This window comes from Ammospiza caudacuta, chromosome 3, assembly GCF_027887145.1.
Source record: "Ammospiza caudacuta isolate bAmmCau1 chromosome 3, bAmmCau1.pri, whole genome shotgun sequence".
Classification (NCBI taxonomy): Eukaryota; Metazoa; Chordata; class Aves; order Passeriformes; family Passerellidae; genus Ammospiza; species Ammospiza caudacuta.
Genome location: NC_080595.1, coordinates 77,249,726 through 77,393,904, shown reverse-complemented (window position 1 = coordinate 77,393,904; position 144,179 = coordinate 77,249,726). Strand labels below are relative to the sequence as shown.

At 42.1% G+C, this 144,179-nt stretch overlaps 3 protein-coding genes across 4 annotated transcripts; 1 reads left to right on the top strand and 2 right to left on the bottom strand.

The window, feature by feature from the left end:
- Positions 1 to 2,940: 2,940 nt before the first annotated feature.
- On the bottom strand, positions 2,941 to 27,163 carry SDC1 (syndecan 1). Its single transcript, XM_058802571.1, has 5 exons — positions 26,856 to 27,163; positions 5,669 to 5,750; positions 4,133 to 4,626; positions 3,825 to 3,954; positions 2,941 to 3,304 (listed from the first exon to the last, which is right to left on the bottom strand). Exons 1-5 carry the CDS (start codon positions 26,910 to 26,912, stop codon positions 3,138 to 3,140), a joined length of 930 nt encoding a protein of 309 aa, XP_058658554.1. The 5' UTR covers positions 26,913 to 27,163; the 3' UTR covers positions 2,941 to 3,137.
- Positions 27,164 to 39,505: 12,342 nt separating this feature from the next.
- PUM2 (pumilio RNA binding family member 2) lies at positions 39,506 to 107,921 on the bottom strand. 2 transcript variants are annotated; one of them, XM_058802889.1, is made up of 21 exons: positions 107,819 to 107,921; positions 84,868 to 84,936; positions 79,142 to 79,247; positions 78,680 to 78,867; positions 77,889 to 78,058; positions 74,624 to 74,894; positions 74,238 to 74,331; positions 72,260 to 72,385; positions 70,958 to 71,097; positions 69,137 to 69,275; positions 62,066 to 62,209; positions 60,766 to 61,047; positions 55,827 to 56,063; positions 49,291 to 49,558; positions 48,612 to 48,741; positions 46,950 to 47,084; positions 46,550 to 46,687; positions 44,876 to 45,001; positions 44,212 to 44,333; positions 42,320 to 42,512; positions 39,506 to 41,606 (listed from the first exon to the last, which is right to left on the bottom strand). In XM_058802889.1, exons 2-21 carry the CDS (start codon positions 84,916 to 84,918, stop codon positions 41,475 to 41,477), a joined length of 3,192 nt encoding a protein of 1,063 aa, XP_058658872.1. In that variant the 5' UTR covers positions 84,919 to 84,936; positions 107,819 to 107,921; the 3' UTR covers positions 39,506 to 41,474. The 2 variants fall into 2 exon arrangements, with proteins under 2 accessions (XP_058658872.1, XP_058658871.1); XM_058802888.1 differs by lacking the exon at positions 107,819 to 107,921 and adding an exon at positions 107,554 to 107,635 and having other exon boundaries at positions 46,956 to 47,084.
- A 14,327-nt stretch (positions 107,922 to 122,248) lies between these two features.
- On the top strand, positions 122,249 to 132,123 carry LOC131556155 (b(0,+)-type amino acid transporter 1-like). The gene is made up of 6 exons (XM_058802579.1): positions 122,249 to 122,992; positions 124,545 to 124,678; positions 127,418 to 127,547; positions 130,192 to 130,316; positions 130,733 to 130,820; positions 131,890 to 132,123. The coding sequence occupies exons 1-6, from the start codon at positions 122,249 to 122,251 to the stop codon at positions 132,121 to 132,123; spliced, it is 1,455 nt and encodes a 484-aa protein (XP_058658562.1).
- Positions 132,124 to 144,179: the final 12,056 nt, after the last annotated feature.

Below are 144,179 nucleotides of genomic sequence, written 5' to 3'. Positions count from 1 at the left end.
GGCCCTGCAATGCAAACCAGCCAACTCTGATCTTACACAAGTCTAGCCAGTTTCAGGACTGGCAAAGTTGGCATGAAGTTAAAAAGCACTTTTCAGCTGTATTTAACGATGGAAACATGTCTTCCAAATTCAACCCTTCAATCCTTTTGCCTGGATTCAAAACTTTCTGATTTCCAAGATTCCTCCAAATGTTTAGGTTTTTTCTGTAAACATAGCCCCCCATGGTTCCAGTGGAAGCACACTAAAAATACAGTGGCCAGTTTATAGAACAAAAAATAAGTTTCTTGCAGTTCAAAACATTTACAAAAGTAAATAATTGCAAAGCTGCAGTAAGACCCATTCAGACAGACAGCAGCTCCTGATTTCCGTTTTGTGAGGGGAATAATTTTCCTCTACTCCTGTGATGCTCCATCTCCTCCCATACAAGCCATAGCACCCCAGAGTAATTGATGTTGCACAGCAGAATGCTGAGGACAGGCCTGCTCTGTTCTCCTTCCTTGGGGGTACAATCTCCAATTCATCTTGGAAAGCAGGTTTTAGGGGTTTTAGGGAAGGCTTGGGGCTGCCCTCCTACAGTCTTCTCTGCTCTCAAACTCCTGAGGGCAGAAGATGAGGAGGTGGAGGAAGCCCTGTGGAAGATTTGAAACTTTTATCACCTTTTGGGGATGGTGATATTCTGCACAAGGAGAGGTCCCAAAATCAGCATAAAATGTTGCAGGGCTCTAACAAAGCCATTTCATTCTGCTCTCCACTGGAGCCCATTTGTATCCCACACCAGTGCCTCCAGCCAGAGCAGCTCACTGCAACCAGGACACTCAGGGCAGGGTGGGAGAGAAGGCAGGCCACATTCTGACCCTTCAAGTGCTGAACTGAATCTCAGTGTTTCTAGCCCCAAAATTCACAGTTCTGTAACCCAAATTCCTTAAAGACCTAGGCAGTCTTAAAAACAACATCTACTTTTTGATGTATTATACACAACAATGTTCACAGACAGACTGTGTCAGACACATTCTTGCCAAAATGCCATTTATTGCAGTATACCTTTACATGGCATAGAGATAACCCAATGTTGCATCTTCTGTCAGAACTCATATTTCATTTGTACCACTTAAATAACACAGAATGTCATGTTTGTTTCACAAACTGTCAGTTAAGACTACCAAAATATACAGGTTTTTCCTTTCCCCCTAACAAGGTTGTGAGGTACAACTGATTTTTTCTACTTTATCTTCCTGTGCTTTACAAGAACCTTTTCATAGATAGACCTATCAAACATTTCTACATTCCTATACAAAGCAAAGAATTACAGCTGAAATTAACACCATCTGGTCATTGCATTAACCTATAAAAATTCATTCAGTAAAAAAAAAAAAAAAAACAAAATAAAAAAACAACTGAAAACAGAACAACCCTAACAAAAAAACATAATGGTTGTTGCAGTTTTACTTAAAAAACCAGCCAGCTACACATATGCACAAGTTTTCCATGTGCATAAAGAAGAGTTTGGAACCATTTTGGGGTTTTTTTCTTGTGTTTGCAGCAAAGGCACCAATTTTAGCTGCATGGCAGCTCAGGATGTTTTATACTTCATTTAAATTACACAGGTTTTTAAGTTTGTTAACGTGCAACATTTGGACCAACTGTTGCAATATTGTCCAATGTACTCTGATCATTCCCTCTGGCTCGACAGTACAAATATTTACATCAGTTGTAAACACTCCTCCACCCACCCCATACCTTCTGCACTGAGTGACAAGGAACTGAAGTGGCAAGAAGCTACCCAAAGGCAGAGCAGAAGTAAGGCTTGTACAGAAACACCACACTTGTGTTCACACGGTTTGAGATGCTCCGGAGGACTCCAGACCACCAGCGAGGCCCCAGTGGCTGACATCTAACAGCACACTGACCACACACAGCTTCAGGCATCCAAACTGTGCTCAGGGGGTGCTTTTCTGCCCTTACTAGACTGACATCCCTGGAGGGGCTTCTCTCCAAAGTGCAGGAACAGCTCCCAAGGAGCTGCTCCGGAGTAGCGAGAGTCAAGCACACCAACTGTTGCATCTGTTTAAGGCCACCTACACTCAGCCTTCCCCAGGCTCATTTCAGATGCTTTCTCTACTCCTTAGCTGCAGCCATGAGGTGCTGCTTCCCACCTCCCAGCCCTGTGTGCCACGGCACCCTGTGGCACAGAGGGCAGAGCGCGTTCCGAGAGCCGCAGTGACCGGCTACAACACAGCCCTGGTCACCTGCGACTGCCCGGGGTGAGATCAGACAGCAGGACAGCCACCCTCCACTCAGCACCAAGGAAAGGGAATGTCTGAGATGAGACTGCTTGGAAAAATCTACTTCTTACCTAAGCCTTGAGAGAGAGAGAGAGAGGGTAGTGGGACAGCCCAACACTATTGGCAAAATTAGCTCTCTGCTTAGTTTTGGGGTTCTTGGGGTTTGTTTTTTGCTAGTGTACGTACCAGCTGCTTAGGAGCTGGCTCTGAGTATGGGATAATGCTTCCAAAACATAAGTTATTTTAAACCACGTGACAGTCAATTGTTTACCCTGCCCCTCACACCTCCTTTTGGCAGAGATCAAGTTCAGCTTGATGTTTCATAGGCATTAAGTGCTCCAAATACAGCTGTCAGAAAGAGCTAGAGGACAGCAGTGTACCAAATGTCTGCCCAGCACAGCCACTTGTTACACTCAAAACACATCTATGAGTTAAATAGGAAGGACCCCTGCTATACAGAATGTGAGCACTGGTAATTGGTTATTCTTGCTAGCCCTTTCCCTAAATATCAAGAGTTTTATACATACAGTGCTCCCTTATCTTCTCCCCACCGCCTGTCCCAGCAGTCTTTAGATAAACCAAGGTGAGTTTAGGAACTTGCAGTTCCAATTCTGTTTAAAAAAAAAAAAAAAAAAAAAAAAAAAAATAATAACCCAAGTTGTGCAAGAAAGCAGGGAATGTTCAATGAATCCAGATCTACTTTGTAGTTTAAAAATTTCCAATGGCAAAGTGGTAAGGGCAAATAACCCAATGATCATATGGCTTAAGTTTAATGCAAAGCACACTAAGAGGTCCACGTGCAGGGAGAGAAGAGTCCAAGAAAGATGGAATAAGAAGTGTCCTGAAGATCAGTGTTTATGCATAGAATTCCTCTTGTTTGTGTGGTTTTTGGTATCCTCCATTAGACTGTTTTGGTTCATCCAGTGAATAGCTGCCTTCATCTTTTTTCTTCATTCTGTACAGCATAAATGCAACTAGAAACACTGCAAACACCAAGCCTACAAGTCCTCCAGCAATAACACCTGGAAGGGGAGAAAAAGACACAGATTACTCTAGATGCCATACCAGATAGTGCTACTATGATTTTAAGTTCCAGATTGTTCCCTACCCGTCCCTGGCCTAATGACTTAATGTGCCCTTCTATCCCCTCCCAAACCAAGCACCTGCCCAAATACAGCAGCCAGTCCTAGGGACATGGATCTCCCACTGGGCCATGCTGCACAGCACACAAGGCTATGGCGCTTAACCCTGGTAATTTGACTGAGGCAGCAACAGAGAAATTTTACTGTAACTTTTCAGAAGGGTGAAGGAAGAGGTTTAAACAAAGTAGCAGATAAAGCAGCCACTGCTAGCTGCTATTAGCAGACTAATACTTGCCCCTGTTAGGGTTTTGACATCACAGAATCATCACCCTCACTTCAGAGGTCTAATGTAAAAGGTTGGCATCCTTGCTCAGAGATGTATTTGCACAACCACAGCTTCTGCTGCCAGGAGACTCCAGGAATCTGCTTTTACCAACTAGAAACCCAAAATATTTGGTACCTCCAAGAACTTCTTTTCTGTCCATAATCCCTGAGGCTCCTGCTGCTTTGGCATTCCTTTCAGAGTCAGCCAGTACTTCTGAGTTCTGGGTGGGGAGAAATTCCTCGTCTTTAGTCAAGATGAAGTCTCCCTGTTGGGACATACAGGGCAGGTTATTCATGTTTCTCATCATGTCTGTCCACCAACATAACCCATTAAACCAATCACTGGTTTTGACTAATTAACACCCATTCCCACCAAACCAACTTAGTACATGCTACTAAAGACTACATCTCCCTGCAAAGGGTGTCAGAACTGTTAGTCCTCACCGGGTCTCCAGAGCCAACTTCAGAAACCTCCTCATGTGTAGGAGCGACATCCCCCGGAGCTGTGGCCGCGGCGGTGGCAGCCACCTCGCCCTCGCCATGGACAGTAGAGTGGGGCTCAGGGACATCCTTGGTGTCTGGTACATCAGAGCTGGGGATTTGAGGCTCAAGCTCATGGACCACAGCAGGGGCTTCTGAAGGAGTCACATGAACCACAGAAGGAAAGTGAGCAGTGGGACTTCTCACTGTTGTTGTGACTACATGGCTTGTTGGTTTCCCATCAGGTGAGCCCAGGATGGATAATTCGTCCCTCACAGCTACAACTGGTTTCTCTGTCACTGGATTACTGGTTGCAGAAGGAGATATTGCTTCCTTTTCAGTTCTGCTCTCAATCCCATGAAATGGCTGTTCACTGAAATCCACTGGTGCTGCCACTATTGAGGAATTAGTTGATTCTCCTGGGATTTTCCAGGTGCGAGACTGATCAGTCAGGGGACCTGCAAAACAAGCAACCAAAAAAAATATTATCCTTGGCCAGTTTAGAGGCCTATTAATAGTATCTTCAGGACACTGGTCTAAGGAGGATGCTTAACCTTCATAGTCAATTTTCATAATAACCAAAGTTCAGTTTGTAATTCTTCATCCTTTTCAGTGGAATAAGGAAGGGACAGACCAATGTGGTACTCAGCAATACTTTGTTAGTCATCTGCTTCTCCCCAGGGCAAAAGTGCCTGTTTGTGGTGAGGTTCACAAGGGAAATCTGCTTTCAGTACATTGGCTCCTCAGGGTAGATATCTGAGTCTTTTTCCATAAACACTTTTATTTGATTTAGAGCAGTCACACCTTCAATCTCAACTGCATTTGGAACTGATTTCAGAGTCTTGATTTCTGCAGAGTATAATCTAAAATACAAACTTGTGGCTGGAAGGAAGCAGAAGCATAGCATGCTTCAGCTTTCAATAGCCTACTCTTTTCTCACTAGCATCCCCTCAACTTCAGTACTGAACACCAAGGGTCTCTCTCGTGCAGTTTAACAATCATTTTTGTAGACTTTCCCCCCTACCCTAAATCCCCCTTATCACTTATAAAAACCTATGGCCCATGGGAACATGCACATCTGACAGATAAAGTTTGTACTTGATACATGTTGGTAGGCTAGGGTTTACACACCTTCAAACATTATCTCCTACCTGCTCATAAAGGGCTTTGTTATGATCTCTCTTCCCCATGTGTGAAGAATCACTCCAGTTTCATAACATTCTTCACACATGTCACATTAGCAGTCACAAGGAGTCTACCTCTGCTTCTGCTCCCTCTCAAGTCTCCTACAGCTCATTTTCTACTAATTTTTAGAATCTCAAGGAATACAAGACTAATAGGTTAGGCCCTTTCTCTGTTCCCAGCTCTCATATTCTGGGGTGTGTGTGTGTGTCTGTGTGTGGATTCCTCTCTTCCCCGTTCCCTTAGGTGCTTACTGAAATCTCAAGTGCCACATTCTAGAAGGATCAAGCACTACCAGCACAAGTGCTAATAACTCACCTGCACCTGAACCTGAGAACGCATCTTCCTCATCCCCAGATGAATCAAGGTCTTCAGGGGGAAGGTTCAGATTTGTAGTTTGCTTTAAAGAGAAGAGCAAAAACATGTGTCAGTGATGAGATTGAAGTGATCAGGTTGCTTGCGCAGTCTTCTAGGGGTTCCTAGAGGTCACACAAAATTTTTTTGTTCAGACTGCATTTTTTCTTCTTCCCTCACTCCAGCTCCCCTCCCCAAAAGAGTAGCTCTGGTATTGGAAAGGTCAGTCTTGCTGTCTCCTTTCTCTGCACTGCTTCCAGGCTGCAGTTGCTTTGGGAAAGAAGAAAGCAAGGAATCCATTCAGTGTTGCATCCTGGGAGCAGGCAATGCCCACCAGCCTGTTCCAGGTGCTGACTGTGCCTTCCCTATCTACCAACTCACTCCATCTGCAAATCACTGCATTAATCCTAAGGAGCAGAAGGGAAGGCAAAATAGTTTGTCTTCTTTCCCTTTATGACTCAAATACTGTTCACATATCTGAAACCAAAGGACCTAGCTTTGGTCTGAGCTAGCTAGAAGGAGAATCCAAGTCCCTTTTTACTATGTGTGGGCACTCAAAATAAGTCCAGAGATAGAAGCCAACCTTCACTGTTGGAGAATAAGCCCTGAGCTTTCTCCAGTTACACTCCAAGGAGTGCACTACCCAGCACTGAAATTCAGTTGCTGAAACAAGAGGCCAAACCCCTGTTCTATGGCACTTGTTTGTCAGAGCATTCAACACTCAAAGCTATTCAGGATCTCCAAAGAAGACAACACTCTTTCAGTGTTTACTAGTTTACTAATTACAGAATGATTATTTCATGCATCTCATTGGCCTGTGCTGTACACACTTACTGTTCCTATCACTACAACATGCCTGACTCTCAGCTCATGACGAGCCTCAGGTTTATTTCTGCAGGGCTACCATTACCTAACCAGCCATCTTTCCTTCTCAGATTTCAAACCAAAACCCTCTAAGTCACTTCTTCCAAATTTCATCTTTTTGACACCCAACTACATTCCCCATTTCCACAAATTTTGACTTCTATCTCATCCTCAAGTCACTTTTGTCACATCTTTCCAGCACTGCCATCTGCAAGTTTAGATGTAACATTGACTCATCCAAGCTGTGGGATCCCTATGATCCCAAGAAGCGCAGAGTCTCATTTTATTATGTAAAAAAAGGACATATATTCTTGCCACCAGGCCCACTGTATCTCTCTAGCTTGCATTAACACAATGTCACTTTAAAATGAATATGACATTCATCCTCATCCCAGGGAGAAGTTAGCCAGCACCATTATGTACTGTCAAAACAATCCAGCTCTGTAGTTTTCACTTTATTACCCACAATGGATGTGTTTATTGGTCCTATCTCCTTGTTATTCTTAAGATACCAGGTTTATACAGCTTTCTCTTCCATCCTTAATATGTTATCCATTCCCCACATTTCCACAGAACTAGTTTCCAAGGTGGTTAACTAGCCCATTAGATTCTACCTCTCTGAAGACAAGTAACCACGGTGCCATCAATTTTTTTAGCTCTTTTCTTCCCTACTGAAAATAAATCCCCAAAGCACTATTCCTTAAGCTTCTGCAAGCATATTTCTAGAGTGAATTGCCCTTCGATCTCTTGCTTAACGGCAAGTCATGAGGTAATTTTGACTTTTAGATTTGTCCCTGCTTGTTTGCACTGAGCTTTTGCACCCTTCCACAGAAAGTAGGTCAGATAAGTACTTCCCATGTATTTTCCTTCTTGTGTCCAAGGGTGGTGACTCACACAGGCTGATCTCACTTCACTTCAAATATTAAAGAGTACGAACTGCTGGTGCATAAAGAATAAAGAAAGAACTGCCAGGCTGCCCAACTCAGCTCCCTCATGTGCCCTTCCCAGTACCTTCAGAAGATAAGTGAGGCCTTAGAAATGGCACTGCTTTTGTTGATGGGGGGTTGGAGACCATTTTTCTCTCTCACTTCTCACACCAGCAATGGCAAGCACAACCCTTTGTTCTTTCACTCAGCCTGGCTGAGTGCAAAAGGGGAATGTGCTGCTAAAGGTGGGGGTTGCATTCTCCTCCCAGTGGGAAAACTTCCTGGAAGCCGCTAGAAAGCAAACTCTCCAGCTTTTTATTGAAGTAAGGCACTGCCAATACAGTTTAAGATTGTATCACCATACACATTCAGCTAGGATCAAGGCTGCCTTCACCCTCAAATCTGAATATTCAGGGTAGCTCACAGAGATTTCTAACAACACCTGGACAGACTGATCGCCTGCAGACCTCAACAATCCTCCTGAAAGGATCACAGACAGCCAAGAAATAAAATGGCAACTCTAGATCTTGACTATGGACCCTGCACCCCTTTGCCTTGAGGGGTTTAATAGGTGTGGCTTGTTCAGTTGCGTCACATTTCCTTTGCTCTTAAGGAATGTGTCCAGCCAGCCTACCCTTAACACCTCCCCTCACACCTGAGCTCTGAGCCTCTTCCCAGGCTGCTGCAAGCTCTGCTTCTCCACAGCCTTTGTAATGTACCAATTTGAATCCTAGTTTGATTCCTGTATCAGAGCAGGGATAGTGAGGTCCTCCTCAGGGGAGAGAAGCCCAGGGCAGCTCAGTCTAAACCAAGGGACACCCAAGGGTGTTGCAGGGCAGAGCTGTCCAGCAGCTGCTCAGCACCCATTCTCCAAACACGACCCACCAACCCCTGAGGCTGGCTGCTGCACGTAAGAATAACAGAAAACATGAATCAGGATCAGTAAAGCCTGCTTTCCACAGATTTATATGAGAACTTAGTGAAATTACATGTCCCCAAGGGTCTTGTCCCCTTGTCCCAGCTGCTCCTCTGGGCATTGTGGCACCTTCCTTTAACCAGGCAGCTTGAGGCTTAGGATCTGTAGGGGGACTTTCTTTGGCCCAAATACTCAAGGGAAGTACAGGATTATGCACATGTGGATAGCAGTCAGAATATCCACAAAGTGGTATAATTTTGTGACATCATCCAATTTCATGACACACGAGCATTAAGGAACATTTGCCCAATTTATGTAACTGTATGGTTATATAAGGACTACATTTCTTGCTCCATAAATTACAGCTTCAGTGAGCTTTTAAGATGGTAACCTCCCCACAAAACACAAGTACTGCAGAAAGGCCATGCTTCTATGATGATCTGCTGCTGAAGGATTTCAGACACAGCAAGGTTAGAAAACACTGACTCAGGACAGCATTGGAAGGGACTGAACTAATCTGGGTTTGCATCAGGAAGACAGACTGTGCTGTTCAAAGAACAAACACCTCATGGTCAAGGTTTTTCAATGACCTTTTATTGAAGCTGACTTACACCAATGGGAAAGGTTTTGATTAGCTAAGAGGATTAGGGGCACAGAACACTGGGTTATGCTATCATACAAAAGAGCTGAAAATAATTCCAGCTTAAAACAAGCTTACTTTACCTTTCAGAGAGTGGATCTCTGATGGTACCTCATGTAGTCTAGTCAAAAAATCTTTACATTCTTATCGAGCACGTACATCATGTTGCTTTTTACCATTTTACAAGCTTGTATGGTTTTGTTAGCAGTTCAGACAAGTGGTTGGAAATACTTGTCCAGTCCTTTTGATTTGCTGCCACTGAATTCAGTTGCATGTGAGGGCTAAAATTTTTAACAGTATTTTTGATATGCTTTAACCAGTTCTCATTAACCAGTGGAAGACCCTCTTCCACAAGATCAAAGCAGCCTGTTTAGGGGAAACCCTGGGGTGACTGTTAGCTTCTGCTCTTGCTGAGCGCTGCATTGTTGCAGAACAATAGTTATTCAGTTCTGCTGGGACAACCAGAAAGCTGCTTAGTGGCATCTTCAGTTTAATCAACAATGGGCCAGGCTTTCACAACTCATTAGCAATATTATTGGATCCAGAAGGCTGACATAGTCCAGAATTTTTTTCTTTTTTAAACTATCATTTTTAGCTATTCTTCAGTCTTCATCTTGGTCAGAGTCTCAAAGCATGGGTTCTTCTGGGCTTATCCCATCAGCTGCTACAGAGCTCCCTCCTGCTACAGTAGAGATCTGAAGCCCTCTCATGATGAGGGGGAGATTTGTAGTTGATTAGTTGATCTAACCCTGCCCCAACTGAGAACCACATTTATTTAATTTGATACATGCAAAAGGAAAGAGCTTTTCTCAAATTGCTCTTTGAGGTAAGCAAAACCACTGGCTTTGCCACAAGCTGCTACAAGCCCTTAACTAGATTAAGGATGATTTGTATCCAACTCTTCTTAATCCAGTTAGTGATCTGCAGTATCAAAAACACTTGAAATCCTCCATTATCTGAATAAAGCTGTTAAATTTGCAATTTTATTTCCCCTAATAAATCCTTCTTACTCAGCTGAAAAAGAATGAACTGTAGTGAGCTCTCCCACCTCAAACAGCTTCCTAACCATCCTGTGAGAGAATTGCAACTGCATGGGAAGGAAAACCAATAGTCTGCTCTTGTTTAAGAGATATACAAGAGCAAGACAAACATTTGCCCTGTAAATTGGCTACAATAGAGCATCTAGAAGAATACTTTCAAAGGATTTGAACAATTAATTCTTAAATAAACTCAAACAGAAAGGTTTGTCTTTCACTTTTTCCTATACACTGAAGAGCAGAAATGCTATGTGAGGCAGAGCAGCACAAAGAGCTTCTAACCTCAATGTAATATTGGTATTAGTGTGGGGGGAAGACAAAACCACCTGCTGAAGGAAACTTTAGCTTTGTTAAACCTTGATATTCTGCAGTTAATAGCCCATGCACAATTAATTCCTATCCCAGATGTTCATGGTCAGAAGACAGCTTCAATGGTTAAGGTGGAAAAAAAATTAAGAAGAAAACCAGCCAACAACCAAAAAACCCCACAACCAACTATATAAAACCCACCAGCAGCATCCTCACCTATCCCCCTTCTTTTAGAGACATACAGGCTCTGGAATTAAGTTGGCCATTCAGACCTTTAATAGTCAGTCATAAATTCTGGAATAGCAGAAAAAGAGCTGATGCTTTTATATGGCAAGTCAAGAGTGAAGCTTGCACGCAAGCCTGTTACACCAGAACTCAGCAGCAGTGTGGCACCACCTCACCTAAATTCTCTTGCAGTTGTTTCTCCTGCTACGCCACTGCTCAAAATAAACCCTGGTGCTCCTGGTGATTGCGTAGGTTAATGAAGTATTTCTCTCTTCCTAGAGTAGCCAAAGATGCAGACTAACAGCACAGGCCAAAGACAGCTACCAGCCACCCCACACACAGTTCAAAAGCTGGACAGCCTAGATTTAAGCAGTATCTTATCCCTGGCTACTGTTCCAATCAAGGACTGCTGTGACAACAGGAGTGTTGGAACTTCATGGTCCCTTCCAACCCAAACCTTTCCATGATTCTACAAACCAAGTCACTAGCACTTCTCACTTCCTAGTGCTCTCCCTGTTTCAGATGGTGGTGTTCTCCTGAGCCCTCAACAACCTTTTGATGTGTATCAACAAGCTTCAGCATCCCCATCCTTCCATCCATCAATCTGTGCCACCTGCAGCAAGGCTGGAGAGTGGCTCAGAGGGTGCTCCTTCCAAAGAGAAGCAAGTGGAAAGCAAAGGGGGCTCTTTTGCTCAGCAAGGCAAGCACCATTTTAGCAGAAAGAGGTAAGCAAGCCAGTTAATCCGGCTGCTTGTCTATCAGACCATTATTAGTGTAAAGAAATATGGAAAATCTTGGTCAATTGCATTCTTACTGGCGTCCTCTTCTATTTTTGCCGGGTGACATGAGAGAGGAACTATCTTTGAGGGAGTGTGTTTGAACTCCCTGATCACACAGTAGTTTCCTCTTGGCACTCAGCTCTCAAAGGCAGCAAAACACCTTCCAGTAGCTGCTCAAAACATGATGAGAGTTCTTAGGATCTATTCCACCATGGGGAGAAAAAAACCAGACTGTAGAGTGCCCACTGTTCACTAGGCTGTGATCCTCCTTTTCTTCCAGCTGTAGGAGCATACCCTGATCCCCTGCACAAGATGCAGTGGCCAAGGAAGAGCATCCAGCTGCTCCACAGGCAGAGCAGCCAGTGTCCCAATGCTTCCAGAGGCTCCACACTATTGCCCAATCAGCTTTACATTTTCTCCTTAGAGTGACAGGGCAACTTTTTTAATTAAGTAGGGCAGAAACACAGTAATCAACATGCCAAGAGCAAAAATGAACCAGCCTGTCGCCACCAGGTTAAGTTTCACACTGCACAGCAGGGCCCTTTTAACTCCCACCTCCCACAAGAGCATGTCACTTCATGCTTCCTGGACCATCCCCTGCACGTCTGTTTGTGCCCTTTCATGGTGAACCAGATCAGGGAACTGCTCTTGTTAAACTAAACAAAACGAAAAAGAAAAAGCAAAGAAAAAAAAAAACACAAAACCAAACCTCACCCCTTCCCCCCCCCAAAAAAAACCACCAACAAATCCAAACCAAAAAAAAAAAGTAAGAAGAGGATAAAATATCATGCAAAGAATTTTCCAGCAGGACCAGTTTCCCAATCCTACTCAGTGCGTGAATGCACAAGTGTTTGTGTTGGCACAGGGCAGAGCGTGGCAGCCAGGGCTGCTTAAGCATTCACACAGGCTCACAGCCTGCACTCTGGGATGCTGACACTCATTCCCCAGCCCGCCATGCATTATGGAAATGCACATCACCAGACTGCAGGCAATACACAAATCAGAACCTGACTCAGAGGGCCACACAGGTTCATACAAAAATGAGCAGGGACAGGGCTGTAGGGAGGGTTCTGCAGTGTCTGCTCATGGATCATGTTTGTTCCAAGGTCTGACAGCAGCGCTTCTGAGTTCTCCCAGTCCTGGGAGCAGGAATACACAGTAGCAAAGGCTACACAGGTATGCTGCTCAAACCAGAGCAGTTCTGTTTTCATCCTGAGCCACCTGAACTTTACAGGAGGCCCAGTGCACTTGCCATTTATTCCTGGACAAAGAGTACACTGAACATCCTTCATCACAGAGGGCTGAGCAAAGCTGGAGTAGCTGCAGTCCCAGAGGGCTATGGATTCCTCAGCAGGGGAAGCTCATGGCCATGCCCATGGCAGCAGGGACAGCACAGCAGCTGTGCATGGGAGCCCTCTGTGCCAGCAGTGCATAGAGCACCGTGCCAGCTCTGATACAGAAGAGCTCACCTGCCTCTCAAGTCCCTCTCAGCCAGCCCCACCAGAAGCCTGCTCAGTCCCTCAGCAATAGAGAAGTGAGTTACAGCCTGTGCTCCTGCTTTTTCACCTGGACTATGTATCAGACAAGGAAGTTACTACACACACTGCTTTCACCCACACCAATCTGCTCCTTCCAGTCAAGCAATGCAGCCCAGGCGAAAGACTGAATTTCACCACAGAACACATGCACAGACGTGGCCACAATAGGCACACAGCTTAACTCTGTATCACAGACAGGCTGTCACAATATGGCCAAAACTGGGGTCCCTTTTGTCTCCCACATTCAGGGCAGCCAGTGCTTTGAAGATGCAGTCTAATGAGAAAGCTCATTTCCCTGCAGCTAATCTCATGAGAAGCAGCCAGTTCAGTTTTATGTTATAAACCACTTTTCTTTAAAGATCCTTCCCTGCAGCTCTTTAACATACTTGATAGTTCAGGCATTTGTTTCTTGAGCTAGCAAAAGAAAGCCACAGCCAATACATAAGCTCAAAGGGTTGTGCAAAGTAGGTGCAGCTCACTGAGGCCATCCATCCTGGGAAATTAGTTTCAATCTACTTAAACTGGCTTGGGAGATGAGCACTGAGCTGCCTAAGTCAAGACTAGGCAAACCTAGATTGTCTTAAAACCCTCTGATTGAAAGTCTCAGCACTTCCTACTTCCTAGTGTAGCAAAACCAGCAGGGAAGAGTCACTCTTACAGCAAAAGCCACTTCATCTGCTTGTTTAGAAAGGAACAGACCAGGAATTGCTTGGTTTCAGCAGAGGCTAGACATGGGCTGCCCATTCCTGAAACCTGTCAAAGTAAGGCTAAAGAGAGGAGCATGCTGGCAAGCAGAAAATCTTTATGAAATGGAAACCTGTCCAGCAGAGGACTCCAGCAGCCCAAACCCACACATTACCCACACGTACTGGTAACTACAGCACAGATATAAATGCAACCCTCTTGCCAGCAGAAGAAACTAGAAGTGACAGGATCTAAACACCTGCTGCCTCTTCCTCCTGCACACATGCAGCCCCTGCTGTGGAGTTCAGGTGAGAAAGAGCAACTCACCTCACACAAGGCAGCAGCCACAGCCACTTCAAATAAGAGACTGGACTTTGCAGTGCTGCCTCCTGCACATATAAACACACAGATTATGTCTTCAGCATTCTTTGCCAATTATGCCCAACCAGCTGACCTGTGGTGGAGGCAAATTCTTTTCTTTGCCCCATCTCTTGACAGCACTCACCCTGTTCAGCACTGAGGACTGTCACTGCAGTTAAACTCGCTGCAGAACCAGAGTTCCTGACAAGTGCAACAGTGGGCTTCGGACTGCCTGGCTGCTCCTTGGCAGCAGTGTGGGCTGGGGAAGCCAGGCTCCTTTCTCCACACACCTCAGAAACCACCCAGCTCCCAGCGAAGCAGCCATTGGCATCACAGCCCTGAGGCTGCTGAAAGGAGCCCGGGGCTGGGTTTGAGGCAAGAGCTGCACGTGGTGAGTGCCCCCATTTGTTCCTTTTGGGACTGGCTTGTCCCAGCAGCCCTGTGTGCTCCAAATGCTCAGTGAGGGGCTGTAGGCCACGTGCCAGGACACCGAGGGGCTCAGCCCTGCATGAGAGGCCTGGCCCGGACCCACACCCGGGGGCTCGGCCCTGCATGAGGGATCCGGCCCCACACCCAGGGGCTCAGCCCTGCATAAGGGATCTGTCCCCACACCCGGGGGCACAGCCCTGCATGAGGGACCTGGCCCTGCATGAGGGATCCGGCCCCACAGCCCGGGGGAGGACCTGGCCCTGCATGAGGGATCCAGCCCTGCATGAGGGGCCTGGCCTGGCCCCACACCCGGGGGCTCAGCCCTGCATGAGGGATCCAGCCCCTCACGCTCCTCCTGGCCAGGCCGTGGCTGCAGGACAGAGCACAAGCCTGCAGCACATCAGTGTGGGGACGTGGCAGAGGCAGCTCAGGGATTTTGGTCCCACGGGAGCACAGCTTGCTGTTGTCATCTTCAGCCAGTCAGCTCAGGAAGTCCCAGCTCAGAAATCAGAGGTGTGGCTATAGCAAAGCAAGATGTGGTCTGTGCCATCTCAAGTCCTCAGATTAGAGTGGTGGCACCCTGTGCATCACTGATGCCTCTCAGCAGCACCAGAGCACCTAGGGAAGCCTGTTTCCTGGAGACAAATGCTGTGCAATTTGGTTGGTGGAACCATCACCCATTTCAAATGAGCTCCATGGCAGCTTTAATGTGATCAGCAAACTACCACAAGCTGTGCTACAGCTGCACAAGTGCTCTGACCTGAGCAGATGTGGTCCCAGAAGTCAAAAACCACCTCATCACAATGCTACATGGTATTCTGAGGGGGAAAGACACTTCTGCTTCACCTGAACAAGAGAAGCCAACACGCAGCCAGGAACAATTGTCAGACAAGAGAAAATGCAACAGCCTTCAGTGTCCAGACACAAGTATAGGAAAAGACTCAGGTTCTTATTTCAAGAGTTTCCTTCTTCTCCACCCTGAAGTCCAGCAATTACCTAATGTGAGATATGCCAAGAAGCCAGGAAACCAAGCTCTAAGATTTCTTGAAGGATCACAGAAACATTTTCAGTCTACTGCTGATATGTACAAGTTTCTAATTTGAGCAAATTGCTTGCAGTGCTACATTAAATTAGTGAAATCCAAGTTTCAGATAAAAATCCCTAGTGTACCAAACCAAAAAGCTTGTACTTAGGGCAGGACTTGAGGCTCCCAGCAGGTAGGATGTTGTTTAAACCTCAGCAGAAAAATGAACTTGCAACCCAGTAGTACCAAAGGTCTCAGCTAAAGCCATTGGTAAACTTAAGTAAGACTTCTTAAACTTACAAATGCTTGGCCTTACAACAACAAACAAGCTGACCAGCTGTTCCAATTAGTGACAGAGTTACAGTGGAACTGCCCAGATAATGTTTTATAAGAGGATGCATTCTGCAGCAACCGGATATGGACAGGACAACAAAAGTTACCTTCTGTTTGCTCACACCTCAGTGACAGAAACACCTGCCAGCTGCAAGGCCTGCTGCTATCAAACTCTGCTTTATCTTCCCAGCTGATCTGCTCACAGTCTAACTTACACAACTTACATCAGCTCCTTTGATCATGACAACATCCCAAGCCTCAACAACCCAAGACAAAGCCTCTTTGATTGCTTTTGTGAAAATTCCTCATTTTCTTCAGAGGGATGCACAGTGAAGGCTTGTGAAATTAGTTTTTGCTACTGTCCTGGGGTGACAGGACCTAAGCCAGGACAACTAACAATCTGTATTTTCCATACATGCATCCCAGACATGTTTTCCCTTGGATTGCTGCATTTCAATATAAATCTAAAACCCAACTTCTCAGTTGCAGCATCACCACCAGCCCTTTTAACCACAGCCCCCACTGAAGAGCTGATGGATCAGGGGACTGGGAGCACCCAGAAGGAGCCGCCTGGCTTGAACAGGCACCAATGCAATCTCTCTCTCCTATGTGCACACCAGGTGGCAGGACCAGGGACATCCCAAAACCTGACTGCTTGGTGCTGTTGCTTGTCAGTCTGGTACAGAAGACCTTGACTATTTGCAAGGGAGCTAGAGAAGCGAAACTTGGGCAGCAAAATGAAGCAAGAGTTGGCATTCCACAGCACCCTTCTGATTTGGTCACAGCTAAGCTCCAACCAGTTCTAAGTGACTCTGTTCTTGCTCAGCAGGGCTCACAGCAGCCAGCACCAGTCTGCTAGGAATGAACTCATGAGTCCCAATGGACAGCCAGTGGCTGGACTCACACAGACCAGGCAGGCAGCTTTACATTTGGGTTTGACCCAATGGAAGGCAGTTCCTGCCTCTTGGCAGGTCTTCACTAGCACACAGTGGATTCAATGATCCTTGTGGAGCTCCAATTCAGTATATTCTATGATTCTTGGTGTTATTTTTATGTTTGTTTCTATGGCTCACCATTGCCAGCTTAGATCTGATGAAATCAAGTCTCTCTACATTATGAGGCATGCTAACACATTGTCTTATCCACAGGATCTGTGTTGACTAAGCCAAGGTTGTTTAGAATGCAGAAGTCATCCCTGTAACAGATGCAGTTACACTGCCATGACTAAGCCATTCACAAGGACTGAAACATCACCTGAAGCAGGAGGCACATCTCAGATCAGGAATACCCTGTTCCCCTATCCCAAGAGTCTTCTCAAAGAGGCACTTTCACCATTACCCCCTCCTTCCACAACAGCCATAGCAGCTCCTGAAGAAAAGCACCATGCAAGTGTGGTGGGTGCTGCTGGTCTCCTTGGAACAAACAGTAGCAGCTCAGATGGTCTTTGGGCACAGGCTGGACCACATTCCACTGAGTTATTCTAAGGTGGAACACAGTTCAGACTGCATGCATTCCCTCTGAGAGATTCATGCTCACAAGCACTGGAGCACACACAGCCAGGGATCTACCCACATGAAATGGCACAGACCAAGCTCACAGCACTCCTTCCTAGGACACTAATGGTCTCTGTGCTCAGGTTTACAAAAGCACTGCTAATCCTGCACATGCTACAAAGTTCTGACAGCAGTTGCCCATTCAGAGTTAAATTATGCAACACCTCAGTGAGATTATGAGAGCTGACTGGTGTACTTCCATGCTGAGTCACGAGGGTGTTGAAGTATCATTCCAGTCATGAAGCACCAAATGAAATCCTCCCACCAGAAACAGTCTTAAAAAACCCTGCTGCTGCAATGGTGCTCCAGTCACCTACTGCTCCAGTAATCTAATTAATGGACATTAAGCATTTCTTGACCAAACACCTACTGGATTAAACTGACTCTGACCCAGTCACCCAGTTACACTGTTTCACACCACATCTGTACAGCAGAGCCCTGAATGAGGGACTGTTGCAAGGTGAGATAAATCAGAGCTTCCTTTTGATCTCAATTTATATCTTTTGATCTCAAGCCTCATCTCCTGCTGTCATTTTTGGGTGTACAGCTTGTTCACTGTCTTACCAATGGCCTTCTTTCAGAGCAGCCACCAAATGAGGTGGGCAGGTTAGAGTTTAGTAGATGTTACCATGTTTGTGCACTCGGGATGCTCTCCTGCCTCATATGGACAACTGTAAGATTCCAAGCTGTGATTTGGACGTCCCTGTGTTTTACACATCTATACTGTGAAGAGACAAGAACCACTTCTGTTCCATTAGACCACTAATGCCACTGCTGACAGATTGACAGGCATCATGACAAGTCAATAAAACAGTGCTAATATTGCAAGGCAAGGTGAATGCTTTACTACCAAGTTACTAGCACAGCATGTCCCCTAGTTCAGACCAGTTTCTGTCAAGAGGTGCCATCAGTATAGCCAAGATGTGACATAACAGATCAGACTTGTAAGACACTGTTCAAACATCACTAAGTTGAAGATATTTCTTATATATGAATAAATGTCTGGGTCTACTCTGTGACTAACCACTCTAGCCAGCATATTATCCCTCTGAATAAAGCAGAGCACAAAATGCTGAAGGACCACGTTATGGGCCAAGTCTAAAAGCACAGGCTGAACCACTGGCATGTACCAGCACCATCAAAGCAACACTGAATGCTGTCCCAGGTGTGTAGTATTCACCTCACAATCTTCAACTGATGGATTACACAGGACTTCTCACACAACTGTATTTGCTCAGCTCTCTGAATTATACAAAACAGGTTCAGTTTTCAAGAGAAGAGTTGTGATCCTCTATTGTGAACTTTCACTTTCTTTTACTGGATACTGCAGTTTTCTCAACTTCATAATATTCTGGGCCTGCAGCCAGAGACCCACTGGCTACATCATACTAGTAAATTAAATAATATCAGAACATCCCCAGGCACTAGAACACCACCAATACCATCATATTATTAGAATGATTTATGGCATAGTTTTGAGCCTTGCCAAGTAGTATGCCCCCAAATAAGCACAGGAAGGTTCTCAGCAGGCAGTCTGCTGAGGGGGGTGCATTACAGAATAGGCCAGACAATGAGATTTCCTACACAATTGTGGCTCTAGTGTTTAAGTTGGCCACAAGACACCTTGTGTCAAACGTGCTTTACTGTATGGGTTTGCATGGTAGGATTTTGGTAGCAGGGGAACTAAAGGAGCGGCTTCTCTTACAAGACAAAAACTCCCGCATGCCTGACAGAGCCAGTGCCAGCCAGCCAGGACAGACCCACTGCTGGCCAAGGCTGAGACCATCAGTGACAGCAGCAGCGCCTCTGGGATAACACAGTCAAGAAGGGGAAAAAGTTATTACACAGGAGTAATTGCAGCCAGAAAAGAGAGGAATGAGAAGATGTGAGGGTAGCAACCAAGGTCAGTGAAGGAGGAGGGACGGGAGGAGCTCCAGGCCCCAGAGCAGAAATTCCTCTGCAGCCCCTGGTGCAGCTGTGCTCCTGAAGCCCATGGAGGCCCACAGTGGAGCAGAGATCCACCTGCAGTCCTTGGAGGATCCCACAACAGAGCAGGGGGACACCCAAAGGAGGCTGTGACCCCATGAGAAGCCCATTCTGGAAGAAGCTCCTGGGAGGACCTGTAGCCCCCATTGAGAGAGAAGCCCACAGCAGACAAAGTTTGCTGGCAGGACCTGTCACCCTGTGGGGAACCCAAGCTGGAGCAGCCTGTTCCTGAAGAACTGCACCCCATGGAAGGGATCCTGACTGGAGCAGTGATTTAGACCTGCAGCCCATGGGAAGGACTCACACTGGAGAAGTTTGTAGAGACAAACCCTTTGCAAGGGACCCCACCCTGGAGCAGGGGAACACTGCGAGGAGTCCTCCCCCTGAGGAGGAGCAGCAGAGGCAACGTGTGATGAACTAATCACAGCCCCCATTTCCCGCCCCCTTGAACTCCTGGGGGGAAAAGCTGGAGAATCTGGATTAAAGTTAAGCCAAAAAATGGCAGGGAAAAAGGGGGACAAGGTGTTTTCAAGATGTGGGTTTACTTCTCGTTATCCTACTCTGAGTTGATTGGTAATAAACTAAATTCATTTCCCCAAGCCGAGTCCATTTTGCCTGTGATGGTCACTGGTGAGGGACCTCTCCCTGTCCTTATCTTGACCCACAAGTCTTTTGTTGCATTTTCTCTCCCTGCCCAGCAGAGAAGGGCAGTGACAGAGCAGCTTCAGTGGGCACCTGGTGCCCTGCCAGGGTCAACTCACCACATTTACTTACAAGCACCAGTGTAGGAACATTTGGTGAATCTTTTTAACCCCTTCTGGCTGCATGCTGGGTGTAGGGGGGAGGGTACACTGAGCATTTAACACTCTTGAGCTACCAGAGTAATAACATCTTATTATTCATAATCGCATCTTCCAGCTTGTGTAGAAAGAAGCTCACCAGTGTTTCACAGCTCAGTGCAACTACAGATGCAGACTGGGGAACTTTCTGCAGGTTAAACACACTTCAGAGGGAGCCGGTGCTGCTGCAGGATTAAGCCAGCAGCTTTCTTCTGCAGGCCATGAGTCAGTCGATGTGAGAGCACGATAGCACAGCACTCCTTGCCACTGCCCAGACATGCCAGAGTCAGCCTCTTTTGTTCCGTGCTTTGTTCACTGATGGGAAAGTAGTCACGATCTAGATGATTCCTCCGTTAGGACAGAAAGAGATTTAGAAGTCAAAGCTGTCTAGCTGCAGGCTGTTGGGCAAGTTTCGATGCAAGCCTCACCACCACTTTCCACTGCATGGAGGTGCCACTCACACGCTGCTAGAGCCAGTGAGGTGGACAAATCTCATTTGTCCATGAAATCTGCTGGTGTGAGTCTCTGTCACAGTTTCATAAGCAACAGAGTGAAGTTCACACTTCACTCACTTTCACAGCAAGTGAGTGAAGAATATCACACATATTAGCATCTGTGTTAGATACGAATTCAGGCAAGCTTTGTGGTTCCTCTACTTTGGGCTTTACCCATCAGCCTTCTGACTGAAGAAAGCCTGGACTCTGTCCCTAAAGAAGATCCCTATTAGCTGGTCAATGGGATAACACGTTCTCTCCTCTCTGCAGATGCTTTTAGCAGAGGCTGATGTTTTGGCAGTTCAACAGATTGCTCTAATCTCCTGTGTTGTGCAGAGCATAGGTATCAAATCTCCCAGATCACCATGCTAGGGCCAGGGCACACAGCCTCCAAACTCTGCTGTCAGCTGGATAACAAGTAGCATGTGACAGCCATAGGTGTCTCTCTATAAATATATACCTATATTTGTATTTCTCCTCTCTTCTGGTCTCAAAGCATAGCAAAAGACAACATGGGATGGGATCCTGTTCTGGGACAGGAAAGAGCCAGGTAGTCTCTTCCTACAGCACTGTAGCTGCCAGCTCTGATCCCCAGAGAATACACAAAGGCTTCCAAGCAGCACAGTCACAGCAGCACCACTGCTATGACATGGAGCTTCACAAAAGCTCTCATCTGGAACTCGTTATATTAATCACCACTTGCTCTCTAGAAAGCAGACTGGCTCCACTCACCCCTGCCCACCTCTGGCTTCAATCTACAGCCTGCTCCTCCAGTAATCCCTGTATGAGCAAGGGGCTGGACTGAAGCTGCTGCCTGCCTCTGACCAGGATGTGTACAGCCACCAGCATTAGGAACTAATTAGCAAGAGCTTTCCTGTGTACAGCACAGGACAATCACGGTCTGCAGTGCCGCCCAGAAAGCATTCAGCACACTCTCCTTCCAAGTGGAACAGAGTTCAAGTTTCCTTACATTTAAAAGAGGCAACAAGCTCCTCATCACATGGCAGAGGCAGACAAAGAGCAAGCCCCAGTCTCCAGCTATGGTTTGTGTGTGCTCAGGTGATGGAGCCAGTGCACTCTGAGGAGTCGTTGTGTGAACTGGCTGTACTCTGCAGGTTGCCTGACAGGAGTGTGTACCTGGGACTGACCACAGCCAAAAATCAAGACTGTCAGCCTTTGCTTCTATGACTGGCAATCAAGACATTGACATTACTGCACAGGCAGTGTAGAAAAGCTACACAGTGGAGTATGACAACACAGAGCCTTCATGCATGGCAGGATACCCATGAGTAGTTTAAGCTGGGTGGCAGGCAGTTTCCTTATGTCATATCAGCAGCCTTGATTTAGTCAGGAGTCATTCTGCAAGAGCAATCCAGAAGACCTTTCAGTTATTAGAAAAGCCTGAACACCAAGACATAAAATGAGTGGACATTAAGGAGAACCATGATGCAAAAACATGGGCTATGGAGAAGATAGTCCAGAGAGCAGAGCAGCAAGACAGAGAGGCAAAGCAGCAAGAGTTCTTCAACTGAAAATACCCCAAGGAGTTTCTAACTAGAAGCCTAGCAGGGAAAGCCATGACTTACAACACCTCCATGACTCAGTTGTTACTACAGCTCCAGTGACTCAACGGGAAGTTCTATTGCCAACTCCATCCAAATCCCACTAACACACTGGTTCCCATCCAGCAGAGCAAGCCTCACTGGTGAGACTGGTCTCAGCAGCAAGATACAAACATTACAGTGGAGCATGGCAAGGAGCCCAAGCTAACAGACTCCATTGGACCCATGCCGGTTCCACAAGACCCAGAACGCCGACTGCAGCCAAGCACTGCTTGAGAAACAGAGAACTTGGGAAACCACCACATTAGCAGATGTTGCCCCACAAGAGTTGCTTGTAGGAGGTCCAAATGTTATCTCACCTTGAGGTGAGGCTTCACAGAGCAGTAACTTTTCCGTGAGCATCCCCACAGCAGAAAGGGCACTGTCCCAAGTTTCTAGGCCGGCCAGATAAGGCTCATGGCTGTGGTACACCAGTAGCCAGTAGAGCAGCAGCTCAAGTGAAGCACACTTGTCAGCCCTAACTTAGAGACCTGTTAGCAAAACTGACACTCAGCACTCCAAAGGAGGCACCACATGCCTTCTGCATTTAAGAATATCTTCTCAACCCAGAAATGAGCCTATAAGAAACATCAGAAGTCCTTGCACTCTTGGTCAAAACAACTTCCCCACTCTAAGTTCACTGCCTATATCAAAGTCTACAGAGTAACAAAAGCTCCTCTCATCTAATCCACAAATAAACTGTGTCTTTAAATATTACAATGCTCTGATGCTTACCCAACAGCTCACAACCATCCCCCCCAAATACAACCACTTATGTTTCTGCTCATATATATTCTGCTCACTTCAGAGTGCTGAGATGGGACCCAGCTATAATCCCTAATTTCTTCCACATTCTTTAGCAGAGCAAAACTACAGTTACACTAGAACAGAAGGGAGCTGCTGTTCTAGCCAGCAGCTGATGCTTCCCACTGCTTTGTTAGTTCTGTCCAGTCTGTTTGTTTATGGAGAGAATTACGATTAATTTCCACAGACAAAAAGTCCATCACTTTGAGCTAAATCGCTCTAGATAAAGGCACCAGAGTAAAGGTGCTGTGCTCCTCTCATAGGCAACTTGAGATCTAGCCAATAAAGCCTTGACAAAGCAACTCACCTTGGAGCAGACGTGCAGGGGCTGGTCAGATAATCGCCCTCTTTGGCTCCACTGATTACATCGCCTTGACTCTAATGAGGGCTTAAGCACCCAGCACACACAGACACCTACATTTAGGTGCTTCAGCAGCAGCTGAACGCTGTCCTGAGGGACTAGTGCCATTTGAACATAGCAAGCCCATCAATCTTCAGCTGTCAAAGAGTGCTGTATTAGACGTCTTCTACTCTTTATTATCTCAAAGCTATTAGAATGAAAACACTAACGCTGCAACGCTCAAGCACTGCAATTTTATAATTGGCAGCATCTACTCAGGAAAAGGCCCTATCTTCTCTCTCCCAAGAAGCTCCCTCCTCCCTGTAAGGAGGGCCTAAAACCCTCGCTCCTCAGATGCCAGAAACAAGTGTGGAATGTCTCTCTCACGGGTATTAGTATGGTTCTTGGACACAGGAATCCCTTCAAACAAGGTTAGGAGAGAGTGCTGGTATACAGGCCACCTGGAGACATCTGAGTACAGGCAATGCAAAACACATACTTAAAATCGACCGATTTTGCTGCTAAAACAGCACCCTACATTTCAGGTTTGTGCACTAACTTAATTTTAGAAGGCTTACAGATTTCTTGCACTTGCTGTAACTTGTCTCAGGTTGTTAGAGAGGATTGTTTGTTTCCAGAAATTTCAGAGTGCTGCCATTAAAACGTTAGCTCTTCTCACCACTTGAAACTGAGAGAAACCTGAAACAAAGATTACAAAACTGCACTAGAGCCCCTTTATACCATACAAACCCCAGCTCATTTGCTGCTGCTCCACTCAGAGCTGACCAGATACAGCAGTCACTATTTCACCGGAAGGTGGCCACCAGCAAGTCAATGGAGAAGCTCTGTTTACAGTGCTAGATGAATACTGTGACACTGTTCTGTGCATACTGTAGAAAAGAAGTGTTTCCTCCTTATCCATTGCCTGGATGTTTAACAAGCAAGCTGGACTACCCAATTTCTTCTAACTAGTTTATGTTCAGATATGACATCACCCTTGGAAAAAGGTTTGGCCTGCTCTGGGTAAGCTTCTGTCAACCACCAGCATGTACCTACACCAGACAAAACAATCAGAACCCTCCTCCTCTCACCATGGGGGCTGGATTGCCCACTGCCCTCCTGCAGCAGGATCAGTTGGCTTCTGGGCAGTGTTATACCTTGTAAAAGTTTCTATTTTAGAGAATAACAAGGTTAAACTCTTAAAGTGGTAAGATGTATCAGCCTTCTCATTTCAAGGAAGTCCATGTCTCCATCATAATAACAGAGCGCAATAACTCTCATAAGGAGTGTTTTAAGCAATAAAGTGCCACCTTGAAGGAGACCAGGAACCTCCCCAGTCATTCCTGCAGGTAAGAGTACTCAGGAAGAAAACAACTATTGTTTGGCTAGTTTCTTGCTCCTGTTTATTATTCCAATGACAATATGCATAGATGAGCCAAGTCACACAGCAAGAGCCAAGGGCCAAGCCATGTGCCAGCAGCAGTGGCATCCATCCCAACAATCAGACCAAGAACCCAACACAACCATGGCAATGCCCACAGTACTGCAGTCTGGCAGATTCAAAGTACTGTGCAAGGCCACTCTGCTTCAACACAAGAGGTTTTCAGACACCCAATCCAAAACAGTAATTATTTTGCATTGAGTGGGTGGGAAAGGCAGATTAGTCCCTGTCACTGACATTCTGACATGGGGGAAAAAGCCATGTGATCACCAGAAGGGAAACAGCCTCAGTGCTGAGTCACCCTGGAGAGCCCCAGGACCTCTGCTCCTCCATGTGCTCACCCTTGAAACCCCTTGAAAGGCCAGCCAGGCCTGAGCATCTCACAGGCACAGGAGAACTCCAGACAAGCATTTACTTCATGTCCTTCTCATTTCTAGTAAGGAATATTTATCACAGGGGAATTTTATCCAAATAGAGTAGAGAGGCTGCAAATTAACTGCAGTTTCCCCACTTCATTAAGCAGAAGCTTACTCAGAAGTTGAGAGCAGAGCCTTCCTTCCATGGAACAGTGCTGCCTACACTCACATGTTTGTAATTTTTAGCCATCTCATAACGACTCACTGCCATGTGGGCCAGGAGGGTCCACGCTCAGAACTACAGGCAAAGTTCACAGACACAATGGTACAGCAAAACCAGAGGCATTTTGAGCAGCTCAGATCCCACAGTGCACTTTGTTCTGCCACTCCTTATCCGACGGGTGCTGCAGTTTACCCCTAAGCAAGTTTTAAATCAATTATTTCAGAAAGAAGAAACCCCACTAGTTTTACTTTGATGGCCATGCCTGCTCAAACTATCTCATGCTCCACTTTTTTCTCCTAACTCATCCAAAGGGAAAGACTTCACAACCGGGGCACACTCTGGTCTGGGAAGCAAAGGTGGGAAGCATGGGAAGCAAAGAAGCATGTCCCACATCTCAGAAGAAAGGGACGGGACTGGGGCTTTGTGGCCCTCGAGGCGCGGCCACAAGATCTCCTGCCCCGCACCCTCCGACCGCACACGGGGCTCGACACCGCCCAGGCTGCGAGCACAGACCTGAAGCAGCGAGCACAGCACTTCACGGGGCTGGGTTTCCGCGGAAAAGCTCTCGCAGGCGGGGCGGGAGCAGCAGCAGGAGCAGAGCCATGCCCTGTCCGCGGATGACACCTGGCGGCTGCTGCTGCTGCGGGAGCAGGGCGCCCCACGGCTGCGGGCTGCCCCGAGAGCTGCTCCGGGACACGGCAGCCGGGACGGGCCTCGCTGCCGCGGGGTCACCGCGCCCCGGGGAGCGCCGGCACCGGCGCGGCCGTGCGCCCAGCCGGGCAACACCGGCACCTTTGCTTCAGCGGCAGAAAGCAGAGTCCGGGCTACCCTGCCCTGGGCCGGGGCTCTCGGGCACAAAGGCGGCGGGGAGCCACCGACCCGCGCTCCCCGGAGCTGCGCCGGGGCACAGCAGGAGCGCCCCAGCTCCAGGAGCCCCCCGTGACTTGGCCACAGCCGAACCACAAAGGGCCACATGCCAGCGCTCCCCGGACCCGCCGCTCACCGCCGCCGGGGCGCGACACGCCGGAGGGGCGGCGGCAGCATCCGAACCCCCCCCCCCCCCCGCCCCGGCCCTCCCGGGGGCACCGAGGGGTCCCGCGGCCGGGGGGATGCGGGCAGCGCCGCCCGCCCGCCCCGCGGCGCCCCGGGGCGGAGCTGCCGGCAGGTCGGGAGCCGCCGCGGCGGGTCTGGTTTGAATTAAGGCTGCCGGGGCAGCCGTGCTGGGGCCCGCCGCCAGCACAAAGGCCACCGCAGCCCTCCGCCCCGGCACGGCTGGGCACCGCTGCGATCCCCTGCGGGAGCCCGTCGAAGCGGGGAGCCGGGCGGTCCCCCCAGCTCGGCCCGGCCCGGCCCACCCTGCCCCGCCGCCCTGGCCCCGCACCCGGCCCCGCTCCGCACCCGGGCCCCGCCGCCCCACGTGCGCCGCGCCCGCCCCGCTCCCTCGGCTCACCGGGACAGCAGCCTGGAAGCAAAGGGCCACCAGCCACAGGAGCACCACGTTTATCATCCTTCCTCCTCGCCGGGCCTCGGGAGCGCGCAGCCTGCCCCTGCTTCCCGCCGTCTCCAACGCCGCTCTTGCTCCGCTCCTCTTAGAATTGTTTTAAGTAGCTGCGGGTTTGCTCCCTTTTCTCGTTTCTTTTTTTTGTTTTGTTTTATTTCCCTCCTTTTCCCCCTTCGCACGCAGCCGAACCAGCCTCCCAGCAGCGCTCTGCGACGGCGAGGAGTTGAACTCTGTCTTTTAATGAATCCACTGCAACAACCTTCACCTTACGGCCACCCCCCGGCCGGCCCCGCCTCCGCTCCCCTCCCCTCGGCTCAGCCCGGCTCCCCAGCCCAGCCCAGCCCGGCCCGGCCCGGCCGGCACGCCCTGCCCGCCGCCCGCCCCCGCTTGCTGCCGCGCTACCTGCGCCGGTGCCCCCTCCCCGGCCGCGCTGCCCCGCTCCCCGGCCGCTCCCCCGGCAGCCGCCGCTTCCCTTCCCCTGCATTCCCAGATTTCCTCTCTGGCAGAGGCATTGCTCCCGCCGAGCTTCCTTCCTTCTCGCTAAAAATAATAATTCAAAATAATAATAATAATAATGATACTGTTACAAGCCCTCCCTTCCCGTTTCACTGTGGGAAAAGCCCGGCGGCGCTCGGCTGTCTCCCCCCGGCGCCGCTCCGGAGAGAGGGGCGGGAGCGCTCCCCGATGGCCCCACACCCAGGGCAACCTTCCTGGCTGCCGGTCACCTCCAGCGGGGGCTTCTCCCCGAGAAAATTCGTGTTTGGGGAAGAGAGGTGTCTTCCCTCCTGCTGGCGGGTCCCCGGGGCCGGCCCCATAGCCTCTGCCCGTGCCTTCGTGCACACGTTTTTCTGCTGCTCGGAACGGGATTTCTGGCAGCGTAAAATGCTGCGAGAGGTTTGCGGCATAAAATACCGCTTTGAAAGAAGCGCCCTCCTGCAACTCGCCCTTTTTTTTCTGGAGTTAAAAGCGACTTCAGTGCTGCTGCGGCTTGGTCTTCGCACGTCCCACCGAGGATGGCAAAAATGAGGCAACAACCATCCAGCAAAAACACACCGCAGGACGAATTGTATCACCCTTCCACGGGGTCAGGGCTGGAGTTTCTGTTCCAGTCCATTCATTTGTCTTGTTTCATTTTCTCTGCTTGTGCCAGCACATGTTGAAATGTTTGCTGTAAACAATGCAGCTGAATGTGTGTGCAAATATTATTTAGAAGAAAAAAAGAAAGCAGTTTGTAGGAACTTTTACAGCTGCTGGGAGCTGTAGCAGCACACACTGGCCACATGGCCAATGGGCACAGCATGGCCATGGCACAGCTGGATGGATGAGGGATGTGGTTAAGGCTGCAGCCATTGGGCTCTGCTTCCCTGAAGCTGCTGGGGAGAGGGGTAACCAAAAAAGAGCCTAACTGGTGTTTCCTGGTTGCTCTGGAGGCTCTCAGTAGGTGTTGGTCAATCTGTGCCAGACCCAGGATCCCTTCCCACAGCTGTGCCCCAAAGGCTTTATAGCCCTAATTGGATATTCAATGTGGCTAAAACTGTTGAGATTTTATCACGTCTTATAATTACCTTGCTTTCTTTCCCTCTCTCTTAAATTACTCATGCAGCTCCTACCACCCTGCTTTTCCCTCAAGTGAGCCGTGGCCACCAGGTTCTTCTTCCTGCCATGTCTTGGACCTGGTGCCACCAGAACATTGGACATGAGACTTTTGGGACAGGGCTTGGGTCAGAGGTGCTTGGTGCTGGGCCTGCAGAGCACGAGGCTGAAAACATCACCCAGACTTGATGGGTGGGTGGTGACATCCATCTGCATGGTCATTACTGGGAATCAGGAAATGAATGCTGGGCACAGCCAGCCTTCTCAGCAGATTTTGATGGATCAGGGGTCATTTTGGCCAAGGCTGCATCTGGTGGACCCTGGCAGCACAGTGGAGGGAGGGAACACTTTCAGAGCATTCCTGGGAGCAGTGGCAAGCAGTACTGGGGTTGAGTGGCGCTGGGTTTCATGCCAACATGGGCCTGTGTGTGTCCTCAATCAAACAGGTCTGTGGTGCTTCTTGTAGGATTGGCCAGAAAAGGTTTAGAGCATGATTGGGATGTTCTGGTCAGGATCTGTGAATGGGGTGAGAGAAGAACAATGCAGCGTTTGGAAGCCAAGTGTTTTCAGTGACATTCCCGTGCCCTCTGCTTGATCATTGAAGCATGTTAAGTATTGTGGTTTCAGTCAAAAGAGCTCCATGCTGAAAAGCCAGATGAGACTTGTATGGAGAGGAGTTTCTTGGCAGCCTGGAGCTCAGGGGATCATAGGAGCTGGTTGCCTCTGCCCAGTACAGTGGAGCTGTGGGGATTTCCCAGAATTGGATCAAGGGCTTCCAGCAGTGTAGCCCAATTGAAGTCAGTTTCCTTGGGGAAAAGGAGCTGGTTTGAGCTGTGTGCTGCCATGGGAAGAGAGGAAACAGCCATGGGAGGAATCCTGCTCACTGCTTCTGCTACCACCAGAGGCGAGCTGGGAGCAGGGATGGCAACCGCTGCTGTTGGGCAACCACCACCCTTCTGCACTGGGCTCTGGAGCAGAGGCCATTGTCCCCTGCCCCGATGAATGTGAGTGTCACACAGCAGCAGGAGCTGCCTGCCTGGCTTGCCAGGTGTCAGAGCCACCCACAGTAGTGTGTGAGGATGTGCCACTGTTACTCTGTGTCCTCACCTCAAGCTGCACGTCAGCAGCAGTGCAGCCTGCAGAGCAGGTGACTGATGGATGACTCCTGAAGCCTGGTGCCATGTGTCCTTAGATGGCTCATTAATGGTCTGTGACCAGGTGGGGTAGGGTTAGAAAAAGGGTTAGATTCTGCTTTGAGTTCCTTAACAAGGGCTGGACTGTACCTGTGGCATCAAGCTGGACAGACTCACACAGAGTTCATCAGCTGACAAACTTGTTTAAGTAAGCTACAGCCTGACATCTTGGGATGGAGAAGAGAAATGTATTCCCTAGCACACAGTGGGAGGTTAGAGTATGTGCAAGTATTGAGATTGCTGTAAGTGTCCAGGCTGCCCACCTGCTGGGCTTGACAGCTCACCGCTCACATGTGCTATTTCTGGTTGGCTTCATGTAACTGGCTTCCGAGGTGATGGTTGCCATTTTCTCTGTTGTTGTTTTTGTGACAGAGAAAGAAGTCTGGTTTTCCCCCTATGTGGTAGCTCAGTTGGCTAAAGGGGATTTGTAAGAACAGGAAACCCACAGCTCTTGTGTGTATTTCACTTCTCAGGTATAATATGTAAGTAAAGTTTTAGGTGAAACCCTGAATTTCTGTGGTGATTGCTGAACAGAACAGAGAGGAAAGAGGGTGCCTCTGGACACATGAGGCAGTAACAGGATGTTAAATATATTTAGTTAAATGCATTCAGATTCAGTCTGCCCTAGAAACTTATTGGAGTGAGGTGGGAGATGCACCCAAAAAAATGGGATGGTGTCTGGGAAGGGCAAAGTACTGTCACTGACAGTGCCTTTGACATCAGGGTTTCCCATGCATGGTGCCCCAGAATGGTGAGCTGACAAGGAGCTTTGATCAGTGAGCAAATACCTGCAGAAGGAAGAGGAAGGATTGTCCTGACAGGAGTAGGTTAGGACAGTGTGGCTGGTGACCTATTTGGAGACTGTGTAGACCAGGAAGATTTGCAAAGTTTCGTTTGCTGCTAGCCTGGAGCTTCTCTTCTTCTTCCCCTTTCAAGTTCCTCAGGCCAGTGCCTCTATTATCCATGGCCCACACCACATCCTTCTCTTTCTAACTCTTTGCAGTAACAAAGGAGCAATCTGCCCAGCCATTAAACCAATACAAGCATTAAGAACGAGTCTGAAGAAGAAGCAAGCTGGATCTTCAGCCTCAGATTACCAAGAGCTTGTCTGCCAGAGTGCAACATTTGTTGTCCAGCCATTGTGCTACTCATCTTCTGGGTCCCCAGACACAGGGGCCACTGCTCACCAGGCCATTTCTCTTTGTTCAGGCTGGTGGCACCAAATACAGCTAGCTCTTCCTAACTCCTTGTGTGCCTTGGCAAATCCTGTGTGTTTTGGTTTGGATGTCCTTTTGCACTGATGTAGAAATAATTGATTCTGACCCTTTCACATGCCGCTGTGACTTCAGCAGGATCACCTGAACACACCCAGTTTGCTTGCACAGTGATATCTGATTTTGCCTGTTCTGTCCAGCCACCTTTGCAGTGAGTCAGACACCTCTGAGCAATTCCATCTCCTCCTGGCTTGCACTCCCAGGAAGTGAGAGACCGGAGGAGACTCCCTGTGGCCCACCCTAAGGTGTGGAGTGTGCAGTTAGCCTGAGGCCATGTCTGCTCTGATCTCCTTTCTTCTCCTGGTGCAATGCTCTGATGGAAAGGATGACCTTGCTTACTTGGACAAGAATAAATCTTCTTGTAAAAAATCAGAGGTTGGGGTTCATTTCCACTTAAACAATGCAAAGTGTAATGGTCCAAGTGTTTGGGTAGCTGTAGTGTTGGCTTTATAGTTGCTAATTGAATCAACTTGGCTGCCTCTCCCAAGAGTTTGCTGACCTTTTTCTTTCTCCTCCATCCCTTTTCCCTTTGTTCTGCTAGTGAGAACTTCTGTGTGGACACTGAAAACTATATATAAATATGTCTGTGCCACTAACCAAATAATTCTTGACCTAATTAAGCAGACCTTCCTTTGGCAAAAGCTCAGTTGGCAGTGGCATGCCACTTTTGTGATAGTTTTCATAAACAGCTGTAATAAAAGCAGCTGCATTGCTTTGATGCTGCATGTGAGGGCCTGGTAGGATCCTGCACACTCATTCCAGAGAGCCTCAGAGCTGGATTTTGGGGCCTGGTGCATGAAAACCTACAGAGGGGTTTCCCATTAGCCTGGAGTTACACGGGTGTTGCCCACAAGAAAAGACTGACTCGCTCTCTCTTAATGAGGCCTTTTCCTGTACTACTGGATGCTGCTTTCACTGTTCAACAATTTTCGCCCACCACTTTCAGAGCTTGTGGACTAGGCAGGTATTTCTGAAAGCACTCACCTGAATAACCACTTTTTTTGTTGTTCTTTCCCTTGCCCAGAGAGATGCTCTGCTGCCTTTCTGTGATGCTCTTACCCATAGTCAGCTCAGGGCAGCTCACTCATGGTGACTCATGCTGGCTTGCAGTGCGTGATCCCTCGACCTCTGTGACCCTAAATAATTTGAGCACAGAATGGGATTTGCCCTGGCATGAAAATGAGCATGGAGAGAGGGGTATCATGACTCCCAGGAACATACAGGCAGGCAGTGCTGGGAGCTTTGGGGCAAGGGCAGGCAGCACAGGGAGGACAGAGCTACCCTGTTTCCACAGCACCCCCTGTTTGATACCTGCTGCCTTCCCCTGTGGCAGCCACCCTGCTCCTCCAGGGGAGCTTTCCATTGATCCTGTGGTCCCCCTGGGGACAGGAGCTTTCTTCATGTGTTCAGTGGGGAAGTGCTGAGAAGAAGTTTTGCAGATTGCCTGAGTTGCACACCCTCTGACCATGAGAGAAGTTGGGCCCTGTACAGCTGCCTGCCACCCTGCAAAATAGGAACTGTGATACTTGGTGCTTTTATAGTACCTCAATAAGTGACAATAAAATATGTGTATTTTTAATCCTACAGCTGGCTCTGGCAGTGTCACAGAGACCCATTATTTGCCTGGGGGAGATGGGGACTCCAGATCAAATGAGGTATAATCTCTTGTCAAAGGCCTCCTGTATCTTCTCTGTATTCCTTTATTGTCCTGATTTGTGATAGAGGCTTATGCTCTATCTTATGATAGGTTATACTTGAATAACTTGCACAAAACTTTAATAAAACTTCTCCTTGTGGAATGTGGTCCCTGTTCCTCTCTGACCATACCCAATATACAACATACCCTTGAAGTTAGCTATCAGTTTCTGCACAAACTAGAGTGGTACTGCTAGTTAAAAAGTTCCAAGGGAAGGAAAAAATGAAAGTTTTTTAGCCAAAGTATGGAATTATTCAGTCCACATGAAACATGTTGACTATAAGTTTCAAGACTGTCACCTTTAAACAGCCAAGTGTCTTGAGTTAGGTGTTTCTGCTGCATGGAGAGTTTGAGTAAGCATGTCCAACTTCAGGAATTCTGCCAAAGCAGGTTTAATACTCCTACGTATGCAAAAAAGCTGGTCTTGGGAGAAGCAGATGCTGCAGCAGAGCAGTTGTGAGAGCAGGGCTAGGCTGCATCAGAGGTTTTAGTTCCATTTCAGTAACAGCTGATTAGAACAGATATTTGGAACATTGTAAAAAATACTGTTTTTTTTAATGTATTCATCAAGCTGAGGTGATCTGGACCCCGGACTGGCTGGAGGTCTTTGAGGAACGATGGCTCTGGGGCCAGCCACAGGTTTGACCATTTCCTCTTGCCACCAGTGGTGACTAAGTGGTGAAATTGATACGACACAACGTACAGGTTTTCTTCCTGATTAACTAAACGGATGCATCTCGCTGCGATTATCACCCTTCATTTAGCATTTCAGGGCCACTTACCCCCTCCCGCAGGCATGGGCAGCCCTGGCTGAGCAATGAGTGCCGTCACTCCTGGCCGACCCCTCCAGGCGGTGCAAGCGCCTCCCGGCCCTGGCTGTCAGAGCATTGATTCACCACCGACCGTTCCCACCCATCCTGTCTCATCCCTCACCCTGGCCCTTCCCATGCATCCATTGGGAGAGCGCCTTTCCCCAGCTCCCGGGGGTGGATCGGTGCTGCAGGGGTGGTGCAGGTGCAAGGCTGAGGCACAGACCGAGCTGTGCTCCAGTGTCTGCCTGCCAGCACCTTCCTGGGGCTGAGCCACCTCCATGGGAGCATCTGCCCCGCTGGGGACGGGCACAGGAGGAGGGCAGGGGCACAGCAGGGCACATACGTGGGCGAGGAGCTGGAGGGAAGGACGGGAGCAGGGGCTGTAACCCTGGCTGGGCAGTGTTGGGTCCTGCACTGCTGACCTACATGCCTGTGGGGGGAGAGGAAGCTGTGGGTTTACCAGGGGTTTCAGCTTAGTGTGGAATGTGTGCCTGGTGCCTGCTTGACTCTGACAGTGCTGACTTTGGGTGAACAAAGATTTTTGCAACAGGGGGTGAATGCAGATATTTTAATTGCCTCAAATTTTATTCTGTTTCCTTTTTTTTAGTTTGGTTTCTTTTAAGGTGATTATGAAATTAGCTATACTTCACAGGGAGGCCTGGAATGAAGGTTTTGCAATGCATAAAGTGTCTTTTTACTATTATTACTATATTATGTACTTTTTAAAAGCATCATTTGGTTTTCAAGGTGCTCCTTCTGCCTTCCCCATCCCTTCTCCCATTATTTGTGATCCAAAAGGTCCTTATGGTTGTTTATTGCACTGTGGTTGCAAAAGTTTTGTGTGTGTGTGTAGATGTAGATGCTTTATTTCACCACCTCTCATCCCATTCCATTCTTCAGTATAAAGTTGTTCTCACTCCCATTCCCAACAAACCCTTTGAGCCTAGTCCTGCCTTCTCTTCCCTCCCTCCCTTCTCTTCCTCCTCCTTTTAACCATTGATTTGAAATGTTGCTTACTGATTTCTGGTATGTTCTAGGTGAAGAGACCAACTGTGTATATTAAGGTGTCCAGTGCCATCTAAGACATTCTGCTGGAATAGAAGGTTTGGCTGAGGCAAGCTCCTAGGGAATGTTTCCCTGTCCTGCCCAGGTGTCTTGGATGATCAAGGGTTCCTCCAATGGCACCAGATCCCTTAGGATGCAACGGGATCTGTTCCCAGTGGATGAATCTGCCTGGGAGCATCCACATTTAAACAGATTTGATTTTAAACTGGGATGGTATTTCCCCCATAGCCTCGCTGGTGGGGTGTAGCTGCATGGCCCTGTGGGGGTATCCCTTCTGCAAGTGTCCAGTGAGGGCTGTGCAGCGCTTCACAGAAATGTGGGCTGGGTCACCTTGAACACCCTGATCAGACCTCTGGACTTTTGGTTCCCTGCATGTGGAGGGGGTGGCACATGGGGAAGGGCTGCATGATAGACCCCTTCCCTGCAGGATGTGAACTTGTATGACTCCCAAACTGGGATGAATAATCAAACTCTTAGTTCTCATGAGACACATGATGTTTCAAGGAAACAGGAGACATCATGTGAGTTTTAGAGTACTTAAGATGGTGAGCTTTCATACAAAAAGGCTTTTTAAGAGCCAAATGGCTCTATTGAAAGAGATCAGTGTATAGCTTGGATCTCTGATAGGGCTGAACTCTGCTCCATTCATCCCACCGCTCCATGCAAGGGGTTGGAATGGACTCTGATTTGCACTGAGTTTGCCCATCCTCAGCTCCTCAGCCCAGCTTCAGCCCTCTCATTCTTGCTTACTGAGTGATTGCTGTGGTTGTTGTACCAGCCTCTGGAGCCAGTTCCCACACTGGTGTGGAGCAAGGAACAGCATCTAGGCAGACCCAGGCAAAGGGGCTGAATCCTTCTCCAAGATCCAGCCTGTATGAACAGATGGCCTCCCAAAATCTCTCCTCCTGAATTGATCCTGTGCAGGGAAGAATGGAAATACTTTCTGATGTTGTATTTTAGCTGTCTCAGAGAAAGGGAGATAAGATTTATACGGGGGAAGAAAGAGAAGTCTTCATTCCCACTGGGGGACCTTTAATGTTTGATCCTTCAGTTTAGACAGGGAATGGGGTGCCTATATTTGGGAGAAGAGAATATAGCTGTGAAATGTACTGTCATCATCTCCCTTGCTAGCCAGTGCTTTCTGCCACCACCTGTGTGTGTTCCCTTGCTGTAACACTTCCCTTCTTAGTTCCCATTAGCCCTCAGTAAACAGTTGTATGTCTTTGGGGATCTTTACTTTGGGACCTGACACCTGCAACTGTTCTGCTTCCCCAGCACTGAGGGAAGCCCTTTGACAGGAGCAGACAGTGGCCTCACAGCCTGAGAAGGCACAGCCAACATCACCTGTAAGGAGAGGGAGCTCAGCAGGCTTGGCCAATGCCCCCCAGTGCCCACGAGTGACACTCCTCTGTGGCACTCAGGAACTGGGGCAGCTCTGCTGGTACGACCTGCAGCCAGTACTCAGAGCGAGTGTTTGTGAAGCTGCAGCAGCGTGTGAACCTGCCCTGTGATCAGCAGACAAGCAGGCAGCCTTCCCCCCGCCTCCAGCACCTGAGCACGGCTGTGCTGGGGCAGGGCTCGCTCCCCGAGGCTGGGCTGGGAAACCATCCAGCAGCCAGGCTGAGGAAGGGCTGCGGTGCTGTGCGGCTGCCAGGAAATCTGAGCCCTCCAGGCAGGTCTGAAGCTCAAACGAAGCTCATTAGGGCTCAGCTATGTGAGGGGTTTCTCCCCGCGCACCCGATGTTCTTGCACACCAGCTGTGTCACCTGCAATGCGCCCCGGCTCTTGTTTGCAGATCTGGGGAGTTTGGGGTTGGGTAGGCACTGTGCAAGCAGAAGAGCAAGAGACAGAAGGCCTCCTGTGCCCAGAGTACTGATGCTGGTGAGAAGCTGAACGTTTTATTCCAATGTTTGTTCTTAGTAATGAAAGGAAGAGGGTCTTTAGAATAGGTCTTCCTGCATTTCAGCTGCCTTTTATAAAGCCTCTGGAAAGTTTCCAGTCTGATAATGATGGGGGAATGCTGCTCCCGAGATATATTTTGCATTAAGTGAGTCTGGGAGAATCGAGGTGGAGACAAGGATCTCAGGTGCAGAACTTCCAACTCCCACCTGCGTGCTTTAGGAGTCATGCTCCATCTTGTGCTCTTTGTGATGCAATGAATGGTTGGAGCTGTGCTAAAAGCCCAGCCCAAATTCAGGAGTAGAAAGTAAACCCGCCCAGCTCCTTGTGGTTAGGAAAATGCCTGTGAAGTGAGGGAGGTGGGTTCAAAACCCTGAGGCTGGTAATGGAAACTAATTCAAGCATCTCGTTTGCTGGGCAAGTTCCCTAACCACAGAGCGAGCCTGCAGAGGGAGCAGGCTCCGTCCAACGGAGGAAACGCCCGTGCACCTCCTCACTGAGGAGCACCAGCAGCTCAGGTAAATCCCTGAGCTTGGTCTTCCCCACCCCTCCCTGCCTCGGTGCAGGGTGGTCGCTCCCCCACCCCACAGCCTCTGTGTTCTGACACCTAATGTACGATGCTGGGATCTGGTTCATTCTCCTGGCCAAAGCAGTTACTGCCTTTCCTGCACTAGCTCAGGAAGGCCCATGTTGTGTGTCAGCTCTGGAGCACTATCAACACTGGATGGACAAATATCCTTTCATGCTCTCCACGTGTGACTCTTTCTGTGATGACAGTGCTGGTTTTTAATCCCTTCTGGAGCTGGGGACGCCTGGGGTGCTCTGCTGCACAGGAGAGCAAACACCCCAGGCTCACTCTGCAGCATCTCAGATTGTCTCTTCCTGGGTGGCAGGATCTGCACTTGTCAGGTTCTCCCACACCTCCCTAGCCCAACATCAGGAACCAAGCAGAGCCCCAAGAGGGATATATCCCTGACAGGAACCAAGCTTCCTCATTCCCAAGCCAAGGGGTGCTTGAATCAGCATCCTTTGGGCACAGATAGTGCCTGTATATCTGACACTGTTTGGGCTGAGTAAAGCACTGCCTGTAGCTCATCACATCATCTCTAATGAGACTTCAGGTGGTACTGGCAGCGTGGAATGACGTGAACCGCTGTGTTAACAAACCAACAGCCACTCCTGCCCTGCCGTGGGCTGCAACAGCTCAGACCACACAGCTCATGGTGCTCCCCTTTCCTTCCTCAAGCAGCAGAACTGTGTCACCACGGGGGCAGGGTCTGCCACTCTCGGGACACAGGATGCTCAGGCACCGCTCCATGCAGAATTCCTCACTGGAGTGCTGTGGCCACCCTGGCTGCAGGGGCAGTGCTGCTCTGTCCTTTGCCCTGAGTTCTCCCCCCAGGTGCATGACTTGCATGCAATCTGCAGCTTCAATGACCAGTCACTAGATGTTAAAATGCTTTTGCATTCTCTCAGCTTCCCCAAATGACATGGTGGGAGCTGTCATCACCCCACTGTTAACCCACTTTGCCAGTTATTGGAATGCTGAGCATCAAACACTCCCATGGAGCCCAACTTCACTGTTGTGCTGCTGTGCTGTGGTGAGCCATAAGCATCTCTCCAAATGCACGTCCCTTAGAGAAGAGAGAACAGTGACTAAATTGGTTTCTGAATTTGCATCAGCGCTTTAAAACATCTAAGCATTATGACCCCAAAACCTCAATTTTCTCCATGCTCTGATGGAAAAGTCAGGGATGGAGGGATGGGCATTATGACTGTTCTGTCCACAGGGGCCCCTTAGGTGAGTTATTTCCCACCAGGCTCATTTCCTGTGCTGTCAGTCCACACCTTCAGCTGAAAATGGACTTTTGAAAAATTTCCGGGGCAGTAACAGAAATGAGTGTGGATCCAGGGATGCCAGAGAGCTAACAATTTCTTCTCTCATTTGAAAGCTAACCCCCTCAAATGCTCCTGAACTCATCCTGAATGCAGGGATGTAAAAAGAAACTGTCACCAGGCTGTAGCCTTCACTAGGCATCAGTAAAGACATTGCATAAAATAGGAAGGTTTAGCTGCTCAAAAGTGCCCTCTGCAAATTTAATGATCTAATCCAGGGTTCTTCAATAATTGCCCAGTTCCTATCAGAACAAGTGAGCGAGCACCTTCCCAAAGCTGAGCTCCACAGACACAGGTAAGTCACATGAGAATATGGCTGCTTTCCTACAGGAAAAACACAAGACCAGATATATTTCACACAGTGTTATTCACACATTTTCATTTTGATTTTTACAGTATATACACGTGAACATTACATTATTCAATATGAGCCACCTGGAGTCAAATCTAATCAAACTGGTCTGTAAACAATCTATATCAAAAAGCAATACTTGAGCAAAAAGTCTAGTGGTTCTACCCAAACCCTAAAATAGTTGAAAGGAAATCCAGTGATTTTCATGTTCCTGGATAGAATTTGTGCACAAATGATCTCAGGAGAGCAAGTGGAAGATTATACTCAAGATATTGAAAGCACCAAGGATGACAGTTACAGGACTGTTTAAATTCAACCATGGCATGAGTGCTGCAGGGACAAAGTACAGAGACATTTTCAGTTTCTGCCTGGACATCCCCAAAAGCCTGCTGTACTGTCTTAGGTGTTGAAGGAATGCCGGCTCTGTGGATTATAACACACGGCACAGGTTCACAGGGTAAAGACAGTCACTGAGAATTGATGTGTCCAAGGGAGTGGCTCAAAGTCATCCTTTGGGTGACTACAGGAAAGCTCTGGCTCCAATGACTGGGCTGGTACCTCTGGGGGGGAATTTTGTGAACTGCCATGCAAAAACTACTTGGCAATTAGAATTGTGCTTAATAAAAATAACGAGGCCTCCTACTTCACTTCATGCAGGCACTGGAAGTAGGCCGGAAGAGACTTTGCCATTTGCCTATTAAGGAGTTCTCACTACCATTAGAAACGCAGTGCCTCAGATGTCTGCTAGATAGCAGTTATGTAACCCTGGTACCAACAGTAACATGACAGAATTCCTCATACAAGTTTGTACCACTACTATTTTCTTTCTCATGATCACAACCCCTACCAAAACAGCCTTTTATTTGATCAATGCTCAAGACATTGTTTCCAAACTACCACGTTGATCAAAACTTTAGGTTAAGCCATCCAAATGAACATTTTACACAAAATACTTACTTCAACAACATACAAAGCACTTTCTTTATCTTTCAGAAACTGAATATACAAAGTAAGCTTTTTCCAAAATATTTCCATAGGCAAAGGATTAAAAAGGATTTTAATTATACACATATGGTCACAATTCTGCCTTAAAAAGATCATTGGGAAATGTACATAAGGCCGCTTGTATATGTACATCATCTTTATGTTACTGTTACAATGTCATATGTCCAGAGAAAAAAAATCGACAGTATCATACATATTTGCTTTACGCTGCGAGAAGGCTATTCAAAAATACAGTACTCTTCTGTACAAAAAATTCATGCCACATTTATTAAGATGGAAGAAGCATTGGTTTCTGTAATAACCAAATATTTCAGTCCACTTCTTACTATGCTTATTTATCCTGATTTAAAATTTGAACAGATTGATTTCCCAAAGTGTCCATATGAACAGATTCAACAGCTATGTTATAAACAAAACATAATGTTTCTCACAATAGATAAAAAGAAAGCTGGTTCATATTTTTGAAACCATATAAAGATAGAATTTTAAAAAAATCACTCTTGATTTGCTGAAATAAATTTACATTATACAACACTATATGCTGGGGGAAAGAAGGGAATGAGGATATGAATATACACTAAAATGCAAATTTTTGTCCCAAAAAGGAGTAAAACAAATTACATTTACAGCATGAAGGTTTACAAATGTACATCTGTACAACCAAGGTAAGCATCACTACTAAATTAGCAAGGCTTTGTAATAAACATCGAAACGAGAGATTTGTTTTCAAACTGTAAACTTACACCTATTAACTACACGTATACAATGCATATATTTATAGGAAGCAAAAAGCTATCTGAATATTTAATCAATCATGCTTAAATGTTGAGCTATCAAGTTTACTTTTCAGTGGCCCCTTCTCTTTATCATTACCTATTTTTTGCATCTACAGTGAGAAAGCAAAATAAATGCTCAACACTTTCAAATCCTTACAATTCTATATGCAAAATAAAAAAATACATATCTCTACTCTTCCTGCATTGTAAAACTGACTGTAAAGTTAATACAGGTTCACTCCTTTTCCAACAGAGTACTTTGCTGAATAGAAGTACCACCATCATTTTAATCCCTCTGCCTTGTACAACAATTAAATATATAAGTATATACAGCACTTTATTTTTAATACATCGCTAGAGAAAACCTTAGGGCATGATTTAAAAAAACCTGTATCCACAGCAAGTGCCAAAACCTAGTCTTTTAAAGTTTCCATCGTTTTGTTCTTCCCTACTTTAATTTGCTGTGCCCTGTTTGTTATTTGGATAGGATGTTGTGAACCACCAAAATACAACTTAACTTTTCAACATGTTAAATGATGTTTATGCAGCTGATCAATTTTTAATCTGGTATAAAAGACTTCACACAAAAGGGAAAAATAAGGATTAATTCTATATACAACTCTATAAACCTGTTGTGCTATGATGCTGGGTAGACCTACCAGATTGCAAGCCAGTGTATTAAAAGAATACTGTACTTTTTCCCTTTAAAAACTATTTCAGTGACTTTACAAGGTAAAAATTTACAAAATATGTGACAGCTATTTTGATACAATTACATCATATACAGGCATTCTGTGCTTTGCCAGCCATCCAATCTGATAGGTCTCCGGATCAGGGCTGGAGATTTTTTTTAACAATTCACTCCCCAAAAATATACACAAGAATAAAAATTTTACAAATGGATGAACAAAGTCAATAAATAGATTTAAAAAAATCAGAACATTTAGAGTTAAGTTGTAGGTTTTGATAATTCACAATTTAATTTTTCTTCTGTTTCTCTTTGTCTTTTACAGCATCCCATTTGGTGGTCCACCAATTGGCCCCAGATCAGCACTGTTCTTCAGGTAATACTTCTCCAGCTTGGCCAGAATGTGTTTGCCATAGGTGTATTTACGCAGAGTCGTGATGTGGGGTCGGATCTGTAATAAGAAACACGTTTGGCTTTTTTAACATCCAGACTTTTAAGTAGAGGTGACTACACTTTGAAAAAATTATGCAAAAAGATGTCAGAAGCCTGTATTTCAAAGTGCTGGAAGTTTCTGGAAAGATGTAAAACTGGTGATTTTGACTCATCAAATAACTGATGTTCCTACTGCAGGAAAACTGAGGCAGTACTTTGTGGGAGAGCCCTGTTGATGACTGGGGGAAGCAGAGCTCCTGCAGGAATATCTTGGGCCCTGTGTTAAATAGCCTCTGGCCATTATGGCAACAGCACACTTCTCCATGTCTGGATATTCTTAAGTAGAAATGTGCCTGTATACTAGGAAGTGTGGCAATCTCTTTTTGGGGGAACTGCAGAGTGGACTTATAGCCACAACCAGGAAATAAAAAGAGAAAACAGTATTTCTCCTGTTATATTAATACATTTTCCTGTTACAAGTATTTTCACATAAAAGCTGGCATGAAGACAGAAGATGAAATCCAACTACTAAAACTTTCCTTTTTTAGCTCAGTGCTCAGAGACCTGAATGTTTTCTCCTTTACCAAGCTCCACTGAATGTCATGGAGCTCGGCGAATGTCATCAAGCTCTAGATTACAGAAGCATTGAGTTTTACACCTGCAGGGGAAGGTGCTGTGGCAGAACAGCTCCCAGCCGTGTTTCTGAATCCCTGCAAGCATGCACACCCATACCTTGTGCATGATGATCTTCCTCTGGGCGGGCTCGGCCATGTCGATCATCTTCTGCACGACGTAGTTGGCGTACTGGTCCTTCATCATGGTGTATAAGGCACTGTGCGGGCCGTCGTTCTGGCAGCACACCTCGTCGATCAGCAGGGCTCGCTCCGCGCGCGACGCGTGCGTCACGCACTTTTCCACCACGTTGCTGAAAAAGAGGGCAAGTCCATGGTGGGACTGTGTGGCCGCATTTCTCCTCACAGAGAAAAGCAAGGCACAGCTTCCCAAGGATAAGTTCTGGGAATTGCAGCAAGGAACCTCAGAGAAAGAAAAAACCAATTCTTATCTCATTTACTGCTCCTGTTTTGGAACATGTGGAATGTTGTGGAAGATTGTCTACCTGAAGGGAATTGGTGATTGAATTCTGGTGCGTTTTGATTCACTGACCTATTGAATCCACGTGTGTGTGTCAGGACTGTCGGCTGACAGTCACAGGATTCTGTTCAGTTGAGCTGAGCACTTGTGCAGATTCAGCTTAGATGTAGTGTAATGTAGTATGGAATAATATAGTATAATAACGTAATTATTTAGCCTTCTGATATCAATGGAGTCAGATGCATAATTTCCTCCCTTTGGTGGGGTTACCTTGATTTCCGATAGGACTGGAGGTGTAACATTTTTTCAGGTAACTACTATCAATTTCTCTGGAAGTTTATCAGTTCTTCAGGGTTCTTAATGCCAGTGAAGTTCATATTGCAAATGAATGCATCAATTCCTCATTTCCAAATCTCCAGTCTAATGACTGAGGAAGTTAGTCACCACATCACTACTACTTCATCCATGTGACAGAGTTATTTTCTGATTATCTGGTAGGAGAGACTTTTCCACTGAACCTACATAGATGTACTGGACCTCAGGCTGCAGATGTGTTCTAGCACATCTATTTTGGTTGTGGGCCCTTTGAAGACCCAACAGAGAATGCCAGGAATGAAGACTCCTGCTTTGTGAATAAAGGCACTTTCCAAGAGCATGCCTACATCAGAGATTCCATCAAATATTCTTCTGTAGAGCAAGCCTCTGACCTTCCAGTTTATTTCAGAAGCAGGAAAGGCCATCAAAGCTTGTAACATAGCAAAATGATCCCAGTCCTAAATCAGTGCTTTAAAAATTAAGCAAGTTAGAGGGTTTTGAAGAGTTCTATTCAGGCCAAAAAAAAAAAAAAAATTCCAAATAAACTAGTTCGCTAGCAGTTTTAAAAACAAATGCCCCCATAAAGTCACAATGCATTTCTACGTCATTTTGATGATAAGGTTACTCTCACTAAATCACCTAGAATGAATTCTCAGGTGTATTTTTCCTTCACAAAAGGCACATAATCCATATTTCAGCAAAAAGCACAAAAGGAGCAGTTGTAGGTTCCAATTTCAGAATAGAAATACAGCAGTCTTTCAGACTTTCTAATACAGAAAATCCTTGTCAGACTGAACTACCATTTTTTAAAGCTAGCCTTGTTATACTTGCAAATTGCTAGGCAGGATTGAGAGTCAGCAGGTCCCAGCTCATTGTCATCAGCAAATCACCCAAGTTCCAGCAGAGCTTTTCACCTGGCTCTGGGCATCCTTACGTGAAAACCTGGAACACATTCCCTGCACTTGCACAAAGTGAACAAAAGCCATCCCATAAACCCACAGAACCTCTTTTGTTTTGCTACAGAACATTTGTCTCTTCCCTTCCCCAAACCTCGTATAAAAATATCACTACCATTCATCTCTGTAAGAATATGGAATTTCAGGAGGTAAGATAATAAAAAAAAAATTATTGTATCCCTTTAATAACACAAGAAATAAATCCAGTATTACAACTTTACAAGGTTAATGAATCTTTAGTATATGAAAGTTATGCAATACCTGGCAAATTTGTGCTGACTCAGAGCTAGAACTTTTCCTCTTATTTCTGAAACGATTTTGCTTTTGTCTTCAGGACGACCATGCTCCAGTACATGTTGAATAACGTAATTTCCATATTGATCCTGAAAATAAGAGGACTTAAATTTTCTCTTGTGTTCACACCAAATAACAAATACTGACAGCTGTTGTACATACATAAGCATAAAGTATGAAATTACTCTTTGCATGGATATAAGGAAAAAACAATGTCAAAATTACAGAAGCAAAGTGATGTAAGAAATATTTAATCAAGAATTACTTAATGGACCACAAATTTCACATGAAAAATGTAAATAATTTGTAAAACCAGTGTTTTGCTAGAGCATCTTTTATCCTCTTAAAGAAAGAAGTCCTCAAATTTAAGATCATACTTTCTTAACAGCTGTAATATTCCCCTGAACACCAAGCTACAGTCAAAGGGTAAAAAAATGCTTTTTGTATCTTCTTTGCCTCCCAACTTCCACATTCATTTTCATTAAAACTATAGAAGGAAAGAAAAAAAAAAAAAACAAAACAATGTCTACAAAACTAAAAAGAGTCAAATGCATTTAAACTAGGATACAGGAGTAAATGATGATAACAAAAAGCTCTGAAGTGCATTGACAATGAGCCTACATGCACTGACCTGCACCAGCTGCTCTGTGTGTTGATGCAGCTCTTCTAAGATTGGCAGAGTCTGCTCAGCAGTGCAGTGCTCCAGAATACGCTGGATTACTCTACAACCATATGGATGAGTTGAAAGCACAAATACCTTGAAAACAGGATTGCAAACTGAATTAAACCAACTGAAACTCACATCTGTTGCAATATTGCTGCATTCAAAATGGAACTGAACACACCAACTACTACTAAAAAAAAGTTTTGTCTGCTCAGACCAGAATTCCATTTCCAGGGAAAGTCAGGAAAAGATGAAAAAGCAGGTTTTTGTGTGTCAAGGACTCCAGAAAACATACAAGAACCCAAGTACTCATTACAATGTTTCTAGCCTACATAGCTGCAGAGGAAAACCTGGAAGTATGACCCTTAGGTAACTGCTGTTCGAATTTAAAGCTTTCCTTTTTACTTTCTTATCAAATTTCAAGACTTTGACACTTATAAAAAGGAATTCAGTAACAGTGGCTGATTTTCACCAATTTCATGTTCCAGTATACACAATAAGCTCCCAGTTACAGATACAAAGTTTGTAAGTAACTACTCAAAACATACAGCCAAATCTTGCTTATTCCTTCTGCTTGCTTCTCCTGAAGCTACATTTGTGATTTGGGGGCTAATTACAAAAACTTCATTGTTGGTCAGAACTGAACACAGAATCTTGTATGATTAGGCATCAACTCAAAATGCAGGAGAAAATTACAAGTAATGTCACAAGTGTAACATTTTTCATTTGCCATTTCACATTAGTTACTATTTTCTACATTTAATTACCTGGTGCTTAGGATGGATGTTCAGTACATAAACTCACACTTTAGTCAAGGGGCTCTATTTACAGTTTAAAAAATGCATCTCATGTACCTCATACACCCTCATACACACTTTTGGTGTAAAAAGACCAAACCCTAGAAACCTTGGTATGCAATTTAGTACTATGTACAACAATAATTCAGGTATTGCTGTTGTGTAAAATGAGAAAGATATTGTAGATTTTATTAGGAAATACATTTGGCAATCCATTAAAGTAAAATTTAGTTATATAGCCAAGTTAGTAAGATTTTTACTATTCTATTTACAATTCTTCTCAAGACTATAAAAGTACACGCTTGTCTCAGAGGATTAAAATGCTATTTAGCTGCAGCACATTCACTAGCCTGCAGCACAATATCAATCTTATGGTAATAATGCTTTTTGGGAAACAAAACAAAAACCTCAATCTGAAGTAAACAAATACTACACCTCCTTCACACTAGTCCATATGTAGGGAACAGATTAGTGAATTTCATCACTGCAGTTCCTTAAGGACTGACATTCATTGGGAAACACTGAAAGATGCACGTGCAACAGGACAGGAAAATGTAATTTTTAATGAAAAATGTATACTAGAGAGCATGTATGTTGTTATTATTGTATAAAAAATGGCCCTGCCAAGAGCTGTGAAGGAAATGTGAAATGGTGCTATCACAACACACAAACACAAAGCCTGGGCATACAAAGTCCCTTTTATGTCTTTTTATGACATAAATATTTATTATTATTTATAATGCATACAAACATGTCTTTCTAGAGCCTTATGTCCAACAAATACCTGCAAATCTTCTGTGAAATCTAAGCAACCTGCAAAGAGGAAACAAACAATTGGTACTACCTGTCCTTTGAATGCATCAATGATGAACTGGAGTGACTGGGGCTGAACACACTCAATGCATTTTTGTACAACGTGGTTTCCATTTTGATCCTTCACACATTTCAGAACATGGCCATCCAGCTCTTTCACCATTTCATTCTGGAAAAACAAAGATTATCCTTGTCTTTATGATGGTATTTCCCCCACCCCGCCTTCTTTAAAAGGGAAAAAATTTAATTTCATCCTGACTCCAACCTTCATATTCACTGGTGTTAACTGTGTACCTCAGTACTTTCATTTAAACAACTATTTTAGCCCCCCAGCATATTTCATGATGAAGGGAATAATCATCAATTTAATCAAGTAAAAAGAGGGATACAATAAAAATAAATAAAATGAAAAAAGCATTGCTCTAACTTACAATTACCTGCTGGTCAGGTGAGATTGACTCGAGAGCTTTCTGGATGACACGACAGCCGTACATCTGCAGGGCCAAGGGCAGGACGTGACCACGGATGCGTGTTGCTAGGGCTAACTTCTGATCCAGGCTTCCAAACTGAAAGCAAATAAATATCCTGTTAACAAATGAAGACATACTGCAGCATGCTGGAATTTACATGTCAGAGTAAGTACTGTCAGGATGTACATGACTGTAACATTTGAATAATGTTTCACTTTGTATTTTAGTGGGGATATTTACCAGAAGCTTTTCTTTTCTAAATGCAACATTTTGTAATATTCCACATCCAGTTCACATACCTGCTATCAAATGCATGACCTTGAAAGACAACAGAAGAAATAATACAGTTTATATTTGCCTGTCTGTAGGAATATTTAAGTGCAATAAACCACTTTTTCAAATAAATTATACTGGCAAACTGATCACAGGTCACTATTATGCATGAATCCAAACCAATTTGCTATCTCAAAACTTGTGTAATGTATCTCGCATCTTGTAAGAGAGGACACAGAAGTGACCAGCTGACAACCAGCTGATGTCACAGCAATACTCTTGCAGCATTGCTGAGAATGGTCAAACTCCACACCTGTAGTCAGCTCTGAAGAAAGCCTGACCAACAACTTCACCTGCCTACCTATACAGTAAAATGAGGTCCCCTATTACATGTAAGGTCACATGTACTTTTGTTGAGAAGTGTTCTGCAGAATTAAGATGAAAACACTCAGCTACCAATGATTAACTGTGTATTCATCCACCTTAACATTATGGAAAAAATAGCAAATGATGACCCTTAAGCAAAATCAAGATCTTGTGTATCATATGTCAGTGACACTTTACAGAAGATATTTTGACTGGCTATTAAAAAAGAAGTAAAAAGAATGAGGACATTATTTTATAGATTATTGAAAAAATTACATTCTTGTTTTTTACAACAAGTATCTTATTTCTTACTGGACATTTTCCAGCACCATCTTCTTGCCACAAGTATACTGGATACCTTTCACACATATAACTTTTCCCAGGACACAGGTATTACTTTTTTTCTTCTCTCTGCAAGCCAAATCTTGTAATTCTTTGATGAAGCCTTTTTTTTTTTTTTTTTTACCATATCATTTTTAAGAGAAGACAAATCTGTTTTAAATAATAGTTGTAGTAATACTGGATATATCTTATGATGGATACCTCTTACTCAAAATTCTTCTGCCTTTCTACATTTTATGGGAGCTTCCTCATACACAGCCCTGGATGAAGTTCACACAGCTGGTTGAGCTCAAGTGCATCTTCCAGACCATTCTGTACCATGATGCAGTAACCAATAAAAAGCATTTTTCAAATATTTATGTTCCCTTTCATCTGCTGAAAGTCTCTCTAAGTTCTCCTCAGAGGTTTGTGAAGCCTCAATGTGCACAGTGTTCATGCACTACCAGTATAAGGAGAAACTGTGTCCATTATGGCAAAAACCACTGGGTAGAGAACAGAAAACACCCATGCAGAATGACACACTTGAGTTCTGTGGAAGTCATGCAGAATTCTGCTATGGTGTTAAGGAAAGACCAGTTAAATTTAATCAGATTTATAGCACCTCATCTGCATGTCCATCCATACACTTAGTGCTATGCTTACCTCAAAGAACTTCTGTATTACATAGTTTCCAAATACATCAGTCATCAACTGATAGGCTGCTTGCAGGATCTCATTAAATACCATCTGGCGCTCAGCTGGAGTAGCTCGCTCCAGCTTTTGCTGTATAAACCTAAGTGCAAAAAAAGGTACATTATGCTTTGCATCAACAACAGGAAAACCTCTCAAACACTGTTTCAATGAGACACCTCAACACTCTAAAGAAAGCAGTCAACATTTATAAAATTTATTAAAATGAAAGTAGTGCCTCTGCATATAAAAGAATACATTTTAGTAAAATTAGGACTTGAAAACTTTAATTTGAAAAGCATTAAAGATGAAAAGAATAACAGCAACTAAGTACCTGATGATGTACTGACAAAAAATAGTTGTACATTCCAGATGCCACATATTTTGTTTTCTTAATCAAGGCCTCTTTGATACCTTAATACTTGAGTTTACAAGTCTAGTTATGAGGCTATTTCTACACTGAGAATTTCTACAGGCAGCTAAATTAATACTACTTTTACAGTGAAATTTCTGAAGAGAAGGTCAGCCTAAGAGTGTGTGCTCCAATTATGATGCTTTGAGTTAAAATGACAAGCACCTAATTCAAAACTTTCATATTAATAAAACAATATCAAAGCAGTCAAATATTATTTACTATTCTTATAATAATTACCTAGAACCGTGCTGGTCTTGGGAAAATTCAACAATATGCCCAACAAGGTCCCTTAGCTGAAGGTTAGGGAAACGATTGTTCCTGAAATCTTCCAGCAGCCGGCTGCGTCCGGAAGGCATAATGTCAGACCTGCTGTAGCGGAGGCGCGAGGGAGGGAAGAGCTGGCTGCTGGAGCTAAAGAGGCTGGAGGTGCTGGCCGCACTGCGATACTTGGCTTCGGCTCCGGGGGCTGCAGAAATATAGCGACCACTACCATTTGTCAGTCCTCCTACAAGGAAGCAGCTCTGTCAGTCACAGCCATGAGAGGGAAGTAAGCAACAGCAAAACAGCAAGTGAACTAAAACTACCGATACACCCTGGAGCCAAAGAAAACAACAGTGCTGTCTTGTTATTTGTATTTACCTCATTGTGGTCAGAGGAGTTAGATAGCTTTATCTTGCAATAAATAAAACCATTATCCTCCTCATTTTTATGTGAAGGGCACCAGGAAAAGAAATGTCATTAGAAGAATATATCAAGGTAGGTAAAGTGAGCACCCACTCAGCCTTACAGAAACTTTAGAACTGGGTGGGCCTTAGGCTTAGTGGGCAGATTTCCACTTCGCGAGTCATACTGGCTTATACCCTTGTTAGTAGTCTTGAAGTTAGCCAATTGTGTCAAAATGGAACATGAAATCTGAACTACCCTTCAGTCCCTACTGAGATACCTTTCCAGCTTACAGCACGTTAAAGGCATTTTTGGGGAGGCACATGTGGTGCCTCTTGCCAGCTGTACCTGTCCTGCAGGTTATTTGATAACTTCAGCATCCTAAGCTTTCAATGTGGTACCTCTCCTCAGCACTAAATATGTCACATTTCCAACCAGGTAACTAAGGATGCTCTACTTAATTATCCAACAACCACAGATATATCAAAGTGAAACTCCTTTTAGAAACATGAAGTCCTTTCCTCACTGCACAAACACTCTCACTTCATCCTTCCTCGCTTTCTAAGAACTGAATTGCCTTCCTGTGTCTATGTCCTGCTCCTGTTTGCTAGTGATTCCACCTACAGCTCCTGTCACTCTACAGTCCTGTGCATGTCTCCTCACACCCTGCTCTCTGATCAGTGTGTGTCACTCTGAACTCCAGCATGCCTCTTCCCTCCACTCTACAAAAGGCAGCAATTATCATAAAACACATCCAAAGCATTTTTCCAACTGCTGTATGATTTTTCAGGGAAATACTCTTACTATACTACAAGCAGAAATACTCAAAGGCGATTCCCACATAGAAACCTCAATTCTACTACTAAAACCAAACTAAGGAAAGAAAAAACCAAACACTCCCTGAAAGTATTGACTATGAATTGGAAAAGGAAAGCATTGTGTCTCCCTGTCTAGGAAGTAACATTGTAATCAAAGCCCTTTCAAAGTCAACAGAATAAATATCTACATTTGAATTTAAAACAAATTGCAGTACGTGCTGTTTGAATGGTGCTCTAGTATAAACTTAATTTTTAAAAAAGGTAAAAAAAAAGGAAAAGGAAAAAAAAAAAAATAAAGAAAAACCCAGCTGACCGTGCCCTAGCCAATCCTTCATTTGGTTCCAAGTATTTATAAGGCCAGGCAACAGCAGTGTTACAGTGGACTGGCAATGTATTGATGGTGAAGTTATCTTTCTCAAAAGGTCAAATTCTAGTACCAGAATCTGAAATGTTAGTGCTCTGCAAGACACATCAAGCATAACATTTATTGCACTATATAGTACTATGCCCTAAAACAGAAATAATTAGTACTTATTTTTATAACTAAGTCTTCAAAATTCTGTGATAAACATCAATAAATACTTTATGTCCCAGAGTATCTTTCAAAAATCACTAGGTTTTCTTTTAAATTAAGGCCTCTTAATTCTCTACAGCCAGAAAAGTAAAATTTTTGTAACTATAGTTTTTAGTTTCCATTGACAAACACTATGGTACTAACAACAACAACAGAAAAAAAAAAAAAAAAGAAAAAAAGAAAAAAAAAAAAAGAAACACCCAACATTCTGCAGGTGAAGCAGTGTGCAGAGTGATGGTCTGCCATAATTCCTCCTCTAGGAATGGACTTCTACAGAAAAAAAAAGTTATGCAGCTGAAATGATGGTATTTCTCATCTGGACTATGTAAACATTGCACAGCAGTGCAATCCTGGCTCCCCTGTAGGTGCTGTGCAGTAACACTATTTAGTATCACGAGAGGGCACCAGAGCCCATCTGCTGAAAGGAACTTACAGGCTGCTTTCCTGTTGCAGGATCACTATTACTCCACTGCTCACATGCTCAATTGTGTGCCAGAAACTAATAGGGCAGTTTTGATCATATGCTCAGTCAACATACATGGTCACAGAACTGAACATGTGAATCAGGAATTGTTTCAGCTTGTTTTTTTTTTTTTTTTTAAATGAGCCTGCATTTCTTTAAATTAAATGAAACAATTTATCCAGCAACTAAAATAGAAATTTGGTAGCTTTTAACAAATGTGCTATTTATGTGTAATATGCATTTCCTGCTGAGAATTATTAAGCCTTTTTCAGTCTAATTTGGGAACCATCACTTTTTAAGACTAGTAAGATAACTATGCTGCAACTGGGAGGCTCCTGTCTAGCCTGTGAGACTATTTCAGACAATCACGTTAAGCAGGACAATAATACAGGAAGGCTGTACTAAGAAAGCACATCCATTGTGCCCAGAAAAACCTGTGGTACTCAGAAAGCAGAACCTTCTAAAACACCGGATACTATTATAAAAAAGAGTAATTTAATTAGTAATTAGCTTTTATTTTCACGTAACCTTTAATTACAGCAATGTTAGGGCTCAGTGGCAACTCTGCAGATTTGAAAAACAGTAAAACTCCCAAAATAAAGGCATATTATCTTAGATACTTATTACATGCAGATATAATTGTGAGTACAATGGCCTATTTTCTTCACCAAACTAGGAAAGTAATAGCCTGTATCTTGTCAGTTATATGGGGAACATACCCTACTGAATAAAGCACTAAAAAATTCAAGTACTTACTATACATCAGTATAGGCACACAATTCCAAACTCCTGAGGGAATGAAGTGTGCCGTTCGTTCTTCAGATAATCAATTAGCTACCACTTCTGATCTCATAAAACAAAGATCTCCAAAGCACTGAATAATACTAAGATGGTTTTACAGTTTAATTGAACTTAAACCCCCCATGGCTAATCCATAGGGAGGAAAAGGCAGAGAGATATAAAGGGGATATAGATCATCTAAATCAGAGCCTAGTTTCAAGGACACAAAGCATGTTAAATTATTGACTCCTTAACACATTTAGTGTTAAGGAGAACATGAAAAAACATTAAAAACTAGATCCAGGCACATTTATTTTGACAGCATTAGTCTGTTAGTATTTATCAAAGTATTTTTTCAATTATTTCTAATAAAGACAGAAAATACGTCTACTGCAGAGTAACTTATTTACACGTGTCAGCAGTCTTTTCTAGCAACACACATACATGTATGTAAATGCTTTAAACTTAATTTCTATTAAGTATTTGCTCATCTGTAAAAAAGCAGCTTCAGCTCATCCTAAGTTTAAAGTTTCATCTCCATATGGAAAACAGAATTACACAGATCTATGTATATTTCAGGAATCAATGCACGTGTTTATAATGACTGCTTCCCTGCAGCCCTACAGAGGAGGGGCACAGCTGAGGCAATGCAAAGCTCCCCACACTGCCTTGCCAAGGGGCCTTTACTCTTACCCACAATGACCATCTCTGAAGGTGAAACAGCAATCCCAACTGCTAACAAGACTGGCTCCCAACACACAGGAAACAATTACCTCCAAAAGCCCAGATTTTAGAAATCCTACTCTACACCAGAACTCTATTCTCAAAATGCTGCAATGTATCATCAAACAGGGTAAGGACTACAAATCTAAAAGGGTTTTTTATGACAATGGAAAACCACTTCCTCTTGCAGTTCCTTGTACTTGGGAGTGAAAGGGTAGTTCAAATTCATGACCTTACTGCTCCAGCTGATTACAGTAAAGAAGCAGTTACAGACAACTGACAAATCCCTTCAAATACAGGAAAACTGACACTAGCACAAAGTTATTAGCACATTCCTATTTTAGGATGTTGGATAAAAGTTGGTGAGAAGAGACAAAAACAGCAAAATATCACAAATTTCTTGAATTTCTTGTAAAAGGGAAATTGTTCTTTTAAGCTACAAATTGCAGCAGTGTCTGACAAAGGGGTTATAAAACCATGCACCCTTTCCCAGTGTAGTGCTCTAGATTCTGGTGGCTGAAACAGGAGCAACTGAGTTTGATGCCCATTTTAAAACAAGAGTTAAACTTAGCTGAACCTGTTGATACAAGCAGGCAGGACAAGTTTGGAAGGTGGAGGGAGAGCTGCATTTGACAGGCATTATCAGAATACCAATGGAAACTGCATGCAGACATGAACTTACAATGTTGTTCTACTCTGAAAAGTGACTACATGGTAACCATACCCCTTATTAAAGTAGACTCCCTGTTTGATTTCAGGTATAACTTCTCACTTGGTGAGAAACCTCTGATTTTTTCATTTTTTGTATGTGAGAACAAAACATGCTTCCAAGAGTGGTTGATGAACACACCAGAATAAATATAACAAGACAGACAATTGACTTCAGAAATAACCTTAAACTCTTACATGGTACACTTTGCATGCAACTGTGCAAAAATATGGCACAAGGCAGAAAGGCTAAAAAAGATTACTGTATTTTTCTGCATTTTTTCTGAAAGCAAATATCCAAAAGCCCTCCATTTCCAAATTTCAGGCTGATTTTGTAATATAGCAAAAAGTTTTTATCAGTAATCAAGGTCCACTTCATTTGGATGATGAAGAGGACACATGGAAGCCAACAAGGTTGTGTCAATTTTCAGAGTACAACTGTATATTCCAGCAGTTACACACTGATCTAGTACATGATTTTAACAAGGTATTAGGCTTAGTTGACACTGCCAAACAGTTCAAAATGGGTCAAAGTCAGTATTTAACAATTTCTGCTGACAGAGGCAATCCTCTGTACTGATCACAGCCTATTTTCTCAGAACTGAAAAAAAGTCTTTTAACATTTATCAAATGTGAAACAAACAAAACTTTGAAGGTTTTAAATTTTAGATAATGCCTTCCAAAATTTGGTTTAAGTATAGTTTTCAGCAATATGAAAACTATGGTGAGAGTACTTTGAAAAGAAAGAAAGAAAAAGATTTCCATGATAACCCCATTGTCAGATGTTCAGAACTTTCTCAAAAGCCTCCATTTGGGCTGAAACTTTCCATGCTTGGTCTCAGCCCAAAGGTGCACTTTGTAGACCTGAAAAAGGAAAAAAGGTAAGTAAAAAAAAATAAAACGTGCTGAAACATCCCCTTGCCCAGTTTTATTTCGGGTATTCAGCACTTAACCTTGAAGGGGATACTGTACTGCAAATGTAATATATTTTAATTATTTACCTTTGTTATACAAATTAGTCATACTTTTTTCACTAAAGGTGTATTATGGTAGGCATTTAAAAATTTTGTTTCCTGTTTTATTTGCACTAAGAGGTACAGGGGATTGTGCTGCCTATTGCAAGCATGGAACTGTGCATTGAACCATTACTGGAGCAACTGACAACTCAATCTTGAATTAAATCCAGTTCCACTGTATGATTTTAGCATCTAAATTAAATGACTGCAAATATTCGCAGCAGAAAAGGAAAAACTGTACCAGGTAACCTTGGGTTAGAGGCATTATCTTCTAAATATACTGTATACTGTGGTGGGATTTCTTTAGATCCTTTATTTTTTTAAACTTTTTTTTAAAGAAAGGTTGAGCTCCCATATTTTCTTACTAGCCAAAAAAAAAAATATTCAAGAAATTATTTTCAGCATTCCTTAAAAAAATACATCTGATAAATAACAGAGAGCCACCACTGACAATGCCTTTGCTACTTCTTTGACAATTTTTTTTTTTTTGTCTCCTTCCATCAGTCTGGCGATAAATTAATGTCTTCCTGGCAAAGTAATTGGGCCATGAGGTTAACTGATTCAAAAATCACCTTTCAATACATTTTACATTGAGAGAGAGCACTGCTCACTTTTCTACTTTATCATGGCAAGGGGCATTAATGAAAGTCACTTCACTGTTAAACACATCATCTACAATGTCCTTAAAGCGGCAACACCGTGGAGGAGAAACAAAAATAATGCACCTTTGCTTGTCATACTGTGGAAACATAATAGAAAAAGGACCAATAATTCTTACTGGGCTTCTACAGGGGAAGAAAAACCAGTTGTTGGCCCAATACTGCCAAAAGCTGAGTGCCCTCCACTGTCAAATCAATGAGCATCTGAACGTGCTCTTCACCATCAGGAATGGCCCCTCTTCATTACAAAACTGTTTAACAGCAAAGGTAATGTGACATCTCTTATGCAACATATATTTTACACACAGAAATACATACACACATACAAACAAAAAGTGTTTTTTTGGTTTTTGTTTTTGTTTTTTTTACCTAAATGCAAACTGGATGAGGATCCATGTGATGAAAGTGATGGCGGTGGCGTAAGTGAATGTCCTGGCGTTTGGCTTGGCAGAGGCATGCCTATTGGACTTGGAGAGGAGGAAAATCCCAGACTATTGTAAAATGGCTGCCCTATGGGTGCTAGGCTGCTACTAGATCTTTTGTACAAGTCAGAGCTAGTAGATAGAGAATCTCTCCTTGTGGCACTACTACTTGCAGAACTGCCAACTGAAGAAGAAATAAAAAGACCCTAATTACACAGTGTCAACTGAATAAAACCTATCCCCAACTACAGCTGGGCAACAACAGATGCGATCACAATAATTACAGCAATCGTTATGACAAAGACAATCACTGTGATAACCACACATGCTTTTAAGTAAAACTAAGTGGGTATAAACATACCACTGGCAAATAATTTCATCAATGTCCATGTCTTTCAACATTTCACACTAGACTTCTCACAGTAATATTGCAGTACTCTGTTTTAAATGCCCGACTTCAGGCTTTGGGATAAATTTGGAATTTATAAGATTAGATTACACTGTCACTTTATTGGATAAATGATTCTAAAAATATTGCCGCTAAATTATTTGATAATTTTTTTTTTCCACCATAAATTATTAGTCAGACAGTGATGCTCATTTCAGGAAAAAGTCTAGAGGAAATTTGTTGTTGTTTAAGGGTTCACAAAATAATTTATATTGATGTTCAGCTGTTTCTGAACTTCCCTGTTTGTGAACCCCTCACCTGTAGGAAAAAAATGACTACTTTAAATTCCCTATGAGAATTATGGCTCTCAAAGAAGTGTTTTGAAAGGATACTATAAAGAGGGAATAGGCCAAGAAAGAAGATGAGAAGCACAGCAGAGATAGGAAAATTAAGTGATAAATTAAAAACGTGATTTTACTGCTATCAGTGTTTCTGAAAGTCAAATTAGACTAGAGGCTTTGGATAACAGTGTATTAGTGAAGGACTGGTTATCCTGCACAGCAGCGTTCAGCAGGGCGATGAGCAGTCTAGGACAAATTAGGAGAACAATAAAAAGCTTTTAGAAATGTTAAATTCTAGTATCTGCTGCATACTAGTGAAGTATTAAACCAGAGTCCCTGTTTTAAACATTGAACATTATTATAATCATGAATCAAACTAAGATTATGGATATTTTAACAACGAATATCTTTCTTAGCTGAATTTGGAAAATTGATTACTACTATTGACTATTTCAACTTAAAAAGGAAAGGTCACAATTTTTACTTCCATCACCTTTGTCCTTTTCAAGTACTTTCTTACTAAAGCTGGCAGCATGGAACAATATAAAGGTCGCCTGAAACTTTCCATTTTTAAGACACTAATTTGTTTTCTCATAACATGAACAACTTGGCTAATATTTTTCATGGCAGGAACTAGCCTGGATAAATTTTTAATAGAACTTTTGTCTAAACACTGCCATTTCAGAAATACTGGCAAAGAAAGGTGCTTTATCTTTACCAAAATTATCTAGCTACCTCTTTAAGAAGTTGATGCTTTCATGCACTCAGACCAAATAGGCCAGCAACAGGAGACCTTTATTTTCACACTCTTAGACTAGACTAAAAATCTTTGCAAACTCATAGTTCACCCAAGTTCAGCACGGATCTGCTACAGACTCATAGCTGAAAACTTAAACTCCTGACCATACACAGCTCGTCTGAGATGGTTGATTAAGGTTGTGCCTGCAACTGAACTTCAGTGTGTCATGTCAAAAACAGATGGTGAAACTGCTGTCCAAGATTCCACCTTGTGTTGGAAAGGCCCATGAGGCAATGAGGAAAGGAAGTTTTCTATTTCAAGTGGCAGGGAGACAAAAGCCAAACACAAGAAGTAGACTAGGGAGAGGGGAAAGAGAAAAAAGGAAACCAGAAGGAAGTGAGAAAGGTAAGACAAAGGAGCCAACAAAGAGACTGCAAGAAAAAGTGGCAAGCACTTTCAGTGGGACTGAGGATGAGAAGAAAGCAGATCTGAAGAAAAGTTAGGCTGCAGAAGGTGTATGTGACTGTGGGGCAAAAAGACTGAATAGTAAGCTGATGATGGGAACACCACACAGTACAAGTAGAAACAGAAACATACTTAGGAGGGAAGCAGGAGATAAATGTTGCCTGGAAACTGGGAAGGAAGACATACTAGAGGAGAAACCAGAAGGAAAAGATACTGGACTAACTAGGCAAGGAGACTGAGAATAAGAAACCAGAAGAGCAAATTAAGGCAACAGTTGAAAGAAGTCTCAAGCTCTGAGACCAGCTCTACAGGCTCTGGCTCAGTGAACCATATCAATGTTAATACAATACTACATGATGGACTGCCATTTTTCCATCTTTCAGCATTTCTTATTCGGCTAAATTACTGCAGCTTAACAAGTTACCACAAAGCAGCTGAGCTGCATTTTCACACACAAAACAAGCAAAGCTCACAAAACACAGAAGATAAATTGCATTAGCTTACTCCTCTTCCCCCCTACTATCTAATCCAATTCCTTTACAGCTGTTACAAGCCAGAAGGCAGCATCTGGAAAGCTGCCACAGTTGATCTAATTCTTGGCTACCTGTTAAGCTGCAGTGACTTATCATCATGTACCTAAACCTTTAAAATGGAGTATGAATAACTTTATTATAAAAGAACAGAGACTGTGAGTACATACAGTCATTTATATGGTATGTTTGCTGCTTTCAGCTGTTACTTTGTTCAGTCATTCAAGCTAGAACATGCTCACCTTCACATTTTTTGCAGCTATTTTTGCCCCCTGCAAAAACTGAAAACATAAGGGCAAAATGTGTTCTGCCATCTATCAGTCTTCATGGCTATATTTTAACTGAAATTCAACATTTTCAACACAATGATGGGAGTTACGAAGAAGCTGAAACCATGGCACATAAAAAATCAAACTTTTAATTTGCCTCAATATGCATGAATACCACTTGTTTAAGTGCTCATTTGTGAAACTCAATTCATATATACACACAGGCCAGAATTCTAAAAAAAAAAAAAAATAAATAATCAGGAAGCATTTTTTAAGTGGCTATTAGGGCAAGTACAATTTATACTTGGCAGAAGGGCACTTTCAATATACTTTTATTCTAATAATATGACGAAAAATATTTCAGGTTTAGATAGCACCTTTCATCAGCACTTCTCAAACTGCAAAAGCATAGGGTTCCTGCTTCCCTGTGCAAACTGCCATGCTAATTAAATCACCCTGGATACTGCTCCAAGATTTCAGCACGTGCTCTCTGTGCTGAGGGCTTTGGATAAAGCTCTGTAACTGACCTTTGCTACAAGAAAAAGGCTTAATCTCCTGTGCCAGAAAAAGCTATGCTGATTTTCTTAAGTAGAGACACAACTGAAATTTGTGTTCTATGGAGGTTCTTCAGATAATTCAGGATAAAAACTTTATGACTTATATCTATTCTATCTAGAGACCTTAAATAGTTGCATGGTATTAAATATATATATTTATTATGACTATCTACCACTGTAATGAAACTGTCCCTAGAGTGAAACACAGCTGCTAAGGATTCACTGAAACCTTACAAATAGCTCTGGACAAGTTATATTAAGTAATATTGGATAGCACAATTTTGTAAATAAAATTTACTTGCTGTAAATTAAGGAAAAATTAAGAAAACCTACACTACTGAATAGACCCAATTTATTTTTTTTTTAATTGAACATGGCATGTTTCCAGTCTCTTCTTTAAAATCAGATACTGGACAGGATCAGTGTAAAAACCTGATTTTGGACTTCCTAACATTAGTTTCGTTAAAGTAAATAATTTTTCTGATTATTTTATGAAAATTAACACTGAGAAAAAAACTGTGTTGGTATGCAACATATTTGATGTCACTAGTCACACTGTTACCAAACAACTACCATGACTTAACACTGAAGGGTGTGCTTTTCCTTCTGTTTTTTCTCCCCCATATATTAGGCCATTTTGTAATTTTATAAAAGTTGCTTTCTTTAGCACTAGTTTTCCTTAATTTTGCAAAGAATTGTTAGAATGCATAAAATTCCCCCAATTTCTACCCATTTGCAAGATATGCAAGATGAAACATGCTCCCCTGATTTCATTAAAATAATATTAGTAATAAGAAGCAATTTGGTGCTGTAAACTTTGAGATTAATAGCAAAAGGCGATTTCTTAAAAAATGTTTATCTTGCTTTACTAAAACTGAATTTGAAATATAACAAACCTACCTTGCATGTTTATAAACTGTGAATATGAAATTTCTGCTTAAGAGCAGAAATGTGACAGAATGATTTTTTAAAAATGTAAACAGGTTGGTAGGATTTAGGAGTATCTGTTGAAATAATTAAAGGCCCCAAACACGCACAGAACTATTTAGCTTAACTGTATCCAAGATTAAACCTGCTAGAGCTAACAAGGACTATTCTTTGGTATTAGGTATTTTTGTTTTATAAATACTTTTAAAAAGTTATGGAAACAAGCACTTTGATATTAGATCAAATTTAGAAAGTCATAGGCTGTAAGAAAATTAGGAATTTTTCTGATATAATTATTAAAACAAAAGAATGTATATTTACACTATCATCAATTGTTACTTTAACCATAGAATGAAGATCATCTTGAAAACAAAAGCAGCTTACAGAAACAGTAACAAACTTCTGGGGCACAGTTCAGTGATCAGTATGGAAAAGTATTTTGGAGATTCCTGTGACTACAAGATATTGTTCAAAAATGCATCTTCTATACAGAACCCAAGTAAATCTTAAAAACTTCTTTTATTTCTCCCTCTAATTTGCTTTAACCTTATATAATCTATTTTTGCATTCTTTTTAGAAATGTATGTATATATATGATGCCTGATACAGATACATTTTTTTGCTTAGCACAAAAGTCTCACAGAATGTCCTCACTATATTAACAACCTACCTGATGAGCCAAATCCACCAAGTGCAGAGCCGATAGCTGCTCCTAAAGAGCTGCTACTTCCAAAGCCAAGAGATGTGCTTCCTGGTTGGCCAGGACCATGTGAAAAAAGGGAACTGCTCTGGGAGTTATTGGTCAAAGAGTTACTGCCATAAAATGAATTGGATTGTAGGCTACTATTTGTTTGCTGTTGCTGTTGCTGTGGCTGGGCACCAAGGGGCCGAAATAGACCGTTCGTGGCTCCCGCGAGATTGTTTGCTGTTCCTCCAGCTGAAGCAGCTGCAGCTGTAAAACACGTTTTCAATCACAATTACTCTCTTGAACATTTCTGACTGAAAATGGATTATTCAGAACTAAATTGTATTTTATTGAAGCCCTCTTAAAACAAGCAGAAATTCACATATTAAAGGACTAAGAGACTTAATAGTATTACACAATCTTAATTACTCAAAGAAAAAGGGTGAAGACAACACATGTTTTAGGCTAATCAAGGCTGCAGAACTGTTAATGTAATTGAGGGAACTTCCAGTGTAAACATGTAAGACATTACTGTTTACTAAACTTTTTATATCCAAAACTGCAGTGGCAGAATTGCAGCTAAGTGTCATTCAATGACCTCTTCAGCTACTGTCAGAAGCAAGTTCTGCACAGAGAAAGAAGCTGATAGATTAACTTAAAATCTAATTTTCTGAACAGATTAAGTTAATTAATCCAGGATTAATATTCTAGATTTTAATTTAACAAATACAATAAATGGTTCAGTAAAGTAATACTAGATCTTACAACTGGTAAAAATGAAGGAAACTAGAGAGTTTTGATAAAACTAATTCTTCTCTTTTGCTTTCCATTCTATACATAGCTTTCTCCTTGCCACATTTTTCAGGAGAAAAGAAGTTTCATGAGAAAAGCATAGCAAAGTTCCAGGGCAGTCCATCTTCTGCCAGGCCGAAGCAATGAAATGATGCTACCTAGAGGACACCATTTAGGGGGACTGATGAGAAGTGCATGTTATAATGTATGGGGAGAGGAAGGAGAAAATGTTCCTATCTGACAAGTAACATTTGCAGAAACATGCCTGTGTATGTATGGGAAGAGGACTGTAAATTCCAATTAAAAATGAAAAAATCCCATCTGTGAGAAAGAACAGAAGACAGAATAAAAAAGCAAGCATGCACAGTATATCCCTCATAACTAGAAAACTTCACAGATGCACAGAAAAACACGATGTCAAATATTAATCAACATTACTGTTAAGATTCAGTAGAGAAGTGAAAGAAACCCCTGTGCAGGATTAAATATTTACCTGCTTGTGCTGCTGCAGAACTGATGAGCACAGGAGTTGAGGCCACCAATCTGACCGGTGCGCCAAGGCCAGTTCTCGCTCCAGGGCCTACGACTAAGGCACCAGTCTGATCGTAATAGGCAGTGGGAGCCAGCACCTGGTAACCTGCACCACACAGGAGACAAGGATCAGTGCTACACACAGGCTCACACAGCCAGCATTTCCTCTCTCCTTGAAATATTCTAACCACAAACTACAAACCAGCATTCCTGCCACAGTCTCTGAATATCAACTGGACATCAAAGCAAACGCAATAAAGATCATAAAATACTGGGATAAAATAAGATTTAGAAATGCTTCAAGCTATTTTTTACAACTAAAATAACTGCTAAAATTAGTAGTCTAAAGTTGAACTTACTGTCAAGGTTAAAGCTTCTAACACCATAGTGAGGAGGTACAGGTACAACACAACTGGCAGATTTGGACCATTATCAAATCAATTTCTTTCAGTAGTTTAAAATACTTTTGTACTCCTCTGCACATGGAGAAGCTCTTGAGACAAGTACAATTAAAAGGCTAAGCTAAATGCAAGTCTGGCAATTCCACACATTACCTAACCACACTTCAAGTCCATCTGCAAAAAACACATTAGGAAAGGAATGCTGTGTGTGCAGGAGTACCTTGGACCAGCCAGTTTCACAGGAATAAAAAAGACTGTAATCCAAGCCTAACACTTCATTCAGTTGACAGTTAAGAACTGGAATTGATGAAGAAAGGGACGAGGAGTTGAAAAAGAAGAAAAGCAAGCAGTTCGAAGGAATACAGGATACAATATATGAATGAAGAAAAGCAAAAGATCCAAAAGAAAGCCAAGCAAAAAAAACACCCTTTATTTAGAACTAGAGCAAGAGAATTAATTTTAAAGCTCTTGACACTTTATCGTGAAGTAGATGAATTGGAATAAAAACCCCTCAAAGATGGAAGACAAGCTACGACAATCTAAGAAAGGGCGCTGATATTTAAAATACAACAATTTCTAGTTGTTAGGTAGAGTATTATTATGAAGCAATGAAATAAAACCCAATGGAATTTCAATATTCCTCCCATGTTCAAATATATACTAACAGTATTAAGAAAAAAGACAAGATTGCAAAAGTCACACATCTATTTTTGTACATGTAAGAACAAAGATTGTGCATTCTATTTGAAGTCAGCTGTTCCCATCAGTTGCCTTGTATGTTCAGAACTAGGTCTAGCAGATTTCTCTCTGAAATACATATGGACCTGAACATAAACGGACCTCTGATTTAAGGTGAGTACCACAATCACCAGCCTTCCAAGTCATATTTTCTCATCCTCAATTTCTAAAACATCTCTGATCTCCTCTGCCTAGATACAATCCAAAAAAAGAGGCGGAAACATCATCTGCCTTCTGACCTGGTGGTTGCAGTGCTCTGCAGGGAAGATGGATACAAAGGTCCAAATTCTCACACACTAAGATAAGATAATATGAAGATATGAAGGAGACTCAGGCAGCACTGAACAGGACAGGAGCAATGAAAATCCAGATTTTTAGGTTCAATTCACAGTTCTGGAAGTGAATGCATTATACTGGTTATGAAAAATCATCATTGCTCTAATTCTAAACCTGTTTGTTCTCACTGCTCACTACTCGCTTTGCATTCCAGGCACATCTACCTTCTCTTTCCCACCAACAGCACAAGAAGACAGTTGCCTTCCACATAATTTGTCTGAAAATTTGACCAGTTAAAACCAACCAAAACACGTTCTTACACTTGAACTAGATGGAAATACTTTGCTAAAGGTGCCACTGCCTCTTCCACCTACAAAAACATGCTCTGCTCTACCCCTTCCACTACTAAGAAAAGTTGCTACATTCCCAAGGTAGGGAAAGGTGACAAAGAAAGGTTTCACTGTAGTTCTGCAGATAACACAAAATATGAGATTAGTGACACAGTACAAAAGCTCATTATAATAACACATGTTCCTGCACACATTAGCCATGTTAATTACTAGTACCTACATAATTTCTGCTTCTACTCGTAGCAAGTTGAACTGATAACAACATGTTGGTTCTGCTGTTTGTTCCTGCTGTATTTTATAAAACCACTTTTTCAGAACCCAGAATTGGCTAATGCTTAGCAGTATTTACTCTGCCCACCTACCCTCTTCAAATGCACAAACCTATGGATAATGCTGTAACTGTTGAAGTAACACCCACTGATTTTATGTTTACACCCTTCCACTCATCTGAAGCTAACAGCTTTTTATATGACTTCAAACCCACAACATAAACAAGCCTATTTTCCAATGCAAAATACCTGGAGGGGGGGCAGGGGAGATAACTTGCACTTTGCATAAATTGAATTTACTGAAATTAATACTAATGCATTATTATCTAATTAATATTAGATTTTCTAAAATAATTTACTCATATGACTGCTAAATTAAAAAGTTGAAGCAATTTGCCCTTGCTCTTTACATTACAAGATGACCAAGCCCTCTTGATACTTCCCTGATATTATATGAATTTGTGATCCACCCACAGACAGTACATTTAAACTAAGTCATGATAAGCTAGGTCAATAGCATCCAGATACTGCCACAGAAGGTTCAAGATATGAATGAGAACTGATGGGTTCATTTATGTTTCCAATTTCTGGATTACATTCTGAACCAAAATAGGCCTCAGCTTTCTACTGAAATCTACCACAACAAAGCAACATAGGACTGGCTATTTGTGAAATTGCTAAAACCTTGCTAAGTGAATCTGCAGCCTCAAAGGTATAAAATTTTTTGCTTTGATATCAAAAATAAAATTTCAGAGAGACCATCCAAGATCAAATTAAGTAACTGAAGAAGAGCTCTCACAACAAACTCAAGAGTTTCTCCTTTCCTTTCCACTATTCCACAAATTGTGCCTCATCCCAGAAATCTGAGCACAAATCTAGAAACTTCCCCTGCCTTCTCTCTTATCAGAGATAAGGTGATGACTTTGCAGTTCTCTTCTCTAATTCCCTCTCTTCCTGTTTCAGATTTTATTACCTTCCATCATATCATCATCTCTCCCTGTGGATGTGCAATTTCCCCTCAAAATTAACAATTATCAATCTTACTTCAGTGCTTTCATATTCAAGTTCTCTGTGGTGTTCCCATGCAGTGAGAAAACTAAAACATACTGTTTCCTAATCAGTTCCTAATCACACCTTTTATTTTAGAGTTCAATTGCTCTATCTATACTTACTGTCTCTGTATCAGCAGGGAATGTGAAAGTAAACAATCTAGTTTAAAACTATGGTGTTTTGCTGAAATGATTTCTAAATGTCTCCAGAAACCAGACTCTGAAAAACTTTTTGATTCTTATCACACAAACCTTGAATATACCTACAGAATGAGAGGAAATGAAATCTGTTCTCTTGGCTCATGCAGCTCATCCTTAGTACTGCCCTTATCCATCCAGCAGTGTAACTTCCCTCAGTGATGACATCCCAATCTATGCCAGTTTGCCACTTGTCTCTACACAGTTTAACAGCTGTGACACTCCTTACTGCCAACTCAATTATCTGCTCCTTTTAAAAATGCCATCCTCTACCCTCCCCAATTCTCTTTGTCCAAAACCTGTACCCCTATAACCTTTTGCTTGTACTGAGGAAGACATGCTCAGCCTTATCTCTGCACATCCTCTCACAAATCAAATTCAGAACTTACTATCCAGGTACTAACCCATTTATACTTTCTATAACCACTGTAACTTTGCCTACACTGTATATCTGACACAATGAAATCTGACTTCTATTTCATACTTCCCACTGCAATGTCACACTTCAAATTCCTCTAGGTAATAAAACCAAAAAATGCTATGCCAATGGACAGAAACTGTTGATTTTAATGCTTTTTACTTGGGTGTTTTTTCCCAGACTACTCACTTTACATGTCCACCTGCAAGCCAGATCCACCAGGACAGCTTTACTGTGTGAGCTCCATAAAACCAAGTTGTATCTGACCTAGCCAGTGCAGTCAGTGGAGCCTCTGGTGGGATTTGGCTGACCTGCTGTCAGACATCTATTTCTGGGTAAGCTGAGCAGCTCTGCAGTCTCTTTACAGCAACTGCACAAGGAAGATCTCCACTGACTCCTTAAGACAGCTGTAGTCTCAAGTAGACTTCTGACTTTGGATGATAAAGCCAAGTCCAGAAGTTGCCTGTGATGAGCACTGGTTTTACTCATAAGCAGAATGTATACTAATTGCCCTATGAATTTGGGAATACCCTCTGATACTTTCTGCACACATACATTAAGGCAGAAACACTCTATTTTTTAAGAATCTTTGTTATTGAATGACTCACTCAATTAGGATAGGAAGAATTTAAAATGGTATTGTGTAACTTCAATGCAAAATACATTTCACATTAAGTGATTTTAAAAAAGAACCTTAGGCTTCACCTTTTATCAGCCTTCCAGTACCCAGAGGGGCCTACAGGAAGGCTGGAGACTTTTTCCAAGAGCATAAAGTGATAGAACAGGAGGGAATGGCTTCCAAATGAAAGAGTGCAGTTTTGCATGGGATATTAGAAACAAATTCTTTACTGTGAGGGTGGTGAGGCACTGGAACAGTTGCCCATAGAGGCTGTTGCCACCTCTTCCTTGGAGGTGTTCAAAACCAGGGTGGATGGGGCTCTGAGAAACCTCGTCTAGTGGAAAGTTCCCTGTCCATGGCAAAGGGTTAGAACGAGATGATCTATAAGGGCCCTTCCAATCCAAACCATTCTATCCTTCTATGATTTCTGAAAGGCGACCTAACAGTACCATTATGTGAAAAAGTAACCTGGATTTCAGGCCCCTTCTCTATGCACACAGAATGAGATAGGTACCTTAAGTGACACAGGAATACATCTTTCTTAACAGCTAACAAAGAAACACCTGAAACATCAAATTTCAAAATAAAGCCTTCAAATAGTTGGGATAACATGAATTTCATCCAACACAAAGGCTGTGACAAGGAGAAAGCAGCTAAAATAATTTCAAGACAGCAGCATGGACAAGCTGAACAATATATTCTGATTTGCTAGTTCACAGTGAAGCAAACTACAAATATCCTTTCTGTAAAGAGTATTTAAAAGCTTGAAACTCAATTTGTACCTTCATATTCTTGTAATACATCTTAGTCCATTGAAACATGAATTCCACACAAAATCTTGTTTATTACAGGTTTGTTCAGTGGCTGCTATCTGGGATTCATTGAATCACATTTTGGTATCTAGGTATTATTTAGTCATCCAGATTCTATTTTACAGTAAGGTAATAGAAAAAAGCATCTCTGGAGCCAAACTCACTTTATCCTAAATCAGGAAACTAAAACAGAGGCAGACAAATCACGAGTAAAAGTTCCTATTTCTCTTTGCTTATAAATGGAGCCAAAGCATCTCTGTCAAGAAGAGCTGAAGTAACAAGATTGCCATATATTTCATTTCCTCATTTTATATTCTTCTTAACCTAAAAAGAGGAATCACCAGCACTCCTGAGTCACTACAAATCCATCTGATGATGACTAAAAAATGTCTTTATATTTTCAGCTCTATTACCTGTAATAGTGTGGCTGGTAAAGCTTAAGTCAGTTGCACACAATTCCTATCATACAACAGTCAGAAATTTATTCAGAAGAATAAAGTTCTTCTCTGGCCATCCAGGCTTGAAGCATCAGATGGGACAAAGCAGGAGCCTACAACAGACACTGAATAAAAAGGCTCCTGCCCTCATGGAAAACCTTTTAGGACTTGTGGAAGAGGAAAAAAAGTCTTCAAGTACCTTCAAAGGACAGGCTCTTGCACTACTGAGGTTATGTATCTGACCACTCAGTATTACTTTCAATCATCCATCTGGGTGGGGTTTACGGGTTTTAAGAACTGCTCTTAAAACAGCTACTACTCCAGATCCAAAGAACTAACAAGTAACCATAAAAAAATGTACACCACACCCCCTCTCAAAACCAAAAGTTTTATAGCTAAGCCTTTGAGGCTTGTGGAAAGATGGTTTATAACATCTCTTACATGCCTTAGTGTTTGTACCCTTATTCACTGCTTCGGTGAGGTGCAGAAGTACCACCTGGCAGGTGGCAGGTACCAGGACTGTACTTTGCTGATTCCTCACTTTTAGGAGAAAGATGCTAAAAGCTGAAGATAACTACTGCATGAGAAGAAATAGAAATTGCAGTTATAAAAGAAAACAGACAGGAAAAACACCATAGCCAGTCTGCTCTGCAGCTAGAATCAAAAATGTGCTAATGGGAGGCCAAGTGCACGATGCAGCCCCAGAGCACATAGCGAACAACTCTGGCTCCAGGCTGCAGAACATCTCACAGTGGTGTCGACCAAGGAGAGAACTTGCACAGGTAAAAGGAATGGATCAACATGATTTAACTCAACTATGCAAAAACCTTAACTTTCATACTGAGGAATGGCCAAGTACACTGAAACTGCTCTTGCTCAGGTAACTGTACCAAACACTTAGATACTGAACTTCAACCTAACCACTCCACAACACATGAACCACTTCTCAGGAAGTCAGAAGCCATGAACACTAGAAGAATCTGAGGCTCCAACATTCGTAGTGTTTCCAAGCATCTTGTGATCTTCAGATATGATCAAGTAGTAATTTTTTAAAAATGTCTTAATTTTGGATTCTGAATTTTAGATATTATTATGCCCCCCGAAAAAGTTATTCTAGCAAAACGTAATACTTCCTGTTGCAGAGGAACCAGAGAACAAATGACTTTTAAGACAGCATGTAGCTGCTTCACTATACACGAAATTACCTTGCAAAAATCTTTATTTCTTATGCATACATTTACAACAGCAAACACAGAGAAAATGTTCCAAATAACAAATGCTAGAGGAGCTTCTTGTGCTCTAAAACGACTGTGCCAGTATTTTAAACCAACTGAATAATACAAAACTGTAAAACTCAATTCTAAGCAGCTTATTGTAAATGGAACAGCACTTTGTCAATCTGTTACCTAATAACACCAATATTCTTACTTTCTGTGAGTCTCTTAATCCACTGATAACATACATACCTGGCATGCCTGTAGCAAGACCCTGACCAAAAGCCAAAGCTGGATTTGCTGCTGCAGCTGCTGCAAGTGACTCTGCCTGCTGCCCTTGCTGCCCCTGGTTGGGAGTGAGCGGGCGCTGAGTTGCTCCAGCTCGCAGGACCTGGAAAAGGCCAATACAACACCCCTTCCTTAAAAGGTAAGGAAGCCAATCTATTATGTGCTAACAAAGGTCTAGAACAGTTGCTTTGAGTATCTGATGCCTCTCAGCCCTAATTTTCACTTTGGGAATCCTGCACCTTGTTGGTTTCCAGAATATACACATACAAAGAATAAAAGGTATACACCACTTTGTTGACCAATGTGACCATAAAATATCTGCCCTGCTTTGGACATCAGGACTCAGGTATGTTCCATCAATGGTAATGAGTATACAGGAAGGCAGAAAATCTGTAAGAGTGATACATTTTACAACCTACATTATTTATTAACTGAACACCTGACCTTCCTTGATAAACACATTTGTTGACATTACTTCCAGGCAATTGAATGATGTAAATCTGAGTATTTCAGCACTTGTAGTAACTTGTCTAAATAATTAACACTCCACTGCCAACAGTGCTGTAAATAATGCACCCACTAAGTTTTAAACATTCACATAACACTCCATCACCATGCAACACAGGCATATTTTATTATGTTCTGACAGCAAATCTCCGGGAATCTGATTGAAAAGCAATCTAAATCCTTGCAACTACTCTATTCCTCTTGGTTAAAATCAGCTTTTTCAGGTTCGAAATAAGGGAGAAATGCAACTCACAATATATTCCCACAAAGAACCGTATATGTTATTTTCATAAATCAGTATTAACTTTATAGAGAAAACAAAAAGAAACTGCAGAGACAATATATATTCAGTTACCAATGCAGGTCACTGATAAAAACAATCACTAGAAAGAAATATCCACTTGAACATAAAAACAGTGATGAAACCTCTGAAATTAAAGGTATTTCAGACTTCTTAAGTTACATTTTTAAGAATGGCATTGAAATTAAACATACTGCTGGTAAAAAATTTGAAAGGCTTGCATTCATTCAAGTGTAAAGTTATTTTAAAATTTGGGGTTTTCCTTTGTCAAAACTGCCATTCATTTATACTGAAAACTCATACAATAGTTTAAAAATGTATCCAGAGTAACAATAGAAACTTAGCATTTTTCAAGAAATACTTAAAGAAACTGAGTTTTCAACAGATTCTTGTAACAATTGCTTAGTCTTGCTTCACCAAGACAGAAACACCATTTGGCACATGGTGATGCTGCAATACAATTAATGTCACAGAAAAATAAGCTGGGCAATCCTTCCTTCCTGTGAAGCAACAAAACTACTGGTAACACCTTTATTTCCCTACTTTTCAAAGGGACAGAAAAATGTGTAACATTTAATCTTCCAGCTAATTCATGAAAACACAGATCTGTTTTTCCCCAAGCTTAAAAGAAACAATATCCTCCTAAAATTACCCGAATGTATCTTTTCATCCCCTTATGTCAGTTTTCTACATTAAACTTTACATTAATTTACTACACAGGAAGCATCACCTACACACATAACAGCAACTGGAAGAAAGGAACCATTTTAAATGCTTATTGTTTTAAGAAACAAGACTGTAAAATGACTTTAACATGGTGTGAGACAGTGACAATGAATAAGGAAATTGAGAGTTTTTAACATTCATTTATTATACAATAAAATGCAACATCTGAATGATGTACAATTTTCCAGCAGCTGACCCTTACACACTGGGATGTTAAGGTAAGGCAGCTCTGCTTTTCATGCTGAACATACCGGTTGCTGTCCCTGCTGTGCCTGGGAAGCTGCTTGCTGATTTGCTGTGGTATTTGCTGCTGCAGCTTGCTGCTGGAATAAATTGGCTGGATACACCCCCCATGGAACACCATAATACTGAGGTGGAACCACAGCAGGACCTAAAACCAGAAAGCATGATTATTCCATCTAGTGCAACTGCTTAAAATACTGTTTGTAGCATCCCTCACTGATCCATCTTCTCAGATACAGAAGAGAAATCAGTATTAAAAAGAAAAAAATCCCACATTAGCTAAAATGACGCATGAATACTAATGAGTTAATTTTAAAAATTCACACCACGCCATATCTTTATGAAAAAATGAATACCCTTGTGAGACTCAGATGACAAAGAAAAACCTTAAAGCATTCAGAGTCTGTGTACCAAAGAACATTCAAAAACAGTTTTCATGGTTGGAAGAAAAGATCATTTCAGAACATCATAGTACGAACAAAATTTATCCTCCTGATAGTGATGTACTGAGACTTTGATAATCTATGATTCCTCCCTTCTGTATGATGCCCTTGCTTAGAAACACTATTGCCTGTGCCTCCCCTGCATATACATGATGCTCTTCAAAGTGGGCACACTTAACTCTTCCAGTCTATTGCTGAGGAACCTGTAGAAGAATAATCTCTCTGTATCATGGGACTGTACATATAAACCATTATGTATACATGTCTTTTAGTTTAGTTACTGCCTTCCCTGTGAAACACCATGCGGAAACAAAGGAGTGTGTTTTTTTTTTTTAATGTTATGCACACATCTGAGCACTAGCTAGGACTTGAATACTCAGTCATGGTGTTTCACAGTGACATCTAGTAACTTAAGAGATCTTCCTATGCTTCTCTGTTGTCTGGGCCTTTTAGCATGCTGGAGACCATCTTTATTCTCATGCCTACTGAGAATGAGAAAAGCTAGAATTAGAAAATTAATGCATTGAGTAAAAATATACAAGGAAAGGCTAGCTGTCACATCTTTTGAAAATAATACATACTGTCAAAGTCAGATTCACCTTATTAAGGATAAACACTTTTAGAACAGAAAAAAAGCCCTAAATTTTGTATATGAAAGTCCACGGCAAGAGAAATTTGGAATCCATATATAACAAACTGAAATTCTTTCTACTGTAGTAAGAATTTTCAAAATGGCAGTATTCATTTTTTTACAAGTCTCTCCTTCCCAGAACTACATTTGCAGAGAATAAACAGGACAGATTTCAATTTTTTTTCTCTTTTTGTTTGGTTGCATTATCAAGACAGACACTTGCAGTGTTCAGTTACCTGCCAGGGTAGCTGCTGCAGCTAATCCAGCTGCGGTGTACGGGTCAGTCCCTGGAGGAGCAGCGCTGATAATGTAGGGGTTTGGCACAAAAGCAGCTGGGGCCAAGCCTGCAGAGAACACGCCTGCTGCAGTAACAAACAGAGCTTCATTACAGCCAACATTCTTAGCAAGCATCATCATATTCACACCACCCAAATCACACAGCCTATCTGTTAAAATCAGAACTGCTTGTACTTTGGAAGCTCTTAAGATCAGGTACGTAAGTACAGAAATCAACACTTCTATGTCTTCTCATCAGTCCTTTCTTACTAATCCCAAAGGCTAACAGCTTTGTTTTGTTTTGTAAGACTCCAAGGAGCTTTATCTCATTTGTGTCTATGCATCCTTACACAGAAGGGATTATTCAAAGTGGAATTTATCTTGCCCAACTTTAACTATCTGAAAGTTAAACTAATCTTGCAAGGAAATCTGTAGCAGACAAGTCATCTAGTGTGTGAAGTGAATCAGCCAGATGAAATAAGCCACCTGCTAGAGACAAAAATCTCTCTTCACTGACAATTAGGAAAAAATTTAACCAGATAGTTTAAGTCAGATACCTAGCTTTTAAATAGCCAGATATGACATGCTAATCTTACTTCCCAAGAATCCTAATTTGATATAGGAATTGCAATGGAATTCCAACTGCAGAACTGACAGTTGCAGAGACAATTGCAGAAACTCAGCAAACAAAGCATCACTACCCAGAGTTTCCCCAGTCAGTCGGGTTCATGTACTTTATCCAACACTGAGCCAGCAACAGTTGCAGCAAGCAAGGCACATCAAACTGTCACTCCTTCCAAATATTTCTTGATAAATTTCTATTAATATGCACATGAGAAGAGGCTGCATTTTAAAGAGAAAATTTCAGCTGACTACTCAATCAGCACTTCATACAAAGTAGAGGCTTCTCCAAAGTTTAGAAGCCAAAGACAGGACATGTAGACTCACACAAACATCTCAATCTGCCATGCTTTCAGCTCTCAGCCTGTATTTGTGAAGAGCTGCCACTTTTCAATCCCAACTATAGGCTGCTGATCCCAGTCTAAGGAGACCTCACAACCTACCTAAACAACAAGCTGGTGGGAAAACTTATTTGCAGGAGAGCATGGACACAAGCCACTGGAGATAGTTCCTACTTCTGCCTGCCCATCTGATCCTGAGAATCCTTTTTTTCTCAGAGGAAAGCCCAATGGAGAGGGTAGAAATCTTTAAACCCCAACTACCTCCCTTCCTTAAACAAGGAATTGCTTCCATATGTGTTCCAACCTCCCTCCCCTAAACACCAACAGCTTCTCCACAGTGGAACATAAAATTGCTGTCACTGAAATGAAGGCTCCTTGTTGAGTTGCAGCACTTGAAGAACTTGGTGTATTTAACTAACTCACTGAACTAAAGGCACTGAAAAAATGCCTGCTAAAGAATTAGCTCATTAGGGTACCTGCAAGAAGAAAGAGCTGTTTAAATGGTGCCATTAACAAGGAAAAATTAAAACTTAATCAACACAACAATATGATTTCAAAATTCTACTGTGCAATGGTTTTTAACTGGATTACTAAAAATATTAAACTGCAATAGAATCTTAGAATTGCTTACTGGATTTTAGTATATAAAGCTAGTGTTTCTATTACTACTTATAGCAGTAAGCATTTTTAACTTTTACTCCCACCAACATTGAACTGTTATGCTACAGAAGCAAAAATACAAGTTTTATTTCTTTGTATACAACTGTCCAAAGGGGGAGATTTACAACAGAAAACATCCACTAAGGACAGTACAGTCATAGGCAGTCATTCTGAGCAGTTTTCATGAGAACCATTGCAACGGGCCAAGTGATCAGTATCTATTTGAATGAGAAGACTGGGTAAATTGAAAGGAGTCTGTCAAAACAACACACCCACTTTTGCCAGGGACACTTGCTGCATTGTGCAGAAACCTCACCTATGTGTGGCTGCTGAGCTGCAGCCAGTGCATATTGCTGCTGCTGGGCTGCTGTCAACTGCTGAACAGTCAGAGCATTAGTCCTCTGGAAAAGCTATTGGGAAGAAAAAAAAAGAAAAAAAGATGCATTTCAGTTGTCCAAAGTCAGGGCTATAATATACTTGGATTTGCTTACGGAAAAAAAAAGTCAAACCAAGCTTCCTTAATAGCAAGTTACTAAACTAGAAAATTATGCAATAATATTCTTCTAGACTAATTATGCAGTTATTTGCCCTTTACTAAGTCACAGACAAAATAATATTCAATGCACTGCATGTTGAAATGACGGATTATCAAGAGGACAATCAACAACTTGGAGGATCAATTTTCCACAGGCCATTACTAACCTGCTGCTGAGAATTGTAGTCAAAAAGTCCTACAGTAGCTCCTGAAGAGTCCATTTGTACCTGATTGCCAGGATAGTCAAACTGTAGAGAATCCAGACCAACTTGTTCCATGGCATCTAGATTCTGATTTTCTGGATTTGAAAATTCTTCTACCAGAGGCTTGTGGGCTGTAGGATTGGGAAGTGGACCTAATCCTTCTGTGGTGCTGGGATTGGGGCCCAGGCGTTCAGCTACTTCTGTTGGGGAGGCTTGTCGACTTCCAGGGGTACGACTGTTCAGAAGGAATTTAAGACAGACTCTTCAGTCTTAAATAAAGCTGTCCATGGACAGAGAACAGTATTTCTACTTTCAAAGCAGCTCTGAACTCAACAGACTTTACAAAGGGAAGTGACAGACTAATTTTATCATTTTCAACCAGCATGCACTGATGGCTCAAGATAAAGGATGCATTTAACTCTAAAGCATAATTTTATTTGGTTTTTTGTTAAGTTTAAGATTGACTACAGAGCTCTTCAAATAATTTGTGAGAAAAATAAACTGATTTGTGAGGCTGTTTTGAGTCAAAGGGAGTGAACTGTGGTCACCTGTGAATTTTGGGATGTCTCTATTGTATTTTGGTAGTGATGTGAAAGGTACTGCAGAGAAATTTAAAAAAAAGAAATGGCTAAGGGCATTTCATGCCAAAGAACAGAAAGACACAGCAGAATTTCAACTGGAAAAGACAAACATACAATACAGTAACCATTTTTCACATCTGAAAAGCAAGCAATATATTTTTACCTTGAGTAAAATGAACTAATAATCACTTCATTTAGCATATGACTAAAACATTTCATTTCCTACACAACTCATTTAATAGAGTATACTACAGTGATGACAGGTGGGGGGAAAAGGGTTCCTAATATAACCCTGAATAGAATACACAGCATCAAAATACAGTATTATATATAAAAGCTGAATTGCTTTCTTTTCTGACTGGCAGTCTACAGGGGACTTTTTGTACACCTATAAACATCTATAGGCAAACTGATGAGGTGAGATGTCAACAGAGTAACATCCTAAAGAGATTCCCAACACTATTTGGTTAGATTTAGGACACCTTGAGTGGTATCCCACCTTCTGTGGGAGGCCATATTGTTTAGACTATCAATTTTTACAGGCAAAAATCTAAGTTAACTTCTAAGAAAGAGTTGTGTCAGAAAATCTATGATCCACTAACATTATTGTGTTGGCAGAACTTTATGATTATATATTGTTTCTCAGGAACTGCAGAACTTCAAGTTTAGCTGGCTTTACTTGCGAAAACTGGGCTCAAAAACCAAATGCCATCTTGCAGGAAGAACCTATGTTTATTCCAGCAGTACAGTGCCAGACCAGTCTGTGTACTGCTAATTCTAGGTCAGAGACACAGCCTCAGTACTACCTGTTCTGCTTCCTCTTCAGGGCTCCAGAGCCAATGTATCTGTTCCTCACTGAAGCCCATGACCAATGCAAAGAAATCTACTAGCACTTATGTAATGGCTTATGAAAATCTACAACACTTAAGTCTGTACAGCTAGAAATCAGTTTTTAGGGAGTTTATTGCAGCAACACGGTATGATTTATTACTCTGGACAAAATATGTCAAAAAAAGGAAGAGGTTTTTGACAAGCTTTTTTTTTATTGTAAAAAGCAACCCCATGAGGATTGCATATAACATGCTGGCTTACCATCTAAGTATCCTAGCAAGCAACCATGTCTTGCTGAAAACTTGAGTTTAAAGCCATTTAATATTCCCTATTTTTCCCAAGTGAAATACAGCATAAACAAAGCGAAGAACAAAAGGAAAAAAGGCAGTTATTTCATTACATACTTAGTTTAAAAATGCTACAAGTACAATAAAAATACAATGAGGAGGACAGGATGAAGTTTCTTTGTTAATACTTATGGTTAGCTAATACAGGTTGCTCCTTACATTGGTGCTGTTCTGTTGCTATAGTTAAAGTTGTGTCAATACTTCAATTATAAACCTCAGTTTGGAGGGCTCTATACCACCACTTTATATGGCCCATTTCATTTAGATGGCCTTATTTTTTTATTTTTCTGAGAGGTTTACTGGCTTTGGATGCTTTTTTGCATTTGTGTATTTTTCAATAACTTCTCTCTTTAAATAATACAGAAGGTACTTCACAAACACCTATTTCAAAATTGAAATAGATACTGGTAAAGAAAAGCAGGACAGAAGTTATTCTGCATTTGCTATGGGTAACAATGAAGGTAACTTTGGGTATTGTGTATATTGCAGCACACAACTGAAAGGAGCCAATGTGAGCTCTCTGGTATGCTTGGAATTGTATTATTTTCAATGATACATCTTGAAAAACAAACCTCAAGAATCCCTCTTTAGCCTCAGGTAAATGCATTTTTAAAGGGTAGGAAATACTTATGTATGGGATTCAAGCATGCATTTTATTATACTTGCTCAGTAATGAACTAATGAAACCACAACTATCTGGTCATGTTTATCACATTAATATAAATTTATGAGCAGCACTCTAGTTCTCTATCTTTTTAATTCTTCTGTATGACATTTACAAATGCATCACAGTCATTCAAGAAAGAAGGATCAGCCCTTAAAAAGTACTCAATTTAAAATGCAGTTTAGTGTTAGAAAAAAAACCAGACTGGCTGTGCTGTCATGTAAGAGTTGACTGTTCAAAAGCTTGAGCTTAGTCCAATCTATTTTTCCCTAAAAAAACAACGAAACCGCAACACCATTCCATGGGTGACATTTAATTATACTAATAGGAAAATACATTGCTCCACCTTAGTCAAAGATATGGCTTCTATAAAGACTTATGGGGAAAGGATTAGTTGTGTTAGGCTGTGGTATCCACTAGCAAAATCAGAAGGAAAGTTAAAATTCTGTAGGACTTACTCTCTACAACACTCAGATGCAAAAGAGCATTAAAAAGAAGCAGAGAGAGAAAGAAATTTAGTTTGACATTAAAAGGGTTAAAGTTTTCATCCCTCTTTAATGCACCACATTCAGAAGGTACCCATTTACTTTTAATAGTTACTATGTTAAGATGAATTTGTCTCATGAGAAGTGACACACACATTAATGACATCCTAAGAAACATGTGGCACGGTGGGAAAGGGAGGACTTGAGAGGGGAAGAATCAGTCTGCAGCTGGGTAATGTTTAAAGCTGACACACAAACCAGAACTGTAATAATGCCCTTAAGAGACATGCTTGTCTTCTTGAGAAACAGTTAAAAGCTTACTTAAAATCTTTGCAATCGGCATCCATTCCATTTGGCAAACCTCTGCCATTTATTTTAGTAACATCCTCATCATCTTGTTTAAGATCTCTGTTTTTGTCCTCCTCAAATGGAGAAGCCTTGCCTTTCTGATCTCCTTTCTCAGGTCCATCTGTTTCAGCATCTCTAGTGCCCTGAGGAAAAAGAATCTGTTTGATTCTGAATATTGAACAGAACACAATAGGAGCACCACAAGGTGACCTAATTCTACACTACAGTGCACGTAAACAACACAAACAGTTTGTTGTCAATGAAATTGCATTTGGTGGGTCACTTGATCATCAAGTTTCAACCACATGCAATTAATAACTGCCAAAATGTGAAAAGGAATGCCAAGATTTATAATGGAAGAGCTAACTCAACCTTAACTATAGCGGTGCTGTTAAAGCAGTAACACTTTGAATTAGAGAAAAGTTTATATTATACAATTAAAACATCCAGTTACAAAACAAACCCACATGAAAACATAGAAGATCTAGAATAAGGCTCATCACACATTATAAATTAAGCAATTTGCAGTCTTTCCCCTACCTTTAAATAAGGTTTTTAGGAAAGCACTTTAAGACAGCTATTCAGTTAAAATTCCCAAACCACTTCCCTCTTCTGCCCCCTCCAACCAAGGAAGACAGACAGATAGCAACTACTTCCTTCTAAAGAGTTAAAAATTAAAAACAGACAAAGAGAACTGAAAATATAACCATGTAACAAAGACCATAGCAGGTAACCAGGCAAACTTAACACACTGTATTACTTACAAAAGCTCCTTTCCTAAACCGGGAATCCAATTTATCAGCTGGAGAGGAACTTAACACATATTCTACCATGCTCACTCCAAGGCCACCACTTTCTGATCGTGGAGACAATACAGCATTTACTTCACTGTTTCCATGAAAACCCTGTCCAGGCTTTCTCTGTACCATAATAGGCTGGGACATAGAATGGTCTGTTAAAAACAAACAAATAAATAAAACTATAGTATTTTTTAAAATACAGCTTGTAATGTTTCTGCATTTCATCATAACAGAAGTATGAAAACAAAACATTAAAAAAAAATTCCAAATCAAACTTTCAAAAAGTGCTATTGAAATACAATCACCATGCAGTTTACATTTTCACAACTAAAATGAAAGGAAAATAAAATTTAAGATTCAGTTACAAAATTTGTTTTGAATACCATTCAATAATCATGACTGATTTTCAGTACAACAATCACTTACGAGGAGTTCCCCATGCAGTCTCTCTCCACTCGTCACCAAGGAATATCCCTTTTTGTCCATCTTTTGCTGAATCATCAGGTTCCCAAAACTTTTTGGCAGGTAAAAGCTGTTAAAAAAGAAGATTATTGTTTTACTGAAATATGCTTATAGATGGGCAAAAATAGCAAGAGGATATTAAGAGGATATGCAAGTAATTAGTTTTACATCATGGAATCACAGAATGGTTTGGGTTGGGAAGGATCTTAAAGATCATCTAATTCCAACTTCCTTGCCATGGGCAGGATTGCCACTTACTGAAGCAGGTTACTCAGGGCCTCATCTGACCTGGTCTTGAACACTTCCATGGATAGGGCAGCCAGAGCTTCTCTGTGCAGCCTGTTCCAGTGCCTCACCACCCACACAGCAAAGAATTACTTCCTTATATCTAATCAAAAATCTCTCTTCTTTTAATTTAAAACCACTTTCCCTCATTCTACCCCTATCTGCCCTTGTAAAAATTTGCTCTGCCTCTTTTGTTGTAAAAAAGGAATTGCTAAAGTAACTCCAACAGTATTGAAATTCTGAAGTTATGAGGAAGAAATACAGAATATAGAAGCAGCTGTGAAAAAAGCAAATCAAATTAATCCCTGTGTTAAGTCAAGATAGTCTTCTCAGAAGCTTTAACTAACAGTGCCTTCCTGCCAAAGACTCAGAAGTTTGGCTGTTAACCAATACTGTGATAACCAGAAAGAGCTGCAGTTCATTGTGAAGTTCTCTTCCCTTGGAAATGCATCATGTTCCAAATTTTAGAAAGTGACTAATGCATATGGTAGCAAGTCAGCTCCTTTAGACCATAGGGCTGTTAAAAATCTGTGACATTCATATGTGAAGTTCCACATACCAACACTGTTATTTAGATGTATGGTTTTTTTCATTCCTACTTGTAAAACAGAAAGTGTCATGTTAGATCAGTATCACTTCTTGTACTGTCTTCAACAGCAGCAACACTTAGTGTGACATGACAGAAGCACCACACAAACAAGAATTCCTCAAATACTAGCATCCTTTTTGCTCTGATTTTACTAGTTTATTCCTGTATCTTTTCCCATCAGAAACAGTACAACTGACAAACCCTACATGTCATATTTTCCTTACACATAACTAAAAAACTGTATTCTTAGACAGGATAGGTACTTTACAAGGTACATCAACAGAAAGGAAAGTGAAAACAACTTGCAATATGCAGGGAAGAAGAAAGCTGCACATTCCAACAGATTCTGCATAATGTAATGCTTTACTTAGAATTTTAAATTTTGTGAAATTAAAAAAAACCAAACGTAATCAGATGAAGCTGTCTGCAATAAATGTGTACATTCTGGAAATTTGCTTCTTCTGTAACTTAAGTGACTAAAAACTCTTCTGAACTTCACAGCTGGTTAGTATGAGCCTTGATGAATCTAGTAACAGGAGTCAGTATATAATATAGATATTTCTTAGTATGACACTGAAAGCGCTTGTGAAAACAGCCTCAAGAGGAGGTGGATAAGATTGCAGCCTCCAGCACTAACAGTGCAACAGAGGTGATAAGAGCTCCTCTGGACAAATTGAGGATTGCTGGTTTTCTGTGCTGCCCAGAGCTCTCACCAGAAATGAAGGTGTCTGACTGGTTAAACTCAAATCCCTGGGTTCCTTCCAGAAATTCATTAACAGAGAAGGATTCAGGTTGGAAGATGATCAACAGCCAAAGCTCAATAAAACCACAGGAGAATGTTATGCTTGCAGGAAGTGCTGTACTGTTGTGATCTGCCCTGACAGAGATGCCCACTCCCAAATGCATTGGACAATCACCACCAGGTGTCAACCAAACAATTTGTGAGCAGCAGGATATAAGTTTACCTCAAATTTAAGGGCTGAAGTTAGCCATCTGAAGGCAGAGAAATAGATTAATGGAACCTTACAGCTGCTTTTCAGCTAAAAGCAAAAGATTACAAAATCTAGATCAGCCTATGGAATATACACATTTTTTTAGCTTTCTATTTGTAACAGGCTTGCAATACTGCTTAATTTTCATTTTGTAGGAGAGTGGTAGAACAGGAAGCAAGCATTTAATGTTATCTACAAAATCTTGCTTTTGGGAATCATGTTCTATTTTAAATGCTGTCTAAGCCAATTTCAAATATGTGTCCAGCTGAGAGCTTTGAAACACCTAAGTGAAGGTGTCACCACCTCACACAACCCTGTCAGAATAAAACAGATCTAGTAATATCTCAAGTGCCATAAAATGAGAATTACCTGAACTATGCTCACCCAGAAATTAGTAAATTCTACTATCAGATAGGTATGTCCAGACAAGTCAGTGTTAAGAAATAAGCAAATTTAGAGCAGAACACACTGCAATACTGGTTTTGATATAAAAACTCATTGATGTGATTTGTATGAGAGGGAAAACTGTCCCCTGGGAGAAAGAAGCAGTAACACTCACTGCAAAAGTACAAGTTGTTGGTGGGGGGGATTTTGCTGCTGTTGTTGTTTGTGTGGGCTTTTTAAGGTTTGTTTTGGGGTTTTTGAGGTTTGCCTTTTTTTTTTAAACTACTTACACTCAAATTTCAAACAGACAAATTCAACTGCTTTCAGTCGTACTTTGGTAGACAAAGAATATAAAGTATCTTTAACACAAAACATAATGCATGATCCATACTGAGAGGCTAAATTTAAACTATGAAGATTAAACAGATTTACTGAAATGATTTTCACAAACTTTCTATAAAACAAAGTCCCTCAAATATTTAAATAAACGCAATTTTACAAAGTTAACAATACTGCGACTCCCTGAGAGCCACTGATTTACATTTATTATTTATTTTGACAGATGGGTATGACATGCACTACGCTCTTTTTAAATGAAGGTATTAGCTCTTGAATTGTCAAATAAACAACCCTATCAGTTGTCAATTCTTTTAATTCTGCAAGTCAAATAAAATAAGTACTTTTCAGAAAAATGAAACAGACAGGAAAAACAATGTGTTTGATTAGTTCTACCAAAAAAGACTTCATCTAGAAGTCATCTCAAATCAATACAGATAGTTAAAATCATTGTGCTTTACTCTGCTAGCACGTGTTTTCCCCAAAATTTCCTGCATTTAGTGTAATAAAACACAAACTTTACAAAGATACATCCAATTATAAGTAAAAATAATGGAGTAGGTTGTAGTATTTCTTACTACTACTACTCTCCCAAAAGTACACTAAATGTGTCCTTTTCAGTACCAGCACTGATCCCTGTTAGGTGTTTGCCAGACAAACCCAACAAAGCCCTTTACTACACGCAAATAATAACAAGCAGTTATGCTAACGCTGTCTCTTAACCAGCTCTCTGACATGAAACTGCACAGTTTCCATTACTAACTCTCGAATGATCTTAAAATTATTTTTTAAAATTATCTTTAAGATCTTTATCTATTCCTACAGAGCTCAAAGAACATCTCAGCTGAATTTCTCTAAAAGAAGTTTTGACACTGGAAATGAATACTTTGTTCCTTAAATGAACTCTGTGTGCTTCGATCCTGTAAGTTAAACCAACAGACATTATCAAAAGAAGATTTAGTTTTCTGTGCTGTTTGGCACTAAGTTTTGTGTGGCTGTAGTGGGTCACACTAAAGTCCTGCAGACCATTCTGGCTTGCCCTGATACAGCAAACAGATGCCTAGAGAGAAACAACACCATGTGTTCTTATTTCTTCAGAATATGAAGTGACCTTACAGGTCACCATAGATTTTGGGAGCTGGAGCCAGAAGCATCAGCTGTGAATAACAAATGTAACAATTTACCCAAGCTAAAATTGTGAAACACATTTAGAGAAAGATGTCTGCAACAGATTTAACAGTTAGGTATCGATACCCAGTTGCAAAGAAAATTATCAGTAAGGATTAGAATTATGAAAAAAAAAAAATTTCAGTTCAGAGAAAAATCCTGGCAGACAGAGAAAACAAGGAACATAATTTCCCAATAGCTAGAAACAGTCCACTTGACTTGACCTCTCTTTGACACCTTTCAAAGCATATAGAGGAGAGCATGTAGGAGCCTCCACCAATTCCAGCTTACTTTATAAGGACGTTTCCTTTAATATTCTAGAAGGCTATAATCAAAAGGAAGATTAAAATAGCCATGGAATGTATCCCAGAGCTACTTTACTGTTGTGCAATACATCAAGAAAATTACTGAGTAAGTCAACCTAGCTATGTGAACCTGTATTACCTCAAGATACCTGGAAGACACTATTGAAACAAAAGACAAAATAACCTGGTGAGTGCAGGGTCACAATTTAGTATCAATTTCTGATGCTGCAGTACTGTACCAAAACTCTGACTCTTTGTGTGCAGTTTTTTTAAACATCTTTATAGATCCACTGAATGCCATGAAAACAAACCAACAGAATCCTAATCATGCAGAAATACCTCCCTCCATCTGAGATAACCTAAAATAAAGACTGGTATGAACAGTCATATATATTGTAATTGATTCCCAGGCATTTGTGCCATCCTTCACTCTCACTTTTTACGGCTTTCAATCTTTTTACAGTACTTTGTGGGTGTCAAAAGACCAAATACAACCATGAATTTCACCCATCCACTCTATCACACTGTTGGTACTATCACAGATACTTCACTAACACTTTTACTTTTCAAAAGGAGCTTTAAGAACTGGGAGGGGAGCAGTGTGGCTACTCAGCTTTCTAAAGAACAGGGCTCCATCTATTATTTTTTTCAAATGGGGGATGGTGCAAAGACAACTCTGGATGAAGCAAAAATTGCTGAAAAGCCAAGCGATAGCTTGAATGCTTCATTAAAATAAAGAAAATCAAGCAGGAATGCCCATGTGTCAGCTCAGAAACACTTAGCAACTAGAGCACAGCATTTATTTTTCATCAGTAATTATGGCTTCCATAAAGACTCCTACCATCATTTTAAGAAAGTTAGGCTGCAATATTGTCACTGGTTCAACCATCAATTGAATTAGGTAAACACCCAGCAAGACTAAAGGATCCACATTTGAAATCTTAGTTCAACATGAGTTTCTTTACCAGGTTCCTGTCAGGCAAATAATTCTAATACTTGTCAATTACCTTCTAAACAGTTCAGGGAACTGCTCTTGAAGGAGGCAAGTCATCCTGCACGTTCTGAAATTCCTTACCCCAACCTTAAAGTACACTGACTTAAAAAAACCCAAACAAATCAAATCAGTCAAAAGAAATAATTCCTTCTTCCCTCCAGCTAAATTACATAACAGCACTCTTCAGCCTAGTTAAAATCTTTTAAGAAGTAATTACCAGTGAAAAAATAGTAAATTACCACACATTTCTGCTGGGTATGCCAGTTCATTTTTCTGGAGCCAAATCTATTTTCCAAATCCCAGTTTCCCTGGCTTCTCAGGAGTAGCAAGTTCCACTAGCTTAGATAGAGTGAGACTGAAAACATGCCTCCTTTCATAGAATTGTACACTCTTACAAAAACTAACCCTTTCAGTTCCCTAGAACTATCACTCATCTAAGAAGAATGACATAGAACAGCAGAACCAGTCAATAACAATCCCAACATTCTTTTAATGTAATTAGTTTCCCTTCACCTAAGACAGAAACGATTAACTTGTTCTTAAGACAAGCTCTTTGCTTCACGTTGTATTATTTAGACTTCTTAAACTGTACCAACAATTCCAAACCACTAACTGATTTTTCAGCCCTCAGTAATTACCTCTCCCATTCCCCGAGATTCTAGGGCAAGAGCTTGAAACTCATGATTCATCTCATCCACAGATCGAACCTGCAGAGGAAAAATCAAAAGAAAAATCCATTAGTCAAATATCTTTACAAAAGTTAAGAGTTTTCAGTATTCCTGAAGATTTCTGCATATTGAAAGCACACAAAAAATGTGATTCCCCATTCAGTCTCTACATAAGTCTGGATTTCATTACCAGATACAGTTAGTGACCAATTTAATGTACCCTGCTAATATAATAACATGCAAGAAATTCCAAGAGACTTAAACAATTTAATCTTCACATATCTGTACAGATATTGCTCATTATAGGAATGGTAGCCAATAGCACCTTTGCAATGAATGTGAAAGAAAGAGGTGAAATTAAAGATCTGGCCATATAAAATCCTTTAGAAAGGAGAGGAACTGTTGCACACTGTTACTGAATACACCTGGCAGCAAACAAAGAAAAGCTCACATGGCAGGTCACAAAACCTACTAGAAATGTGTTGCTTTTAAAATCTAGTAACTGAGTGCATTATCACAATTCCTCATGTTTTCTTCCAGGAAATCACATTTTTCCTTCACCACAGGTTGGTGTTTGCTTTGTTTTTTTTTAATTGTTGTAAATATGAAAGGATTTTTACTAAAGAAGAGTTGCTGCTGCAACAAACCACCTCCTTTTTCCATGGCACAAACACAATGCACTGGGCTCATTCTTTTCTGAGAAAATGGTTTCCATAAGGAATTTTCAAAGCCAGGATAAGTTTAGAAAAACAAATAAAATAAGGAAATTCAGAGTTCTTTCTTTCCCTTCTCTTCTCCCCCAATAGTGACATCCAGCAGGCAGTTATTCAAGTTCAAAGTAAAATGAATTTCCCTCCCTACACCACTCTCTTGAGGAGTTACTTTCACCAGTAAATCCATCTGTTTACACCAGCCAATAAACCAAACTGATGTTATTCCACACAGCTGATAACACATACCTAACACTTTTCAATAGATGCTCAAATACTAGGCAAAGAAACAATCTGGTGCTTTCAACATTCTGGCACAAACAACTCTTTCTTAGGATTGGAAAAGTGGCCAATAGATACTTCATTCTCAAAAATTTACTCTCAAACTATTGTTATTGCCTCAATCATTCTAAGCCATTAACTTCTGAGACTGTCTCTCTGCTTTTAACAAAGAAATTTAATAGCTCAAATATTCCCTCAAGAAGAACAATATTTTAGTTAAGATGGAGTCTGAAATAACTTTCCAACAATTTCATTGAGATACTGAAGAGCAAATTTAATTTCAGACTGAATTATGGGGTAGGCACATCAGCACACTAAGTTTATTCCAGTAATGCTGACACTTAATTAGGTTGATTTGTTTTTTAAAAACTGAAAGCAGATTTTAACATAGCCTTAAAAAAGCTAAAATTTTTCTTCAAATTAGTGTTTTAAAAAACAGATTCATATTTAATGCAAAACTTTTATTAGCTCTAAGGGATAATCAAATATTTGTGCATGCACACAGAAAATATAGCAGTACAAGAGCAATTACTTCAAAAGAAAAATTAGAAAATCAAACCTTGAAGACTTCTGAATTTGAATACTACAGTTTCTGAAAACATAACTTCTTCTAGATTGCTGACAGAGCTGATTATCTTACCTAGCTGGGCCACTTTTTGTGCTGAGGTCATGCACTTCAGCTTCAATGACAAACCAGTATCAATTTAGGTACTTCTGTCTCAATATGTAGTTTTGATCTAATGATCTCTAAACAAATATGCAGGTAAAGCTCCCCAAATTATATTTACCATAAACACTACCCAAATCCCTGTTAGATAACAACCAAGCTTGAAAGAGGCATCATTTTTTTTGGTTGCAGTGGTTTTTGGGTGGATTGTTTGGGGTTTGTTGTTTGAGTTTTTTTGTTGGTTTTAACTTTCAGCGGTGGTGGTTTTATTTGTTTGTGTTTTTCTGGTGTTACAAGATCTAATAAGAAATGCTTATTTTTCCCAATTCAGGGAAGTCCAAAACCATGACCACCCCTCCTTCCCCATCTCTGAGAAAAGACAATCCAAGAATCAGGGTAAGAGCACAGCTAACTCCTTTTTTCCTCTAAGCTGTCCCAAGAGCATTATAAGAAACTGAAGTTTTATGAAACTGTAAATATATTTTAGCACAATGAGCATTAATTTTGCTCACCGGCCTCCTTCTTAAAAAATTAAAATTTAAGTTAGCGTTATCTATTGTTAACCAGCAGCAAGAAAAAAATACAGTCCTTTTTTCCACCAGAAACAACAGCCCACAAGATCTTGCCCCATAGCACAAATTTCTGTTTCACAGATCGTTTACAAACTGGAGAAAGCACAGGCAGCACCAGTATCTCCATGCCTTTCTTCAACACTAACCCAGCCCTATCATTACAGCAGCAGCAGAAAACATCCAGAATGCCACCCAGCTGGATCTCCTATGTACAAAGACATGCCCTTTCCCCAAAGGAGAAACTTTGGTTGGGATTACCTGTATTACTAAGGAGTTTTATTTTCTCTAACTCAATATCAGCATTAACTTAACTCATAGGTTCCAGAAATAAACATTTTAATACTTTTTAAAACAAATTCGCAACATTAACCCACCCCCTTTTCCTATTTTTATTCATACCCTGTTATACAGAATAATTCATAAGTCCAAAAGAGGCCTGGGGAACATACTGCTCAACATTTACAAGGTTTTTTTTCTGGTTCTGTTTGATTACATCAATGCCTCATCCGTGGAACTGCTCAAGGCCAGGCTGGACAGGGATCTCAGCAACCTGGTCTAACAGAAGGTGTCCCTGCCCACGGTTGGACAATGGCTTCAAACTTCCAGAACACAGCAGATCATTCCACAGGGCCCAAAATTACACACAAAGAGATATTACACACTGAGCTGTCTTTAGGTAAAAGAGTTCCTCACATACTGCAGGTAAGTAAGTAGAATGGCATAAGCATTCATGATTTCTTCTCCCTTAACACACCAACAGAAAATTCTCATCTTCTTCTACAGGCTCTAGATACAACATACCAGCACATTTCAGTCCATTTCTCATTGCAGCATTAGCAATGAGATTCTAACACAAAATTTCTATTTAAAAACAAAATTATGTCTTAGTAGACTCTTTCTTTCTAAAGTTTACACTTCCTCTCATTGAAATTTAAATACCTTTTCATAAATCTAGAGGCTGACACAAAACCCGTTCCTTTACTCTGTTGAGACCTTGTAGACGACAGTCCTGCCAACCAAGAGTTTTTAGCACTTCCCCTAAATGAACTTGGTAACCATCGAGGTAACTGATTCAGAAGGTTTTTTCACTCCTTTTCCATGCATGAGAATTTCACCCGATCATCCAGAGAAGAGACCACTAGACTAAAACACCACAGGGAAGAGGACACTAGATTTGACAAGAGCAACAAGGAGAAGCTGATGTGGAGTGAGGTGGGACAGGAGCATCTGCTCAGTGCTGCCTACATGGTAACTCAACCAGAAAGGTGAAACTCTGCCCTCCATAACTCCGGGCAGACTTAAGGAGGCAGACTCTTGACAGGAAATCATCTAGGACTACCACAAGAAACACTGCTTCCAGTAATTTCCATTTCTGAAATCCAGACATCCAGATCTTGGGACAGCTACTCTCTCAAATAACCCTGAATCTTGCCAGAAATAAGCTTGTAACCATTTTCTTGCAAAAGCAAAGAACAGCCCCTTCTTTGAAAAAAAGCCTGTGGAAAATAATAACAAAAAACACAGTATCAAAGAGAAAAATATGACTTTATTTTATAGCTCAAAAGTGGTTAAACCAGATGACCAGAAAGTAAGAAAACCACTTTTTCTGCATTAAGAAATGCCAAATGCCATCCTTCCCCTCTCAGGTGAATACCCTTACCACTGTGACAAAGAAGAAATATTTTGCAGCTGAAGTTGCATCCTAGGCCAGAAATTCAACACAGAACACTTGGTATTACAGCACTGGGACTGGAAAGAAAGGGAAGCTGTTTGCACTGCAAATGCTCCTGCTTTTTTCTTAGTTTTACTGAATGTCTTCAATGCAAAATACCTTTCCAGCAGCTTTCTACAGGGGTAGTTCTTCTGTAGCATTTATCTTATGCAATATATATGCTTATGGCAGAGACTTAACATTATGATCAACTTAAACTACTTTGGATACCCAATACATAGCAATTCTGCCAATCTTCCATGAAGTTGAACACTGTATTGTAAAGCCAAGTCAGACACGTGACATTTAAAAAGCTCCCAAAAAGACAGCTCAACAAAAACCTTTTAGATAGGTGGCCAACTTGAAATTATGAAATAAAAATAGTATTTTTGATACAAATATTAAACAGAAATCTAGAACAGATTCATAACAAAGGACAAGAAAGAATAACTATACCAGCAGCCTAAACTGCACATCGTCAAACCTGTTATGAGATTTCTACTCTATAATGTTTTTGCCAAAATGACATAAAACATCCTTACTTTGATTAAGAGGCCAACCCACAGTGCACCCAGACAACAAAAGCTGTTGAGTAGCTGAACAGGAAACTACGAGAAGCACAACTGAACTGTTTTGTCCCCCGAGCACCAACGATTTTCTGTAACATTAAAAGAAAACAAGACATTTGTTTGATTAAAGCTGCTTTTGAGTAGATGCATCTTCTCATAACTCCTGGAAGCATCAGAGAACCAGAGGTTCACTTACTACCAAACTGGTTAATGAAAGTTGCTGCTCCCAAGTAATTTAAAGTCAACAGGTGCTGTGTTTTGATAAGAGGCAAGGTTTGCTGAGGGCCACACGGAAGAGTAACACAACCGAAAATTTCACAAAATACTCCAAAACGTCCAGGCTCCTTGAGCAGTCCAAACAAAGAAGGTATAAGGCACTTAGGCAACCAGTTTTAAGTTCTAACACATATTTATATGGCTACAATCTCAACAGTGCATCTTCCTCCAGTGAGCACTTAATTTTCACTGTGTTAAAATAGAGTGCTCTAAAACCAACCAAAACTTCTGCAAGGAAGTGAATTATTCTTCAACTGCGGTATTTTTGGCTTCTTAAGTAATTCTCAGACTGAGCAGTACTACACTTCTGCACTCTATGACTCCTAGTACACCCAAATATTCTAACAAGATCAAACTTCTCAGTTTAGTGGGCTTGGCTCAGCAATCACTCTGGATCTTAAGGCTCTTGTGCTTTTTTCCTTGTGAGCTTTGTATTGTAGTTTGAGAAGCAATCCTAGCAGCACTGAGAACGCTGACAATGACAGAAAAGAGCAGATCTTGAGGTGGAGTTTCTGCAGCACATTAAAGGGGCAGGGGAATACCCTCAGGCAAAGCAGAGTCCAGCCTGCTGAAAAAGCCAACTCACATTCTTTGTCTGTTTGTTTCCAACAGGAATATCAATAACCTCGAAGCCTGCACAGAGGAGAAATGAATTCTGTAGGTTTTTATCAACAGCATGTATAAAATGCATATATGTGTTATATATATCAAAGTATGCTGGATAGTATCTCACAAGTCACCATCAAGTTTGGAAAATACTGATTTATTTAGTAAATAGTCTTCACTTAGCATAGTCTTCTGCCAACAGATGATACTGAGAAATTATTATTATATCATCACTATCCACAAAGAAAAAAAGAGGAAAATTATGGACATCTTGCCCCCTGTTTCAGAAGTACACCATGGTTCATTCAAAGCCAGCTAAGGATTCTAAGAAATTGCACTTGCTCCCTCTAAAAATGAACTCTTCCATCACATAAGAAATTTGCCTCTTCTTTGCACAGGCTTTCATGATTCTCTTTCCCACCCAACCAGTTCAAGCTTTGCCCTAAGACTGGCAGAACTGTTTGTACAAGTTTTTCTAAAGTACTGTCAAAAGTCCTCAAGCTCAGGATTTTAATCTGTACAGCCAAATACTGGCAGAGCTACCAGGCTCACAAAAATTAATGTGTTTGTATTGAAACCAGATTTCATAACCATTGGTAACAGTTACACTGTTTGCACCATTTGAAAAGCTGAAGTGATATATTCCTACATTAACAGGGCATATAGTTTAGACTAAATAACCTTAGCAGGTTTCTCAGTTTTTTAACTGTGTACTTAGTTATCCATTTAAAAGAGTTTCTAAGAAACGTACAGCACAGCAGGGAGGGTAATGGAAGTTTACAAAATAAAAATCCAGAAATGTGATAAAATGTAACATAATTTAAAAAAATGGAAGAAAAAACCGATAAAAACTTGTCCAGTGACAGCTTCTGTAAACAGGAAATTATTTTAAAAAATTTAATTAGAACAAGTGATTAAAATAATATTTCCCATACACCTTTTAGATTATTTAAATGAGCTACAAGAAAAAGTAATTCTTCAGAAGGGGCTGACTGGTCCCTTACTGCTCAGAAATCAAACTGAAGAACTATTTTTCACACAAGAAATTTTTTTTCATACAGGTTTAAGTATCAATATGAAATAGTTTAGTTACAAATTCCATGTAGTTTGGTGAGACTCTTCACCATCCTTTGCTGTACACATAATTCTGCAACTCTCACTCCAATGATCCTTCATAAGTATACCAGAAACAAAAAAGGAAGACACTAAATATATTCAGAAATATGAAAACAAAGCTGTGAAATGAAATATGAGTTGCAGTTTCTGTCTAAACATGCTTAATTTAATTGGTGATTATTACTTATATTCATATGACTAAACTCTTTTTTTCCTAATTTTAAATATCTACTTCTTGTTAAGCTGGTTAGTCAGCATCCCCTTTCTGGTAGCAGTAGCAAGTGCTACAAGTTGTGTAAGAGAAGTTTAGAGGAATCTAAGAGTCAAATTTCTAACCATTATTATCCTGTTCTACACAGAAAGGCTCCGTCAGTGAGTAATAACAATCCAGCTACTTCTATACAGAAGCGTGACATTAATTTGATGTGCTGCTGTTCTGAGACATCAGCTTTCATTACTTCATCATTTGCTCTCATTCAAAAACTTTATTTAGTAAATTAAAAAACTTAAAAAAAACCCTTGAATGCTTTCTAGGCAATATACTATTTAATAAAGGCTTAAAACTTTGCCTTTTCTGAAGATGAAAACTCTGTATAATCGCTAAAAGATATCTACACACTAGCAGGAACTAGGGACAATTTATCTTGCTGTATTTTGTAATGATTAATGAAACATAGCTTTCATTCTGATAGAGTCAACAAGCTTGTTTTAAATGTGTTAACAAGAATTGGAACTCTGGAATCCACAGGCCTCGAATCAAGTAAAAGTTCCATAAATTAATTTTCTACATTTTAATCAATATTCTTTTTGCTGATGTGTTTTCTTTAGAAATCTCAACTATCTTCACTTTTCTGTTTATTACCAAAGAATCTGAAACAGAACATCTCCCGTACACAAATGTCTGAAAAGTTAAAAAAAACCCCCAGACTTTAAATTTGTTTGACAAATTATGGGGTTTTAACACTATCTTAATGTGACTCTAAGGAATCCCAAGGAATAGAACTCATTTATACATAGTATTATTTATATGAAGAAAATTATTTCGTTTGTATGTACATACACGTGGACAGCACACCTATTAAAAGTGGGGCTGAGGAAATCCCAGAAGTGACTCTAACACAATTTGCAGGAAACAGTTTTATTTTGTGTTATTGTAGAGCTGGTATCACAAACATTCCTCCCACCTCCAACAATTGACAAGTGACATTCTTCTACTTCAGAGCATTTACTTTCATTTTGTTTCCTCCAGAATATGGAAGACTCATTTGCCACACAGAATATTAATTTCTCAAGGATTTTGTTTTCAGTAACACTACATGGAAAAACTAAAATTCTCCTAGTAATTCTGCTCAGAAGTTTCCAGCATTATGAATTCTTCTCCCTCACGATCCAGTACCATTTGAACTAAATGTTGGCCTTTCAGTTTTGCTTTCTTTTTTCCCCTCCTGAGCAGGCAAGAAGAAACTAGGTAATGCCAACACAGTCTGATCTTCTCAAAGTGGGTGCTACAACCAGAGATGAAACTACTTAGTTCTTATGCAATTAATTGAACAGCTGATAGCTCAAAAAAAACCCCAAACGAACAAAAATACTGGAATTTTCAGACTACTCATTCCACTACAAATAACTAGCTTTTGCAAAGAAAGGTGCTGACATGACACACAACTTCTCTGTATCCCCAGCATAAAACAACAGTGAAAAACTCCAAGGTTTCAAGTGTCAGTCTGCTTCAAAATCCACCTTGAACTTTTCTGTGCTTTTAAACTCTGCATAACTTCAAGGAGAGCCAGGGAACAGTAAAACTAACCTCTTTTAGTGTATTTTTTTTAGTTCCTCTCTTGCTACAGGGAAGTATATGTGTCTTCTCCTTATCTGTCCACAGCAGGTGAACGGACATTTAAAGAAATTGCTGTTATCAATGATTTCAGCTGTTTTCTAAGGATGTTTTCTTTGGGCAATATGCATTTAAACTACCTGTAGATTTCTAAAATTGCCTAAAAGCTGGAAAACCCAGCCAACTCTAAAAATCCACAACTAGAGACTACTTTTACCTCAGTAAGCATCACTTCTAATTCACTAAGAGTTGCAGCCTAGCTTTGGACATTAATATCTCATTAAGTGCTGGCTAGCATAGTCCTCCAAAGAAATTAAAAGACAGTCTAAAATAACATCAAAGACTTTATACCTTTAATGACAGTAAACAAAAGTAAAAAAATAAATCAGGCTTCAAAGACTGCTATTGACACATCTGTGCTTCAATGGATTTAAATCCAAATACTTCAACTTTTTCATTTAAGAAGCCAAAAATTTAAGAGCAGTTACATGTAAATGCCACTATCGGTACATGAACAGACACAATATGTAGGGCAGGTAAAAGCAGAAATTGTGAACAGAAACAACCCACATTTGAATTATCATCTAAAAAAAATCAGACGGTGATTTTATGAGCAAAATCTCTGATTAGATGTCTAAATCCCAGATTATTCATCTTCAGACAAAATACAGCATTCCCTGATATCATCTACCCAACTACAGGCTTCCCTTCACTATTTATCCACTTTGCTTTTCTCTTCATATTTACACTGAAGAGAAAAAAGCTTTCACATAACTCTTCACAAAGACACACAAGGGCCTTCTTCACCCTGAGTTTAATGTCATGGTACCAAGTCAAGGTAGTTCAGAAAGCTAAATGCAGCTCCTCTGTGCGATACAGCAGTGTCATATTTTCAAAACCACCAATTTTAAATCACATTTAAAAAAAGGTAAACAGCATTCTAAACCCACAGATAAGAACTTAGATTAAGCAAAGGAACTAACACTAACCCACATTTCTATTTTCTTAACACCATGAATAATGCAAGGAAATGAATAAGAACTTATCAAGAAATTTGCTGGAAATGCAAAAGGCTTAAAAGCCTATAAGCAAGCCTTTTTAGCCAGGTTTTCTGGCTCCCACCACCTGGATGTCATGCAAAACGCTCCTAGAATGCCTAAAACAAGTTTTAACTTTAGGACAAAATTCCACAACTACACAGTAACAATTTTTAGAACAAGGCCTCACTCACAATCTCACCTAGAACCTGGAGCACATGGGAATGAATGCCAAAGAATTCCAGCTGGCTCCACACACCACCAGCTCAGGTCTCTGGTTCCCCTGCAGTGCTCCAAGGCGGCTCCCAGCCCATACCCCTCAGGAAGCAGCACTACAGTTCAGGTTTACGCTGCTGCCAGTAACTCCTCACAGACCTGAATGGACTCTGTGCAGAGCCACTGCTGCACAACCCACACCAAAGTTTATCTATATGTAAATAAGATAATGCACAGTTGACCACATGTCATTTGTTTGCTGTAATATCAAACCAGGCTCTCCCTCTGCTAATTACTGAATAAGCACTAAAGTATGAAGGACTCTGCTTCAAAGAACTGTAAGTGTAAGACATATTACAAAGACTGATACAACAAGAAACCAAATTGGTGAAGTGAGATAAAGCAGTCATTCACATGAAGATGTTTGACAATGCTTGCCAGCTATTTGGAGACATCAAGGCAGGTGGAACTATAAAGGAGTATGCTGGACAGCACAAGGACACTGGTGAAGATATTTAATAAAGACACAACTGACACAAAGTCCACGTGCAGGAGGTAGCAACTCACCACCTGACACCACATGGGACAATCTGCAGCGGGGGGAAAGTAGTCAAGTTACTCACTGGCAGAAACCATCACCTGCAGTTTGAAATGCTGCTGAAAAGGTCATAAACTGTGCAGACACACAGAACCAGCAAATGTGACTGCAAGGAGTGATTAAGAAAAAGTCTCTAAAGAACAGAAGTCACACGGAACAAACTTGCTTGCACAGTCAGGTGACTGCAATAACTCTCCTTTTCCTTGCCCTGATGACAGTTCACATTAAGCTGCCTATTCCATGCACTACATGCTGGAAAATACTAAAAATACAACCCAAGTATCTGCAAAATTCAGCACTGTAATTTTCCTCTCTCTATCTAGGGAAGTGCTTTAAAGCATATCACCAAAAATTCCTCAGTGCTTTTCTTTCAGTCCAAGTACATGAAACCACGTGCAATACATCACAAAATACTCCTTCTTCAGCTACTTCAAATCAAAGAGAGGGGAAAGACAGACATATTTCCTCTTTCCAGCCATGTCTGCTATCCAAACTGACAGTCAAAAGCAAGCAGGCAATAAGGTGATAGCTCACTAATCAAGTTGCAAGACATTTAATATTTTAACAGAAAAAACCCTCCAACCTTACAATTCACTCAAAAACCTCACAGTATTTGCCCCATCTCATACAACACTACTATGACAGAAAAATCTCTCCAAGAATTTATTGAACAAGGTTTTTTAACAGGGAACAGATTTTCCAAAACAGGAATCAAAGTCCCTCCCCCCTCAGCTCTCCTCTAGGCACAATGGAAAATCCTGCCAGTCTAAGATTTCTTCTCCTAGTTTGTGAGGCTTGGAAAGTTTTAGTTATTTGCAAGTTTGAGAAGCTGCTTAAATCATACATTCAACAACCATAATCTGAGTTTCTAGTTTGGTGGAGCTAAATGCTACTGGAACTAATTGATGACAATGGCAAACTCAAAATTAAACCAAAGCAAACCCAAGCACGCAAAGATAATACTTAAAAAAAGTTGTTAGAGAACTTGTTGCTTGCAGAAACAGATATAAATGATCTTCCAAACAGCTTCAGAGGGATGTTATGTTTACTGGGAGAACCACCCCATCAATCAGCTAAGATTAAACTTGAGCTATTACAATGAAAAACTAACAAAGTATTTGTGTGTTGTATAGGTGATTAACACTTGAAAAAGTCTTAAAAATCTGTTGATGAAAATTTGTTTGAAATCACTTTAAAATTGTTATATTTCACAACTACACTTTTAAGCTGAAGTAAAAGTTGCAAAAAAAGATTGGAAATAAAAAAAAATGGACTGCAAGCATATTTAGATTTCTAGGGACAGTTTTAAGTAAAATTTATAAAAGGAAGAACTAATGATTGAGGAGATGCAATTCCCACTGTAAGGTCAGGAAACAGATTATGCTGTTTTCAATTTGAATGAAGAGATTATGTTCATTGTTTCAAGGAATGGCTACATGACTGTGAGGTCTCATATGGGAAAATGCTTTCCCAATTTCTATTGCACAAACATATTAGTCTACCTTATTTGAAAAACAAACAAAATAATCTTATTAAAAAACCAAGGCAAAATTTTTGGTAGGAATTGTCCGTTTCATCCTGTTAAGTACCTGCACATTTTGCTGGTTTAATAGCATCTACACATTTTCTCATGGCTATATTAGTTCTAATAGACCCCCACGGAAGTCAGGATGGATACTTAGAAATACTGAAACATACAGCTTCTCCTCCAGACCACAGAATTACCAAAAAGCTCTTGAACTAAGTAAGACTCTTTCCTTTGTTCTCTCCTCTTCCCCTCCAAGGAAGAGTTTTTCTTTGTTACAGCAGCTACTCACAAAACTTTGAGATGTTTGTCAATTCTAACACAAATGAGTTGCAGCAACTGCAGCTCAATTGAAACTTTGGGCAAAGACACAATTTATGTTCTTTTGTTTATAGCACCACTACCCTTTAGACTTTTGGAAAAGGCTGCAACAGCCAAAGCTTTTCTCTGTCAGTCTTGCCTATCACCTCTTGCTTCTTCAAAAGCAAGACACAAAAACACCCAGGTCATGTTAAAATTCACAACCTAAAGTATTCAGATTAAACTAATGAAGTGTTTAACTACCTTTGCCATGAGGGAGGGAAGTAGATGGAGTTGAATAGGAAAAGACAGGACAAGTAGCCTGAGCAGTTTCACACTGCTGTAGCTGCTTGCTTCAGCATGTGGAAGAACATCTGCAAGTAGTCTGACATCCTAGAAAATACATCCTGACTTTACAAAAAACTTCTTCTCTGTAAATCCAAATATTACATACTGATTGATAATCACTAAACCTTTCTATCCTAGACAATTCTTCATTCCTGAAATGATGTGAATTTATGACAAACAGATCACTAACCTATTTGCAGCCCCATGGAGATGTGAACAAAAGGATGATGCCACAGCACACAGCAGTCTTCCTCAAATGCTCTGCTACCAGAGACTGAAATGCTTTTTTGATGTTGAGGGAAAGAAAAAAAATGTCAAAGACTCAAGTGAAATATCTTTCCTACTCAGCTTGTTATCCTTTATAACTCTTTTCACTATTCAATATTTTAAAGAAAGATTAATGACAATCAGGGATGACTATCTTTAGGTTAAGGAGTTTATACTTAACCTTGTCAGTGACTGGATGGTCACTACTGTTTTAATATGGAAGATGTCAATGGTGGTGTCCCAACTCAAATTAACAGTGCTGGCTTTGACATCTTGTACTGAGGAGTTCTGCATGCACGACTACTCAACTGAGTGTCCAAAGGTTTTTGGCTATTACCTCTCATGCAAAGCATGCTCCTCCAGCCTCTGCTCTCTTCTGTGCTGCAAATTATTGTTTAGATACTTCCCCTCTGCCTGCAAAATAGTTCAAGTCTCTGAAGTGTTGGCCATCAGTAACTGTTGTCTACCGCTTCAATTTTTATTGTGCAGCTGAAGCAGACATAGATAAACATCAGACTGAGAATAATAACAACTGGCATGTTTCTGTGCCTCTTATGCTGAAATGTTCTGTAAGACAATGATGTTAGTTCTGAGCCAGTGGTTGGTTAATCTGGACACCAATGTGTCAAGTGGACACTTGGCAAAAGAATTTTCCATTTCAACCAAGTGTTGAATCCACTTGTGGTGTGTTTGAGTTTCCTCCTCTTCTTTTAAATGTTTGTGCCACCTGGAGTTCTTTCATTAGTCTTGGTAATTTCCAAATTCAGGTACACTAAGCCTCAATACCACCATGGATCTCCAGGAGAACCCATTTGATCTTTCTCTGAGCAATCAAATGCCTACAATGCTACTGTGAATTGACTTAGAGTATTTCAGCTGGAAGGAATAATCTAATCCAACTACTTGATCACTTCAGAGCTGACCAAAAGTTAAAGCATCTTATTAATGGCATGAACTGTCTTCCAACTATTGATACTTCAGTGATAATTCCCACAGTTCATCCCTCAATAACTCCTTATCAGGGACACTGACAAGTAACTCCTCAGTCTTTAACCACAAATGTCCTAGTAGACAAGTAATTATATTTACTAAAGATGTTGGCTGCCTTATGTTCAGTTCTGAAGTTATTTCAGATGGCTTTCAGAAGAACAACATAATGTTTCAGTAGTCTTCCCAGGAATTCATTTCTTGCAGTTAATGAAGTATATTTATCAACTTCCTATTTTCCTACAGAGATTCTTTGGCATTTTAACTAATTTGAAGACTCTTCACAATCCATTAGTGATTCCAACCAAGTTGGCCTGTTTGTCTAATTGCTTGCAACAACTCTTTCAACTCACTTCTAAGTATCATGGTTTCACTCAGAAAGTATCATGTATGTTCTAGTATCAAAGTGGATATAAGGTTTTTCCACATTCTCTATTCACTTCAAATTCCCAATTAAGGCCTCAGGCTCATGGGACTTACTTGACAGAAGACTATTCCTGTAGAATCCTCTGAATCCTTCCCCCTCAGGAAATCCCCAGAGCATTGCCTAGGAGAGACTTACCATAGAGTTTTCCTACCTGGGCAGACAGAAAGGAATCCCCCATGGACTCCTGCTTAACACCGATCCATCCCAGTTCCTTTCCCCAAACTTCCCCTGGTTTCTCTTTTCCTGGTTTCCTCACTGGTTGTGGTAGCCCTGGTGGCCAGCCCAGTCTCCGCTGTAAGCCACTGCCCTTTGCACTGCCCCTGTGTCCCCCCACTTAACCTTGTTGTCTTTGTCCCTGCTCCCTGTGGCGCTGCAGATGCAATAAACCCTGGCTGGAGTACATCACACAAGGATCCTTCCTGTCCCTCTGCTGAGCTACCTGGGCCTATGTGTGTGCAAGGCTTGAAATGGCTGCTCCTGTGGCCTTACTCTGGGCAGCTTCTCAAGGAGACACTTCAAATAAGGCTGCAGCACTTCTACCACCCTGCAACACATCCCTGAAAAACTGCATGGAGCACAATGCCAGGGAGAAGTTCTTGGGGTTTTGGTGGAGAGCTGGGGTTGGTCAGCCTGGAGGAGAGAAGGCTCTGAGGAGACCTTAGTGTACCTCAGTACCCAGAGGGGTTACAGGAAAGCTGGACCAAGGCATGGAGGGATAGGGCAAGGGTAAATGGCTTTAAACTGGCAGAGGGCAGGTTTACAGCAGGTATTTGGAAGAAATTGTTTACCATGAGGATGGTGAGGCACTGCTGGCATCAGCACCCAGGGAAGCTGTGGACGCCCTATCCTTGGAAGTGTTCAAGGCCAGGCTGGATGGGCCTTTGAGCAACCTGATCTAGGGAAATGTGCTCCTGCCCATGGCAGGGTGGGGGAGTTGGAACTGGATGATCTTTAATGTCCCTTCCAACCCAAACTACCCAGTGATTCTTTGAAGATCAGACATTACAAGATATTTATCTACTATATTTGCTTCTATTAGTTTTCTTTACATTTTTTCTTTAAATGCACAAAACCCTCTATTTTTAGTATTTTAACCTACACAGTCTGTGTAGTAGACACAGAACATAATCCTAGCTAAACTCCTTCCACTGTTTGCAAAAATACAGATTTTAGAAAACCCATTTCTTGGGTACATCTAACTCTATAGTTTTCAAAAACAAAACCCCCCAAAACAACAACAAAAACACCAAACAAACAACCCCCACAAAAAAAAAACAAATCCAGAAAAACCAGAAACACCTCGAACAAAACAGTAACCTTCATCTTAACTAAATCCCAAAGAACACTGGTATACAGAATTCAAAAAATTGAAATGGAGAAGTCCCCTGATCTGTCCTTGATTTCTGCTGGTTTATATTGCTACTGAAGAAGGAGAGCAAATGAGGCAAAAAACGGCACAACAGTAAGATGATGATGACAGTAAGGTGAAAACTCCTATTCCCACATGGATAATGCACAGCAAAGAGCAGCTTCCCCTTCACCAAATCTTCATAACACACAGAACCAGTGAAGCACTTAAAAAATTAAGAGTAGCTTCTCTGCATCCCCCATTCAAGTTACCAGAAAACACATATGAGGTTCATGGCAGTCACCTGCAAGAGGCATCCAGAAGTATTTGGATGGACCTAACTGAACTAAAGAAAGTTTCTGATAAAGGCATGGCTCTGATCAACAGGGATGGAAAGCAGATGGCAGAAGGGAGATGCAACTGTTATTCAGCACTTACTTATCTGGGAATAATTTTACCTACACAACCTATCAGCCTTGAGAAATGCTAGTGAAAATCAGAACCATTACTTATGCAACTTCCACTAGTGAGGAAAAACTCATCCTTTTCATTCTCACTAAGTGTATCCAAATGGACAAATAAAATATTGTCAAATTTTAGATTTACAAAACAGCTTTATGGTTTCTGCACAAGTAATAAAGAATGGGATACAGCATGAACAGGACATCAGGTAAAAGGTTTTCTATTTTGCTATGTAGGTCAATATAAGAGGAAGAAAGCAGTAAAAGGGAAAGCCAGAAACAAAACACCAAAAGAATCAAAGAATGAGAAAGAACAGATGAAGAAGAAGATGAAGACTCAACAGGCATTCCTGCTTGTGAGGTCACCAAATTTTGCTTATTTACATTTGCTCCAGTACTTACTACATTTTTTATGTACAGTCCCTAGGTACTTGGGAAGGTGTAAGAAGTTCCTTGTGGACCTAAACTGCGCCACGCTACCAGAATCCTGGGGGAGGAAGCAATTCCTACCTTTAAATCCAAACAAAAGTTTTTAAAAGAAACTTGGGAAGCTGTGTCAAACATTTGAGGGCAAAAGACTTAAAACTGGATTTTGTTTTTCTTCTTGGTTACCATATGCAAAAGGAGAGTTACATTTTATTTAATGTACTTAATTCTTATTTCTACTTAATTCTATTTCTACTTCACCTGAAAAAAACATTCTTATCTCTAAGTGTAACAACTAAGACTCAGTACTAAATGCATATTACTTCTCATAAAGCCTACCAGGAGAGAATGCCTTTTCAAACTGAACCAACTGCTTTGCATAAATTCAAAACTAATTATTTTATCATGTTCTGATAAAAAACAGGCACTCATACAAATATGATATGCTTATGCAAGTTAAAAAATGGTTCCAACTGAACATTTCAAAATTATTTTTATGCAGTTAAATGTATAACTGCTTTAGCAAAATGAATGGTAAGTTTTAGGTTGTATTATTACAGTATTGAAAAATCAGCTTAATTCACACATAGTGTTCTTAAAGATGTGGATTTGACACAAAACACAGCAACTGTTTCAATGAAAAACAAATCTACGACCTCTTGGATGACTTATATGAACCCCATCTCCCGTGGGCCAGCTGGGTTTGCCAGGCACAGCTGCCTCCAGCCTGCCGCTGGAAGAAATTCCAACTGTGGCATGGGGAACTGTTGCAGTGTGTTGTAAACTTCCTTCCCCAGGTGTGCCAATACCTCTCTTCCCCTTCCCCCCTCTCCCCCTGCTGGTCTGTCAATCAGGTTTAACATTCCAGCAAGGTGTCGTGTGGTTGGTCAAGTTCAAAGGATGCCCCTCAGGCCCAAGGGTCATTGGCCTGTCTGGGTGTCATCCCCCACTGAGACCCTGCCCCTCTCACCTGGTTGGTGGCTCACCTGTTCCCTCCCCTTCCCCTGTCCCTGAGCTTAAAAGGTGAATCAGACCATGCGGCGGGGATTCTGTTGGAGCTGTTCCCAAGATTCAGACCTCTGTAACCATGGAATAAACCTCTGGATATAACCCTCCAGCAGAATCCATCCTTTTTCTCTTCACCATCGCCTGAAGCCATTCCTCCTGAGGTAAACAGAGTTCCTAACAAGCCTGGACTTGTTCAGTGCCCAGCTGCAATCTCCAGCAAGCCAAGGTATCTCTGGGGTGATACACCGCAGTTGCTGCCTTTGGCCCAGCAGCAAGGGCCAGACTGGCCCAGGCACTATCTAACTGGTAATATTGGGATTCACATTCCAATAGGGAACCTTCACTGAGGGGTACCTGGGCACTGGAAGCAGCTGACACCAGAGTTACAGGGATGGTGTGAGGAGTGTTTCCACCTGAACTGGGCCCTGCTGTTACTGCAGCTACTGCTTCACGTGGGGCAACCCCTACTCCAGCCCCACTGGCTTCCACACCAACGCACCATTCCCCTCATCTCCAGCCAGGACACTTCATCCATGCCTAGCAGGACACAAAAAATGCTCATTCCACATAGGAAGCTAAAAAGAAAAACTTTTAATAACAAAAAAGGCCCTCCTACATATCTTTAAATATATAGCTCTAATAAATTAGGACTGGAAAAAAACAAAAGAAGTTCAAGCAATACAAGAACAATACTTATTGGGAAATATGTTTACTGATTTAAACTTTAAATCTTAAATGCCACTGCCAAACTATGACTCTACAAGAAAAAAAAGGCACCACAGAGGTTTTTACAAAATAGTATATTAAAATGGTACAGCTCCATACATTATAAATGCTAGCCCACGTATTTTCTTGCTAAAAAAATCAAAATACAATTTTCAATCACAAAGGCAGCAGTTTCTTTTACATTATTACTCATGATGTGTAAAACCACTAATTCTGTTATACTGCTATGTCTGATTCTATAATTAGGAGACTATGTATCAAAGTAGCACAGAAAGCTAACTTTTCTATGGGAACTACATCTCACTCTTACAGCACAGTCTCAATCGTTCTTTCAAATGTGTTAAGCCACACAGCATTCTAACATAGTAATTGACATTAAAGGTGTCTAACCCACACAACAGTACATGTGGGGGTCTTCACGAAACAAAGATTTCAGACTCAGATTAAAATTAAATTCAACAGCTCACTTGTGAAACATTTAAGACTTGTCTTAAAACAATTATAAATGACAGCAGCAAAACACTCTGGTATTGACAAAACCTTGTCAGGAAAAAGCACCTGTCCCTGCCTGAACACCCACACTTAATGATCTCCACATTCCTAATCTACCAGAACTGATGTATTATCAGCCTCTTGGTATCTGAATGGACATAAATAAAGCACAAAATACCACCTACAACCTCAGATAAGTACTTAAGGGAGAAAAAAAATTCAACTCTTAGAAATGTCTTATTTTTCATGCTAGAGGAAAATGGCAAGTCCAATTAAAATCTAACATATGTGGATAGATATTTAATCAGACTACAACACTTAGATCCCAAATATAGACAAAATAAACCAGTCCTTTAATCCCTCTACACAGTTCTACCTTATTCATGGAATCTTACAGACTACCAAATGTCACATCTTTAAGGAAAAATATAATATATAGACAGTTATATGGTAGTATTTTTTTTAGTCTTGAGCAATCTTGGTTTTGTGAGTAATGCAAGATATAAACCTACTTTGTCTTATCAGTACTGTTACAGTAGGTATTTGCTTATTGTCAAAATACTGTAGTAACAGAAGTTCTGCAACTTCTTCAGACTATGTGATTAACTCATCATTGTGCCATGCCAGAACTACAATTTAAGCAATATATATCATAGAGGAGACAAGCAGAAGATACTTGAAATATAGGAGTCAAGCTAGACTTCTTATTTTTAGATCAACTACACAAAGTCATTTCCAGCAAGTCTAGCTTTGTATTTAATCAATACACACATGTGAAGAGTTACAGAATTAATGCAGCTTTTAAAAACTCACTTCCTTTTTGAAGAGATTTATGACCTAATTCTACATAAAACTTCCTATCAGCCATGCAAAATGACTAGATGACTAGTTCAATCCATCACCCAAAATTCTTCCTAAAAAAACATGGATGAAATCTAAGAGCAAAGTTATGAACACATACATCTGACATGACTCCACTTACTTCCACCAGGATTTACATATTGAAAGCATTATATGGAAAGACAGACAACCAGATCTATTACCTGTAACTGAGACTTTTGCCAACACCTCTGTGAAGCAAGAGGCAACCTATCCTGGAGTTGTATGAAAAATTAAATTAAAAATAATCACAACTACAAAATGTAAACCAGACTATTTAATCCAAGGTACACAAATATTTGGTGTCAAAAAATAAGCCTGCCTAGAATGGCTGCAGATGTGTTTTTAGCAGAGCCTGCAGAGGACAGCAGATCATATCACCACTCAAGTTTAGTGCAAAGAGATGCATATACAAAGAACTGGCAAAAAAATCTAGTGTGGCTCATTACTGAGGTGCTTTTGCTATGGAGTTAGGCATTTTCTTCTTAACTCCTAAGATGGTTGTCATAACCTCCTCAGATGTATTTCTTCTACATACCCACAACTGCTCTTAAATAACCATGTTTAGAAAAAGTATCTGTTAAGCAATAATGAAATATAGTCTTTGGAGAAAAGTAGTCTTTATTTGTAAGCTAAACATTTCACATATCAGCTCTTGCCTACTATTCTAATAGCCACAGCAGGTACTCTGAGTGAGATCCAAACTAAATCTTGCTGTAAAGTTTCAGCATGCAAGCCACTGTATAAACTGTATATAACTTGTTTGAAATGACACTGAAGCAGCTAGAATTGAATTCTTTACATGTTTTGATGCAATTTGAAATGCTTTTCCACTATATGACGGTAAAGTGTCTCCAACTTCATTATTAGCAACACTACACAATTGGTATTATTTGTTACAGGAGCTTTTAAAGGAAAGATTTCTTTCCTCATTGGTAAGAGGCACTGGCTTATGTGCAATAAGCAAGACAACAGTTATGTTATGGGTGAGGAAATCCCAATTCAATGAGGCAAACATTTTCACTTGAATTACTCGAAGAGAAAGAAGACAGATAACTCTCTTACATGCCTACACTTTTGACACACACAATGAGAAGCACTTACACATCATGTCTACTGTCTTATATTATCTCCTCTGTAGAGTTTCTATCAAACTTTGTAAAAAGAAAATTCAATGTATTAATCCTCATTTTACAGGAGATTCTCAACAAATAATTTAACATTCAAGAGAATTTAGGTTTCTTCTTAGTGCAACAGACAGCTGATTTTCATATAATTCCACATTAAAAAAAAAAAGCAGGAAGACATACAAGCAGGAATTCAAACCTTCTACTGGCTTACTTGCCTCTGTGTATAAAAACTTGGTCTAATAATTTGGGGATTTTGGAAACCAAGCAAAAGATGAAATTATCACGGAGAATGCTTCTACACACGCTGATTATTCAGAGCACACTCAAATATCACTAAATGAAGGAGAGGGGGCAATATCTAAAAGGGCAAGAGCTAGAAAGTGCTGTTTAAAAATCAGATCTAGTTCACATTTTCAGCAAGTTAATGTTCTGTCGACACACTTGCCCTAAACATGCACAACATCTGGCCCACCGAGAGCATTGCAGAGGAACACCCAAGGAAAACAGCCACATAGAGCCTTCAGTGTACTCCACAATCCACTGTGAGATTTAATATAAACTGTCATAACAAGAGGCATCTTCTCAAAAAAAGGGAGGCGAGCCCAGCTCTTTCAGCCTACTGCTTGCACCATTAGCTCAATCACGACAGCAGATACAATTACAATTGCCTCAGAGCTGTGCCAACATCCCTAACACAGAAGATTTTTTACTACAGAGTGACACTCCAGGAAAAAAATAAAAACAAACCATTGTTATTAATGCAGAAAAAAGAGTATTCAAATAACATGACTTTCCTATGTACAACATCCACATAATAAACTGCAGAATGTGCATTATCAAGCAGTTTCTCACATGCATTTGCCTACTAACCATTCTGCTGGGCCAAATTCCAAATTTTCAACTCTGAACACTTCAGAAAACTGTCAGGTGATTTGGTGTCATTTCCACCCATATAACCCAAACTACACCACCACTAAATTAGCATTTCCCTTTTAATGCGAGTTTCCTTCTCCCACTTCCCTAGCATATTTATACTTGTGTTGACACAGAGTTGTTGAGCAAATCAGGCAACATTTCCCTCAGCTTCTCAACAAAACTGCGACTGTTGTTAACATCTGGTTCTAAATCTAGACGTCACTAAATATAACACAAAACCATGCCTTATGTGTAAAAACGGTAACATGGCATAGTTATTATATTTCAAATGCATTCATATCCCACATACCTGAAGAGCTACACCACCAGCTCACTAAAACTATGAAGGCCTGACCTCTCAGTGGAGATGCAACAAAGAGAAAGTAAAATAAACCTCAAAGTATTTTGTTAACAGGCAGCATATATAGGGAATATTAGGCGAATTAAGAGTTTTACTGATTCACATTGCTCATACACATCCAATTGCTCAGAAAAAAGCATCCCGAAATCAGGTGATAAGAACCTCTTTATCACATCTCAAACACGCTGCACATTTTGGTATTAAGCCATCTTGCTACAAACTGTAAACGAGAAGAATATAAACCGTCCCAAAATATTTTCTCTCAAAGAAATAAGGATCTGACCTTAGAAAATACACGAAGAAAACAATGCCAAAACAAAACCCAAAAAATCTTTGCACAATAACTGCCACGGAGATTAACCCCAAACTGTTCGCTGTACGCACGGTCCACTCAGGACAGGAGGCATTTTCCTTAACTTTTTGTTTTTGTGGTCTGCACGGGCAGGTTTGAAGCAGAATCAAACCCTAGCGCTTCATTGTGTGCCACCAGCTACCAAAGGCATTCGGCCTTCTCGCTGCTCTCTCAGGAAGCGGTTACTATCTTTAAGAGCACTAAAAAAATAATACAAGTTTTTCGTACGTTCGAACAAAGCCCGTGTGATCCCAGCCACGCAATGGCCCGTGGGGTCCGAGCGCCGCCCCCGTCTCCGCTCCCCCCCGAGCCGCAGCCCATTGTAGCCCCGGTGCTGCGTCCGCCCCCGTCTGCCCCGGGCCCCCGAGGCTCCCCCGGGCACCACCGCGGCCCCGCACACCCCGCCGGGCCGGAGTCGGCCCCCCCCGAGCCCCTCCGAGCGCACAATGCCGCCCCTCCCTCGCCCGCTCCCCCGGCGCCACCGCCCCTCAAGGCGCTCGCTGTCCCCACCTCGGCGCCGCTCCCGGGCGGACACAAAGGCGGCGAGGCCGCCGCGCAGGCCCCGCGCCGCCCGGTGACCTGCCACAACATGGCCCCCTCCCTCCTCCTCCTCCTCCTCCTCCTCCTCCTCCCCCTCCTCCCCCTCCCCTCCCCTCCCTCTCCCCTCCCTCGGCGCGCAGCCGAGCCCGCAGACAAAAGGGGGCTGGAGGAAGGGGGGCCCGCCCGCCCGCCTGCGGCCTTCCCAGCGCGGCGCCGGCCCCCCGGGGATACTCACGGGCTGGCTGGCGGCGATGGACCCGGAGCGGCCGCTGGGACACGCCTGCCCGCCCGCCGGCCCCTTCCTCCTCCTCCTGCCGCTCCCGCTGGGCGCCGCTCCTTCCTGCCTCCCCTCCCGCCCGCCCGAGGCTCACAACAACATGGCGCGGAGGGACAGGGACAGCGAGAGCGCGGCTGAACCTCCCCGGCCGCTCCCCCCGGCCGCCGCCGCCGCTCGGCCCCGCCGCCCCTGCCCGCCCCGGCCCCGCCGCGCCTGCGCGCCCCGGCCCGGCCCGCGGGGAGGCGGAGGGAGGAGGCGGTGGCCCCCGGCCCCTTCCGCCGCGCATGCGCCGCCTGCCGCCCCTCAGCGCGGGCACCGCGGCAGGGGAATGTCCCCGTCCCTGCCCTTCCCGCCGGCAGACTGCGTTCGTGTCCGGCTCTGTGTGCTTGTGCTCACTCTCACTTACTGTGCCCACCTCTGGGATCCTCAGTGCAAGAAAGACAAGGAACTAATGGAGAGGGTCCAGCGGAGGCCACAAAGATGATGTGGGGTCAGGAGCATCTCCCGTATGAGAAGACACTGTGGGAGCTGGGCCTGTTCAGTCATGAAAGAACAGAGGGGAATCTCATTAATGCATATAAATATGTCAAAGGCGGGTGCTCAGAATCATAGAATTTGCTGAGTTTGAAGGCACCCATCAGGATCAAGAAGTCCAACTCCTGGCCCTGCATAGGATGACATTCCAAGAGTCACACCATGTGCCTCAAAATGTTGTCCAAGTGCTTCTTGAACTCTCTTAGGCTTGGTGCTGTGACCACTCTCCCGGGGAGCCTGTTCCAGTGTCCAGCCAACCTCTGGGTGAAAAACCTTTTCCTGATATGTAACCTAAACATCCCCTGACTCAGCTTCGAGCCACTCCCTTGGATCCTGTCCCTGGTCACCAGAGAGGAGACATTGCTGCTTGCCTCTCCACTTCCCCTCATGTTGAAGACTGAAATGAAGTCTCGCCTCAGTCTCCTCCAGCATGAAGTGCCTGGCTGGTGCCAGACTCTAAGGGGTGCCCAGTGACAGGAGCAGTGGCATTGAACTAAAACACAAGAAGTTCACCTCAACAGGAGGAAGAACTTTACATTGAGAGTGGCAGAGCACTGGAAAAGGCTCCCCAGGGAGGCCATGAAATCTTAATCTCTGGAGACATTCTGTGACCCTGCCTTGGCAGGGCCTGCACTAGATGATCTCCAGAGGTCCCTTACAACCCTAACAGTTCTGTGATCCTGTGATTTAGGCCTTTCAGGAAGTGTGACAGTGGGAGGTGGTGCCCACCTGAGGGCCTGGGAGACAAAGGAGAGGTGAGCCCTGTTTGAGGGGTCCCCAGTGGCCCCTGGTGACTCCTGAGGTCCCCACACCACCCATGGGATGTGTGTTTGCATGTGTGTGTTACACCAAACAAAAATGCATCTCAGCAGTTACTAATTTATTAACTGCTGTGCTAATAGTAATTGTGTGGTGATTTTGGGCAAAGAGCCAATTATTCTTTTCTCATGAGAGTGTTAAAGATGGCATCACTGGTACAGCAGGGAGGTGCTGTTGGTAAATACAGTTCTGGTGCTGGTAGGCATTGCCAGCACTGCATGTTCATAACCTCAATCATGATGAGCATAAATTCTGCATATTCAACAGCCCCTAGAAATCAGAGGGATCTCTGCATGTCAGTGACATTTTAAAACCTGCATTTCACAAGAAAATCCCCTATTTTGCCTTTTTAGCCATTCTTCAAGAGCCTGGTTACAGAATGCTCCATTGCAGCAAACAGTGACAGATACCATCCCCTGATCAAACCTTCAGACCAAACGTGGCTCTGGGTGCCGTGGGCACTGCACCGCCGCTGCTGCTGACCCACCCCTGGCTGTGCGGGCAGGGCGGAGCCAGGCCGGGCTGTCGCAGGGACTCCAGGCCCCGAGCGGGGCTGCAGGAATAGTACCTGAACTGGTGCTACTGCTGGCACAGCAGTTGTGTGGATGAGATGTCTGTGACTACCAACTGTGTTCTTAAAAATAGAGATGTCTCAAAGGAGAAAATCCTCACTGTTTTCAGTATTTATAGACATGGTTAAGAACATAAAAGTTCCCAGCTCCTGATAAAGATAGAAACATTTCTGCAAGAAATGAAAATGATTTCTTGAGTCTAATACTAGTCAGCTAAATGCTCGGATGTCTGCAGCCTGCTGCCACTCACGTGGCTAATCTCTGTGATCCCCAATGTCCCATCCCACTGCCACCTGGGGCTGTCTCCAGGGAGGCTGCAGGGCTGGAAAGCCAATTCCTGTGCTTACTGAGGAGAGAAGGCCTCTAAGTCACAGCCTCCAAGCCACCCCTTCCCTTCATGCAGACCAGCTGGGACTGAAGGAAACCCTGTTATGCTCTTGGCATCTTGAACACTTACAGCAGCTGGTCTACATTATACCAGCTCTCCAGCTCTTACCCTTCTGGGGACCCTGTTTGTCCTCAATAATTATAATCAGTGTTTATGTAATGCATCAAATCTTCACAAAGAACTCAACATGCATTTGAAAAGCATAAGCTTGAATGATTTCCACATCAGTGGGCTTCTCAGTGTGCTTTTTCTCAGAAAAACCCAACCTGATCATGAAACAGAAAAATGTTTAAGTGCAATCAGTTTGGGATTTGATCTGATAAATACAATTATTTGATTATTTTCTAAAGTATCTTTTTTTAAAAAAAGAATAAAACAATTCGACCACGACACATCTCACAATTTGATAGTGGCACTAAAGTTTTTGACTCATGATAAAATAGTTCAATAAATGCCTTTCTCTCTTACCTTTGTTCTGAGTGGAAACTTTAAAAACACTTAATGCTTTAGATAGTTTTACTTGATATCAGTCCATTACAAAATGTTTTTCGTAGCTATTCCTCTTGCTAAGGATGTATTCACAGCTGTCTGGGCTCTGCTTACACTCCAGACGTTTCAGATAAACTCCTCCAACACAGTAATGCTAAGTTTCTATGAATAAGTATCCTTAATGAAAAATACTAAAAAGGTACACAGTCTACAGTTTAAGACAGTAGCCAAGGATATAGAAAGCCTGGATGCCATTGCCTTCCTCCAGAGTCTTCCTCTGACATCCTGGGTAAGGCACTTAACTGAGGGGCACTCACAGAAACTGAAAGCTGCAGCTCGAACCACCCCTGCTCAGCTAGTGCCTAATCATGAAGAGGTCTACATTCTCTAACTTCAGGACCTAAAACTCTGGACATAAACAGAATTTATCGTGCTGTGCCATGACATTTATGTCCCCCAGCAGTTTTGACAAACGGCGCTGTTGGATCTATCAGAGTAGCAAATATTTAACCTGCATTAATTAAAACAAAGGTATTCTGCCATGAAAATGAAACAACTAGGTGTGGCAGACCCTCTCAAAGCATCTCCACAAAAAATGCAGCTTGCACTCTTTTAAAACAGAATTTGTGACATCCTTCACTCCCAGGATGGGGGGAGCACCCAGATTTGATTCCTTTGCTCAAGATTTACTGGCATTACTTCCTTGGAAAGAGTCCCCAGATCAGCAGCCTACTTTGGCTGCCCTCTGCTGCAGCTGGTCTGTTCTGCAGGAAAGCAGTCCATATCTTCATCTCAGATCTTCTGCTTGCTGGCCTTGCAGTCAGAGAAGCATCGAGTTGTTTGGGTTGGAAGGGATTTAATGACCCTCTAGTCCAAACCGCAAGTCTAACTATCCCCTGACTAATCCCCAGTCTGGCTGTCATCCTACATCTTAAGAGGAGCAGTCATGGATGTGTGAACCTCTGAGTTCTGTGAAACAGCAGCTGCAGGTTACTACCTACACCTTCCCTGAGGGACAGCCCTGCAGCTCGGGAGCCACTGGAGCTGTGTGTCCAAGTTCCAGAGCAGGGCCTTGGAATGGTGCTTTATATCCTTAGCATGTCCCTTGTGAGCTACATCTTGATAAAGTAGGATGATCTGGATGTATGTTTCATGCATTTGCAGGAGCAGATCCCATCCTGAAGTTAACTTTCCCACATCACTACTGCATACCAAATCTAGGCACCCAATGCATTGGGTTCTGCATTCTATTTTGTCAAGAGACTTAATTAATAAAATCAATGAGTCTGAAATGCTGCAGTCACTAGACATGCTGCTAGATGCGTTGCTGTAGGAATTAGTTTGTATTTCATGTTTTAGTCTGGCAGTGACCATAATACATAGGCAGATTTACTGCAGTAAGAACTCTGTCCCAGTGAGCCAAGGCTCCCCCTTGGGTAATCTGTAGCCAGAGCCTCAGAGAAACAGGCTTAGGAGCTGCAGACTCTTTTCACAGTGAGACTTTCCCATTCCTGCATGGTTTTGCCCCACCATTGCTTCACAAGCACAGCCTTTCCCTGCCACAGCCATTTATGTGCTAAGTCAGGGCTGAGCTTCTGTTCTATTGCTACTGACCACTAACCTGTCCAGCCTCTGCTCAGCCTCAAGTTCTGCAGCTTCTCCTTGTACTGATACTGTTGTCTGAGTTCCCTCTATCTTCACAGCCTGTCTCAACCCTCTCTTCTGATATGGAAACATTTGACCCACTTTATGCAATTGCATCCATTGTCTAGTTTTAATGTTTAAAAACTACACATTTTAAGCTTTTAATCCCATATGTGGGAAGAACACTTCTGAGTTACTTATCCTTCAAATTTCCCATTTAACACAAAAACTGGTACAAAAAGGCCTTCCCCTAGTATTATTCCCATAAACTCATTTGACAACAGCCAGCCTCTGAGTATGCTGAAAAGGCCAGTCTGCTCTATTCCTTAAAATTGTGGTATTATTTCCATTTGTTTCCCCCTACCTGTATGCGCACCTGTAAATTTTTTCAAGGAAGGCCACATGATCTGTTTTTTTATGGACTAGACAGCAACTGACATAACATACTGAGCTAGTGCACATTAGTTTAGCAGCTACAGAAAATTCACAATTGTATTATAGTAAATTTTGTCACAAATCCCATTTTTGAATGACTCATTACTATACTACTGTTCTAAAATGCTGGCTTGCCATTCTATTGCACACATGGCCATTGCTCCTGTAGACATTATTAGCAAGATAATAATTCTGCAAGAACAAGAACAAGATATTTAAAAGAGATGCATTAGAGAAGGTGTCAGTGAGTGGCGTGCACAGCCCTGCAGCACAGATCATCATGAACTTGTCCCAAGAATGAAAATGCTTTGCTAAGTAAGTCTATGCTATAATGGTGGAGGAGACTTGTTTCTCTTGAAGGATGGCTTTGGTCTCCAAGTCATTCATCCCCTCATAATTGGCTGAGGTCTGAACAAACTTCATAAACATACCTCAGAGTCACAGCCACCAGAGACTGCTACTGTAACACAACAAGAGTCATTAATGGCATCACCTCATGTACATTAATGAATGTCAATAGGTGTGGAGAGCAAAGCCAGAAATAATGCCAGCTAGTTTTTTTATTGACATTCTCTTCATTCACAACAGAGTGGCATCAATGCTTATCTTTAAAGGAAGAGCCTACGTGTCTCAATGAAAGTATATTTTTCTTTCCAGTGGAGAATTAAATTACAGGAACTCTCCATGATAGAAGCAGTCTGTGGCTCTTAGAGCTGAAGATTGAATATGATAGTACAAAGAATGAAACCTCAGAGCTGGGCATCAAATTAATTGTCACTCATTTAATATATTAAGTAGTAATGAGTAAACATTGTAATTTCTAAAAGGGGGAGAAAAGTTCAAAGAAATATCCGAAGCAATGGAAGCAAGCACAAGAACTCTGAGTAATAGGGAGGGTTTTTTTTGTTGCACACTTAGGATGACATAATTCAGCCATATCAGAGCAAGGAAGAGTGGGAAGAATGCATTTTTTTTTCTCTCCTAGGGAAATACATTTTAAGAACCCTAAGAGCATATCCACAAATTTGGATTTTTTTGCATCAAGTTTCTCTAACTTATCTTGCATGAGCTAGAGCTTCTCTGTATCTTCAAAAATGCGAACCTGTAGTGCAAAGGATAAACTAGAAGAAAGATCTGCAACAGTACTTTGACTTACATAATTTCATGTCTTAGGTTCATTTACACCCTTCTACCTCTTGCCATATCAAATACTGATTCTCCCAATTGCCAAAGGTTCTTCTGACAGGGCTCTGAACCAGCAGCCTTGACACCAAGTGGACTTTGCTTAGGGTAACATTTGGACATCTGCAGTCATCTCTGCTCTTCTGGTGTAATCGCTAGGCTATAATTTTTTCTTCTATCTTAACTGCACCTGAAGCTCACAAGAATTTCCTGTTCTTATACAGTGTCAAGGGGGCCCAACCACAAGCAACAAGATGACTGGACACGTCATTTAAATACCAAACTGGAGCACAGATGTATCAGCTAAGAGCTAGTTCAGACCTCTGTTCTGACTCATCATTATAGCATGAAGACATACCCACTGGTTCCCAATTCCATACAGAGAACCCAAACCTCCTTCTGTGCCAAACGTGCCTTCAGAGCAGCAAGGCACAGCACAGTGAGTATAGAATGCCAGACACAGACTGAAGAAGGGAAATTCCATCTTGCTTCCTGAGCATGAACAAATGGTTGAGCACTGTAATACTGAAAAGTAGGTGCCAATGTTATGCACATATTACATAAATAATAACAGTGTTTTCATACCTCTGTGGGCTTACCTTTAATTATATCTGCAGGTTTTACAGACTTCTAAAGTACTTCTCTTGTTTCTGATGCACCCTTCGTCCTAGGCAGTTAGTCAAATACAGAACAAAATTTGAAATTCATTGAGCTGAAACTATGTGTTTTTAAATATTACAAAATTCAAGTTCTTTTTGTGAGTCAGCTCTCCCTCTTGTAGCACAGGACCCTTGTCTTCAGCTAATCTATTATCAGGGCCCAACAGCTGTTTGTGCATCTGCACCCCCAGTCCTGGGGTGGGGACCCAAGGGTGAGCCAGCATCTGGAGCAGAAAATGGAAAAGGCAGGGTGAGAGGGAAGAGAAATGCTTTGTTTTCCTGTGGGAGCTGCTGGGGAAGGACTCCACCACCCAGCCAGCTGTACCTTTGCTGTCTCTGTGACACCTGGAAGGAAAAGCTCTGCAAGTGGGAAGCAGAGATTAGCACTTCATCAAATGGGAATAATCAATTCCCATTTCCCCGGCACAGGAAAGGCACAGGAAAAGTAGGCATGGACCACACCCTGCAGCTTGCTTTGCCTACTGGCTTGAGCTGGCTCCAGACAGAAATCCAGTTTGTCTGGAAAACTTCTTCCCTTGTAATACATCCTGTTAGTGGATTGCAAATCAGGAAGTTTTCATGTGTAAATAAGAGGTGCCTTTCCACTCATTTTGGCTAAGGACTAAGAATTAGAGGACATCATCTGTAGATGCATCCAATTTTCATTCAAGAGAACAATGCTACTTAAGAGTGATTCCTGTACATCCATGTTACATCATGCTGACTGCATCATTGACAAGGGCGATTAAGGAGCTATGATCTCTAGGCCAGGAAGAGTTCTCCAAACCGTTTAGCACAGTTCTTTCCTTCATAAGATCTCAAGTGAAAATTTACCAAGTGGAATGAAAACCTGGTTCCCATCTCCCACACATACTTCCCCTGGAAGGCCAAGAAAAGATGCTTAATCCATTTCATCCTCCCTTTTATTTATATATATTTTTAGCTTTAACCAAAGCATACAGATGGGAGGAATTAGTCTCAACACATCACTATCTTCCCAAGATCATTAGTTCGTCTGTTGGTAAAAATGCACAAGATGAAGCATTAGTTGGAAAAATACACGTTTGTTGCAACTTCACAAAGCAGCAGCCAGAGATACTAAAGAGTGCCATAACTTACTTGACTTTTCCAGGCAAACATTGGTTTTCCCTTTATATTTGACAGTCTAAGTGATGTTTTAGTTAAACAGCATTAAAATTACCCCCTTGTCCTAGGTCTTTGAGAAGCTAGGCAGTTACTGGACACTGGCTGAGCCCCCTTGACCCTGACTAAGCTCATCCCAGGAGATAACTTCACAGGGCTGAAAGCATGGCTGGCCCAGAGCCCATCATACAGCTTATAGCCACTCCACAAAGAAAGTGTTTTGGGCATGTAGGGGCAAACCCTGGCCTCATGCTGGCCCTGACTGCGAGCTGAAGCACATCCCACCCCTGTGTGGGGGGAGAGCAGTGCAAGGGTGATCTGCCTCACACGTGTTGACAGCAGCAGTGCCAGGCAGGGATAAGCCACCCAGCCCCACCCTGCACTCCCAACTCTGGCCCAGGGAAAGCAAACAGGTGGAGGCAACTCACAAAACTTTCACCAGTGCTGCAACCTACCTTACCCTATTTTTCTTCCTGGCTGTTGTTCTCCATGTGCTTTCCCTACTAGTCTCCTAGTAGTAGGGCAGGTCCTCTGCTGTGCCACACTACCAAAGCTGGTGCTTCCCTCACTTTTGTGATTAAGAAGAAGAAAAGAGGCAGGTGGGCAAACCCCCTTCAGTCTTCGGGGTTATTGGGAAGATGTGACAGCAGTGGGGCAGGCTGGGGAAGGGAGTTGCCTTCTGTGTGCCCTAAATGTCACTTCTGATCCCAAAAATAAAGATCAGTTTTCATGAAGATTTTAAGTACCTGCAGTTACTATATCCCCTTTTCACCTGAGGAAAACTGGAATTATTTGGGTCAATGTAATTATGATGTTTCTCACAAAAATTTTACAGAGAAAACAATTTTATTATAGAATGCTACCTAACAGAATGAATATAGATTAACAGGTTAAGATCTAAACATGTGTTGCAAAAGTTTATCCTAAAAATAATAAAACTATCTTGTGTTAGTGAAGGTATTATTGTGCATCTACTCAGAAATGTAGGAATGCATTTCAGTGATTAAATAGAATTTTGGCATGTTTAAGTTCTATTTTTAAACTTGTTTCCTAAAAAGTTTTCATGAAAATGTTTATTTGTATTCTGGTAATGATAGCATTCATTTGATAAAGACTTTGTGTAGGACAAGATAATCTAATCTTGAATTAAGCTTAATAAATAAATTAAACTTAATTCCAACATTTAAAAGGCATTCTTAAGAGTACAAACTAATGCAAATAAATTATTAAGGCTAAATTGCTAGGAAAAGAAAACAGGACAGATTGTGTGTGTGTATACAACAACACACACACACACACACACACACACACACACACACACATATATTGTGTGTGTATATATATATATATATAGCTATAAACCCAGGAAATACAGAAGGAAGAAATTAGTATATTTTTCTTCAGTTGCTGAAAGAAAAAGTATCAATAGCCCTTGACAGATTATCTCGACCTGTGCAAGCAGCAGTGGGATCAGTACTTTTCCCAAGTTGTAATTATTTCTTTTCAGCTGTGGTTCTCATTTCATCAGTGTTTCATCTTACTCCACCAGTATCTTCTAGAGCAGCTATTGTCACAGAATCATTAAGGCTGGACCTCCAAGACCATCAAGTCCAACCTTTGACCAAACACCACCAGGCCACCTAAACCCTAGCACTAAGTGCCACAACCAGTTGTTTCTTAGTCACCACCAGGGATGGTGACTCCACCACTTCCCTCTGCAGCCCATTCCAATGCTTAACTACATGTTCAAAAAGGTGAAAAAATTCTTCATGATAACCAGTGTTGACTTTCTTTGATGCAGCTGTGGCCATTTCCTCTCATCCTCAACACTCTTTATTATCTTTCACAGTGGTGGCTAGATTGAGTTCTAGCTGAGCTTTCACCTTCCTGATTTTCTCTCTACATGACCCAATGACATTCTTGTATTCTTTCTATTCTTTCTGAGTTGCCTGCCCCTTCTTCCAAAGGTCATAAACTCTCTCTCTCTCTCTCTTTTTTTTTTTTTTACCTGAGTTTCAGCAAAACCTCCCTATTCAGTCAGGCTGGTTTTCTTTCCCACTGACTCATCTTTTGGCACATAGGGACAGCTTGCTCCTGAGCTTTTGAGATTTCCTTCTACCTGAATCCCATTGTTTTTAAGGAGTTCAGTATGACACTAGCAGCTTCCTCTTGAACATATAATATTCAGTGCCTAATTGGAAACATGAGATACCAAATAAATTTTAAGAAAGAATATCTATAAAACAAAAGCAAGCCTTTCAAAGTTTAATAGCTGCAGAGCCAGAATATCCTGAGCCCTTGCTTGGCAGGAGCAGGGAGGCTCAGGCTCAGCTGCAGGCTGTTTGCAGACCCAGACAGGGAGCACTAACTCAGCTCATGGTAAATTATTTGGTTTAAGGTTCACTCTTAACCCCCCAACTTCAGATCTGCTGTTGTAACATGACAGGGAAAGGCAGTTACTCTAAATACAAACAAGCTCAGTTTTAGTGATGATTCCTGTTGTGAGCCCTAGGGCTATCCTGCATCCTCAGAAATGTCATTTCTACCCCACCACCGTACTCCCAGTAGCCCAAGCTGTGTTTTTGTTTTGCTAGCTGCAGCTCACATTGGCATTTTTAAAATCCCAGCCAGAGCTCTGCTGCACAAGGAGCCCTGTTTTTACGCCAGAGGCACTGTTGCCTTGGGGGCAGCCACACACTGCTGGCCCCTGGGCACATCATGAAAGAAGCTGGTGGGTCCAGGCCAACTCCACAGGGATGGAGGCCCAAAGCTGCACTCTTTCAAGGCTCAGATGTGAGAAGAGCCAGGATGCACTGGGGATGTAGAGCATTAGAGTCAAACCCATGGAGCACCTGTTCCCCAGGCAGATGCCTCTCAATGCATCCTCTTTCCTTTGTCTGTTTTCACACAGGATATCTGGGGTGTGTTGTCTGTCTGCCCCAATTTTTCTTCTGGGCTTGAGATGTATTTCAGAACTCCACTTTCCTGGCCTTTATTTCCTCTCTGTTTTCAGTCAGGCATCCCTACTTATATGGCAAGCACAGGCATCAAGATCTGCCTGCAACTGCAGTTCAAATCTTGCATTTTGGAGGTGAGAGTATTCAAGCTGAATTTGTGGGTTTCCATGTTCTTAAGTAAAGAAGGCCATCAAACCCACATTTTATGTCCTGAATTAATTCTCTAACCATTAGTACCTCTCATCCAACTTGATGTTTGTTGTTTGGTGTTTTTTTCTTAATTAAAAAAGAAAAAATCTTGATCTCTGCACAAATTTATTAGTATTGGTGTCTACCTCCACAGAAAGTTATGGGTGATGGTTTTGGCCACTCCACTCTCAGATTACAGGTTATTTTTAATCCCATCTAGAGATTTGTAACTCTTTTCCAAGCGTGGGACAGGGAAACCAAGCCCATAACTGTGTTCCAAATATCACTCCTGGGACCTAAAATTAAATATTGCAAAATATTTGTCCACATGTTTTGCCTAGTTTTTACCACTGACATTGACCTTTACTTTAAATTAGTCCTCATAGTTACTCCTGAGACAAAAAAAACCCCATAAAGACATTAAGGAGACTGTTCATTCCCAGCTCGAATATAGCCTATTTGTGCTGTCTTAATGTTGAAGAAGTAATATGTACAGTGGGCTTTCTTTACAGGCAGGAATGCGAAATACCAAACCCAAATGCGGACTGAGCCATGCTGCATTATTGCTCGGGACCAGTAGATGGCAACCACCCCTTGCAGTGTCAAAGGTAAGTGAGAATTGTTCAGGTAGGCGATGTATTAGGCGACAGCTTGAGCAGCAAAGCTCTGCTGCTCCACACGAGGAGAAGGCAGAACTTGTATTTTTTACTCCTTCTTATACCTCTCCCTTTGGGAAGGGAGCAGTGAGTTGTCCTTTTCCATACTCAGTTTTGACAAATTATAATTGTGACAATTCATTTGAGTAAACTATCTGAGGCTGCTCCTTGCTGCTAATATCAGTCAAAAAAAGAACAAGACAATGGAAAAAAAAAAAAAAGTCCAAAGCATTAGACTGCATTTATTAGACTACCTTAGCTTCCACAGGAATAGCCTCAAGTTCTTATCATTATTAATTAGATTCCTTATTACTTTAGGTGGAAGCAGTTAGAACTCAGTAACAATGAATCTGGGATTGGAAATAGACTTCCCTCTAGGAATTGACTGAGGCTATTGACATACCAGTTAATTAATTCTCATTATATGAGAGGCCTTACGGAATTTTTTTTTACATGATCAAGTTGGAAGACATTCTATTTTTTTTCCCCTACAACATTAGATTAAAAGTTATTCATTTCCAGGAGCAAGAACACTAAAGGTTTGAAAAAATCCCCTCCAAGAACCTTGCATTTACACTTCAGAACAGAAGTTCCTTCATTAAAACAGGAGAAGAGTTAGAGAAATACAAGGATAACTTTACTAGAAGGACACTTAACTAGCGGTAGTCATATGAAATTTTCCTTTAGCGTTGTTTTAACCATATTTTGTGCCTTTGTTTTCAGTAAGGATTGGTATACATGTGTTGATGCGCACAGGAGTGTCAGTAGTGCAGGGAAAAAAACCTAGACCTTTGAACCCCTAAAGGATTCCTGCATTGCCTTACAGTGTAATTTGTAATTTAAAGAAGAATACACTACAAATAGCTAAACCAGACAAGAAGAGCACTGTCACTTAGCAAAAACAAACCAAAATACTCTGCATTACTGGGATGCCTCCCTCCAAGTTCTCAACCACTTTGCAAACCATTAACTTGAAATGTGTTAATTTGCACCCTTGCAGTACAAGGTGTATGTTTATTCTCAGAACTCACACCTTTGCTGGGAAAGCTTAAAAAACCTACTTGACAGATAAAGTATAAGCTTTCACTTTTGTTGCAGCTACCCCTTGATCAGCTGTGAATTTCTATAAGGGACTTTGAAATTAGGAGAAAACCAGCTGGTATCCATTTCCTAGTTAATACTAGAGAGGTGATGTAGGAATAGCTCCTGAAATCCTTTACGAAACCCAGCAAACTTTTTTCATTGTTTCCTTAATCTAATAATAACATTTGTACTCTAAACCCCTATACTTTTTAATGAGATTTGAGAGCTTTTTTTCTTCTTTAGAGAACTTAAAGTCCTTGAACCTGATTATAAAATTTGAGCACCTTTATTTGCCTTAGCATGAAAAACTGTATGAGTTGTATCTGTTGCTTTTGTTGTGGACCCATGAGTTTTATTAAGGGTCCAGGAGTTACCCTGGACTCTTCTTGCAGAGAATTGCAAAGCTAGTTAGAATTTTTTTTTTTTTTTTTTTTTTTTTGCAAAAAGGCAAAGAAAGAGAAGTCTAAATTATTTAGAAGAAATTTTTAGAGAAACAATATAAATACTGCTCTGTTTATAGTCATGCTTTTTTTAGCTCAAATATTTGAGAACAGATAGTTTTAAAGATTCAAGATCTGTGGTTGCTGTGAAGGGCAGAGAAAGGTGTCACTGCTGGTACTTATGACAACAGAAGTTTGGAAGAGACCTCCAAGGACAGTAACTGTCCAGTAAAGTTTAGTTCATGTTCAAGGAATCCATGTGGAAGTTCCCTTCCACTCTACTTCATACACATCTCAGATCACAACATACACCCTCATGTACTGTAATAGTCATATTTATGGCAGAACCTGCCTCAAGGTCTGGAATTTTATGTGTCAGGTATCTAAGTAAGGGTCAGAGGTATCTTCAAAAGCTTGTACCATGTTTCTGTCATGTGTGCATTAAAATGTGTGTACAATGAGCTGTGACAAAGTGCTCTGAAGATTGTGGTCTGGTAGGAGTGTGCACACCTTATGTACAATGGTAAAAAAGCCCTGGAAAAATGTAATTGTAGCCTTTTCACATTTCTCCACCTCCACTTCCTAAAGTTGGAAAAAGCTCATATTGCCCCCTACTGCAGTGCAGAAAAAGTGTCTCTGGACTGTGTTTGGCAAAACCTTTGTTTCTTTGATCAAGACACTGGAAATGTTCCTTGTTGAGCAAAGCCTTAGCATGTTGGCCAGCAGATTTGTTTGTTTGATCATGTTACGGTGAAGAATGAAAATACGATTGAGCACTGAGGCAAGTGCTTGTACATTGACTTTTCAGCAAAGAATAAAGTACAGATTTGCATGGGGACTTTGCTTACCTGATCCTTATTTCACATGCTGTTTGAGGCATGATTTAAAGGAGAGATAACCAGGATCACAGTCCAGCAATGTGCTGAGTGATTTTGAGGTCGTTCCTGATACTATCCATTACTATTGCTTGCAATGAGATTCAGGGATAATCAAACTTGGCATAATAAATTACCAAGATAAGATGGGTAATGAAAGAATGTGAAGTGCAGAAGACAGGTTTGTGCTTCTCAACAGCGTTCAGTGTGACTTTTGTAATTATTAACTAAACCTTAAAGCCTGAGGTAGTCCTTATTCAAATGCCTTAATCCTTTTTCAGATTCTCTCCTTACAACATCTCCTGTCTCCCAACATTTCCACAATGAGGGAAAGGAAGGCAACAGATCCACTCCATTCATCCACAGATCTGACTGAAGGGAAGGAGAAGTTAAGACTGAAACAAGAGGTCGGCCTGATTAGCGGCGTGTCATTAATTGCAGGTACCATGATAGGCTCAGGGATCTTTATGTCCCCTGAGTGGGTACTGCACCACATGGGGAACCCTGCCAGCAGCCTGCTGATCTGGGCAGCATGCGGTCTCCTGGCCATGTTTGGAGCCTTGTCGTACGCTGAGCTTGGAACAATAATTAAAGAGTCTGGAGGAGAATATATTTACATTTTGAGGATTTTTGGTTCCTTTCCTGCTTTCCTTTTCGCCTACACTTCTGTCATCCTGGTGAGACCAGCTGGTTTGGCAGCTGTCTGTCTGAGCTTTGCTGAGTACGCCATTGCGCCGTTCTACCCAGGGTGCTCATCTCCGCAGGCTGCCGTCAAATGTACAGCTGCTGCCTGCATCCTGATTTTAACTATCATCAACTGCCTCAACGTAAGGCTGGCAACATCTGTTATGAACATTTTTACAGCTGCCAAACTCTTGGCTTTGTTGGTGATCGTGGTGGGTGGGTTGGTGCTGCTTGCCAAGGGACAAACTCAGAGTTTTCAGAATGGTTTTCAAGGCACCACTGCAGGTATTGGGGCAGTTGGAGTGGCGTTTTACCAGGGGCTCTGGTCCTATGATGGATGGAACAACCTAAATTATGTAACTGAGGAACTGAAGAAGCCTGAGGTGAGTGAATGAGTGAGCAAGCTGGGTTTTACTTACTTAATCCTGCTGTTAATATGTTTGATTCTATCTGTGATTGTGTTAAGAGTGGTAATCAAGGGATTTACAGTGAGGATGCCCCATCCCCAGAAGTGTTCAAAGCCAGCTTGTGTGGGGCTTTGAGCAATTTAGTGTAGTGGAAGGAACACCTGTTCATTACATGGAGATTTAAACTAGATAATCTTTAAGGTCCCTTCCAATCCAAATGATCTTGTGGTCCTATAAAAGTCCTAAAATAACCCATGGACTGGAAAGAAATTATTAGGCAGCACTTGGATGCTTTGGAGATGAAGTTTTTTCTTAGTGTTTAGAGGATCTCACTGTAGACCTAGATTTATTCAGAAAAGCACTCACTGCTATAATCCATAAAGGATTCTTAACAACATGTATTTTCTTAAAGACTTGATCCATAATCTATGCTTTAGAAAACTACTTTGTCTCTCTCTGTTCCATCAAGGGGCAACTTCAGAGCAAGCCAAGCCTCACTGGAAAGGGAATCTAACTCTGTGAACAATCCCCATCTTTAAACATCTATACTTTAGCATTGTGCAGTCCATGATATAGGCACTGAAACAGCTCATCTGCATCTCACATCACCTTCTCTGTGCCATATTACCCATTTTCACAGATCAAACACTGCAGCAGTGAACAACTCTTATTTTGCAAGAGTTGCGTGAGTGCCGAGTTTATAGAGTGTGCTGTGTACCAGTGCAGCCCACGAGATCCTACAGATCAAATGCAAATACACAGTTAAATATTAACCTATATGGCAGCAAAGATCCCAGGGCCACTCTCTCCCATAAGATTGTGAGTGCTGATATTCAGGCCCTTCCAGAGTGGAGACACCACCATTAGGAATTGCTGTATCTTGTCCTGTGTTGAGAATGGGGAATGAAAAACCTGATATTTCAGGTTCTTAGATGCATACAGTTGCCATTTCCCAGTATTTTCAGTTGCATAAGACACTGTTGATTTTATTGAGTCTTAAAATGATCCTGTGGTGTTCTAAGACACAATCCTGCCACTAAGAAAAAATAAATATTTCCTGCCTAGTGCAAATCCCCTTTGAGATTTTGAGATGAAACCCCTGTTTTGATTTAAACTGTAGAGTAGTTAAATGTGATACAACATACAGTGGAACTTTGTCCAGGGCAGTGAGGTGTTTATGGGGAGATGCAGCACAGCAGGAGACATAACATACTAATAATAAATAAATCAATATTAAAATAATCAATAAATATGCAAAAGGCATCTTAGGCAGCTACAAATCCAAATCTTTTTAATAAGATTTGGTGGGTTCTTTTTGTTTGAATTATTTTGTTTGGTTGGTTGTGGGTTTTTTCAGACTAGCTTTGACTGTTGTGAAAGCTGCCATGTGAATCTGGATCTATGTCTTGTTCTGAGGAAAGGTTTAGGAAGTGGAGGAATTGCAATGAGAGATGTGGGTGGTGGCAAAACCAAATCAAACAAAAAAAGCACAGTGCTGCACCTAACACTGCTGTCATCCCTTTTCCAGGTGACCCTTCCCAGAGCTCTGATGATTGCCATTCCTTTGGTTACGTGCCTGTATTTGCTGGTAAACGTGAGCTACCTGGCAGCCATGACTCCCACTGAGCTGCTGTCTTCAGGAGCTGTGGCCGTCACCTGGGGGTGAGCTCTGCGTGGGGCAGCACGGGCAGCGCAGCTCTGAGATACACTGGTTCTCTCCTGAGTTTCAGGAGATCTAAATGTTATTCCCAGAGGGAATGGCAGCACTGCATTGGTCAGGCCATGTTACAGAAAAGGGTGACTAAGGTGCTCAGAGGGCTGAATCACGTTGCTGTCTGAGAGAGCTGGGGCTGTTCAGCCTGGAGAGAGAAAACTCCAGGGAGACCTTACAGCATTTTCCAGTGCCTAAAGGGGCTACGAGAGAGCTGGAAAGGAAGTTTTTACCAGGGCATGTAGAAGTAGGACAAGCAGGAATGGCTTCAAATTGAAAGAGAGTAGGTTTAGATTAGACCTAAGGAAGAAATTATTTACTGTGAGGGTGGTGAGGTACTGGCACAGGTTGCCTAGAGAAGCTGTGGATGCTCCATCCCTGGAAACATTCAAGGTCAGGTTGGAGGGGCTTTGAGCAACCTGGTCTTGTGGAAGGTGTCCCTGCCCATGGCAGGGGCTTAGAAAAGAATGATCTTCAAGGTCCATTCCAAATTGTTCTATAATTCTAGGGTTCTATGAGGCCAAGGCTGACCAGCTCCATCTGGCCATGGTTTCCAAGGTGCATCTAGGCTGCCAAGATGGCACATTCCTTACTCCCCATTCCCTTTGTTTACACTGGGAACCTGTAACTCCCCCAACTCATGTTTTACCTCATGGAAAGTGTCCATAAGGGAGAGGTGAAGGTCACACCAGGAGCATCTCCCCACAAACACTGGGAATGCAGCGAGGGTACATATCCAGACTTGGAACTGAGAAATTTTGCACATTTTAGATATTTCCAGGAAAACTGAGAGGGCAATGTGCTGTCCTGCTAATGCAGAGGCAGTGGGTTGGGAGTGAGACAGGAGTCAACTGGCTGAATGCTCTCTACTTGGCACCTGGAATTTAGAGCAGATCAGAGTCTTTTGTCTCAGTTTCTCCTTCTGTGGGGAAATGGAAAATCGCACTGATCTCAACACCTTTGAGAGCTGTTATACACAGTTTAGGTAGCCTTTGGTAACTGCAACTTCAATTGGCTTGTGTTTTTCCAGAGCTGCACAGAAACAATTTCTGCCTTTCCTCAACCTGAAGTATTTGGTGACATTAAACAGTTTCTGTACAAGACAAGGAATTTAGGAAGAGAAGGAAGGGACCATCATGAGAGGTATAGACATCATCAATGATCTTCCCCCAGAACATCCAGCCTTATTCTAAATATTTCCAAAGACACAGAATCCCTGATAGCACTAAATTAGTTGTCAGACAGAAATGATGACATGGTGTATCCACAGATTATGTGCTGCTCTTCCTAAAAAGTCAGCAGCAGCTTTGCTTCTGTGTGCATTTCACAAGATCTCCCATTTGAAGATCTGACTGAGCTCTTGCTGAATGTGTTCTGTAATAGCCTTTCACATCATTATGAGTAGGAGCTTTTAAAGATCTAGTGCTTTGTTTGAGCATGTCACAAAGCCTCACTAAGCTGCAGTGTCACGAACTTTCCCTGCACTTCCTTTCCCATCATTCCTAATTAACAAGTTATTTGTGAGCTTCCTCCTTTGTAAGGCATCTCCTTTTCCTGTCTGATTAACCTTTTCACCCAAGAGTGCAATTCAGGAAGAAATATTGAACTAGTGACAGGAAATCTGGGCACTCAAAGGCTGGGGAACAGGTAGGAAGCCAGTCTGAGGAGGAGGTGAAGTTTGTGGCTCACAAACAAGACATGCAGCTATTCAGGCCATTAAGAAAGAATGGGAGGAGCATAAAGAAGCCAGAAGAGGACTTGTCACATTTAAATGCATTTATTCCCTATATAAGAGGAAAACTGCCAGAAAGAAACATTGTTCAGTGGTGAGAGGTGCAGCCACAAAAGGAGCTCAGGAAACTCTTCCCAGCGTTTCTTTGATGACAGCGATTGAACAGCAACCACAGGTTTCAGTTTGCTTGTAAATAAAGTGATCTAAAAAAACATTTGAGTTTTGGTTTTTGCCAATTAGATAAACAGTGTTTGTGTATGTGACAATTACCCCAAACACCAGCATTTATTACTCAATTAATACTCTTAATGCTGCTTCATTCCAGAAGACAATCTTCACGTTTAGGTGAGAAAATTATCATTCCTTCCAAATATTTACCTTGAACTCTGTAACTCTGCTACTTTTTCTGTTAAGTAGAAACAGAAATGTCTGAACATGTTGTAGAACCAAACATCTGGAATTCAAATAATTTTTTTTGGCTTAAGTCAAATTCACAGAAGAGCAGTATTAGGTGCATGTGGGATTAAAGGGTTAAAATCCTATGCATATTCAGGAAGAGGTTGTAATGCAACATATTTCTTCCAATGCGATGGGAACAGTTTTTCTGTGATTTCTGAGCTAATATTATTGGTTGTGATAGCAGTATCTTCAGGTGTTTTGCCACAGCTTCAGTACACAAAAAAGGTGGTTTTGCCTGTTGTGCCCTCTTTGTACACCATTGCAGTGCAGACAGAATATATATATATATAGCAGGAAGAAAAGCTGTCAGACAAGACAAACTTCCAAGTCACTAAATATTATGGGAATTGCAAGAAGATTTTAAATCATTAGAAAGACTTCAGAAAAATATTCTGTACAATACAGAAACACTGGAGGGATGTAACCTGTCTGGTTCTACAGTGAGTATTCAATACATTTATGAACTGCATCTTGTGCTGTGAACTCTTTCCCACCTCAGGGACAAAGTCCTGGGCAGCTGGGCATGGCTCATCTCCCTGTCGGTGGCCCTGTCCACGTTTGGTTCCTCGAATGGGACGTTCTTCAGCGGAGGCCGCGTGTGCTACATTGCTGCCAGGGAAGGCCACATGGTGAGCACAAAGAAAGGGCTCTGGCTTGCTTTGAGCCACTTCGCCTTCCTGTGACACTAAAGCAGAGAGGAAAACACTGTATGTTCAACTGTAAGAGTGATAGCTCTCCAGGGGGTTTGTTCCTTGCTCATTAATCCCTATCTCTTTCAAATGTAAGGTGTCTTGTCACTGTCATATTTTCTGAAAAATTCCTTTGCCCAGGATTCTTCTCCTAGGAAGCTGAGGCCTCAGAAAAAAAAGAAAATAATAATTATCTAATTGCTTCTCCTGTGTTTTGCTGCTTTGGAATGTGGTCTGGAGATTGTTTATCCAACAAGTGATTGTTTGATTGGTTTCATGTGAATTGTTTTTACTTAATGACCAATCACCATCTGGTTGTGTTGGGACTCTGGAAGAGGTCACGAGTTTTTCTATAGTATTTTGTTAAGCCTTCTGTAAGGATCCTTTCTCTATTCTTTAGTTTAGTTTTAATATAATATAATATAATATAATATAATATAATATAATATAATATAATATAATATAATATAATAGCCTTCTGAGAACAGGGAGTCAGATTCTCAATTGCTCCTTCGTCTTGGGGACCCTGAAAATACCACAGTGTATGTTGTCTCTGGGCTTTCTTTTTCAGTTAAGTGCTTTCAAAAAGATAACATATTCACATCTAGTCTGAATTTTAAGAACAGCTTGGAAATGAACCACTCAAAAATGGCTGCATTGGAGCACCAGGTAGAGGCTGTGGGGTGAGCTAGTCAATATATCTGCCAGGAAAGGAGAACCTGGCCATGCTTGTGTGTTACAAAGCACCTTTGCTTGCACTGGGAGGGTAGCCCAGCACCAACCAGCTGCCTTTGCAGCTGTTATACTGACTATATAGGTTGGTCTCAGGGGTGATCCAGCCTTCACATGGGTAGTCCAGCTTAGATGCATCATAGGATATCTCTGCTCTTCAAGCTTCGTAGCAATTACAAGGTGATAGCAAGCCTTACATCTCTCCTAGCTTGGGTTTATCATTGGTTTTGTTAGGTGGGCCAAATCTGGTAACCCAGTGGAGGTCAGGCTGCTGCAGTTCCCTCCTCCCTGGTCCAACCAATAAGTCCAGCATCTATTCCCAGCAGCCACACACACAAATACAGGTATCAAACATATTTATATACACACATACATACATACCTGTGTATCTGTATATGCATTCAGAGCCAGCAGGGAACATAGAGCTCCACATACAGGCATACCTGGGGCTCACACAAACACCAGCACTAACAACACCAAGGGCCTTTCATTCCCTCTCTGTCTGATCAGGGGTCTGTTAGTGAGAAATATATATAAAACATATGTACTGTGTGGGTCCCTCCAGCAGCTGGGCTCAGATACTCAGCCCCTGGATCCCAGTCTCCCCAGTTGCTGCTATCTAGGCTAACAAGTCCCCCAAGGTTGCTGCCACATCCCAGCTGCTGATACAGACCCCCCTCACTCACAGGTACACCTCCACACACACTTAACCACACTGCTCCACAAGGAGGAGAAAAAAGGCTGAGCTGCATTTGTCCTCTGTTTTGAGCAGGCCTCTTGTGTTCCTCCTGAATCTCTCTGCTTTTTTTTTGGTCCTTCCCACCCACAGCATCTGGCATTTCTGTCCTCAAGTGTGAAAACACTGAAATAGGTTGCACACAGAGTTTGTGGATGCCCAATCCCTGGAAGTTTGAGGCCAGGCTTGATGGGGCTATGAGCAGCCTGATCTAGTGAAAGGTGTCTCTGCCTACAGCAGGGTGTTGGAGTTAGATGATATTTAAGAACCCTTCCAACCCAAATCATTCTATGAATCTGTGATTCTCCACCAGCTCTGCTCCTGGTTCATAGCAGGGAATCTTTTATGCATATGAATGTCCAGGTTGGTGGAGATGACTGGAATGGTGGTTGCTGGTTTTGGTGGTTCCTGATTTCGGTGGTTACTGGTTCCTCAACCTCTCACTCTGAGGATAATGCCTGCTCTATCATGGCAAGCTCTGTGCTGAGAAGTGCACAGATGGTCTGAATCTGACCATACCAGACTATGAGCTGAATGCTTATGCCATTTCTCAAACACTCACCTCTAGCAAAGGTCCTTCATGATATTTTGGTTGGGAATTAAAAATAAAATAAAATTTTAAAAGCAGCCTTTCTCATTAAACTTTGCCAATGAAACAAACAATAAAGAGGCTACTAATCCTGAAACAAATCCTGGTGTAATTTATATTCACATAAATGTTTCAGGACTAGTTCTTGTCTCATTTTGCAGTCATCCCAAGAGAAGTCAAGCCCAGAGAGACATGACAGAGGGCAGAAGAGTGGGCCCATGGCAGAAGGTCCTGATGGTGGTCAGGAAAGCTCTAATTTGACTCATTCTGTCACATCAGTAGTTTGAAAACCTCATTTTGCCTTCTCAAACTGATAATGCTTGATATGAAACCAGTGAGACACAATAAAAATACCCTTGAAGGAGTTTCCTGTATTTACACTCCTTGGAGTTGGTCTGGTTGTATATAGTGCTTATTTGCTGATTCTGAATGGCTCTGGCTGCAGGCAAAGCTCCCACCAGCAGCTGAGGGGGATGAGTAAGGAGCTCTGAGTCCATGAAATGATGATGCTTTGCTTTCTTTTTCAGCCAGACATTCTGTCCATGGCTCATGTGCGACGCCTCACGCCCTCCCCTGCTCTACTGTTCACATCTGCCATGTCTTTAGTAATGATAATATCAGGGAGCTTCACCAGCATTGTCAACTTCTTCAGGTATGTGTGTGTAGGGTTTCTGTTTGCACCCCCTGTGCTCCTGGGTTTTACATTGTTTAAAAGTATTTTCTTGCATTATCCTTTTGAGCCTGGGCTATTGCTTTCTAACCAATACTGGGGAGAGGAGGAGGGAAGAAGGAAAAAAAAGAGATTGGGAACCAGCACCTTTGCAATGCATGAATGCTCCTGTCACTAGAGACTTAATGTGATTCATCCCCATTGAATCAGTAATGTTCAGATAATTCTAAAGTTCTCATTGTTTGTGCTAGAAAGGAAATTAATGGAGGAATTACTAAATTTATATCAATATTCACTTTTTTAATTGGAGATACGAACATCTGGAATCTGCAAGGCAGGACTGACATTTCTGGGTGATCTCACCCCAAGTTTAATGCTAATTTTTTTTTTTCTTCTAGTTTTATTGCATGGCTTTTCTATGGAATGACTATTTCTGGGCTCCTGTATTTAAAAATCAAGAAACCAGAACTGCCAAGATCTTACAAGGTAAAGTAATAACATAAAACTCTCAAATATTTTCCTATATTGTTCAAATGACTATGAGAACATTTAGAGAAAAGAGCGAGCACTGGTGGCTTACAGATTCAATGTGGTTGTCCTTTTTTAATTTCAAGTTTTGCGTCAGCAACGTCAACAAGGGATGAGACAGTGTGAACATACAGGCAGAAGTCAAGGTTGAATTCTCTGCCTTGATAAGCTAATAATGCTCTGCCTCCTCACTATGAAAATATATCTACCATATCCTCTTTCTTTCTAAAAGATTTAAGTGGTAAATGAAGGATAATTCTGATCAACATTGTAATCACCTGTTTATGCTCACAGACTGGGCAAACTCCTTGGAGGGTAGCCCAGGTGTAAGAACCTTGCAGAGGGAAAAATAACTTAGGTGGAGTGCCCCAAGTTCTTTGAGATGATATAGGGACAGATTTGTTCCCCACAAAACAGATAAAAGGAGGGAAATGAAGAGTCACATATTCTTCCCCTGATGTCATGAGTGAGCTGATCTTCAGCTCAGTGTTTACTCAGTGACTGAGGATTATTAATGAATGCACAAGCCACCCTCCTTTGAGGAAGGGTGGCTTCAAATTGAAGTTTAAATGCTTTCTGATCAGGCTTACAGAAACTGCCTCTGAGATTGCCTGTCCACCTGTCTTCAATACACAGATAAAACTTTTTGTGCAGGGGTGCTAAGGTAAAGTTGATTTGAATACAATTGCTCTGTGTTTTGTCTACAGCTTGGCTTTGAGATGCAAGATAGTAGGGAGACCAAGAACAGGCCTGGCACTAAACCCCGTAGTTTGCATCTTCAGGTCTAGGAGGGCAGGAAAGAGGGCTTAAGGTGTGATATGGTGGTGTAGCTCTTGCAGGGATGTTCAGCCTTGGGGTGGGGGTAGGCTGGGAAACAGGATGTCTGGATTAATTGGTATTTCTAGGTAATACCTCAGGTTGCAGAAAGGTTTCATTTACAAAGCCTTCTGCAGAAGTTCCAGGGTTATCCAGACACACAGAAGCTCAGAATTACATGAGTCTTTATGCTGATGTTTTGCTTTCACAGGTCCCAATTATCATCCCCATAATTGTGCTGATGGCAGCTGTGTACCTGGTGTTAGCTCCCATCATTGATCAACCCCAAACAGAGATCCTCTACATCGTCCTGTTCATTTTCAGTGGTATCATTTTTTATTTCCCACTGGTTCGCTTCAAGTACCACCCTCGCTTCTTACAGAGAGTCACTTTGCACCTCCAGTTGTTGCTGGAAGTTGCTCCAACTACCAGGGATGCAAACTGACATAACATCCTTCCTTCACATGGCTGCCTGCACCTCATGGTTTATCGCTAGGTTTTCAAGGCTCAGAAAATATTCTTCTGTAAAGAGCAATGAGTGGAATGCGAGTGACACTAAATGTCCAGGTGAGATGGACTGCAGCTATGACTCCTTATGTTTCCCTAAAATTCTGGGGACATGTTTTTCTCCTTTTCAGCATTGCCTTGGCATTACACTTGTATTTTTCATCCCAAAAAGGGTTGTTTCTCAGGATCTTATCTCTTATTTCAAGATAAAATGCAGCAAAAGAGAGACAATGAAATATTATTCCTATAGCAGGCTGAGTCCCATAGCCATTTCTGGCAATGCCTTTAATTATTTACACCTAGTTCTGCCCACTGTGACTGCAGAGCTTCTCCATAAAGCAAGGCCTCACTGTGGCCACAAGAAATAAACCCTTTTTCACTCAGTTGTTCATTATAGAAAGATTATGCTTCTTCCAGTTCCAGGCACACAGTGACAACAGTCCTTTCTCTGTCTCAGAAACCATCCCACATCTCCCACAGAAAACCCTCTGACATGAGACAAGAAGTGCTTTAAAGCTCTGTCAGTTTACTCATTGAGAATGCACTTGCAATCGGGGATCCATCCATTCATTATGAGGATGCAGGCAACATCACTCAAGTGCCAACATTCACCCATGTCCTTCCTGTGATCCCCCTGAAGGAAAAAACCTTATTTTGTGACAAAGTTAGGGGAAAAAAACCCACCAAAAAACCCTAGAGCATATGTACCAGCAAAATACTCTGGCTAGGAATTAAAAAAACTACATACTGAGCTATGTAGGAGAAGTGTAGCCAGCAGAGCAAGGAAACACTCTGTCTCTTTGGACTCAACCCCTGAAATCATGCATCTGGTGTTGGGCCCTGCTGCTCAAGGTGGAGTTGTGAAGACCACCTGGGCCCTTCTTTATAATGGCAGCTCAGAGCAGGGGTCACAAGCTGTGGCTTGAGATGTTCAGGCTGGACTTAGGGAAACATGCCCCATGAGGGCAGTGTAGTGTTGGAGCAGCGTGCAGAGAGGTGGGGAGATCTCGATTCCCTTGCATTTTCTACCACAGCCATTTCCACCAATTTCTATGATTCTAAATGCACTACACAAAAGTCATAGGCTGTGCTCTCACCCACACCTAGCACACTGAAGTCACTGTTGTTTCCCATTATCCTGAAGCACAGCTGGTTTTTTCCTGCTCTCAGGGAGGGAGAGGTATTATAAGTTGTTTTCTTCACATTTTCCCAGATGGTTCCAGGATGATACCTGTCATAAGGTAAAAAGGTCTAGGAGTTAATCCCTAAAATGCCTTGTTAAAGTACTGAAAGTTAACTTTCTGTCAGCATTCTTCTATAGAACCTGCTACAATCCTGCTACCTTTCACCTAAGCTGCTATGATCCTAGAACACAGGTTACTTGATCCTTCAGGCCTCTTCCAGCCCATCTCAGAGTTGTGTATCTGATTACAATCTGATTCTGCAATGTCACTCCTCCTGCTCCTCTGAGTGGTGATACCAGCAGCTACAGGAATGCACCCACAGTCTGTTTTTTCAAGTGTTAGGTATGATAATGGATAGGCCAGATGCCACTCATCCAAATCCTTAGCTTACACAGTGTTTGGGAGGATTTCCTTCCACTGATTTTTACTGGAGTTGCCAAGAAAGGCTAGTGAGGGGACAATTTTTCCTCCTGAATCCCTTGACAATATAAAATTCTTGGGATGTGTCTCTTAAAGGAGGGGATGTTCTCAGAAGGACTGATGAGGTTAGGAGCTCTAGGTTGCCTTCCTCCCACTGCCCCAGGCTCTTCATCTGATGTCAGGGAAACTTCTGAAAGGAGCTGCATCTCAGCTACTTACCTAAAAATTAGAATAATACAATTTCTCAGATCATAATTTTTTTGAAACAATAATTTTCTTACCTATTTATGAAGCCTATCACACGAGGCTGTGCTCTAATAAAGAACATGAAAAGACTTAGCACTTTGAATAGATAGCCTTTATGTGTTATTGGTTTGTGAATGGATATAGGGGAGCTGGAAAGCTGCAAATATCATACTCTGCACCTATCTCATTTTCTATAGATATTATTGTAACAAGATGTTCTTTTTTATTTATGTTGCCTAGGATTTGCAGGTGTTTATAATGCCAAAACAAGATGCTGAAAGCTCAGAGAGTTGAAAGATAATTACAATAAAATGGGCATTACAATGAAGTGAGTTAATGTGTCTGTTTCTGTTTCTCACCCAAGAAAAACAATTCCATAGAAATTTTACTGCATGATCATAAACAATCAGTATCAGGCTTATCTCTCCTTGGTCAGAAGGTTTAACAACGTGCATGGGTGTTTATATGTGTGTACACTCATTTTTCAAAATGATTGCTTATCTATTCAACCCCAGGATATGTAAATTGGAATCCCTTTTTCCTTCATGAGACATTTACAATGGAAGTGCCAGGCAGAGGCAACACATCCTTACCATTTATTCCTGCAGCACAGTGACAATGTGACAGTGGACTGAGCTCTGTACCTGCAGCTTCTACAGGTTATCCTACAAGATCTTATTGGTCCTGTCTTTTTCCAAAGCTCCAGATCCCTGTGACCTATGCTTAGACCCTTTCTTCATGGGCTCAGAGGAAAAATGGACTATCAGCATTGACCCCAAGATAATCATAAGATCTCTACTTCACCACTAGACCCTGAGTATAATTGAGTCCCATCCTTCAGCTGGCAACCTGCAACAACCTGTTGGGAACTTTACTTTGGTGCACAAAGCTGAATGTATTCTGGGCTTTTTCCTGACTTCTTCAGAAGCATCAGAGATGGACTACACCTAGTAGTCCACAGTAAAGGACAGTCCAGTGTGTGAGAGAGCACAGAAAATCCTCCTTTGGTGATCTTCTAGTCAGTCATGCTCATATGCCCAAGTTCAAATGATTGCCATGTGTCGTGATTGAGGACAAATTTCTGATTGGGTGGGACAGAGCAGAATTCAAAATAACTTTAATTTTCCTCTGTTCAAGAAACACAGTTCACCCACTTAGACTGAGTGGGTTTATCTGAACAGTTCTCAGCCAGAGGATTTGCTGTTTAGTCTCTCTTGCTCTTTACTGGGACATAAGAAATAAAAAAGACCTCACTGAACTCCCTCAGCAGGGTTAACTTGCTCTCCAGGTCATCACACTTAGGGGATGAAATAAATATAGTCAGCTTTGGGAATCACAGACAACTCCAGTGTGGGTTGGAACTGACCTCTGGAGGTCTCATGTCCAACTTCCTTCTCGAAGCAGGACTATTATCATGTAAGGCTGTTTACCTGTGCCTCTGTCTCTTCATGTTTTGGAAAACACTGAGGATGGAGAGCCCACCATCTCTGCACCACTCTCTGGATAAAGAAATTTTCCTGAAGTTCAATATGAGCATCTCAATCTGCAGCTTGTGGCTGTTGCCCTTCCCTGTATCGCCTTTTACTGCCAAAGGTGGTTGGTTCTATCCTTTTTGAAACTCTCTTTTGTGGAGCTGTAGGCTGCTGTTATGGTTGCCTCTTTTGGCCAGACTCAAAAAGCCCAACTCAAGAAGCTTTCTCATGTAGGCAAAGTGCTCTGGACCTCTGTCTTGGGAGCTCTTTGCTGAACTCCCTCCAGTTCCTCTGCCTTCCTTTTAAACTGGGAAAGGGTCAGAAAATGGAATACAACATTCCAAGTGTGCCTCTACAGGTGTCAAGTCTACAGAGACACTGACATCCCTTAGTCTGCTTAGGCACCTTTCCTAATGCAGGCCACTATGTGTAACCCTTTCAGTCAGTCACTTCTGAGAGCTTCAGCTGACTGAGTTGAAGGCAATGGAAAACCCTTACTTTGTACAGTTGGTGCTCTTATTAGAAACTTTGTCTAGGCTGTGATAAATCCAGCATCAGGATGACTCAGTCTAGCAGTGCAGGGGGATCTACATCTTGCACTTTACCATTTATTGATGAGTTAGTTGGATACTGTCAGGGTCTCTATGCATGTGACTCATTCCTCGTGAAGGAGTGCTTTTGCTAAAAAAGGATGCACACCCACAGTCATACAATAAATGGGTGGTCTTATGTTTGTGAGCTAGCAGTGAGATTAATGGCTAGTGAAATAGCCCATCTGTTTCTAGAATCAAGCTACCATGTCATTTTTGTCCTCAGAGACAGTGAACCCTATGGCTTGAGTGTCTGGCAGATAAATGACCATCTTTTCCTTCTAAAGCTTGGCCATCAGTTGTTACTGTTTAACTTAATGGACTATGCCCTGCTTTCCATGCAGTGACATGAAAGGCAGCAGGGGAGCTGAGGACAGGGAAAATGAGAAGTAGCTTCAAAGAGAATTACTATACATTACAAGTCTTGGCTTGTCTGTCTGAATTACCTATGTAAAATCCAGACATGGACAACACCCAAACAGCAAAGACATATTCTGTAATTTCAAAAGTTCTGGGCACATTTTTTTTTTTTTTTTTTTTTGCTTAGCAGTAATTGATTTCCTTTCTGTTTGTACATTCTGGGCCTGTTCTTCAGTTCACAATCTGTTTTTCCCACACCATAACTGTGTCATTAACAAAGTAGAGCAACGGGCCAGCCTTTTTTCATTGCTCAGTCAGTGGTTGCCAAACATCATCAACAGGTCATGATTCCCTTGAAGGGAGGGCACCAGAATGCACACAGATTTCCAGTAGAAGGTACAGACCCTGGCACAAGGAGCACCACCAGTTCCTGAATTAGGAATCCAGAGCTGTCCCCAGAATCTCTCAGGGTATTGGATCTGCTGTCCTCTTCCCTTTGCTGTGGCCTTACTCCAGGGCTCTGAGTGCTCAGTTTTCCACTCACATCCCACTCTGTTTAAAATTGGGTTGAGACTTTAGCCTGTCTGAGCTGTTGTGAATTTTAGTTCATTCACATTTGTAAATAAAAGGAAATTTCATCTCACTGAAGAGGAAGCAGGAGGATCAAATTATGCCAATAATCTTTCTTCCTAGGCCAAGTAGTCCCTCTTACCTGTGCTTCTACAATCTATATTAAGTGTGCAGCAGCAGCAGAAAATACAGAGAGTGTCATTCTGGCTGAAGGGCCACTCTGTAAGTTGTACCAGCTGAGTCACCCCTTTGGTGTCCCTGGATGGCTCCCAGTTCCCTGGACCATGTGGGCACTCTGCAGGCAGGAGCCATGCCTCATGCCCAGCAAGAAAGGACAGAGGAGTGTGGATGTATTTGAGCACACTCAGGTGATGCTGCAAACCATTCCAAATACCAGGGCCCTTGGGAACCCCAAAACCTGCAGAGTGTCCTTTGGAGCAAGACAAAAGCTTGGACCAGATCCTGCTGCAGGTTCCTACCAGGATTCTTTGGTACCAGACACATGAGTAGGGCCACAGGTAAAGAAGCATATGGTGACTTTTCATTCCCTTGGAGCTGCCTGGACTCCAGGCCACTGTGGCAGCAGAAATGGTCCTTAAAAAATCCCCTGCAGTCTTCATCAGCTTCCCAAAGGGTCCTCTCACCCCATATCCCCTTGGATCAAGCTTTCCTGCTCCTCCTGCCCTGAGGGCTGTGCTGGCAACCTGCCCAGCAAACCCCAAACCCCTGCCTGTTTTTCCTCACTCTCATTTAGATTACTTTCTGATAAAAGTAGCATTCCTCCGATTTACAAATGCAAAATAACCCTCAGACAGCACCAAATTACTCAGGAATCTTGAATATGGGCAAAGGACAGGGATGAGGGGATTTGGAATAGACATTGGCAGATATGGGAATGGTGGGGAAGCCTTTGCAATCATTTTCAGCTGGAACCTCAGTTTAAGGTTGGCTTCTTTAAAATCACAGAATCATTTAGGTAGGAAAAGACCTCTATGATCATTATCATCAGTCCAACCATTAACACAGCATGGCCAAGCCACCACTAAACCATGTCCCTAAGCATATCTACACATCTAAAAAACCTCTCCAGGGATGGTGATTCCACCACATAGGTGGGCAACCTGTTTCAATGCTTGATTGTTATCATTATAGTGCAAGAGTTCTATAGTCATTACATTACAAAGACTCCATATTACCAGAGTTTCATACCTCCTTGAGGTTTCTTGTAGGCAGCTCCTCCAGGCACTGACTCTCCCTTGTCCTCACAGCAGCCACTGACTCCAGTTCCCTCAGCCAACCAATCCATTCTTTTATAACACTTCTGATTGGCTACAGCTGTGGCCTGTTAACATGAGATCTGCTGCTAATCCTTAATTGGCTCAGCTGCAACTCTTTAGGGGGTAAGATTACTTTCTATACTACTTTTATTTGCTTATGTTCTATCCCTCCACAATTCCCCCTTTTTCTTTTAATTACAGAGTTGCAGCATTTCTAGAAGGATATGTTCAAGTAAATTAATATTATGATATATTTCATTCAGAGCTTAACAGGTATACAAATGTTCAGACAACATATTATAGTACCAAATATATATATTTCAGAGTGTTGGTTCAGTTTTGCAGCTTTTCTCAGTTTACAAAATACTTACCTTAAAAATATTTTATAGCTGCAATTGATATATTTTACCAATAGTTTAGTATTCAAGTCCTTTTCCCCAAATCCACAGGGTTACATAGTTGAGTCCTTTTTCCCAAATCCAGGGAGCCATATAGTTTAGTATTCAAGTCCTTCTTCCTGAATCACATCGGGATCACCATTAGTTGTCATTATAGCGCAAGAGTTCTATTATCATTACATTGCAATGGTTCCATATTGCCAGAGTTTCATGCCTCCTTGATGTTTCTTGTAGGCAGCTCCTCCAGGCACTGACTCTTCCTTGCCCTCACAGCAGCAACTGACTCCAGTTCCCCTCAGCCACCCAATCCACTCTTTTATAACACTCTGCTGATTGGCTGCAGCTGTGGCCTGCTCCTAACCCTTAGTAATTGGCTCAGCTGCAACTCTTTTGGGGGTAAGATTACTTTCTATGCTACCTTTATTTGCTTATGTTCTATCTCCCTACACTTGATAACCCTTTCAGTGAAGAAATATGTCCTAATATCTGATCTAAACCTTCTCTGGAACAACTTGAGGCCATTTCCTTTCATCCTGTGCTTGTTACTTGAAAGAAGAGACTCACATCTCTTTAGGACTCCTCTCAGGTACTTGTAGAGAGCAGAAAGGTCTCCCCTAAGCTGAGGCAAGTTCCTGTGTCTGCTGTGCCCAGGGCAGGTGAGAGGGTCCTGGGAGCTGAGGGGCAGGGAGGTGACATGGCAGGGGACCGTGGGGCTGGCAGGTGGCAGGGGCAGTCAGGTGATGAAGAGCTCAGCAGCATCAGCCTCTCCCCCCCTGCGGCTGGGCAGGACAAAGAGCTGAGATGACGAATGGGCTTGGTGGTGCCCAGGGAGGGGTTTCACTGTGCTGCAATGGACAGCTGCATGCAGCCCCTGCTCACCCAGAGCCAGCTTCTCCACTGGAAACAGAAAAGCTCCTTTTGGGGCAGGAGAGTGAGATCAAACACTTCTGGAGCAAGGGAGAGGGCAGTCCTGGGGCTGGAAGTGAAATGATATAAAGGGAACAAGTCCTGCCCTCTGCAGTAGTGGCCTCCTGGTTCCTGTGCCCATCTGTCCCTGTGTCTCTACCCCAGATATCCACAATGCAGCACCCACCAGAGCCACCTGCTGAACAGCACTGGGGACACTCCTCTTGGGCTGCAGCAACTGCCCTGGAACAGGGATTGTCCCCAGGGCCATGACTTTTTTTCTTGAAGCAGTAGTGATTAGAAAAGAAGGCAGCTTTCAGGCTGAAATCAGGATGAGTCCTTGTGAAGTCAGGCAAATACATGGAAACTGAATTATTCATCACTGTATTCAAAACATATCCATCACCCTGCCGTTTTGGAAATCCAGATGAAATGCTTTTGTGCTGCAGTTGGATATCCCTAGAGGTACTTTTATAGTGCATTTTAAGAACCTGGCTCTTTGTCTTGTCTTAAGAGCAAAGCTGGTTGGGAAGCAGGAGCCACCTCCTGGAGCAGGCAGGACCTTGCCCTGCTGAGCTCAGGGCCTGCTGGAAACCCACAGAGTCAAACTCAAGGCTCAAGTTGTGTAACTGAGCACAAAGTGAATATGGCTTTTCCATTATTCAAAGTGAGTGCAAACAGATAAACACAGAGGATAATGGGGAAGGGTTAATTACATATATTTTTTCTGCAGATGGAGTATGGGTGGAAGAATGTTATCATTTATTTAAGATGTGTTGGTCTCTAACACAAAGAAGCTGTAACTGTGAGTTAGGACCTGCATTTTGCTGTACATATACAGAAGTCCCCTCTAAAATTAAACCATTTGCCAGAGACCATCTCAGCATAACTCTGCTATACAATGCCTGAACTGTGCAGAAGAAGCACATTTGTGTTTTAAATAAATGCAGTTTACACCCTGGAACACCTTTGCAAAGTGTGACCCATGGAAATGCTTTGTGGGATAGTGCTCCCTCCAGGAGAGTTTTCTCAGAAGAGGTGGGACTGGCAAACAAACTCAGTTTTCCTTTTCCAGCATTCCCTCAGGCAGGACAGCAGGGGAGCACATTCCTCCTAGGGCAGAAGAAAAACAGAGCTATCAGTTCACCAGCTGGGCTTGTCCACAAGGATGTATCTCCTTGTCCTGCATCCCCTGTAGGGAATACCTGGATTCATGCTCATGGTGTGTCAGCAGCCACAGAGGTGTTTTCAATGGCTTTAAGTAGAAATGAAGATATCTAGCCCATATCATAAATCTTTCAAAGGAAATTATACATGTAAAGCACTATACCTGCTCCAGCTTGTAAGAGGTTATAGAAAATAAAGTTCAGAAGGGCAAAAACTTTGGCTGATGGCTCTGACAACGTCCCAGGCAGATGTAGTCAGTCACAAATGACATCAGTAATAGCTAATTAATTCCTAAAAGCACTTTGAATATTAGCAGGTTGCTTCAACAATTGTCTCTTTGTTACTACACAGAGAAGCAATTTCTCCAGGGTTATTTTAGGTTCCATTACCTGGATTTTCTCAAGCCAGTGTCCTGTGACCCATGTTGCCCCTGAGATAATGACCATCCTTTCCAAGAGAGGATCCACACTGTCCATAACACTACCTTAGCATTTTGTGGGGATGGCTTTGGCTTAGACTGGCTAGGGGTGTAAGGGAGGACCAGGCACAGCCATCAGTAAAGCAAGAAAATCAACCTGATATAAAAACTGCATTATTAAGCACAAAGCCTTAAAATCGCTCCCACTGTTGCAGAAGTGCCATATTGGGGGCAGATGTGGCCAAACTGCCCCTCACTTTCTGCTGAGGTTCTCTCAAAGCCCAGTGCAAGAGACACAGGTCTCTCTGAACTCCTTCCCCCAAGTGTATTTCAGCCCTGGTCACATCCCAGGCTTTAGTCTATGAAAACACAGCCAGATCCAGCTCTTGTGTCTCACAGGCTGGGTGGGTCACGGGGAGCTTTCAAACAATCTGATGCATCTCCAGAGACAATGGACAACAAATGGGATCCAGATGGGTCCTCCACCACAGGGCCTTGCTTTTGGAAGGAGTTTCCCCACATCTTTCCCCAGATTTTGCTCTCAGGTTTCTTTCATATCATGTAGACCAGCTTCCCTTCAGCTGCCAGTCATCAGCCCTGGATTCCCAGGGTTAAGTCATGGTCAAAATTTTGCCTGCTCCTTTCCATTGCCACAGTCTGCTGCCTGTCATCCCCTACACACAGGGACTGGAGCACCCTGAGCTGTCCTGAACACCCCACACCACTTCAGAATGCCAACCACATCCTGGGATGCATCTAAAGCTGAGTGGGGAGCAGGGCCAGGGAGGGGATTCTGCCTCTCTGCTCTGCTCTGGTGAGCCCTCACCCACACTCCTGCATCCAGCTCTGGGGGCTCCAGCACAGGAAGGAAATCAACCTGTTGGAGTGAGGCCAGAAGAGGCCACAAAAATAATCAGAGGGCTCAAACACTTCTCCAGGCTGAGATAGTTGGGGTTGTTCAGCCTGGAGAAGTGAAGGTTCCAGGGAGACCTTATAACAACCTCCAGTACCTAAAGGGTACTGCAAGATGAGGACAAACATTTTAGTAGGGGCTTGTTGCAATGGGATAAGAGGCAATGATTTTAAACTGAAGGAGGATCAATTCAGGTATAAAGAAGAAAGCTTTTAAATAAGGTATTGAGAAACACTGGCACAGGTCTCCCAGAGAGGCGGTGGGTGCCCTACCCCTGGAAACATCCAAGGTCAAGCTGAGCAGCGACAGTTGCTCTGAGCACCCTGATCTAGTTGAAGGTGTCCCTGCTCATGGCAAGAGGGTTGGACTAGATGGCTTTTAAAGGTTCCTTCCAGGCCAAACTGCTCTGATCCTGATTTTGATTCTTCCTTGGGAGTCCCCAGCACACAGCCTATATTCCATGAAGAAAACAGGGCACTGAGTCCTGCTGTACTGACATGACACAAAGCTTAAAGCTCACAGTGAGCAGACAGTGGAGCCAAGAATGGAGCCTGGGCGCCTTAAAGCCTCCCTGCACCAGAAATGATGATGAAATATTTATTGATTGCAGTGAAGCATTGCTGCACTAAGAGAGCTGAGGCAGGAATCCATATGGCTCAGTGTTTTAAATCCTTTGCCTCAATATTTTTCCAGCTACAAAAATGTATGGTTTTTTTCCTCTCAGGCAGACATTTGGCAGCAGAGTTAAGTGAACTCTAAGGGTTGTTATAACTTAGTCCCATCTTTGGGAGCCCAGTGATGCATGAGAAAGAGCTCTGTCTTTACAAACTCCTAAAAGCACATATGACTACTGCATACTGCTTTTCCATTGAGACTTACAGACAACTTCCAGCAGAATCACGGGTTAGGCTGTGGGCAGCCTAACATCAGTGCTGTGTCATCTTGTCTGTTTATTTGGTGAATTCTGATTTTCATAATTAATGCAGTAGAGAAATTCAAGAGAGAATTCACTTGGGGGAAGGAAATATGTCTGGGACTCCAAGGCTGAGGAATTTCAAACAAAGTCTCTTTCAATGAAAGCAACCCATTAAAAGCATCTTGATTACCTATTTGAATATTTCAATTTAAAATGCTAGTTTAAAAAAGTAAATAAAATATGCTTCAGTTCTGCAAATTAAATTTGTCCCCAGTTAAAGTCTATTGAGAGATACCCCCAGGGCGAATTTTCCCTACTTCTCATTTCTGCCCTGGGGTGTTTTCATAGCAGTCTGAGTCATCCAAAGCTCCCAAGCTGAATTAATTTCTGAATCTCATAGTTGATATCCCACAGCCAAAGCAGGTCTGTGATTCAGAAAAGCACTGAGTAATAGAGAGGGAGGAAGTCAGGCACTGCCCCTGCCCATGTCCCCTGCCCGTGTCCCTGCCCGTGTCCCCTGCCCGTGTCCCCAGCCTGGCTCTCTGCAGGTCCTACATGATGATTCCCCACTGGAGGAATGCAGAGGCCGGGCAGACAGGATGGGAAGCCACAGCAGCAGTGTGAGGGTCCTGCCCCATCCCTTCCCCATGTCAGCAGCTGCACTCTGAGCACCTCTCCAGAGGCAGCAGCCAGGACTGGTGCTGCAGCAATGCCCTGTGAGCCTGGCCAGAGCTCTTTGCTCGTGCTACAGATTGTCTGTCATCTCCTGCATCCTTTCCTGGAGCTCGGTCCAGCCTCTCCAGCCTGCCCTGGGCCTGCACAGAAGGTTTTCCCACAGATTGTTGCTCCTGTCTGTTGGAGCAGCACTGAGCTGGGTTAGGAGGATGAGGAGGAGGAGGAGACCCTTCCTCACAGGGCAGGTGGGGCACTCACACCAAACCTCATATGGTGACAAGTGACAGTCCATAGCCAGTGAGCTCTTCTCCATCCTCTGCATGTTGATGAGGCGCTGAGGAGCTGCACACACCAGCAGTGATGCCTCAGGCATCTGGAATTTTCAGCATTTTTGACTCCTCTGTTTTTCCTGTGAACATTCAGCTGGCTTTATGCACCAGGCAGAGGCCCTGCCCCCAGACATGGAACAGAAATACAGAGGA

What these genes read in the sequence shown, in the direction of transcription:
- SDC1 (XM_058802571.1), bottom strand. Translation starts at nt 26,912, where the DNA reads ATGATAAACGTGGTGCTCCTGTGGCTGGTGGCCCTTTGCTTCCAGGCT. An exon ending in GCTTCCAGGCTGCTGTCCCG is followed by an intron (nt 5,751 to 26,855) that starts GTGAGCCGAGGG and finishes TTCTCTTTAAAG; the next exon opens with CAAACTACAAATCTGAACCT. An exon ending in CAGAAAAGAAGTTCTTGGAG is followed by an intron (nt 3,305 to 3,824) that starts GTACCAAATATT and finishes CTCCCCTTCCAG; the next exon opens with GTGTTATTGCTGGAGGACTT.
- LOC131556155 (XM_058802579.1), top strand. Translation starts at nt 122,249, where the DNA reads ATGAGGGAAAGGAAGGCAACAGATCCACTCCATTCATCCACAGATCTG. An exon ending in GCTGTGGCCGTCACCTGGGG is followed by an intron (nt 124,679 to 127,417) that starts GTGAGCTCTGCG and finishes TTCCCACCTCAG; the next exon opens with GGACAAAGTCCTGGGCAGCT. An exon ending in AGCATTGTCAACTTCTTCAG is followed by an intron (nt 130,317 to 130,732) that starts GTATGTGTGTGT and finishes TTTTTCTTCTAG; the next exon opens with TTTTATTGCATGGCTTTTCT.
- PUM2 (XM_058802888.1), bottom strand. Translation starts at nt 107,634, where the DNA reads ATGTTGTGGCAGGTCACCGGGCGGCGCGGGGCCTGCGCGGCGGCCTCG. An exon ending in GACTGCATGGGGAACTCCTC is followed by an intron (nt 78,868 to 79,141) that starts GTAAGTGATTGT and finishes TGTTTTTAACAG; the next exon opens with ACCATTCTATGTCCCAGCCT. An exon ending in TGGTGGATTTGGCTCATCAG is followed by an intron (nt 56,064 to 60,765) that starts GTAGGTTGTTAA and finishes TTTCTTCTTCAG; the next exon opens with TTGGCAGTTCTGCAAGTAGT.